The sequence below is a fragment of the Bos indicus genome, chromosome 9 (genome assembly GCF_029378745.1).
Source record: "Bos indicus isolate NIAB-ARS_2022 breed Sahiwal x Tharparkar chromosome 9, NIAB-ARS_B.indTharparkar_mat_pri_1.0, whole genome shotgun sequence".
Taxonomy (NCBI): Eukaryota; Metazoa; Chordata; class Mammalia; order Artiodactyla; family Bovidae; genus Bos; species Bos indicus.
In genome coordinates this window covers 24029442-24173620 of record NC_091768.1, presented here as the reverse complement: position 1 = coordinate 24173620, position 144179 = coordinate 24029442, and the positions used below count along the sequence as shown (strand labels likewise).

General features: G+C 40.2%; 3 protein-coding genes and 1 pseudogene across 5 annotated transcripts; 1 reads left to right on the top strand and 3 right to left on the bottom strand.

Annotated features, from left to right (window-relative positions):
• Positions 1-26434: 26434 nt before the first annotated feature.
• Positions 26435-58170, bottom strand: KIAA0408 (KIAA0408 ortholog). Of its 2 annotated transcripts, none has more exons than XM_070795817.1 (6): positions 58041-58170; positions 39538-39792; positions 34627-34986; positions 34459-34538; positions 30807-32139; positions 26435-28764 (listed from the first exon to the last, which is right to left on the bottom strand). In XM_070795817.1, exons 2-6 carry the CDS (start codon positions 39670-39672, stop codon positions 28591-28593), a joined length of 2082 nt encoding a protein of 693 aa, XP_070651918.1. In that variant the 5' UTR covers positions 39673-39792; positions 58041-58170; the 3' UTR covers positions 26435-28590. The 2 variants fall into 2 exon arrangements, with proteins under 2 accessions (XP_070651918.1, XP_019822665.2); XM_019967106.2 differs by lacking the exon at positions 58041-58170 and adding an exon at positions 46394-46621.
• Positions 58171-58231: 61 nt separating this feature from the next.
• MTCL3 (MTCL family member 3) lies at positions 58232-107084 on the bottom strand. Of its 2 annotated transcripts, none has more exons than XM_070795815.1 (7): positions 106295-107084; positions 103159-104357; positions 102463-102687; positions 100530-100688; positions 68362-68433; positions 59966-61147; positions 58232-58345 (listed from the first exon to the last, which is right to left on the bottom strand). In XM_070795815.1, exons 2-7 carry the CDS (start codon positions 104260-104262, stop codon positions 58235-58237), a joined length of 2853 nt encoding a protein of 950 aa, XP_070651916.1. In that variant the 5' UTR covers positions 104263-104357; positions 106295-107084; the 3' UTR covers positions 58232-58234. The 2 variants fall into 2 exon arrangements, with proteins under 2 accessions (XP_070651916.1, XP_070651917.1); XM_070795816.1 differs by having other exon boundaries at positions 59975-61147.
• Positions 107085-110902: 3818 nt separating this feature from the next.
• Positions 110903-111752, bottom strand: LOC109563482 (small ribosomal subunit protein uS2-like; annotated as a pseudogene).
• Positions 111753-123854: 12102 nt separating this feature from the next.
• On the top strand, positions 123855-137007 carry C9H6orf58 (chromosome 9 C6orf58 homolog). The gene is made up of 6 exons (XM_070795619.1): positions 123855-124189; positions 127289-127375; positions 129292-129476; positions 131330-131430; positions 131714-131952; positions 136598-137007. The coding sequence occupies exons 1-6, from the start codon at positions 123886-123888 to the stop codon at positions 136711-136713; spliced, it is 1032 nt and encodes a 343-aa protein (XP_070651720.1). The 5' UTR covers positions 123855-123885; the 3' UTR covers positions 136714-137007.
• The last annotated feature ends 7172 nt before the right edge of the window (positions 137008-144179 follow it).

Sequence of the window (144179 nt, the reverse complement as noted above, 5' to 3'; positions counted from 1 at the left end):
AGGAATATCAATAGCCTCAGATATGCAGATGACACCACCCTTATGGCAGAAAGTGAAGAAGAACTAAAGAGCCTCTTGAAGAAAGTGAAAGAGGAGAGTGAAAAAGTTGGCTTAAAACTCAACATTCAGAAAACTAAGATCATGGCATCCGTCTCATCATTTCATGGCAAATAAATGGGGAAATAGTGGAAACAGTGCCAGACTTTATTTTTGGGGGCTCCAAAATCACTGCAGATGGTGACTGCAGCCATGAAATTAAAAGACAGTTTCTCCTTGGAAGAAAAGTTATGACCAACTGAAACAGCATATTAAAAGCAGAGACATTACTTTGCCAACAAAGGTCTGTCTAGTCAAGGCTATAGTTTTTCCAGTAGTCATGTATGGATGTGAGAGTTAGACTATAAAGAAAGCTGAGCACCAAAGAATTGATGCTTTTGAACTGTGGTATTGGAGAAGACCCTTGAGAGTCCCTTGAACTGCAAGGAAATCCAACCAGTCCGTCCTAAAGGAAACCAGTCCTGAATATTCATTGGAAGGACTGATGCTGAAGCTGAAACTTCAATACTTTGGCCACCTGATGTGAAGAACTGACTCATTACAAAAGTCCATAACGCTGGGAACGGTTGAAGGCAGGAGGAGAAGGGGATGGCAGAGGATGAGATGCTGGATGGCATCACTGACTCAATGAACATGATTTTGAGTAAACTCCAGGAGGTGGTGATGGACAGGAAGGCCTGGCATGCTGCAGTCCATGGGGTCGCAAAGAGTCAGACAGGACTGAGTGACTGAACTGAACTGAGTGGAACACCAGCCATGGCTAGGTCCTGATTTATGTGATAGGGATAGATCAGTGAAGACAGTAGATAGTAATTCCTGCCCTCCAGAAGCTAACACTCTGGTAGGGGGACAGCAAGGCTGCAATGGCTCTAAGAATTCACAAAACTGTAAATGACTCAGCCCTGAAATGCTCAAAGAAGACTCTGTGGAAGTAATGGTGAACTGTGTGTTCAATGAAGTGGGATTTACATATCTGGAAAGGAAAGCCAAGAGGAATGCATTCTTGTAATTTGTTAGAGTTTTTTGTGAATTAAATCAGTGTTTTAGTTGGTGTTGGTAACACACAATCTGAAATCAACTTTTAAAAACAAAGCACATGAGGTCAGTCTTGATTTAAATCCTTCAGTGGATTGCCACTGCTCATAGGATAAAGTGAAAGTCGAAGTGTTAGTCACTCAGTCATGTCCAACTCTTTGTGACCCCATGTACTCTAGCCTGCCAGGCTCTTCTGTCCATGGAATTCTCTAGGGAAAAATCCTGGAGTGTGTAGCTGTTTCCTTCTCCAGGGGATCTTCCCAACCCAGGGATTGAATCCGGGTCTCCTGCATTGAAGGCAGGTTCTTCATCCTCTGAGCCACCATGGAAGCCCAAGTCATAGGATAAGATCATAGGAAAAGACCAGGCTCCTCAAAGATCTGGTCCCAGCATACCTATGAAACTTCTTTTTTACCCTTTCTTGTCCTTGCTCAATAAACTCTAGCCACCCTGACCTACTTTCAATCTTTATACTTTTCCAGTTTCATGCGAGGCTTTTTGATCACTTTGCCTAGAAGGCCTTTTCCCTGTTGGTTTGCTTAACAAACTCCTACTCAGCCTCCACCTCTCAATTAACTGACATTTTCTCAGGGAAGGCTTTTTGTAATGTGCTAGTTTATGCAAGGTCCCCCAGTTATATGCTCTCAATATCCTGTATCTTTCCTTCAGAGCATTTCATAGAATATAATTAACTAATGATCTGTGAAATTACTGGTTTAACATGTGTCCTCCCTCTTGATGGGAAACACTTTGGTGGACATTCAATATTTGTTAAATAAATATAGGAGTAACATGAAACTCTTGTAACCATCGAGGCCCTTTTATGCTCCAGTGACTGTTTACTGCAGGTACTCCTCATGTCTGGGAACAGATGACCCTAGATTTCCTCAGGGTTGGAATTGCCAACAATGAAGTTTCTAGTAGAGTATAAGCTCTACCATCTCCCTTGTCTAGAATAGGGTAGAGACTGAAAGAAGTTGTTACCGCACAAGGAGAAAGAGCCAAGCTTTGAGAGGAGGAGAGATGATGGTGTCATGTGTATATGTGAAGAAAGAGGACACAGTTCGTGCAGACAGATCTCTATTTTTCTTTTCTTTAAAGATATTAAATATCTTTAAATATCTTTAAATGAAGTTAAAAATAAGATAAGGTAAACTGTTCAAAACAAGGAGGGCATATGAAACAGATGGTTTGGGGAAAGTGTAGGACTGAAATGACCCTCAGGCAGTAGGAGAGAGAGGCTCGGGAGAAATAAAAAAGTGGCTGGCACTGAGGTCCTGATAAGCTTGACAGTAGCCCCTTGGGGAGACACACCAACCTTTAGAGGCTTAGAATTTCCTCCAGCTTGATCAGTAGGTAAGAGAAGCCAACAGATTGATATAGATGTGGGATTTTCCCAGGAGAATATCATGACTAGGTGCAAGTACCTCCCCTTCCTCCTGTGCGTGTTCAGTCATGTACGACTCTTTGCAATCCTGTGGATGGTAGCCCTCCAGGCTCCTCTGACCATGGGATTCTCCAGGCAGGAATACTGGAATGGGTTGCGTGCCCTCCTCCAGGGGATCTTCCTGATCCAGGGATTGAACCCATGTCTCCTGCGACTCCTGCATTGCAGGTGGATTCTTTACCGCTGAGTGGCCAGGGAAGCTCCTTCCTTGGGGCTCCTAATATGTTACTTAAATCATAGAAGAAAGTCTAAAAGTTAGAAAGCAGAAGAATGAGGGAAGAACGCATCTCACCACATGAACACACATACCAGTAGCACTTATACTGGTAAGTATATTATATTTTATATTTATATTTAAATATATATTATATTTTATATATATTATACTATAATTATTTACATTTTTGAATGCCTGATTTTATTGTGTATGTAATGAAAACCAATGAATCTATAAAAAGGTATATATATTTTTTTAATTAAAAATAACCTTTTATAATGATAAAATTATGTCTCAGGCATGTGGCAAATTTAGATTCAAAATACTTTACTGAAAATGAATGGCAGGTGCCCTTGTTCCCTGCCCTGCTTTTAAAATATGCAGAATGGCCTATCTTTTTTAATCTCAATCTTCTTTTGTAGCCAGTTTAATCATTATCAAGTATCTTTTGCCCAGATATGATCTTGTAAGTAAAAGTTTTTTGCAGTTTTCAAAATTGCTGGAAAAGCAGTTTTGGACTGGAGGAAATTGTTGGACTAGAAGAAAAAATAAAGTAACTATTCTCCATGTTCAAAGTCTATAAAGTGCTCATTCAAACATCACCTCTTTGAGAAATGTTTAATTAGAAAAATTATTTTTAAATTATATCATAAAAAGATATGAGTCAAAAGATTGGAAAGTTTCCTGTTTTCATTTTTCACTGTGCTGTAACCGGAAGAAAAAAGCCAGTGAATATTTGTTGACTGAAGAATGAAAAAAAGTAAACATCAATGTACATCTGCATATCTGCCTTCCAGAAAGAAGACTCACAAACAGGCTGCCTCTGATGGTTACAGGCAGTAAAATGTACATCAAAAAACATAAAAGAATTTCAGGGAGGAAGTTCGCCCTGCCTTTCTCTAAGTTAATATCCATCTGAGCCCTGATATAATTATTAATTACATTTAATTAATATACTTATGTAATTAATAATGTAAGTAATAAGGTTAATTACATTTAACCTCAGTTTAAATGCGATGCTTCAGTCCTTCCTGAGCTGATCCTTTTTCTCTCACTTACCTTTCTACCTGTCTAAAGCCAACTATACAGGGAAGTAAACAGCTCAGGAAGAGGAGACCTGTACCCCAGCTGCTAGAAGACCAGTTGCATTATTTTTTTGTATCCTACTGGGATGAACAACATTCTCTGACAGCAGCTGGTTAGCTACCCAACATCAACAGGCTCTTTTTCCTCTCTGTCTTCGTCTATCTGGTACATCTTTGCCTGCTTGGCTTCCTGGCCTGTTGTTCTGCTCCAAGTCATGTTAAGAAGTGCACACTGAATCTTTTTCTCCATTCTTCCTGGACTGTCCAGTGGGATGTGCCAACCTCACATCTTTTCTCCAACCCTCCATTTCTGGTGGGAAGAAATTCAATTCCCTGCCCCCTGTGAGCAAACTCCAAACCCTATCCTATGCACACACATCTTGAATGTTCTAAATCCCTGGGTTACTGCCACACCTAAAGAGTCCAGATTAAAAGGGAAATATTTACAAATGTCAAGCTAGAGTTACCTGAATCTGCTTTTATTTAAATTAGCTGGGTAATAATTCATACCAATGCCATGCTTAAAGGTACAGAATGCGTCTGTCAGATTGTAAGTCATTTACAAGTACTTTTTAATTTCAAGGTTATTTCTGGGAGCTCTGAAGTCCTTGATTTCACAGATACAATTTGACTGACATAAAACATGAAATACAGTTTTATGGAAGGTAGTTTAGATGCTGGGCTTCCCTGGTGGCTCAGACAACAAAGAATCTGCCCGCAATGTGGAAGATTCAGGTTTGACCCCTGGGTTGGGAAGATCCCCTGGAGAAGGGAATGGCAACCCACTCCAGTATTCTTGCCTGGAGAATTCCATGGACAGAGGAGCCTGTCAGGCTGCAGTCCAGGGCTCACAAAGAGTCAGTCATGACTGAACGACTAACACACACACACACACACACACACACAGTTTGGATGCTGTCCCTTTCCTCCTGTGACTTTAGAAAGAAATTCTTTCCAGGATTTCAAGTTTCTGTGAGGAAGGGGGTTTTTCTGGGAACTGTGAGATCATGCAGCCCTCCAGGTGTGCAGACTCTTCCTGTTCACAGGGCCAGTGTTTTTCAGAGTCCTCCCTCACCTTCCCTCCTCATAATACTCAGGCTCATAGTTACTCTCTAGGTAGGGAGACCTGGGGCACAGCATGGCCAAAGTTGGACTTAGACTAAGTCAGCTTCTGGAGCTGCAGCCCTTACTCCTGATGTGTTCTTCTTATGTCTGTTCAAGGAAAGAGTTGAAAGAACAGAGATCACCAAAATGTTCCATCATCTTCCCTGCCTCAGAAATAAAATGAAAGGTTTATCCCAAATTAGCATGAGACTGCTCAGTGCTTAGCTTTATCTAAAATATATAAAAGTCAATATGTGCTGCTGCTGCTATTTTCTTGTCTGATTGCCATTGCTGCTACTGCTAAGTCGCTTCAGTCATGTCCGACTCTGTGCGACCCCATAGACGGCAGCCAACCAGGCTCCTCTGTCCCTGGGATTCTCCAGGCAAGAACACTAGAGTGGATTGCCATTTCCTTCTCCAATATGTGCTATATATGGTTTCTTAAAGTTCAATGATGTTTTGCTTAATCCAATCTTTATAAAACATTATCATGTCAATATTTAATCAACACAAAAATTCATGAGCTATTTTACCTTCTTTTGAGGGGTAGCAAGTCTTCCAATTCTGTGTGTATTTTGTACTTATGTTCTGTGCTTAGTCACTTAGTCGTGTCCAACTCTTTGTGACCCCATGGACTGCATCCTGCCAGGCTCCTCTGTCCATGGGGATTCTCCAGGCAAGAATACTGGAGTGGGTTGCTATGTCCTCCTTCAGGGGATCTTCCCAACCCAGGGATGGAACCCAGGTCTCCCTCATTGCAGGCAGATTCTTAACCAACTGAGGCACCAGGGAAGCCCATTTTATACTTATAGCAACTTCATTTAGTGGCTTTGTCAAAATGAAGACAATAAAAATAAATTTAATAGAATGCATGATTATTTATGAACTAGGTTTGTCTTTATTTTATTACTTGTTACAACACCAGTCTATAAATAGAACAGTGAATCTGTGTAACAGTAATCTGTGAATCTGTGTAGCAGCTAACTCTGCTGTTTTTCAGACTTTCAAGTTGTGTGAAAACCATAGTTTTACTGGTATTTTGCAATTTTGTTGTTATGAGGTATGTCTCATTTTGTGCTCTTGTCCCAAACCCGGTGAATATTAGAGGCGGGATTGACTGCTTTCCCTTCACTGTATGACCAGGTGCAGTGGAGGAGAGCCTCCTTAAGTAGTACTTACCACTGAGCTTTCTTATTCCTAAATATCTTCCCACCTTCCCTCTATTCCCCTCAATCTGTCTCCTTCAGTGAAATAGATATCAGTCTTTATTGACTAAATAAATGTGATGTTTTTATTTTATAAAGACTCACTTCTGTTATCTAATTGGTACATAACATCCTCTGAGAGGCAAATAAGGAAATAGGCTGAAAAAGTTTAAGTTCCTGGGGTCAAAGTTTAACAGTTTCACCCAGGGCTCTTCATTTTAAGTTTTCACTCCTTCCACTTCGTAGCTGCATTTTGGACTTGGAGAAATGGGCGTCAGGGAAGTGTTTCAGCATGAGCAAAGAAACAGAAAATAGCTCTTTGGGTTAGCTAAAGCTCATTGCGTTCAGAAAAAAATAGAACGTGTGGGAAAGAGCAGGGCTTTGGTGATGAAGCCTCCGATGTCAGCTTTGGGATCTTGTGTATTATTCTGATAGTTTGCATGCTGTATATTTTTTTTTTAGGGAGAAAGTAATTGAAGTAAAGAAACTTTATTTTTATCCATAAAAATACTGTTTATTTCCTCTTGAGTTGAAGCTGGTCTTCATCTTAGTAGAAGCAGGAGCAAGGAGAGAAGTCGCTCAGCTTACACTTGCCAATGATAACTCCCAAAGCCCACGGACTTCCTTCATTCCCCCGGGGTGAGCAGGAAGCCTCTAATCCCAGCCAGCTGGCTGCTCTGAGAGTACAACTGGACAGGAGAACCCAGATTAGAGAGGGTGGATACCTTAGTTCCAAACTGACCATTTTTCTGCCAAATGCCAGAAAAAAGGAGCCACATTTTTGTACAAAGGACAAGGCATTTCTTTTTTCAATTGATAGATACTACTTTATGGACTCTGTTTTTAAGGTAAAGAACTATTTGGATTTTTCTTTTAAATTCTCAACAAGGCATCAGAGCCATGCCTTTAAAACATGTTTAAGATCTTATCATTCCTTTACTTAAAGCCCTTCCAGGACTTTTGTTCTCCTTGGAGTGGAACTCTAAGCCCTTGAAACATCTCTGCCAGCCTTACACAATCTAGTTCTTCATGACCCTTCCAGTCTCTTCTATTTATCTCTCTCTTATTCCCTGTTCTCCAGCCACACTGGCCTCCTGGTTGGGCCTTTCACTCACCAGATATCCCACTGCCGCAGGACATTTGGTCTTGTTAATCCTTCTACCTGAGCATATTTCCCCCAGATACCTACAGAGTTCAGTCCCTCACCTTCTTGGCTCAGTGGGTAAAGACTCTGTGTGCAATGCAGGAGTTCCAAGTTTGATCAGGAAGATTCCCCTGGAGGAGGAAATGGTAACCCATTCCAGTATTCTTGCTTGAGAAATCCCACGAGCAGAGGAGCTAAGTGTGCTATAGTCCATGGGATTGCACGAGTCAGACACAACTGAGGGAGTGAACAACAAGAACAAACTCACTTCAGTTGTGTCCAACTCTTTGTGACCCTATGGACCGTAACTCATCAGGTTTCTCTGTCCACGGGATTGTCCGAGAAGAATACTGGAGTGGGTTGCCATGCCCTCATCTAGGGGATCTTCCCCACCCAGAGATTGAATTGAGTCTTTTGTTTCTTCTGGGTGGGCAGACAGATTCTTTACCACTAACACCACCTCGGAAGCCCACCTTCTTATCATCCTGGCTCAAACATCCTCTTCTCAATGAGCCCTCACTAATCACTCTATTTAAATTGAATGCCCATTCCAGCATATTCTCTCTTTTTTCTAGTTCATTTTCCAACACCCTACTCCCCACCTGGCATTCAAAATCTTACCTTTGTAAGTTTTTTCTTGGTCTTTCTTCTTTCAATAGGCCGTAAGCACCAAAGGAAGAGATTTGGTCAACTTGTATTCACCCAGCCCTACAACAATGCTTAATATGTGAAGATGATCAATTAATATTTGCTGAATGAAATAAGTGGGATCTTTTATTCTCGGAAGATTGTGAGTTAGCATTGCTTTGGGTCTTTTGTCTAGTTAAAGTAACTGTTAACCTTCTTATGGATTTCTATGAATCCAGAGGAATTTCTTCATCCCCATGAGTATTTTGGATTACAGTGTTAGAAGCTTCCTTTTTGTTTTTTTATTCAGGAGGACTAGCCATGTCATTAGGGTTTTAATTGGACTGCACAAGGATGGCCTGTTTTTTGTAGGTCATAGAATGGGGTTTAGCAAATCATGAAAATCTTGAAAAAAAAAAAATTTCCATCTGCTGGATGGGACACGGGCACCATTTATGGTTAGGAAAATTATTACTCTATCTGCCTATTCTGTCATTTCCACCCTGATTCTGTGTTACATGTGTGCATTTAATTTGTGCTGTTACAGTATTGTTTTATGCTTCAGTTCAGTTCAGTTCAGTCGCTCAGTCGAGTCCGACTCTTTGCGACCCCATGAATCGCAGCACGCCAGGCCTCCCTGTCCATCACCAACTCCCGGAGTTCACTCAGACTCACACCCATTGAGTCAGCGATGCCATCCAGCCATCTCATCCTCTGTCGTCCCCTTCTCCTCCTGCCCCCAATCCCTCCCAGCATCAGAGTCTTTTCCAATGAGTCAACTCTTCGCATGAGGTGGCCAAAGTACTGCAGTTTCAGCTTTAGCATCATTCCTTCCAAAGAAATCCCAGGGCTAATCTCCTTCAGAATGGACTGGTTGGATCTCCTTGCAGTCCAAGGGACTCTCAAGAGTCTTCTCCAACACCACAGTTCAGAAGCATCAATTCTTTGGCACTCAGCTTTCTTCACAGTCCAACTCTCACAGGAAAAACCATAGCCTTGACTAGACAGACCTTTGTTGGCAAAGTAATGTCTCTGCTTTTCAATATATTGACTGCTAATTTTGGAAATGCTTCAAAGCATGTATATTTTTCTCTATAACCATGTTTTAATACTTGAGATCAAAGATCCATGTGACTATGATATCTAAAATGGTGGTGTATGCAAAGGCTCAATAAAGTACAGGTTGACTCATATTTATGGTGCAGTGATGACTGTCTTTTAATTCTGAAAGTCAAATAATGCCATAAATTATAATCGTAATCTGTGGGTATCAATTATACCAAGCTATTCAAGAGCTACATATGAACAAATAAATCTTGCATGTTTTTAAAATATCAAGATATGTAGAATCAAAGAGTAGGAGAAAAAGAGTAAGTGAAAGAATAATTTTCTATTATACTACTTCAAATTTTATCTCTAGTTTACTTATGCATTGAGAACATTTTCAGAATGCTAATTAATCTTATTCAACTTGATGTGTCTTGCTTCCATATAGTGTTATAAAATTAATTGGTATAGTATTCATAAGAACAATTTTAGTGAATTTTTCAGACTCATAGGTTTTCCTTATGCTTCACTGACAAGGAGTTTTAGAAGAGGGGCAAAGTTGTGGTGGAGCCAGTACTAGTGGTGTACAGCTTTATTCCATTGCAAGATGGAAGCTAGTCAGCTCCGAGCTGGAAAAGAAGCACAAAGAAATGTCCCCTAATCCTAGATCAGAATCTCTTGGCTCTCTTCAAGTCTTACCCAAACCCACGTTATGATTGTGCCCTTCACTTCCTCTCTGGCATGCCTCCTCCCAGTTTCCTGGTGTCTCAAGACTTTAGAGAAACAACACTGTGCCTCAGAATATGTTCAAAGTCCCTGAGAATAAAGTCTAATTATTGGAGATAAAATGGCCTAAGTTTGTAATTCAAAAAATGGTCCTCAGAATTTTGGAGCACTGCAACAGAGAAACAGTTGACATGTGTTGCTATCACAGCAGGGACATCTGTGAAGGGATTTTAACATTGTTGATGCCTGTAACATTTTTGCCACGTTTGAGTGCCTGCTCAGTCACTTCAGTCCTGTCCAACTCTTTGCTAACCTATAAGTCGTAGCCCATCAAGCTCCTCTGTCCATGAAATTTTCCAGGCAAGAATACTGGAGTGGGTTGCTGTGCGGTAATCCAGGGGATCTTCCTGATCCAGGGATCAAACCTGCATCTCTTATGAATCCTGCATTGGCAGGCGTGTTCTTTACCATGAGCGCCAAGTTCAGTGGTCTGAACAATGTGTTCTGGCTTAATATGGCAGGCTTGAATTTCTACGTTACGGAAGCCAAAACTGTCATTTTCTTCAAAGATAAAATGTCACAGTCTTGTTTCAAAATTTTCTCTAGTACCCATTGGTTTCCTTAATAAAGTGTAAACATTTTAGCCTTAGCATTTCGGTCTCTCCTGAAATCTCCCCTCAGACAAGCTGGCTCAGTCACTGTTCTTCAGATTCCAGTGGAAAGGCCTCAGGGATTCCTGTTTGGTGTGCTTTTGCCAACAAACTTCTCATTCACTTAACATGACCTCTGTGCCTACATCGTTAAATCCAGCATCTGTCATAAATGCTCTTTTGATAAAGCTATGCTCCAATTTTGATTTTCTAGGCATTTAATTGCCTGGAGTACTCCAGATAGTGAATTTGATGTCAGATCTTATCTCTTACTAGAAGTGAAATCTTGGGCAAATTCTTGTCTCTCTAAATCCCAATTTCTTCATACATTGAATGGTGGTAAAAATATCAAATTCAGAGTTTAGTGAAGGCCAAACTTAGCAGACTCTAATAAATTGTAGAAATATTAGATATATCATAATTTCTGTTCAATACCATGTATGGTTATAGTAGTTACCATTTATATATAAATATCCCATTTCTCCATGTACACCCTGAAATTCTTGAGAGTGTTGTATAGTATATGCTGTATATGCCTGGCTAAGTCTTTTTCCATTCTATATAAACAAAGGCATTTCTCAATTTATGGAATGAATTTAATACAGTGACAAAATGCTTCTGGAGTATCTCATGTTAAGTATCTCATTAGTTGGTTAGTAATATGTAAGGATAGTGCTTAATTCTTTGCTGTTGTTAATTACAGGGGACATGGGGTAATTTAAAATGGAATTGTGACAAAGAGGATCTAAGTTCTGTATATTAATTAAAAAATTATATATCCCTCCTTTTCATCTCTCTGCCAGAAAACCAATGCTGAGTTTGATCAAATGTCACCTGTTATTCATCATTTTAGCTTTAAAAGCTAGGACCCTGCCTTGAGTCTCTGACTTCAGGGTGACTTGTAATTCAACCTATTGGGGTCCGACTGTATATCAAAACACAGTGCTTTAATTAGATCTTTCAAACAGCTGACAAAAGAAGAAACATTGAGGGTGGGGTAAAGAGAGAGAAAAGATGCTTCGTTTTAGGGACCTATTTTTTTTTTTTTTTTTCCTTTTTATCTTGATCAAAGGACCTCAGTGGCTGCTTCACAGACTCAAATCAGTGGAGTCTCCAGGGTTTACATTAGTTTCTCTCTAGGGTAAACAGGACAGCCTGCAGCAGAGCAAGGAAAGTATGTAATGTAGCCAAATAGATTATTTTTAAAAACACGTTTTGGTTATTAATTTGAAGTTGAGCAATCTGTTTTTCTATATGAGGATACAATGATTACAAGTGTTCATTAGAGCTTCAAAGCTTGGTCAAAGGCAACATGAGATTCACCCAGTATTCCTTTTTGCTACTGATTGGTTCGTGATGGCTCACTGTCAAGTGATGGCTTCCAATGAGGGCAAAAAGCATGGGCTCGCCTTAGAACTACAAAACTAACAGGAATATTATTTTTCATGATTCCTTATAATTTAAATGCTTTGGAGTATTTAATTGAATTAAGAATAAGGGAATTGTTCAAGTCACTTTTTAAAAATCATAGAAACTGTGCAATTGCTTGAAAAATTAGGGAGAGAAAAATTATTGGATAAGACTTAATTGTGTTACTTAGAAAAGCAACTTTTAGCAGCTCAGAGACATCTAACAAAAGCTTTAAAAGACTCATTTGTATTTACTTAAGAATTCTATTTGTATTCTATTTCTATTTGTATTCTAATTCTATTCTATTTGTATTTACTTAGGAGTCCTGACAATCTTTCAAAATGAACTAATGGTAAATATGAAGGAATAAAAGCTTTAACTGCTGTATGAAATGAACCATAATGCAACAATTAAAAGAGTACCATTAAAAGTGATATTTGTAATATGGGATAATGTTAATAGAAAAAGTTTAGACACAAAATTAGGTTTATATTATTTGATTAAAACTATAAAAAACAAAGTAATGTATAAAATATAACAAAATGCTAATAGGATTATATCTAGGTGTAGGTAGATATCGCCTTAACTTTTCTCATAACATTTAAGGGCAAATGCAATTTTATTTATTTTTTATTTTTTTGCAATTTTAAAATAAGAGGCTATTTCTTCCTGTTGAAAATATAGGAAGAGATCTTCCTCTCACTAAGCTCCTCTGTCCATGGAATTTCTCCAGGCAAGAATATTGCAGTTGGTTGCCATTTCCTTCTCCAGAGGATCTTCCCGACCCAGGGATGGAACCCGCATCTCCTGCAATGGCAGGCAGATTCTTTACCACTGAGTCACCTTGGAAGCCCCATAGCTGTGAGTACGTCCTCTCTTTCTGAAATATATGTAAACCCTTTTGGAAACTAGATAGGCCTTTGTCAGCTTCATGAACCAGGAACATTTCTTATCCGGGAACTATCTCTTTGAAATGCAAACATCAAAGTCTTTTCCCTATGAGGACACGGTGGACAGAATAAACCTGGAAGTCTACGAACCAGGAAGCGTCCTTGTGAGTGTGAGTACAGTGTGCTAAGGCAATCCAGTCCTGTTGACTCTTTGTGACCCTATGGACTGTAGCCCTCCAGGCTCCTCTGTCCATGGGATTCTCCAGGCAAGAATACTGGAGTGGGTTGTCATGCTCTTCTCCAGGGGATCTTCGCGACCCTGGGATCAAACCCGTGTCTCTTAGTCTCATACACCGGCAGGCGGTTTCTTTACCACTAGCGCCACCTAGGAAACAACCTCACAGACATCTAATCTGTTCAGTTTGTCTGCCTTGATTTTGGACTTCAGACTTAGCAGCAGCAGCAGCAGAAGGCAATGGCACCCCACTCCAGTACTCTTGCCTGGAAAACCCCATGGACGGAGAAGCCTGGAGGGCTGCAGTCCATAGGGTCGCTGAGAGTCAGATACGACTGAGCGACTTCACTTTCACTTTTCACTTTCATGCATTGGAGAAGGAAATGGCAACCCACTCCAGTGTTCTTGCCTGGAGAATCCCAGGGATGGGGGAGCCTGGTGGGCTGCCGTCTATGGGGTTGCACAGAGTCGGACACGACTGAAGTGACTTAGCAGCAGCAGCAGCAGCAGCAGCAGCAGGGCTTCCTTGGTGGCTCAGGAGGTAAAGAATCCACCTGCAATGCATGAGACCTGGGCTCGACCCCTGGGTGGGGAAGATCCCCTGGAGCAGGGCATGGCAACCCACTCCAGTATTCCTACCTGGAGAATCCCCATGGACAAAGGAGTCTGGCGGGCTGCAGTCCAGGGGGTCACAAAAAGTTGGATATGACTAAGCGACTAAGCACAGCACAGCACAGCCTTCAGAGCTGTGAGAAGGATATGTTTGTTTGAGCTCCTCTGCCCCATCCCTACTCTGGCCCTGGCCCCACCACACATAAAAGGCAATGAAAACATTAAAGGAGACAGTCTCCCAGTCTCTGTGGGAGGACAGGAGCCTTAACTTGAATGGGCACCTCACTCCAAGGTATGAAACTACTTTCTGTCATAAAAATAAGAAAACGGTGTTTTCCCTCTGGCTAGTTCAGTTACCTAGCATAGATGGTCACTGAATTACCAGGTGAATTTAGAATGAATTCTGTATGACTGATGGTGCTGTCCAGCCCTCCCACTTGAGGATTAGTTATTATTATCTTGAAAATAGGTATGTATTGGGCTTCCCAGATGGAGCTAGCAGTAAAGAATCTGCCTGCCAATGCAGAAGATACATGAGATGTGGGTTCGATCCCTGGGTAGGGAAAATTCCCTGCAGAAGAGCATGGCAACCCACTCCAGTATTCTTGCCTGGACAATCCCATGGGCAGAGGAGCCTGGTGGGCTACCGTCCATAGGGTCACAAAGAGTCGGACATGACTAAAGTGACTTAGCCTGCAATGGACTCTATCAGTTTTGCTATATAAGAGGGTAAAACTCCTTTCTATCTTTATAGTCTCCTGGCAGGTTACCTGTGATGTGCATTATAGTCTGCTTTAGTCCTTATTCAAAAATAAAAGTACTGTCTTTCTCTATTATCTTTTTTGGGTTGGGAAAGCATTGTGTTTTTAATTATATTTCTCTAATGATTTCAAATTTTATATAATGAGTATTATTATGAATACAGTGGGAAATATTTTATTTTATAATTAGCTTCTATTTTTGTAATTGATTTCTTAACCTTTTTTGTTAACCACCAGTTAATAACCACTTTATTTGTTTATCCTGCTCTAAACTATAAACTGTTCTTAGCTCTAGATCGACTTTTCCAAGTCAAAAGAATTCTTTTGACTGTCTGTTCCATTTTCTTCTGAGCTGCATGTTGTAGGGTGTTAAGCCTGGGAAATACCTGTTTAACATATTGTTGCAGCTAGGAGCTCCATTGATCTCTCAAGGAGATCTGCTTAAAATCTCCTCTGCTTTTCAAAGCAACCAATTTATTGTTAGTCTGGTTAGCCTTCCTTTGGGCTCTGCCTTCAAAATATTTCTCTTCTTCTTTCTTTCCTCTATTGAGAATCAGAAAACAACAAAAAATATTTTACTATAAGGATGTCCTAAATATTATATTCTATCTTTCTATCTTCTGTCTACTTATCATCATCTATCTATCTTTGTGTTAACAATTGATTCAGAATAGAATAAACCAATAGTGTTTTATAAACTGATTATTGTTTATCTGAAGTTTAAATTTAACTGGGCATCATGTATTTATAATTTTAAATATAGAAACCCCACATGTATGATCATCATAAATATGCTTATTGGAACCATTTTCCTCCAGATGATAATTTCTTTACCCAGGTCAGGGTAATTTTATAGTCTATTATTTAAAATAAGTTGATAGATTAGACACAGTGAAGCTAACAGAAAACACATAATTTAAATGAGTCGAAAGTGACTTATTTCTCAGATAAAAAGATTTCTCCTATTCTTTAGGGAAAATTAAGTTTCCAATTAAGATACTGGAAGATAAGCATCATTTGAAAGAGTAAATCAAAGAAATCATATTTTGTTTATAGATTTTAAAATTTTTTTCCTCTTTACAAATACATTGCTGTAAAATTTTGAGTAGAAAATACAAACGTATTTTGCTATACATAAATGAAATCCCACTACTTTTTTCCCACTCTACAATATAGCAAAATTTTTTCCTTGCAGTCAAAAGAGTAAGTAAGTGCCTGTTTGCTACTAAGTCCTCTAAACTTCTCTATATTCTTCTTTCTCCTTCCCCTGAGTGCTATAGTTCACGTGTATAATGAGAGACACCTTGAGACGGCTGGTGTCAGTAGCTCATTTCCTCCCCCTTTTGGTAGCTAGCTAGACTCCCGTCTGAGGCTGAGGAAAGAACAAGCAGATGGTGGTGCCTGAATTTGGGGTTCCCCTTTTCCAACAAGCCTGTTTTTAATGTCCCATGACATTGTGAAAAGAAGCTCCCTTTGTTACATTGTCAAAATCAAGTGGCCATTTCCTACTCCTCTTTCTCTCTCAGTACGTAGAATAGTAGTATCTGGTGAGGTCTTCTTCTGACAATCCCTGTTCTCCCTCCTCAGCTTGCCCCCCACATGCCCCCCAGCCCCGCAAAGAGCTACACAGCATATGCAGGGCAATGGGATGGCTTTGCCTTGCTGTTTCCCCGACTGTATGTTTTCCCAAAGCGTTCACTTTACTTCTGGTTGCTAATGTTGTGTGTTTCTTTGCCCTCATTGCATGTGTACTTTCTGAATTGGGGGACCGTAACAGTCAGGTAATTTAGAATCAGATCTATCTTTTCATTGTGTCTTATGAAACCTAAAGGGCATGGACCCCTACCCCAGAGTGGAAAACAGACATCAAAGCCATTCTTCATTCCATTCTGAAAATTTCCCTTTGCGCTTTATAAAATTTCAGAAATTAGAACTGCTAAGGAAAAAAAATATTTGAAAAGGTCAAGATTTTCGATTAGGTTTTGCCAGTACCATATTTTTTTCTTCTCTTGAAATGGATTTGAGATTTAAATAATTTTGGAAGCTTTGTTGAATAATCCATGAACATTCTGTTGCAGGAAGAAGGACTCCTTCCAGGGCCCGAAACTGAGCTCTTGTCTAACACTCGGAAATGAATTGTCTGAGGAGACACATGTGCTGACAAAGCAAGAGATTTTATTGGGAAAGGGCACCCGGGTGGAGAGCAGCAGGATAAGAGAACCCGGGAGAACTGCTCTGCCACGTGGCTTGCAGTCTAGGGTTTTATGGTCATGGGATTAGTTTCTGGATTGTCTTTGGCCAATCATTCTAATTCAGTCTTTCCTGGTGGCGCACACATCGCCCAGCCAAGATGGATGCTAGCGAGAGGGATTCTGGGAAGTGGACAGACACGTGGCGTCTCCTTTTGACCTTTCCCGAACTCTTCCGGTTGGTGGTGGCTTATTAGTTCCATATTCCTTACCAGGATCTCCTGTCATAAAACAACTCATGTGAATGGTTACTAAAGGGCCTGGCCAGGGTGGGTGGTTTCAGTCAGTGTGCTTCCCCTAACAATTCTAGAGTGTAAATTTCAGAGTTAGAGAAGAGATACCAGGTGAATTAATATATTTTCAGGTTTTGTAAATTGATGATCAGGGTAAGAGGTGCTTGCTTGGAGCACAAATGTAAAATGTAGTTTAAAGAATGATCCTCAGTGATTTGTTAATCTTCTTCCCTTTAAAAACAGATTGAATACCTTTATGTGAAAGACTTATTCCATATTCTTCTTCACAAAAATGTTAATATCTGAAGTACAATTTGGGGGGGAAAAAACTCCATAAATTCCTTTATTCTCTTACTAGAAGTTTGAAATTTCCATGTAGTACTCTCTACCAATTTGAGCCTGTAAACTCTTCTGATTTTACTGAGATCCATAAGTAAATGATCCTGCTACACATCAGTGATAATTTCACTTTGCTCTAAAATACTGGAGAAAACAAAAAGTTGGCCAACAGGTGCCATCTTTGATCATTTTTCCTTATGTTTAAGGCATTAATGTTAAGTTAAACGTTTCATTTTAGAGTAAGTTCTGCAGTAACATTTTGGATTTTCCCACTTCCCTTTTATACTCTGCTGTGTATGACGAGGGCTGTGAGACTACACTGTATCTTCTAGGCCCCTTTGGTACTGGAAGGAGATCTGGATGATAAAGAAAGAGAAGCTTCTGGCTTCCAGCTCCCACCCAGTGATAACTGCCATTGTTGTTGTAATGATAGTGATGGTGAGGCGATTTTAAACTCAACAGTCCAAATGGAAGCTGCATTTTTCTATAGGAAATGGTTCTTATTTGGCATCCTAGAACAAGCCCTGACGGAGCTTCCAACAGTGCGGCTTCAACATTAGGGAACATTAGCAGGTCCTAATCTCTAGGTATTAAATCTTCTTTCTTGCTCCTCTAGCCCTCATCATCAGTTTGTTTCTCCAGATATTGTGTCCCTTTGTTATCAATTTCCCGTTCTTATATGTTTCAGTTCCTATTGTTTCTATCCTCCTGACTGGTCCCTGACAAAGTACTGCTTTGAAGCCACTAGATTTCCTAGACTACAAGTAGCTTTGGAACCTTTGTCCCTTTCCCAGGTGGCGCTCGTGGTAAAGAATCTGCCTACCGATGCAGGAGATGCAAGAGACAGAGTTTTGATCCTTGGGTCGAGAAGATCCCCTAGAGAAGGAAATGGCACTGCATCCAGTATTCTTGCATGGAAAGTTACATGGCAGAGGAGCCTCTTGGGCTTCGGTCCATGGGGCTGTAAAGAATTGGACAGAAGTGTATGTGTGTGTATGCGCACGCGCGCACACACACACACACACACACACACACACAGAGATATGTGCAACAAACCAAATGGACCCCAAGGACATTATGTTTAGTGAAAAAAGTTAGATTTTCACCCCCACAATATTAATAGTGTATGATTCCATTTATATAACATCCTTGAAACAATAAACTAGATGGGTAGAGAACAGGTTAGCGGCTGTCTGGGCACAAGGATAGGTTTAGTGGGGAGGCAGCACAAAGGAATTGTTTTGTGATGGTGCATCAAACATGTATTTTGATTGTGGTGGTGATTATACAAATTTGTACATGAAAAAAGGTGCATAAAACTACACACACACACACAAATGAATGCAGGTTTTAAAATGCAGGTCCTAATGTCAGTTTCCTGGTTTTGATTTTACACTAGAGCCTCTATAAGGTGTCATCATCGGGGAAGCTGGGTAAAAAGCTGGGAAGCTGGGACTCTTTGTTCTATTTTCTCAGCTTACTATGAGTCAACTGTTACTTCAAAATAAAAAGTGTATAAAACTGTGTTGGGTACAAGCCAACTCAATAAAAATTAGATAACCTGATTTTCTTTGTTGGTGAATATTTTGTGGCTTTTATGTCAGCCAAGAAAGCATAACCTTTTTAGATGCAATTATTGACTGGGAAGTTTAGTACTCTTGTGCTTTGGGGAATAAAGTGCTGTCAACAGTGTGGTCCCACAAAATGAACAGAACATGCTACTAGAGGAAGAACAGTGTGTTAAGATTTCTCCTGGCATTGGCTGCTAGAGCAGGAAAAGCTGAAAAATGGGGTTTCCCCATGTGTCCTCAGAGACCTGGACAGCCAGTCTTTAATTATTCAGTTGCTGCAAGAATCAGTGTTTCTAGCCAAGACACATAGTAATCAAACTGATGAAAAGTAAAGATAAAAATAAAATATTAAAAGCAACAAGGGAAAAATGACAAATAACATACAAGGGAACTCCCATTAGGCTATCAGCTGATTTCTCAACAGAAACTCTACAAACCAGAAGGGAATGGCATAATATCTCTAAAGTTATGAAAGGGAAAAACATACAACCAAGGATATTCTACCCAGCAAGACTCTCAATTCAGATTTGATGGAGAAATCAAGAGCTTTATGGACAAACAAAAGTTACCACCAAAGCAGGTTTACAACAAATAAAGGAACTTCTGTAGGCAGGAAACATGAGAGAAGGAAAAGACCTATAGAAAATAAACCCAAAACAATTAAGAAAACAGTAATAGGATCATTTATATTGATAATTACCTTAAATGTAAATGGATTAAATGCACCAACCAAAAGACATAAATTGGCTGAGTGGATGAAAACACATCCATCGTATGCACTTTCAGTTACCACATCACTCTGATTGACCCCTCAAATTCTATGTAGTTATTTTATATTGCTAAGTTAATCATGGAGAAGGCAATGGCACCCCACTCCAGTACTCTTGCCTGGAAAATCTCATGGACGGAGGAGCCTGGTAGGCTGCAGTCCATGGGGTCGCTAAGGGTTGGGCACAACTGAGCGACTTCACTTTCACTTTTCACTTTCATGCATTGGAGAAGGAAATGGCAACCCATTCCAGTGTTCTTGCCTGGAGAATCCCAGGGACAGAGGAGCCTCGTGGACTGCCGTCCATGGGGTCGCACAGAGTCGGACACGACTGAAGTGACTTAGCAGCAGCAGCAGCAGCAAGTTAATCATGTTCCCAATATGGCTTGCAATTATGATCCTCTTTTATTTTTTGTCTGGCTATTGATTGTGAAAACTGATACACATCTTTCACTATTGAAAAAGAAAGAATCAGTGTTTTTAACCTTTAGATTACATGCCACAGAAAGTCATTGATTGCAAAATGGAATTTAAGAATTTCTAACAATTACCGTGATTATGTATTTTGTTTACAAGTGCTTGATTCCTTCTAAGTTCTACTTCCTGCCAATAGAGAATAAGTATTTTAAAATAAGCTGCATTGCATGTTATGTTATCATTTTTTGAAAAGCCCCTGATGCTGGGGAAGATTGAAGGCAGGAGAAGAAGGGGATGACAGAGGATGAAATGGATGGATGGCATCACTGGCTCAATGGACATGAATTTGAGCAAACTCTGGGAGATGGTGAAAGACAGGGAAGTCAGGCATGCTGCAGTCCTTGGGGTCACAAAGAGTTGGACATGACTAAGCGATTGAACAACAACAACAATTTTAAAATTGTATTTCCTCAGGAAATATATTATGTCATTTAAAAAGGAAGTTTGGGTCCCAAGCTGAATATTGAGTAAAGTAAAACAGATAATTTAAACTTCTTAGTACTTCCAGAAATCAGCAAAAGTTGGAGAGATGAGTTTTACCAATGAAATGATGATGGAAAGGTCATAGACCACTCTCTTTACTACTGAACTGGTACTAGGTAGCTGCCATCTAAAAATAGTAGGATGTACTTAGAGGCATATTTGAAATATGAGCTATAATATGGTGGAACTGCCAAAGGTCTAGTTGTTTATATCTTTCAGTGGATAAAACTCTGAGAATAACTGCATAAACCATCACTGTTCTTGTGGTTAACATTAAAATAAACTGTTCAAAGGAGCAGAAAATGTTGCACCAACAGAGGAAAAAAATATTAGCCAGGAGTGAAAAGCACAATTGAAAAGACAAAATTGCCTGATTATTAAAATCTGCTTAAAGAAAATAACCCCAATCTTGGTGAAACTCCACGCTATAGTTATGATTATATCTGTTTGGAGATTAAAAAGAAACCAACAGGATGAAAAAGATACAATTATTAAATGATGTTTGATGTTTGATAGTTCTAACATACAAGAAGAATGACTGATTGAAAGATGAACCCTAACCTTGCTCTTTATTTTAAATTGGAAAGCATGGACACTGATAACTTGGTAATTTAAAAATCTTTATCCCAATTTATACAGATTGAAATTACAGAAAATGATTTTTAAACTGTATATGAGATTTCTTTTTAATTAATGAAAATGCCCATTGATGAGTGTTTGCAGAGAAATGAATCTATGATGTTGATATTGATGTCAACAAGGGGTCACCCTTTTATATTCTGCATGAATCATCATCCCTGGGGTGGTGCGTCAATAATATCCCCTCTCAAAGAATTTGTTTTTTTGCTTTTCTTTGTGGATTAGTGGGCTGGACATAAATGCTGAATTTTGTTGAAAATTAACAGAAATAATTATTTAGATGCTTATCTTTTAGATAAATTTATAAAGAAATGGGAAATGAGTTTGAAAATCTGCGCTTTGACGTGTATATGTGCTGGTTTAGGCAGAGAAATCTGCTGATCAAATTAGGGCCCTCCCTGGTGGTCCAGTGGTTAAAGAATCCCCCTGGCAATGCAGGGAACATGGGTTTGATCCTAGTCCAGGAAGATTTCACGTGCTGCGTAGGCGTACTGCAACTACGGAGGCCCACGCGCTCTAGAGCCTGTGCTCTGCAACAAGAAGAGGAGCCCCACTCTGCAACCAGAGAAAGTCCCCGCACAGCAACCAAGACCAAGCATAGCCAAAATAAATAAGTAACGATTTTAAAAAGATTTTCAATTTAGTAAAACTACTGTTTTAAGAGGAAAATTAAAAACTTGGAAAAATGGCTAAAATATGGGTTAAAATGATGAATCACGGCTTTATCTAACGGCAAACAGTAGTTCTCAAAGTTGGCTTATTTAGCAAAACCATTTTAAGATTGAATTATCTGTGAAAGCTTTCACCGGGTGTGATAAGACAGAAGTTAAAATGTGACAGCTGTGAAGAACTGACATCGACCATGAAATTTTGGAAATTTTAATTCAGTGACATGTGGTAAAAGTTAGTCCTATATTATTATTTTTTTGTCTTCACAAAAGCCCTTCAACTATGTTTCTTCTCAGACAATAAAAAAGAGAGCCTTACAATATTTCACATAGCACACTGACTTTTCAGCTAAAAGATACTTAAGTTTCTACCAGCAGTCAATTCAAACATTCAAGAATACTATCTCGCTGGTAGTATTCTTGTCATTTTATGCCAGTGATTATGCTTATAAAGTTTACAAAACAGTGAAAACAAATGATCTCTATTTGTAGGCATATTTTAAGTGCTGAAAATATGGTGACACCATCAAGAAGAGAAATTACTATACAAAGTAAATTCAGCTGGCTCAATTTTGGGAAATAAATAATTTCAGTCCATGGTAATTAAATAAGGAAGCAGAGAGGAAAACCTATTTTGATTTTCCTGATAACAAATGATTAAAGCATTTTGTTACTGTTAAACGGTTAACAACAATTTTTTTTTTTATTCAACAAATATTTATTGAGCTTACTTTCTGCTGGCACTTTCCTAAGCACTTGGCACAGTAAGTGAACAAAGCAAACACAATCCTGGCTTGTTTAAGGACTGTAAAAATTTTCAAGTTATGACTACCCTAAATGAAATGATTTTAGACACCACCCTTCATGGATCAAAGCCTTGTTGTAGCAAAGGGGCTTGTATAAGTCAATGAAGCTATAAGCCATGCCATGCAGGGTCACCCAAGGCAGATGGTCAGATGAAGAGTTCTGACAAAACATGGTCCACTGGAGGAAGGAATGGCAAACCACTCCAGTATTCTTGCCTTGAGAACCCCATGAACAATATGAAAAGGCAAAAAGAGAGGACACTGAAAGATGAGTCTCCCAGGTCAGAAGGTGTCCAGCATGCTACTGGGGAAGAGTGGAGGGCAATTACTAGTAGCTCCAGAAAGAATGAAGTGGATGGGCCAAAGTGGAATTGATGCTGTTGTGGGTGTGTCTGGTGGTGAAAGTAAAGTCTGATGCTATAAAGAACAACACTGCATAGGAACCTGGAATGTTAGGTCCATGAATCAAGGTAAATTGGACATGGCCAACACGAGACGGCAAGATTGAACATCAACATCTTAGGAATCAGCAAACTAAAATGGATGAGAATGGGTGTATTTAATTGAGATGACCATTTTACCTACTACTGTGGGTAAGAATCCCTTAGAAGAAATGGAGTAGCCCTCATAGTCAACAAAAGAGTCCAAAATGCAGTACTTGAGTGCAATCTCAAATATGACAGAATGATCTCTGTTCATTTCCAAGGCAAACCATTCAACATCACAATAATTCAAGTCTATGCCCCAACCACTGATGCTGAAGAAGCTAACGCTGACCAGTTCTATGAAGACCTACAACACTTAGAACTAACACCAAAAACAGATGTCCTTTTCATCATAGGGGACTGGAATGCAAAAGTAGGAATAATAGGCAAGTTTGGCCTTGGATTACAAAGTGAAGCAGGGCAAAGGCTAACAGATTAGGTTTGTAAAGAGAACATACTGGTCATAGCAAACACCCTACTCCGACAACATGATTCTACACATGGACATCACTAGACGGTAAATACTGAAATCAGATTATGTTCTTTGCAGCCAAGGATGGATAAAGCTCTCTACAGACAGAGACTTTGGGTAGTTATTTTTTTTACTATTAGAGAGAACTTCCTGGAAATGTTAAAAAAAAAAAAACAAAAAACACTGGTCTTGATACTCTCTTATTTCTCTAAACAAGTCGTTAATTTGAGAATCAGAACGGTACTTGAGTGAGTGTGGGAAAAGTGAGCTGATGGAACTGGGTGACCCTTTGGTGCAGACCTGTGGGGCACTGACAGTCTGCGGGAACCTCCTCCCCTAGAGACAGAATGGAGTAGTACAATGGCCAGAAATTTCATGTCCTCAGGCCCTGGCCTTTTGGTTTGTTTTAACTGGATGGCAGAGCATCAGCAGTGGATACTCTTGCTCTCAAGTATCTTTTCCTCTGCTCCATGCAGCCCACCTCCTTTCCATTCAGGACAGAGCTCAGAGAAGCTGATTAAGCTTCACCTTCTTTAGTTATAATATCGCTGCACTTCTTTTTCCCTGAGACCATATTTTATTCCCAGATGCAATATGGGTGTCCCCTATGCTTTTCCACTTCATATATACAGTCATTTTCTAAGTTCTTCTAGACATGGTCTTACTCTTTGATGTTGTGCCTATTTCTTTTTTTTATTGAAGAAAAATGTCACGTTCAGTTTCTGGGGTATCTAATTTTGCTCTTATTATATGAAGATTTTATTTATGGGTTTATCTAGATAAAATTTTAGATGACAATAAAAGGACGGTGGAAAGAACAGAGTATCAGTCTACAGGCACCACCCTTGCCTGTCTTTTAAAGTCAGATGAGATGGCTCTGTGTGATTTCTAAGGTCCTTCCTACTCTAGCTTCTTCTCTCATTTCTAGACTCCATCATAGATTCATAAAAACAGAATCATTTTTCTTTCCAGAAGTTGCCAATCTTACCTGTTGGATTCATGAGATCATTGTAATATGTATCAGATTTTAAGTCTTAAGATTTTTTTTCCCACTGAGACAAAGATTATTTTCTATGATAAGAATTCCCACAATAAAAAATGGCTAGGCACTTGCCTTAAAACTCCTCCTGCAATTTTTTTCTTTGCTTTCTTTTACTTTATGAAGCTCATTTTTGGAGAGGCTTATTTTCTGAGCTGTAATAAAATGAAGGTCATGGGTCTAGATTCTGATAAAGTTACATGCATACTAAGTTGTTTCAGTCATGTCCAACTCTTTGCACCCCTCTGGACTGAAGCCTGCCGGGCTCCTCTGCCCATGGGATTCTCCAGGCAAGAATACTGGAGTGGGTTGCATGCCCTCCTCCAGGGGATTTTCCCAACCCAGGGATAAAACCCATGTCTCCTGCAGCTCCTGCATGTGGATTGCACATGGATTCTTTACTGCTGAGCTGGCAGAGAAGTCCCTCTGATTAAGTACTTGCTACTTAAGAAATGTGCAGAATTTGAAGTGAAATAGCACTCTACTAGAAATCTGTGGGGCTTTCCGGGTGGCTCAGTGGTAAAGAACCCACCTGCCAAGCAGGAGGTGCAGTTTCAGTCCCTGGGTCGGGAAGACCCCTGCAGAAGGACATGAAAACCCACTCCAACATTCTTGACTGGGAAATCCCATGGACAGAGGAGACTGAGGGGCTACAGTCCATGGGGTTGAAAAAGAGTCAGGCACAACTTAGCAACTAAAACAACAATAACAAGAAATCTGTGTGTGTCTAAAAATAATGTAACTGCTTTCATAATGTAGGAGCAAATTTCAGAGGAGTATTTCTTTTTAAAACAAACTTAATCAGACTTAATAAGCAGATAAATAGACATCAAGTGGTGTCACTGCATGAGAAACTAGATGTGTTTGCATATGACTGGGTGCAGGAGTTCAAGCAGGCTTGGTCTTTAGACTACCATCTTGAGATATTTTAGGAGAAGCTAGGTTGAACTGTGTACATATTTGAGTTTAGACTTTAGAAAACTCTCAGCTGGAGTTTCACCAGTAAAAGAGGAAAATATAAATGCTCTTCCTCGTGTATACACATGCCACCACGAGTGTTTCCACACCTATTTTACTTGATAGTTTCCAATGACTGAAAGAGATTTCATTATTGAGTAGCTGTTTGTCAGCAAGCGTGACTAAAAATCATTTTAAAAAGTCTGTGTGGGAAAGCAGATTCTCGTATTTAGGTCCAAATGTTTTCTTAGTATGACGTGGAGACTGGCTAAATCCTCTATGTAGAAGTAATCATGTTTTGTGCATGATAATATCTGGTCTTTGTCATTGTCTATGTAAAAATAAATTAAAGTTATGAATAATGTTTAAAAAAGTGAATTATACAACATCATTTGTATTTGGCTTTGATCATAAAGCAACACAGGGAGCATGGGCAAGGGTTGTGCACATGTACACACACACATACACACATACAGGCACACGGGCACAGAAACTCACACTCTCCTCTGCCTCATTCTTCTTCCTTTCTGAGATCAATCTACAACATCAGTAACTCTACTGAAATAATATAAGATTTTTTTTCCCTTCAAAAGTCTGCCAGGGAAAACTTCTAATCAAGTGCCTCTGAAAGGTTTATAAACCCCTAAAATCCAGTAATGATGGTATAATAAAGGTAAGTTTTGGGGGAAGAAAATGCCCATCCAAAGTAGAAAAACTACTGGCTAAAAGTCACAATACATCAAAAATGTATTTTCCAGGATAATTTCCATTTAACTGATAGGTTTTTCCATAAAAAATTATAAAATATGTAAAAGAGAAGACAGAATATTCAAATAATACTTGTTTTAGTTTTTCCAACGTTACAATCAAGGAGTTGGAGTAGATACTAAGTTTTTTTTTTTTCCCAGCGCTAATATTCTATGATTTTTGTCAACATAGGATGTTAAAATGTATCCCACTGTTTTATTCAGATGGTTAGAACAAGTGGCACAAAATTGTGATGTGTGACAATATCACCCTTTTAATTTACAGATAAGGAAGTCCCAGAGAAGTAACATGAATATATCCAATGATACACATCATTAGGGTATCAATGAATGTCACTGCTTCCAAATCTCCCTAATTAGCAAGTATTTTGTTCTGTGTTATTAAGGACTCAAAATTCCCTCCCCACCCCTGGAAATTCTCTTTTAGTAGTTATGGGGTGAGGCCAAGAAGTAAAAAACAACCCTCAATATTTGACTTGTAATTCAAGTTAGGACCACAGACCCACGTCAGACTACCTGGGATACAGCGAAGGAGAGGAGGAGCTTTGTCGCACAGCCCTTGGGCAGGCTTGTGCCCCACTGTTACACAGCAGGATCTTCCGGTTCATTATCTTAGGCCACAGTCTCCCACCTCCCCAGGGTCTTCTCCCTTTTAGATGAACAGCATATTATATGAGTGACATCACTTGATATCTAGGGTACTTTTCTCTTACAGTCTTCCTATGGAAAAGGATATGCCTGAAACAAAAAGAATTAAAAGACTGGATCTGTAGCCCTTTCTTACCATCTGCTCCAACCTCACGTTCTAGAAGTTTAATTCTGCTCAACTCCCGGAAACTCTTCTTATCGGAAAATATGAATCTGGCCATCACCATGCAACAGTCTTGAGCCTTTAAGGCAGTCTGGGATTCAAAAATTAATTACTGTACGTCAAATCATGGTGTGATGAAGTGAATTTTCCTAAATTGTTAGAATGTATCACAAGGAGAAGGCTCTTTGAATATCTTTGTAATAAGAATTCGTTAAGCTTTTGGTAGTAAAAGAAAAGCTTAAATAGAATTACTATCTAATAATGTAGTTGGCTTTATACAGAGACAGTGGACAGCAAAGTTGCTTCTAAGATCATTCATGTAGAATTCCAAGCACCTCAACGTTCCTATTTCTGTCAGCTCTCAGTATATGGATATTCACTGTTGGCAAAGTGCAACCACCAAAAAAGTTTCTGCCCCTTATGCTACCCACGGATGCCAAAGGTTAGTTTAAGGCTTTTTGAATGTAGCACACTGCAAGAAATACAATTCAGCTCTCAATGAAATATCGTTCCTGATTTTCTTTGTTAATAAAAATTTGAAATAGTCTCTTATCTACTAATTTCAGGGAAAAGGTTAAAAAAGGAAAAAGTGAATAACTTACCTCTCACAATATGCATTGCTCCAAATGCTGAAAAAAAGCTTACTAAAATTTTGCCAAAATTAGAATTCAGCCTAACCAAATTTCTTTTTAAACCATATTTAAGGTATGTTTGTTACTGAAGTTGTCAAAATAAATTAATTGTTTAGTTATGTTGTTTATAAAGCAGTCTTATGCTGGCTCTGAGGATCAAGTATACAGCGAAAGCCATAATAGACTGCTGAATGATATATAAAAGTTTTTGTGGACATTTTATGTTTGTTTTAGAAGGCTGATCTGTTTCAACCTATTTAAACTTTTTATTTATTAATATTTAAAAGAATAAATGAGGAGATCAAGGGTATTAGTCTATCCTTTTTGGGTTAAGGAACTGAGTTGGCTGTAGAAACCTACTAACCTTAGGTATATGTATAGTTAGTTTTCTATGTAGCTGGGGCCAAGAAAGTGGTTAGTTAATATATGTACCTCAAACGCCTTAAGTGGATACCTATTAAAAGGTACAAAAAATATAAATAATACTGTGTATTTTAAAAATTTTTAAATAAACACAAAGAATATATAGGTATGTATGTTATAATTTCAAAGTCAACACTAGCACATACGTTTTACTTATCTAAATACATACTGACATTTCCTGTATCAACACATGCACCTACAAAACACATAGCCATGCACATAACCTTGCTTTCTGCCACTTGCAAGAAAGTCAGAATATACAATATAGTACACTGTTTCGATGTAAATCATATTGGCAAATTAATGAGGATGGCATTAAAAAATTCTGATCTAGGAAATCAAAATACAAGAAGATAATTACTCCATAGATTAAAAACACTGAAGACTGATGGGAAGTTAAGGTTTAAATTGTCCCAGTAATCTTGAAAGATACAGAAGAGAGAGAATTGGTTGTAAACACTCGGAATACTCTGTTTGGCAATCAGGACTTTCGTAGTCTAGCAATCCAGGCCAGAGACTTAGACCATCGATGCTTCTGATCGCAGAGGAATGGGGAAGTTGTGGGCAGTTCTCCGCAAGGCAGGGGGTGCTGAAGGAGATCTAGATGCCCATCTGGATGGGAGACGGCGATTTGCTGGTCTGGCAGGTCGGGAAAATCCTTTTCCAGGTGAGGATTTCACTGCCATGGATTCCTAAGACACAAAAGAAGACCTTCACCTCACCATTCAGGCACCAACAATGAGCTTAATATACTATGGATCTCAACTGTAGGATTAATGTATTTACCATGTTTACAAGCAAGAAAAATTGAAGAATCTCTTTGTCTAATATTTGTGGTCTGGGATGTTTTCATCAAAACAGCTCACTTTGAATATGAATATGGCATTTTCTAATCTTGTGGATCTCGTCATACTAAGTTTTAATACAACTAATTTCTAATTTCATAGAACTAACCATGTAAGTTAATCTTATGTTAGAACTCAAAGTTTATGTCAGGTAACATTGATATGATGGAACTAAAGATTTTCCTTAGTGGAGTGTTAGGATATTTCAGTTTTTTAAAGATAATAATTTAAAGAAGAATTAATTTGCGTCCGGTTATTTTATGTCAAGTTATTGACACTTTTAGAGATCATAAACAAAAGGGACACAAATCACCAAATGATTTGTCTGATGCTATCTTTTTTTTTGTTCACTAAGAACCACTCTTATTATCAATCTTTTAAAAGCTTCAAAATTATCTTCAAAAGACTTTAAAATAGAACTTTGTTCTTTTTAAAAATATTTACTTTTGGCTGTGCTGGGTCTTAATTGGGGCATGTGGGGTCTTTTGTTGCCGAGTGGGCTCTCAGTTACCATGTGTGAGGCATCTCTCTAGTTGTGGCTCTTGGGGTTAGTAGCCCCTTGGGCATATGAGATCTTAGTTCCCTGACCAGATATCAGACCCATGTCCCCTGTATTGGAAGGTGGACTCTTAACCACTGGACCACCAGGGGTGTCCCAAATATAAGAACTGCTCTTAAGGATCTACAGTAGAGGACCCTTCTCAAATCTCCAATCATTGCAAAAATGGGAAATATTTAATAATATTTGTTAATGAGAATTTTGGGCTGATCATTGTGTACATGCTCCCACGTCCATGCCCTTCCATGTGAAGCCAGAGGACCTTACAGGTATCTATGGGCTCAACTGAACAACAGACATACAAAAGCAGGATAGTTATTTGCACTTTGGGCAAACAGACAAAGTTTCTGATCAACTGGATGTAAACTGATATTTTTGTAGGACTTGAAAACCACATAAAAATTGCTCACACCAGAAGGAGGCAACTTGCATCCTTTAAAAACTATGCTGCATACACACTGTGCTTTGTAAAACTAGGATTTTCAAAGTATTGCCTATTATAATAATATGTCACCTTGGAGCTTTTTATAAATTATGTGTATAAGGTACTGATGGATAGCTCTTCACTGTAAATACAGATCTCTTCAACCTCTTTTCTCCCCTCTAAGATTATACTCTTTTGCAAGCACACTGTAATAAAAAAAAGGTAACAGTTTGTTTAAATACCCATTTTGGGGGGACAATTTCCACACAAAGAATTTATACCTACAATAATGACTTTAAAGTTTTTATGCTATACTATCATTTTTTTTTTCATATACTGCCTTTTAGCTCCACAATAAGATAACTTTATGAGGCACTATTTTAAACGATTTTTTTTAAACCAAACTCATATTCATGTGAATAATCCCATGAGGAAGAACACAAATCAAATTCTGGGAATGACTGAACCAATCATAGCTAATAACAGAAAAATACAAGTTATTTTTAAAATACTTTCCATATACTTTAACAAATATAAACACTTTAATAGGATAAAATTCTATAAATGAACAAACTCACATTCAGAATATTCTTTAAGAAAGAAACACAACAAATAATTGATCATTTTGTTCTGGAGCCCATTTATTACATATATTTTCTGCTATTTCAGAATTTAAACAAAAGCTGTAATGTGCTAACCCCAGACTTAAAAACTAAACTTTTAAAAGTTCGTGCTGAGTTACAATCCTAAGGTTTATATTTATTCACAAATGAAGGGTCAAAGAACTAAGAAGATGTCAAAACATTTGCCTATGTTCTATTTATATGAATGGGCAAATGACCGAACTCTGAGCCATTGCTAAATATGGATGCAGTTCCACCAAAATATGTTAAATTGCTTTCTCACCTCAGTTACCTTTTTCCGATCTACTCCTTGCCTCACTTGCTGTGCTCCATGCATTGCTGTCTTGTGCTCAAGCTCTTGTTCTATTTGGAGCTTTCCTAAATGTTGACCTAATGTGGCTCCACCACTGACATCAGAACTACATTTGGTCCAGTTGGCCTGGAAGCATCGAGAATTCTGCAATGCAGACCCCGCAGATGTCTCATAGGTTTTCAGCAGCTTTTCCACCACACCATAATTTGACCTGGGGTCCGCAGACCTTGGCCGGCCAGACAAACTACTTGGTCTCCAGTCATGCTCGTGAAGCATATTCCGGTAACTGCGAGGGCTTATGGGCTCCCGCGTTTGTCTGAACTGGCCTGGTGTGGGTTTTTTGGTGGAATTATCAGGCACATTTTCCCTGGGCACAGGCATGGGGGCACTGGTTTTCAGAACGTCAGAAACACTCTCACTGACTGAGACGTTGTCTGTGCACGCAGTCAAGGTCTCACAGCGCTGAAGATCTTCGGATCGTTCTGAGCAGCTTTGACTTTGTTGTACAGCATGACAATTTCTATCTGTTCTAAATACAATTCTGTTAAATTCATCAGTCTTTTTTGCCAGCTTTTCATTCCCAGTAGTCTTTTCAAAGCCATAACTGAAACTTCTCAGTGGGCCGCTGCTCTGTGACGCTAAGGAGCTACAGTCATTGCTTATATGAAGATCAGGAGGAGGTTTAGCAGAGTGATCTGGAATTACCTTTTCATATTTCGGCTTATTGGGAGTAGAGCAGGCTTTCTGAAACCACAGTGTAGAGGGGCTATTTTTTGCACAAACCCCAGTGTTGCACGACCACATGCTAAGTCCAGCATTTTCATTACATGGAGGCTTGTTATCTACTTTGGCTTCTGGTGCCAAAGAAGGAAACGTGATACCATCATTCAGAGTCTTCCCTTCATTTAGACCCAGCAGTGGCATCTCATCATGCTTCCAGAGAAAATGAGGGTGGCTGTTCTTTTCACCTTGACCCTCTTGGGCCACCCAGCTGCTGTGGTCTAAACATTCCTTCCAACTTTCATGGGCTTGTGCAGAATATGAGCTGGGAAAATTTCGAGATGTGCTTCTTGGAGGAGGAATTGGTGGAGTTTCACTTCTTTTCGGATCAGTTGTATCAATTCCATCTTTTTTCTTGGAATTGTTCTGGAAAACATTGGTACAGCTCAGATTTTTTCTGTTTTTCCATTTTTCGTTTTCTAAACTGGTTGAAGGAATGCACTGGCTGTTGTTGATCATGTGACCTCCATGAGGAGTATTCATTACATTTGGTGTTTCCTGGAGAAAAGAATCTGACTTCATCCTAAAATTATAAAGCATGCTATATTAGTGATGACTTTGTTTATGATAAGCTCTTAAAAGACACTGGGCCTAAAACAATGGATTCTGATATAGGAAAAGGAGTCACAACTTCCTTAAACAATATTTTTATATAAATTTCCTAGTACAAAACTTCAAGTCACTTTTGCTGTAGGATAAAGACCACCACTCAGTGTTGTATTCAAGACTATATACGTAGTCTGATCCAAACTGTCTTTTTAACTGTCTCTCATTTTCTTCTATTACCTGAAACTTCACCTGCATTTAGACTTTGTATAGTCTCTTGGGTGTCTCCTATTGGTGTTCCCATTTCCATAGGTTTTCTCTTGCCATTTCCTTATGTCAGCTTGGCCTACTGAATTCCTATTCATAATGTCTTCTGAGCTCAATCTCCTCCCCTCGAATTTGAAATAACACTCTAAGAAATTAATGAAATAACATTCTATTTCATTCCAGAAATCTGAATCAAAGCACAGAGAGACATGAGCAATACCAAATGGGAGGTGTTATTTGGACAAGAAAGAAAAGTGAGCTTTTTTTTTTTTTTCTGATGAGTAAAGGACATATTTTTTTTAAAAAGCTGCAGTAAAAATCATGTGGCTGCTCAAGCTACAGTGAGTAATCTGGCATAGATGGAATATAAAACAGAGTGGGAAAGAATGATGACAAATAAGAGAGAAATGCTAGGTCAAATTGTAATAACTTTGAATTACATATTAAGAATTTTGAGCTTTTTTTATAAAGGCCATGAAGTCACAGTGAGAACTTTATACCAGGGATGGTTTGTAAAAGCAAATTGGAAAGTAAGAATTTTCTGAATTATCGAAATAAAAACCTAAATGTAGCAATAATGTGGGTTCACAAATTAACATTAATTAATCATATTGATAAATAGAAACCACATTTATACCTATTTAACTTCCATTATGAGATAGCTTATAATAAAGCACAGATGAATGCCTACTAGGCAAAAGCTAAATGGGAAAAGTGGAAGGCAAAATTATGTATAAAACATGGTTGGGTAAGTAAAATCTGTTGTTAAGTCAGTACAAAAATTCTCTCTGAACTTCCAAAGAGATGAAGAAAAATAAGGGTTCACATTGCTATAGCTTCTCAGAGAAGTACGCTGTCCCACAAGGAGATAAATGGTGATTTTAGAGCAATCCATCACTTAACTTGCAGAGAATCCAATTTATTTTTCAATTTGGCTAAAACTTACCCTTAGAATTATATAGGTGTTTCTGAACTGAAACAGCATTTTTACAGCACTGTGTAAATACATATGTGGGTATGTATTTACAGTACGTTGTTCTGAAAATTATGAATGCTTTCATTATATACATAATAAATGTAGAGAAATAAATAATTCAGAATATTTCAGCAGAACATCATTATAAAATTAAAACACCATACTGTTAAATTTGACACAGCTTAAAGATGTATTTGGAGAAGGCAATGGCACCCCACTCTGGAGTGGAAAATCCCAGGGACAGAGGAGCCTGGTGGGCTGTAGTCCATGGGGTCGCTAAGAGTCGGACACGACTGAACAATTTCACTTTGACTGTTCACTTTCATGCATTGGAGAAGGAAATGGCAACCCACTCCAGTGTTCTTGCCTGGAGAATCCCAGGGACGGGGGAGCCTGGTGAGCTGCCGTCTATGGGGTCGCACAGAGTCAGGCATGACTGAAGCGACTTAGCTTAAAGATGTATTTAACTAGGTTAACCCAGCATACTGTTCCACTGGGCAAATACTCCAAACAAAAAGAATGCCATTGCATACACTTGTTAATTTACTATTTATTATGGTGAGTGTTGGGGTTTTCCAGGTGGCTCAGTGGGAAGGAATCCACCTGCCAATGCAGAAGGCAAAGGAGATGTGGGTTTGATCCCTGGGTCGGGAAGATCCCCTGGAGGAGGGCATGGCAACCCACTCCAGTATTTTTGCCTGGAAAATTCCATGGACAGAGGAACCTGGTGGGCTATACAGTTCCTAGGGTCGAAAAGAGTCAGATATGACTGAGTGACTGAGCACAAGGGCAAGTATAACTAAACTAAACATCAATAAAAAGTAAAGTACACATAATAGTCAAATTATAAAGAAAACAAGATTTACTTTAAGAATTAATGAACAAAGAAATGTACAATTTAAGCTTTTATCTCCTAAAATAACAGATTTTAGTAACATTACTAATTCTTGCTAACAAAGTGTTAAATGTGAAAGGTAATTTGGATTCATTAACTTAAAACAATATCCGTCTTGATTTTTCAACATAAAAATCATCATAGATGTACCAGCCTACCTTCTGTGGTTAGACCGCTTTCGAATTTCCTCTTGAAAGTTGCATAATTCTTCACTAACTTTGGCAAGTTCTTCAAGAGCCTTTATACATATAAGCAATATCATGTTAGCCCTTTGAAATGTAAATATTTCTTTAGAAACAGTCCAAGGCAAATCCCGTCTTACTTACTGTGTTGAGGGCGCCAGAGCAGCTCTTGTTCTCTGCCTCAGAAGTCCTCAGGTCAGGCCAGGCCCCATGTTCTTTTTGGTTGTCTCTGGCTTCAGAATCCATATACCCTACTTTTGATTTTTTGATTGTTTTTTGTTCCTTGCACACTTGATTTCTTTCCCTGAGTAAACTCTGCTCTGTTTTATCTTTTTTTCCCAGAATGTCCCTGGGATGTATCCCTGTAAATTTACGTTGTCCTGAATTGGGGTAATCTGGAGAAGATTCCATTTTATCTCCAACAGCCTTCTCACAATCAAGATCAATGACCTTAGCACGTTCACTCATGTTGATTTTCCTCCGACGCTTTACTTCATGGCAGAGCTATAAGGAAAACAAAGATAAAGTTTTCCCCCTAACCCACTTTCTCAATAGTTTTGATCCTAAACACAGTGTCCTGAGTTCTCTTAGCCATATTACTATATAGTGGGTCTTCCCAGGTGGCACTAAGGGTAAAGAACCCACTTGCCATTGCAGGAAATATAAGAGACTTGGGTTTGATCCCTAGGTTGGGAAGATCCCTTGGAGAAGGAAATGGCAACCCACTCGAATATTCTTGCCTAAAGAATCCCATGGACAGGGGAGCCTGGTGGGCTACAGTCCCTAGGGTCAGACATGACTTAAGCTACTTAGCACGCATGCATACATAGACTGCTCCAGGGCACTAATGCTTATGCTTCCAAACTATGCTTCTAAAATCTGGATTAGGTGGAGCAACTTTTGATGAACCATAAAGACTACATGTAGTAGGGCAAAGAAGGTAATTTCTATTTGACTAGAAATCAATTCATTCAAAAATGACAGAAACCTGCGTTTATATATAGATGTCATAATGATACAGAGCACTGTTAACAAAATTGGAATGACCTCAATCAATTACTGGCTGCTGCTGCTAAGTCGCTTCAGTCGTGTCTGACTCTGTGCGACCCCATAGACGGCAGCCCACCAGGCTCCCCCATCCCTGGGATTCTCCAGGCAAGAATACTGGAGTGGGTTGCCATTTCCTTCTCCAGTGCATGAAAGTGTAAAGTGAAAGTGAAGTCGCTCAGTCGTGTCCGACTCCTGGTGACCCCATGGACTGCAGCCTACCAGGCTCCTCCGTCCATGGGATCTTCCAGGCAAGAGTATTGGAATGGGTTGCCATTGCCTTCTTCCAATTACTGGCAATGTGCTCTAATTTAACCAACATTAAGGCCATATTTTAAAAATATATGATCCTACTTGTAAGTCAACATTGAACTGTCTAAATGACTGACAATCTCACATAGTAACTCAGCTCATTCTGTCCCCTAAGTAATTGTCTCATCATCAAAAGACGCTTCTTTAGAATGTTACGTGAGTGAGGAGTAGGTAATTCTCAGACTTGCTTTTTTTTTTTAACTTCCAAGGCTATATGCATTCAAAAAAAGTTTCTTCCTTTGTCCTAATTAAATGTGAGCCTGTCCTATGTAATACAATTGAACTCTAAGGCTTTGATCATCTATTAGTTTATTAATTGCCCCAAATTATTTCTTGAGGATTTAGTTTAACCTGCAGGCAATTAGTGACTTTCTCTTCAGGCTTGAGTTCTGAGAAAGCTTGTCAAATTCCAAAGACTGTCAGAGAACTATTAAAGCAAATGACTCTACATTTTACAATCACATCCTATATCTGCACGAGATCTATTAATCAAAGAATAACAGATTAATTTCTGCTCAGTATTTATGCAAATCTCAGAGAGAAGCACTAGAACATATTTAATGCCTGAAGGATATGCAGTGCATTTATTGCCCTAGTCATAAATTTGTCATTGGATAAAGTCAGGATAGCATCAAATTGCCATCATGAATCAACCATTTTGGCTCCCGTAAAATTATCTGCACTGAACTTCTGTGGGCATTATAATTTTGGCCGACCTTGAGGGGCATAAGAAGAAGCAACCCTCAAAAGCACCAGGCTAAATCTAAGGATGTTCTTGGTGGCACTGTCCTCTTATAGAGGAGTCATGGGTGAAAACAAAATTGCTTCAATGTAAAATTAGGGACCAAAGTACTATTTCTGGAAAATTAGTCTGATTTTGTTTCCTGAATATTGAGAAATATGCATCTGATAATTGTTTGTTACTTGCTAGAAAGACAGACCTGCTGCATGCATTTTGCAAGGGATCCTTCCTCTTATCTTCATTTCACCTTTCTCTTCTCGTTTTGAAATACTTTAATTTACACAGAATTCTATTTGACATCTTAAATTCTCTTGGGGACTTAGGTGACGTATGAAAAAACAAAAAACATTATACTATTGGGAAACCATTTATTCTGTGCAAGGAAATCTGTTACTTGGTCCTCAGCTGTTTTCAATGGGTATCTGATCATTCAAACAAAGGACACAGGCAGGAAAGATGGCAAAGTGATTAAAAAAAAGAAAAATTCCCAGCTGTCTATTAACTCTGTTAAGAGTAACTATCTGGATCAGTCTAGGTTTCAAAGATCCAAGTATCTACATCTTCACTTTGTAACAGCAAATGCAATGATTGTGGATAGTGGCTGAAAAAAGAATCATTAGCATCTTAATACCCAATACTGATCCTTTCACTAATGATATATTTACTTGGAATCACAGAAGTTATAAGCCTGCACCTAAAATTGTCAAATTTTCTAGCATATGACTTAATAAGTTGTGTCTGATTTAAAACACAGAATTTGTGATAAATAAGAAAGAAATACAGTCTCTTAGTCTGGTGCTACTAAAGAACCTGCCTGCCAATGCAGGAGACATAAGAGACACAAGTTCGATCCCTGGATCGGGAAGATCCCTTGGAGGAGGACATGGCAATGCACTCCATATTCTTGCCTGGAGAACCTTATGGACAGAGGAGCCTGGTGGGCTACAGTCCACAGGGTCGAGAGAGTCGGACACGACTGAAGTGACTAGCACGCACACATGCACACGCTTGTAGTATCTTACATTTTTCCAAGTGTAGACTTTTAATTTTAGTTAACAATATTGTCTTGACTTTCTATGACATGTGAGGACAATTTCCTGTTTTTCCCAATCTTTTCTAACCCAGCTTTGTAGCTTCTAAGCAGGAAGATATTAAAGGTACATTATTACAGGTACAAATACTGGGAGTGGAAAAGGATACATACATACTCTGCCATTTTATATAAGGAACTTGAGAGTATCCATGAATTTTGGTATCCATGGGGTCTCCTGGAGCCATTTCCCGTGTCTACTGAGGGACAACTGTATTGTTATGACAAGGGGGACACAATGCTAGTCTTCAGGTATTGTGGAGCATCCTCTCTGGGTGGGTAGTCTGGGTAAGCACATTTTTCAAACATATTCTCAGGTATGGTGCTGTACCATGCATGCATCATGACATAAATAGCACCACAGCTACTATCCAAGATAAAGAAAAAATATTCCATTCCTTCTGTCAGTATTTTTACGGACTATCACCTAAGTTGGAAGTATGTTTAATGCCTGCTAATTGATAGGGCTCATATCCTCCATAGATGGAATCAGCAGAGCTGTCAGAATAATTATTTGACATTAACAAATTTAACCAGACAGCAGACTGTCTTAGCTACCATCTTAAGCTACATGGCTTAAACAATGGGCTAGACTAATCCTGACTCCCTTAATTATTTTGCTCAGATGCTAGAATTATCTGAGACTATTATTTAATGGATTTTCCAAACCTTGAGAAGCCAGTGACCTATGAGTTCAGGTTTCAAACTGGCATTGTAGACTCTGATTTAGCCATCTCCTTTTTGATCCAATTGAACTCTGGGTGGAGGAGTTAACAGAGGAAGCAAAATGTATTTTCCAAACTATAGAAGGACAAGAAGCAAATTCTCCTTTCAATCTGCAATCATCTACTACATGCCTGACTTCTCAGCTGGATTTTCCAAGAACAGTCTAACGGCCATGTGTTAGTCACTCAGTCATGTCCAACTCTTTGCAACCCCATGGTCTGTCCATGGAATTCTCTAATAGAGTAATGGCTATTCTTTTTTTATTTTTCCTTTTAGCATGCCAATTTTTATTTTATTCATAACTAATTACATGGCTGTTAATAAGAAAATTATTTGCACTATAAACAAAGCATCAGCATTGATTGCCTGTGAATGAAGACCAAGGAGTCTGTTAAAATAACTGTCTTGACAATGTGCCCAAAACCATGTAAGTCAACAGCAGAGATGTTACAAGAAAGCAAGATAAGTATAAATAATTTTCAGTTGGAACAAGCCTGAATATACGTCAATGCAGATAACTAAAGGAAATATTCAAGGTCCAACAGGCTGAAGGGATTAAATTATTATTTGTATCAGATTCTGGGCATGTCATTTTTCATACTCTTTTATAATAAATGTGCCAATAAATGTGGTGCACCTTGCCAGAATAAATATGTCCACTGTCATTTTCTTTTTGAAATACGACACTCCTTTTGGTTATACTGAATTATTGAGTACATAATTTCCTTTAGTAGATGTTATTCATAAATTATCTCAGAAAAGATCTAGTTTTAATGCCCAATTGTAATAATCCAAAGGTATGTTCCACTAATTATGTTTTTCTTTTATTTTCACACTGAGCTCAGCATTTGAAAACTCATGCAAAATACATACCTCACTTTTGATGCCATCAGAATTTTAGTCAGAAAAGAGTAAATTGACATATTTTAGAGTTTTCATGCCAAGTTATAAAATAAGTATAGTCTCTACACTACCAATGGGTTAGGTTATGCTATTTTCAGTCTAATTAAGTATCACTGAGACATGTATCTTTTAGGTAGAATTGGAAAGTAAAAACAGTTTCCAATACAAAACAAGCCAAAAGGATTTTCATTCTGAGTTTTAAGTTTCCAAAGTATTCAAACAAATCAACACGTACCTCTTCTATCTTCTTCTGCATTATCTTCCATTGACTTTCCCATTCCTTTCTTTCATTGTCAAACTGGTCCAGTAATTCCATTTTTTCCTTGTGCCAGTTAGCCTCTGTGTTCTCCCACTGCTTGTGCAGGTCCATGGCAACCGTGTGAGTGTTAGTGAAGGGGTATTTCTGTTCGTCTCTGCCTTCTCTTAACTGTTTCTTGGAAGCTTGGAGCTGTTTTATTTGAAGCCGTCTCACTTGCCTTTAAAACAAAGCCTAATATAAACATAACAAGAGAGAGTTCCAAATCCATGTGCTTTCTGGAAACATTTTATCAGACTGTCAAGAGCCATTGACATAAACAAACCACAGGAAAATTGGACTCAAAAGAAGAGATGACAAAAATATCTGCTTAAGAAGAGACTAGCACAATCAAAAACAAAAAAAAAGTATCGTTCAGGTTTTTTTTCTTCCTCTTTCTGAAACCAGACAGCAAAATTACAGTGGACAGGATGGTTAAATGCATGTGTGAGATATAAGTATTCCTTAAACTAACCACCTAATCTAAAGATAGAATTTTTCATGACTATTTAAGAGTGGAAGTATGAAATTCAACCGGATAGTCACAGCTACACAACTGTGGTAGATTCTTCTGCAGTAGAATTACTCCTTCTGTTCTGATGCAACCAGATTATATAATTTTATGATTTTTAAAGTCCTGAGACAGTGCTATGCTACAGTCTTCACTTTATACTGAAGAGCTCAATCTTGTGGCAAATGTAGTTACTGTATCAATAAGACCCCAATGTTGGTAGTCAATCTGGGACTGATGGTATCAGCAAGAAACCAAACTAAAGCATGGAAAAATATTGTCATTATTTTATTTCATCAAGTAAAATACTAAAGCAGCAAAATTATTCTGAAAACCATGTTAGAACTTATCCATGCTCTCTTTTCCTTCTAATAGCAAATTTGGAAAACTCAGCAGTGGCCACAGGACTGGAAAAGGTCAGTTTTCATTCCAATCCCAAAGAAAGGCAATGCCAAAGAATACTCAAACTACCACACAGTTGCACTCATTTCACACGCTAGTAAAGTAATGCTCAAAATTCTCCAAGTCAGGCTTCAGCAATATGTGAACCATGAACTTGCAGATGTCCAAGCTGGTTTTCGAAAAGGCAGAGGAACTAGAGATCAAATTGCCAACATCCGCTGGATCATCGAAAAAGCAAGAGAGCTCCAGAAAAACATCTATTTCTGTTTTATTGACTATGCCAAAGCCTTTGACTGTGTGGATCACAATAAACTGTGGAAAATTCTGAAAGAGATGGGAATACCAGACCACCTGACCTGCCTCTTAAGAAACCTATATGCAGGTCAGGAAGCAACAGTTAGAACTGGACATGGAACAACAGACTGGTTCCAAATAGGAAAAGGAGTACGTCAAAGCTGTATATTGTCACCCTGCTTATTTAAATTATATGCAGACTACATCATGAGAAACGTTGGGCTGGAAGAAGCACAAGCTGGAATCAAGATTGCCGGAAGAAATATCAGTAACCTCAGATATGCAGATGACACCACCCTTATGGCAGAAAGTGAAGAGGAACTAAAAAGCCTCTTGATTAAAGTGAAAGAGGAAAGTGAAAAAGTTGGCTTAAAGCTCAACATTCAGAAAATGAAGATCATGGCATCTGGTCCCATCACTTCATGAGAAATAGATGGGGAAACAGTGCAAACAGTGGAAGTCTTTATTTTCTGGGCTCCAAAATCACTGCAGATGGTGACTGCAGCCATGAAATTAAAAGACGCTTACTCCTTGGAAGGAAAGTTATGACCAACCTAGGTAGCATATTCAAAAGCAGAGAACAAAGGTCCATCTAGTCAAGGCTATGGTTTTTCCTGTGGTCATATATGGATGTGAAAGTTGGACTGTGAAGAAAGCTAAGCACTGAAGAATTGATGCTTTTGAACTGTGGTGTTGGAGAAGACTCTTGAGAGTCCCTTAGACTGCAAGGAGATCCAACCAGTCCATTCTAAAGGAGATCAGTCCTGGGTGTTCTTTGGAAGGACTGATGCTAAAGCTGAAACTCCAATACTTTGGCCACCTCATGCAAAGAGTTGACTCATTGGAAAAGACTCTGATGCTGGGAGGGATTGGGGGCAGGAGGAGAAAGGGACAACAGAGGATGAGATGGCTGGATGGCATCACCAACTCAATGGACATGAGTGTGGGTAAATCCCGGGAGTTGGTGATGGACAGGGAGGCCTGGTGTGCTGCAATTCATGGGGTCGCAAAGAGTCGGACACGACTGAGCAACTGAACTGAACTGAATAGACTAGATATCAGAATGTATGTTCTGATACTGAATTTAGAGTATTGAAGAAAATGTTTTAATCACTTTGCAGGGAAATCTTTGATCATACTAAGCACTGATTGAAATAATTAGATTTCTAGCATTTAGGGCATGTGTACTCAGGATTTTAAGATGAATTTTAAAATACCTGATTGGTAACTCTTTTATAACTCATCTAAAATTTCTGAGATTTATTTACTTACATTAGAATGGGGGATATCCACAAGGTTATTATAAAGATTAAATGACATGAATAAAAAGAGATTTGAGAAAGATAAAATTTCCCCTATTTCTTGTTTAAAAAAAAATCTTGTGCTGACTTCCACTGAAAGTATTTTTGTTAGTAAAGCCAGATACATTTTTAATGGGTAGAAAAGCATGCTTAAAATGTTCAAATCTCCATCTAAGATAATCATGCCTAAAAGAAGTCTTTAACTCTTCAACTTTTTAGGCCACGACCAAAGTGCCTTGACTTATGAGGTGGCAGATGATGCTACTTTTGAGCTAATTCTCAAGAGCCATAGCTGCCTGGGTGCTGGCATTGTCAAATGAAGCCCACAAAACCAGGCAGCAAGCCTCAGTTTGCAGTCATAGAAGGCCGCATATTTCATATCCCAAATATAAACATTGAAGACATTGGATTTTTTTTTTTTGGTCAGGCTGTCCTGAATGTGCATATCATGTGCTAAACTGTGCCAAACATACACTCTTGAGCTGCAATCTATTAATGAATTATAAGAGACTAATAAGGGTCAAAGAATATCAGTGCTATATGCAGGGCTCCACCCTCAAAAAACACCCCAATAATGTTAGGACCTATATGGTTATTCTTCTCTCAAAAAATTTGTTACAGATACTTTGATCATTCTTACCTACTTCTTTGGCACTCTACTGTGACTAATTTATCCAAGAAAAAGAAGTAATTTCAGATTTAGCCATTAAAAACACTACCGTGTCTCAATTTTATCCAGTTTTGCTAATCTCATTTTCCATCCTCTCTGTCCCCCTTCCCTCCTTTTGCTACCCTCCAGCCCTATGAGACAGTGACCAGAGGTGCGTGCCACAGCAAATGGAAGTTGCCCCAAAATAATGTGTCGATGAAGACATAACATAAGAAAGAGAGTAAAGAATACACAGAACTTTGTGTCTTAGTAAATCTGTTACTGATTTTGATTACTTATTAATCTTCTGCTGCTGCTGCTAAGTCGCTTCAGTCGTGTCTGACTCGGTGTGACCCCATAGACAGCAGGCCACTAGGCTCCTCTGTCCCTGGGATTCTCCAGGCAAGAACACTGGAGTGGGTTGCCATTTCCTTCTCCAATGCATGAAAGTGAAAAGTGAAAGGGAAGTCGCTTAGTCATGTCCAACTCTTAGCGACCCCATGGACTGCAGCCCACCAGGCTCCTCCGTCCATGGGATTTTCCAGGCAAGAATACTGGAGTGGGGTGCCATTGGGTTCATCTAATTCACAGGAAATGGAGACAGTGCTAATTTTCAGAGAATACAGACTGCTTTACTATATGTAATTACTTGTGAGCTAAAACTATCTTGCAGACTAGCAGATATTTAACATTAAAACCTCTTAGGAAGAGTGGAATGCTTTAAGATATCAAGAGAAAGTTGCAAATTTAACCAATCAAGTTATAGAAAGAGAGCAGGCTAATTTCAAGCGACTAGAAAAGAGGTGCTATGATAGTCCATGTTTCATTCCGTCTTTAAACACTAAATGTACAGAAATCATCATAAGAGTCTCCTACAATTATGTAGCAAATGGCTTCAATTTTTCTTTTCATTTCAAATTCTTCTTGAACCACTTTCAAATCAGGGTTAAAGGGCAACAGACCCCTTTCTTTTTTACCTACTTGAAGAACATCATCCAGGAAAACCTTCAATCAGGCTTGCTCCTGGTAACAGGACTACACATGAATCCAGGTAATGTTCCTGAAGCAGACAGAACCCTGCACTTAATTGCAAAAAGCCAAACTCATCACTTAATACAGAGAAGGACCAGAGCTTCTACAGAGCTTCTCTTTTCCAAGACTAGAGCCACATCTAGTGCCACAAAACTCAATGGCTACGGATCAAAAACAAGCCTTTGAGAGAAAATTCCTATAGAGCAATGTCTGTGTCAAATTCTGTGGGTTTATTGTACTTTTCACTGTCTATGTCTTGTCACAAATGTCAAATATAATACAGCTGAATATATTGCTTTCTCCTCCAAAAATAAAGTGGGGTCCAAAGCATTTTGTGAGGATTAAATATGCAAGAGAGAGAATGCTTAATCCAAGCACCTAACACCGTTTCGGATCATACTAGGTGCTCAATAAAGGGCTGCTTTCTCCTCTCTCCTTTCTCCCTCTCTCTTTTTTTGGTCTTCCCCTGCACCCTTCTTTCTTTAATCTATCTTCCTCTAGATAAAACTATGATTTTGATTTAATTAGAAAATTCACAGAAGCAAGTATAATTGTGTGGACTCATATTTTTAATGGTTTTCCTTTGCCTTCAGTGTTTTTCAAGTATTTTAAGAACAGAAGGCAAGTTAAAGATTTAGGAATTTTTTTTATTGTTAGTAAAAATCTGAGTAGATGAATCCTACATAAAACTGTTCTTGTTATAATTCTCCCTAAATGTTAAAAAAAAAAAATCCAACTAAATAGGGCAATTTTGTAGGGACATAATGTTCTGAAATGAAAAGCTATGGGGTAAAATGGCTCAACCGATTCAAAAACTCAATTTCAGTGCTTTCTGCGGAGGCCAATATCAAAGTTCTCTTTGTTCCTAGCTATCTCTCTTTTTCGCCCACAGATACTGGTATCTCCGTGGGAGAGAAAGAAGAATTTCTGCTATCTACATCCCTCCCCAGGTCTCCTTGACTCTCCATTTCACTTCACTGTCTCCAGAATTTCATTCAGAATAAAATGTGTAAGAGCACATGTGAAGTATCAGAGGGAGTTGCATTACTCAGTCATGCACACATTCTTCCCCCAACAACTCTAAGTGAGCATTACATAATCCACTTTAACCCACCTCTCCCTCCCCAAGGCCGGAAGCCAGATTTGTAGAAGAGTTGTGAGTGGGTTGCATAAGTATGATGATGAGAGGAAAAGAAGTTCTGCTAACCTTCCGGCCCTACTAGGAAGCAAAATTTAGGAGCAACACAGGACTTTCACAATAAATCAGTTCCATTTTCCATGTTAGGCTCATGTAGGCCATGGTAACACTTCTTCATCTGAGGGATGCTCCACTCTTAACTACATCTTCATCATTACCAGTTCAACCTTCATCTTCCCCACTAAAAACTGGATTTTAGCCAAACAAATGAAACAATGTTAGGAGAGCAGACTGGATGGCAACTTCTCCCTTTGGAAAGTTTTGTTCCTAGTTTGTTTCCTATTCTCTGATTTCCTTTCCCTAAACATGCTACTTTTCATATCATGGAAACATTTTCATTTGTAGGAGGTTACACATTCCAATAGGAATGCCACTGGTACTGCCAACCTCACAATTCCTAGAACAACCGTTTGCCTTGGAAATGCTTTGCTTCCTCTTAACTTTGAGGAATCAGGAATTCCCTTGTCTATACCCATCAAAGTTACACACCATTTGCTTCCAGGATTCTCCAGCCCTTTCTCCAGGCTATTAGGAATCACTTGCAACAATTCAACTGATTAACAGACCTTATTCCTCCCTTAGTGTTCACTGGCAAAGGCATCTTTCCAAAGAAAACCATGACTTGATTCTGTTACAAGGCAAAAGGGAATTTTTAAAACTGGCTATTTCAACATGTTCTTTATCTTCCAATAGGGTCAAAGGGATATTACCACACACAATTCTGAAAAATCAATTTTGCCTTTCCATTATCTTTTTGTTCTCTCTTCAGTTATATATTCAAACTAGAAAATATCCAAGGATAAACAGATGCCTAAAGTTAACCAGCTTAAACAGTAGAAGACATAGATTAAGGTTCCCTCCTAACTGCAGATGAACCCATTATGAATGTTATGCACTTCAACTCAAATTACAGAAACACTTATCATGCAGTTGAGTAAACCATCATCTTGGATGAAACCACACTGATTTATTTTTCCCTGCCATTTTCAAATGCCAACAATTTCAAAGACTGTGAACTTTACTCGGCAAATGTTAAAAAGTCTTCATCCTAATGAAACTAGTTTTCAAATAAATAAATTTAGTGAAATCCTACAGCAGGGAAAGCGGTTTTCAAAGTTCTGAGAAGCAGTGTTTGAAAAACCGTCTCACAGAGCGGATGGCACCATCAGTCCAGAGTCAGGATATCCACTCACGGCAGCTGAACCCTTTCTTCCCTGGGAGTCAGTAAAATCCGTTACGCACCCCGCCCCACTGTTTTGAAGCCCAGGCACTGATGCTGAATCAAGCAGATGTTGAAATCACCCTCCACTTAAACCGTATCCACAGCTTTAAACATGTCAGCAGCAGCCCCTCTCTATATTTTGCCACAATTACTCACTTGCTTTCAAACTGTCAGAAAACAAACATACCTTTTTGCACTGGGGAGAAATCCTACAGAGGTCCAACCACCGGTCAACCTAGCAATGGGAGGACAACTGGTTGTTTTAGAGTGAAAAGCCTTTGACGTCTTGGAGCAGTGAATCTTGCTTCTTTGCATGAAATGGGAATATAAAATCAGTCCAACCATTCAACAGAGAAGTACTGACAAGTCCCTTTGAAATCTCTACCACTTTCACAAATCAAAAAGCTGCTCAGCCCAGTGTCACAGTGGCAGCTGAGACTACTGTGACGTCAGTTTCTCGGAGGCGGCCTTCGAGTCACCTCTTCCAACCAGAGCTCTGTAACTTTAGAGCAGCTCCTACTCTGGGTAAACAACTCCAGGTCCAGGACATTTTTAACTTTTATAAGGGAGCCCAGTATTTCTAAACTTGCCAAAAGAGCTGGTGTTAATATCTCACGATGACAATGGCCAATTTTAGATTTCACTTATTTGGAAAAGTTAACTCCTTGTTTACAGGCAAGAATCATCTGGCCTACCTCTCTCTTCCCCCCTTTCAGAACTGCGCTTTTTGGTCCCTTTGGAAGTTGGTGTTTTATGTGGCAGAAATTTCATATATATAATCTCAAAAGATTTGTGAAGATGTATCAAACTTCTGTCTTGAAATAAGGTAGAAATGGCACATAAAGACTAGCCTCCTTCTTTGTGATTCATTGGTAGCTTGCTGCCTATATCTATAGCGATGGTGATGTCTTTCTGCTAGAGGAAATTAGATACCATGGGAAAGGACGGTATTTATTGTGGGAAGGAAAAAAGAAACAATGAGTTACTTGTTTTCAATTAAGGCATGCTGCAGCCTAATTCAGCAAATATGCTAGATAAAACTTTAAATAATAAGGGCTTATCCTCAAGTCCAAAGTCTGTGTGGTCCTTAAGGCACTACATATTCACTCTCACAGTATTTTGCTGCTTCCAGATAAATGGTTCATGGGGAGCTAAAATGTTTACTATGTATAACCTTCTCATAGTAGGACTTTAGTATACGTAGGACAATTAAATGAAATCATACTTTGTGTTTCGAAAGCCCAGCCTCATAATCTCAAAAGCAATTAACAACAATAGTAGTTATAGTAATAATAGTGATGACTCATGGAGAGACAACTCTGCACAGCTCTGTGCTAAGTACTTCTAATAACTAATGTATCTTCATTTTAGTTCACTCTTGCAGAAAATGTGTCTGTAGATATGAATCCAATTTTACTGATAAAATCAGGGCTCAAAGAGGCCAAGTATCTTGCTGAAATTCACAGAAGCTTGACTACATCAGAGGAGTAGGTCTTAGAACTGGATTCTCTAATTGAGGACCCTGGAATTTTGTCACAGAGATATTGGTTTCAAATTACTGCTACCACTTATCTGTGTGAACTTCAAGTTTGTTAATTCTGTAAAGGGATAATTTACTTAGTAGGGATGTTTTAAGAGTATGGGGGGTGGGGGAAGGACTTACAGTACCAGGTACTAGGAAATGTTAGCTCATTCTGCCTCCATCCTTATCAGGACAGAAGGAAGATCTTGGCAAGGGGGTGGAGGTGGGAGTTGGGGGGAAAGGAATATCCCCAAGGCATCTCTACAGAATTATCTAATGAAATTGTTTCTCCTACCCTCTCTGTCACTCCAGACCTCTTAATTTCAATGTGTCTTTTGTAAATCAAATTCAGACAGTTTTCCACACCCTGTCAGAACTTCAGATAATATGTAGCTAATTACAAAAGAATTACATTGCTCTCTCCTCTGTACTTCACTCAATAGTACCTATTTCAATGTCATTTTTGACAGATGTTCCAGTAATTATTTTTTGCAGTTGTTTCATCTGCATCTTGTCATGGTAAAGTTGACCTTAAATTATATATAGAATAAAAATGAGGGATGAAAAACTGATGGAATTTCACCCAAGTCTACCATTTTTTTCTAGTATTTACCAACCTTTTCTGTTGTATAATTTTATGTGTATTAGCTAATATTTCCAAGCTATATTTCATACTTAAAGAAATAAAGTAATACAATTAGATGACAGCATATAAAGGCAATAAATATTCAGCACAGGTATTTCTGAACCTTACCACTAAAACTTTTAAGGAAATTTGTTTTAAGAAAAGTTCCTGCTCTTATGTACACAAAGCAAATGGATTTTAAAGACTGATGCCAGTATGCCCAGCCATAGAGTAATACTCAGACATTTAGAAGTTCCTGACATTTTCAAGCAGGAGTCATAATTGCTGAAAACCTTATAGAAAAAGTGCAGTTTGTTGCATAATACAGGTTACTTTGAACCCATTTAAATATTTAAAACTTCTAATGTGAAACTGACTCAAATTATTGCTCTATACCTTGGAGAGCATTTGGAAGAATCATTTGTATCTGATGTCATACTAATCCTTTTTCAATGTATAACAAATATGTAAAAAAATGCATATAATAATACTTAAAGTAAATGTAGAAACACAAGCTGCTGTCAAGAAACAAAAACAGAAAATCCTGGAAAGGGTTTGAAATGATCTGTATAAATGATGATATTAAGCCACAAACTAAAACGTTTTGGAAAGGGGGCAAGAGGAATATTGAGAGCATAAATGTCACTAGGAGGTGTTTCCAAACTTATAGAATTTTATAGCCAGAAAAAACTGCAACTGTCCAGTCAAGCTTCTCATTTTACAGCTGAGGGAAGAGGCCTCGATGTTATTTACTCAGGGTCACAAAGCCATTTACTAGCAACATCAGGAACAGAATCCAGGTCTGCTAATTCCTGGGGGAGTGCCTCAAAGTTTAAAATTCCAACGAGCTCAAGGTAAGGAATAGAACCCAGGGATGAGAGTTTTGGGCATAAGACACTGACTTCTAGCCTTGCCAAATCTTAAATTCACTTTTTCTAAGTCCAAATGAGGGGACTAATACTAATATTTCATCTTCCAAGTATGATGCAGGAGTCATATAAGACAGTATTTGTAACTATTTATCTTGAAAAGTTTGTATCGTTCAATAATATAAGTCCTTGGTCAGAATAAGAAGAAAAAGAATTTTAACTGAGTGATCATAAAAAACCTGGGGATTAAAGCACCGACTTTGTCTTTAGCATATAATGCACATTTCATTTACAGTTCTCTATCTGAAGAATGATTTTGAAGCACCACAAAGTAGTTATTTATTTCATCTCTTTATGCTATTACAGCTCTGGCCGTATATTAGATTGGGTAGCTTCTGATTTCTTGCTTGTACAATTTTCAGGCCCTTCTTCCTTTACTCTTTAAACACATTTGCCAGCTAAAGGAGTACTGTTTTTCTATTTTTATTGTAAAGAGATGGAAAAAATTGGAAGGGATGACTTTGAAAAACTGAACTCATAGCATATTAAAATTTAGAAGCTATTACAGGTGGCAAATCTTAAATAATCCTTCCTTACAGTATAGTATCTGCCCTTTGCAATTTTTAAAATGCTTTATATGGAAACTCTCAGGACTTTCTGCATTTTTCTGAAACCAAAACTGCTTAAAAAGTCTTCTAATTTGAAAAGTATAAATTTTAACAAATTATATCTATTTAATAAAAATAAAGTGCTTCATGAAACATCTCAGTTGTTTAATAGAACTCTCTTGAATCTTAATCTTCCATTCTAAAGAGAGGTCTTGGGTACTTTTAACATTCCACTTAATGAATATTTGTGAGCACCAACTCTGGGCCAGGTGTAGGGTTGGATTCTGAGGACTGCAAGAATAAAGCAAATCTTTGTCCTCAACCGGCTCCATCGCCTCTGAAGATCCCTGCAATAGCAACGGCAGCGTGACTACCCACTTCCTGAGTATTCCTTGAAACAAATGAACAAATACGGAGCACCTCTCTTGGTAGTCCCCACAGCATTCTGCCACCGGGAGCACCATTCAGTGTTACTCTCAGACCCTGCTGTATGCTGCAATCACTCAATTACTTAAAAAACTCTCCTCCAGAGACTTTCTGAACCAGACCACCCAGTGATGAGGCCCAGGTTTCTTAATTTTTATAATGTTCTACAGCTGATTCTGTCAAGTTTGGTCCTGTGTTTATGAGTCATAGAATGACAGAGTCTAGACTCTTGTGTTAGTAAAAGAAATATGGTGTCGATACTTACTAGAATCTGTTTGGGGTGATCTATTTTCCATGGAGTTACATGTTCAGATTGTCATGTTCCAGCTAATGTGCTATGTTCCCAGTGCTGGATGTTTTCCCCTTAAAATCATGGGATGCTGGCCGTCTCCTCTACTCTGAGGGATGGCGACATGTCAAATATGTTAGCCAAGCAAGTCTGTCATGGGGTTTATGTACAGGCATTTCCAGATGACAGAAATATTCAAAGGAAAGAGTTTCAAACTATCTGATTTATTTTTTTAAGTATTGGCCTATATTTTGAAGAAACAAAACATTTTTAAAACATGTTTAGTTATTTAGGACTAGAGACACATCTTGCTGACGATTTTCCAATTTGTTTCTGGCATCTCACTGTATTAAATTTTTTTGTTATTATATTATTATTTGTTTTTATCTCACTATATTATTTCCAGATTCTTGACTTGGGAAATGTTGATACTGAAGATAATGATAATGTTGATAGTGATGACAATAAAAGCTAAGTGACACAGGGACTCTTCTGGGGCTACCTCTCATTTCATTCCAGAAAAGGGCCTTGGGAATGCCTGTCCACCACAAGAGGGCCACCCTGAGACACTTCTGTTAGGAAGTTCCAGCGAGAGAGCAGGGCTCAGAGGCCATTGCTGCTACTACTAAGTCCCTTCAGTCGTGTCTGACTCTGTGCGACCCCATAGACGGAAGCCCACCAGGCTCCCCCGTCCCTGGGATTCTCCAGGCAAGAACACTGGAGTGGGTTGCCATTTCCTTCTCCAGTGCATGAAAGTGAAAAGTGAAAGTGAAGTTGCTCAGTCGTGTCCGACTCCCAGAGACCACATGGACTGCAGCCTTCCAGGCTCCTCCGTCCCTGGGATTTTCCAGGCAAGAGTACTGGAGTGGGGTGCCATTGCCTTCTCCGGAGAGGCCACTGAGAGGGTGTAATAACTTGAAGGACACAGTAATTCGTATTCTCCCCACCCTGCCCCATCCCAGGGTGTTTCCACCCCACCTTTATCTTCTACCAGAAATGTTAGATTTATCACCACTAAGTGACAGCATTACATTTTAAGTAACTGTCTGATAAAACGCCATTGACAGAGGAAGCGATTACTGGCTAGTCACAACTTCATTCAGAAAAGGAGAACCAATGAAAAGAACACGAGAAATCCTCCAAAAGAACAACCCATCTCTCTAGTCTACTTGACTCCTAGTTCAAAAAGGAGGTTAACAAAAATGCTAAAGGATTTAAGAAAGATGATTAATAGAAGCACAGAGCACTGTAACAAGGAACCAGAAACTGTAAAGAGGAACCAATGGAAAATAGATAACTCAATTGCCATGATTACAAACCCATCTAAAAGAAGAGGAGAACAGCCAACACACAAAAAGGGCTGGAAAGAACAATCAATATAGGTAAGCTTTGATCAGAGCCTGGGGAACGAAGCTGTTTCCTTTGTGGGCTGTAGAGCAGACAGACAGACAGAAGGTCAGAAAGAGGAACTGAATGAGTGGTGCTAGATTTTGAGGGGCTAATGTGAGAGGTCTTGATACCCAGGTGCAAAGAAAATGTGGCATCATGACTTGAGGAGGCCATGCTAAAGGATCTGGAGATGAGAGTTTAGAAAGGGAGGCCCGCAGTCATACTTCAGATCCTTTACCGTGGTACAAGACATTTATCTTGGTACAAAATAAAACTTAAGAGTATTTATTTAATATATCTAATAATGCATCGATAATTTAAAAGAAAAACAATCAAAATAAGTAAAATATTATGAACTGAACTTGAAAAACCCTCAACAGGAAATTTGGTTTCAACAACATTCAAAGAAATATTCTCATCCTCAAGTCAAAAGCGTTACATGAATATTTTCTGAAAGGATGAAAAACTGCTAAACACCATTGATTATATACGTGTATAGTAAATTTTAGGGCTTCTCAGGTGGCGCTAGTGATAAAGAACCCGGCTGTCAACAGAGGAGATATAAGAGACGTGGGTTCGATCCCTGGGTCGGGAAGATCCCCTCGAGGAGGGCATAGCAACCCACTCCGGTACTCTTGCATGGAGAATCCCATGGACAGAGGAGCTTGGTGGGGTACCGTCCACAGCGTCCCACAGAGTCACACACAACTGAAGTGACTTAGCACACACGTGTAGTAAATTTTGTGAATTCGTAAAATCTTACAATTTTATTTTCAGATGCTGGATGTGGATGGTACCCTATTTAGCTATAGAGAAACTCATACAAGTGTGAACTAAAAAAGCTTTTATAATTGTAACAATGAAATAAAATAATCAGGAAATGTCAACATATTTAAGCTTATTAAACATAAACATCTGAGGTATAACATAAGAATAGGTCCTTTGAGACAACACCACCTGGTTTGACAGTGGCAAGTGAAAGGTGGAGATTCTTCCTTGTTTTTAAGAGTTGAGTGTTGCCTTTCCTGCTCCTATTCTTTGATCAAGCGAGGTTGCAACAGCGCTGTACTTGAAAATGGCCCCTAAAAGTGTCAACTTTTCTCACTTTCAATCCTGACTTTACATTAGAGCATCTGACCTGAAGCATGACTGCCAGATGAAAATGAACTGTGGTTCTATAAGAATATAGCTACCAACACCACATGAATATTTAGAGTTAAGGCTTAGCGACCAAACTGACATTCCAAAGTTCACTGGCAGCTGAGGAAATAATCGTATCCCACTCTACCACACAGAATGAAATGAAGGCTAGGGAATGCAGGCCAATACACATTCCAGGCTCAGCACTGAATTTTCCCTTGTTTTGAGTTTGAGCCTGTTCTGCTTAAAAATAGCCAACTGAATTCTTTTTTTCTTAAATCTCAGCCAAATTACCAAAGACACTCCTTCCTACGCCCAAGAATGTGCAAGCAATGGAATTTTTGTTTGTTGGAATTTATTTTCAGGGTGATGTTTAAATAGCACAGTTTTCAAATGTGCAAATAGGAGAAGAGTCCCTGTTTCAATAATTGGAGGACTGTGTTTTCTTCATGAATAAAGGAGCCTGGATGTTGCTCTCTTAGAACTAGCTTTATATGACAAAGACCATGCAAGGAACAGAATCAAAGGGGAGGGGAAGGGAGATAGTAGAGATTTCCTTTCTGAGGTCTTGGGAGTCATCTCTGTTAACTTTTCTTCCCATGACTATATACTGCAGTGTAAGGAAGACATTCACCCTAGATCCTGGGTGCTCACAGAACAGCCTCATGTTCCAAGGAGAAGGCGGAAAGGGACAAGGTTAACTTCCATCTGCTGGCAATTTGCTGAGACCACCTTCCAATTACTGGCCCCCAGCAGTGCCCTGAGATAGAGTCAGGCCTGAATTCCCTGACACTGGATGCATTTCCCATTGTACATCACAGTGTATAAAGATGTGTGTGCACACACAGGCACAGACTGGGTAATCAGTTCTTCAGTGGGTGGGGCAGAGTCGGAAAGAGCCTCCAAGTCAGTCCTATTTCCCCTCATCTTTTTCTTACTGAGGTTTATATACAAAGAGCCTGGATGGAGTTCAAATTTCTCATGAAATTCTTCTATAAAGTCAATAGCTTAGGGATCCACAGGTAAGGTTAATAACACTGTTGCCAGGAAGAATTTAATGCTTCACAAGAGATCTGAGGACAAGGCTGATGTTTTAGATAGCCTGGACCTCCCTTGGTTACCCTCTCCTTTCTTGTTCAGGTCACAAGATATTGTTGATATATATACTGCACGCATGCTAAGTCTCTTCAGTCGTGTCTGACTCTTTGTGACCCTTATGGACTGTAGCCCACAAGGCTCCTCTGTCCATGGGATTCTCCAGGCAAGAATACTGGAGTGGGTTGCCATGCCCTCCTCCAGGGGATCTTCCCAACCCAGGGATCAAACCCACATCCCTTGAGTCTCCTGCATTGGCAGACGGGTTCTTTACCACTAGTCTATGGGGTCGCACAGAGTTGGACACGACTGAAGTGACTTAGCAGCAGCAGCAGCAGCGCCATGTGGGAAGCCTACCCCTGCATTGATTTCTGTATTCTTCTATCCAAGAATGCCTAGGGGGTTTACTGTGTTCTCTTAGGGAAATCTAACATGCTATCAGGTATGCAATAAAGAATAAATTGCAACCACAAATCTGTTTTTTGCACTTTGGTAAGAATACAAGTCAGAGTTAGCTGTCTATATCTCTGTCCTTGTCAATCAGCCAGTTGAAAGCTGTGAAAACGTAGAAACTGAACCTCAATTTCTTCTATACTTAACACAGCCAATACTTCAAAATGTGTGTTAAATAAACAAAGGATCCATGCTCTATCTTTTTGCTCACATCTCTTATGTATGCTTTCTCTTTGGGGTTTGGAGGTTAGAGTCAGTTGGCATCTGTTATCCCTGGTGGGTTTGTGGGACACCATATCCTCTCTGTGGATCACACGGGGAAGCTTTGTGGCAGAGATGATTGTGTAACAACAAAGTGGTGGTTTGTTATGATGTGTTGGGGGGGATTATCTTGAGGTTTTAATTCAGCGTTTACATGCACCATTATCTCCAGGTGTGTGTGTGACCCTGACACACACAATATTCATCGTGGTTCTCCTTTCCGACACGTATTATTCTGATTTGTCTTCTCTAGCTTTGTTTCTTTCAAAAACCTGTTCGAATGAAAGGGGGAATTTTCTAACACCATTACCAGTATGGAAACAGAGTTGCTTTGTCATTACAGGTCTCTGGCAAAGGCCATATGACAAAGGTAGACATGCTCTATAAAGAGGATACAGATGTTCAATGAATGCTTGGAATTTTAAGGTCTACTAAAATCTAGACAACCAATGATAGTATCACACAGTTTGCTGTGACATTGGTATATATGTTGTATATACCTTATATGCATATTTTAATAATTCAAACATCTAAAGAAGTGGTTCTTGGGAGTTTATATATATATATATATATATATATATATATATATCTGCTTGGGTTCATGTATTGGATTTCAATTAATGTAAAGTAGCATCTCAATTCTAAAAACAAGCCAGGAATTCTGATGTGCAGCTAGGATTGAAAACCACTTATGTAAATATTTAGTTTTTGGTTCTCCTCGTGGTAAAGATAATTTCAATTCCAAAGCCAGTTTCTTAAAGCCACACAGGGTACTGAATATCTATAACATTTCTGAAGTGAACACGTGCACTGCACACCATGCTTCCTCATAGGAACAAAGCTAGGAATCTGGGGATGACACATATTTGAAGTTCTGGCCCTTTTCCTCTAAATGCCAGTAGACCTTTCAGTCACCGTGACTGGAACCTGAAACACCTCCAATAACTACCAAATGCCTCATAGGTAGATGAGAGAGTCATTGCTTAGCTGACTGTATTCCAGTCCAAAGGCAATAAGCATTTCATTTAAATTTCTGCCTCAAACATTTACTTTCAGCTCCACTTTCATTGCCAAAATGATTCCTCTGAGACAGCAAAAGTGAAAGTTGCTCAGTAGTACGACCCCATGGATTGTAACCCGGCAGGCTCCTCTGTCCATGGAATTCTCCAGGCAAGAATACTCAAGTGGGTAGCCATTCCCTTCTCCAGGGGATCTTCCTGGTCTGGGGATTAAACCCGGGTGTCCTGCATTGCAGGCAGATTCTTTTCCATCTAAGCCACCTGGGAAGCCCCCAGGATGGCAATCTGGGGGTTAATCAAGGTTCTAACAGTCAAATTCTGATTTTTAATTAATTTTTTATTTTCAAAGTGGCTTCTTTCCTGGAGATGAAATATTTTTTAAAGTGACATTTGTATAATTGATTAACTATAGCATTTATGCTATTTCATTTGTTCTTGTCATGAAGCTCTATCTAACCACTTGAAATCTTAAGATGAAAAGCTGGGAAGTATGTACTGACAGATTCTAACTGTTGGTTAACCACTCCTAACTCCCAGTCTCTTTTTTCTCCAAAACAAAGCAAAAACTAAAACTAAATTAAAAATCAGGTACATTAAGAGTAGGTATCCCTGATGGCTCAGACGGTAAACAATCCACCTGCAATGTGGGAGACCTAGGTTCGATCCCTGGGTGGGGAAGATCCCCTGCAGGAGGACATGGCAACCCACTCCAGTATTCTTGCCTAGAGAATTCCATGGACAGAGGAGCCTGGGGGGCTACACTCCACCGGGTTGCAAAGAGTCGGACACAACTGAGGAACTAAGCACATTATAAACTCAATTTTTAATTATTATGTAGTTTTTACTAAATTAACACTAAAAGGGAAATTTACATGCCGAGGGATGAGGACTCAAAAGACTGTGGCCTGCACCAACTTCTGTACTGGAGCAAAGATTTTCCATATATCATTCTTTATGCCTGGGGCAAGATACTTCATTTTGTTACAGATTTTCATATCTATCCACCAACTCAGCAGTATTTCTAAGTAGGTAACGTCAGTTAGTGTTCTCAATCACTCAATCAGCATGACTCAACATGACTGAGTCCAGTTTTATACTCTGTAAATTGCCAGTGAGATGGACAGCATAAGACCTTTTGGCTACAGGAAACCTATCCAAACCACTTTAGGTAGGAGGAGAAAGGGCAGTGCTGAGATTCACCAAAGTAAAATTGTCTACAGAGCAACTCCCACTGGAACTATGCTACTGGCTTTGGACTGTGATTTCATGAAATTCTACTGATTTACTATTTTTTCCCTACTCAAAATACTTCATATACTGAATTTCTAGCATATTTCCTGCTCCAGAAGCAGTCCTACATGGTAACCTATTACAGAGGACAGGATGCCAGGCAACAAACCTGATTAGCAACATACAGCTCCAAGTATAACAGGTAAAAAGGTTTCCCTGGGGGCTCAGCAATAATGAATCCACCTTCGACGCAGAAGATGCAGGACATGTGGGTTCGATCCCTAGGTTGGGAATATCCCCTGGAGGACAGCATGGCAACCCACTCCAGTGTGCTTGCTTGGAGAATCCCATGGACAGAGGAGCCTGGTGAGCTACAGTCCCAGGAGTCGCAAAGAGTTGGAGACGACTGAAGTGACTGAGCACACACGCACATAATAAGTAAACACAGATATGGTTGGTTTGGTCCGAATGGTTGAAACTGGTCAAATGCAGAGGACAAAGATAATTTCCTTCTCAATGAACTAACTAATCCAGTCTCATGCTTCCAAACACGTAGACAAAACACCATCAGCATCACAATGACTTGTTTAGTTTCCATGATGGTCACATTTTATTTCTTCACCATAATTTTTGCTGATACTTATTGGTTATCAAAGTTATTTTGTTAATCTGATGCAATTTAGCAAAAGCACTTTATAAATCTATACATTTTCTAAGATGTGACCAACTTGTGAATGTCCAGATTTTGAATTATCATAATAGTCAAATACTGAGAAATAATTGAGAGACTTGGGAAATGTTCACAGTCATTCTTACAGTGATTTAAGAAGAGTACAAATCAAAATGTAAAAGAAAGTAGTAAAAATGAAAATGATTTATAAAAAGAGAAGTTGTACTTCCACCCTTACCTGAAATATTTAATGCTCAGGCTTCTTACTGAATTTGGTAGTGGGAAGATGCGTCTTTTTAAAGAAATAAGCAGTCTTCAGTGTTTTTATAGCATTGGTTACTACAGAAATTATACTTCTTTTACTTCTTGTCTTGAAGGGTGAACAAAACAAACAAACTGAAATACTACAATGAATGGTAAACGATGAAAGGTTTACAGTACAAAAAACAGTGTAAAAAGGAAGACAAGTTTAAATATTGTTGTGTAAGAAAGTGATGAAAATAATACAAGAATGAGAATAAGTAAAATGATAGGCTGGAACATCTGGGAAGGTAAATGCAAAGACAAAAAGAAGAATTAATTAATAATAATTTTTAAAACTTAAGTTTATATCAACTAATCTACATATCCATTCAACTTAAAATAAAGACCCCTCCCTCATATATACTTACAAAGTCTGAAAGCCTACTGTTATATACATACTTTCTCTTACTCTGATTGCTATTTCTTTCTGAGAGTATCATTGAAAAAACACATGCGCAAAGTATTCAAAATCTGCAACAAGGAAATTAAAAACCAACTATTTGACATAATACATAGAGAAAAAAATCATTAACATTTCAAAATTCAACAAGTTTTATCATAAAACTTTTTATTTTTTTTAATAGCAAAGCAAAGCAGCATGCAAGATAAATAAGCAATAGGGTTGGGATTTTTCTAGTTGTGACTAACAGGCAGTTAATCTAATATCATGCTTCTGTGTATAAACTGATTTTTAGATGTAAACCTCTTGCGTGCCTTAAAAGCCATGCATGCTGTTGCTCTTCTGTGGGTTCTCCAATGGATACAAGATACCAGGCTTGCCAGAAGGGTAGTACTGCCTGTTTGTTTTGTAAACTCTCTTTTATGTGGTTAACTCTGACAAAATGCATTGGTTTTTGGCCACCATACCTGGCTAGAGGAGATCAGTCCAATTCATCAGATGTGCCTCTACAATTAGGATGAAGGAAAAATGCTGGTTTTCCCTGTTCGGGAATAGTTATTACTATTTCTCTGAGTTAGTGTTGCCTTGAGGCTAAAGTGTAACACTCCTTCCCCAGCCTGAGGGTCTTCTATAGAACGGACAGTGATTTTCTCTAGAAATAAATATCATGTTACTTTGACTGGTGGTAGGTACAACAGCGGCTTCTATCTGCTCCTCTTGTAGGGAGGGCTCCAGACACAAAAGCATCTCTCTTTAGCTGGTTCCCTGGTGGCTCAGCGGTAAAGAATCCGCCTGCCAATGCAAGAGATACCGGTTCGATCCCTGGATTGGGAAGATCCCCTGGAGAAGGAAATGGCACCCCACTCCAGTATTCTTGCCTGGGAAATCCCATGGACAGAGGAGCCAGGTGGGCTACAGTCCACGGGATCACATAGAGTCGGACACGACTGAGCGACTCAACAACCGCCACCACCACCAGCAGTGATGCATCAATACTGATCATTTAGTGATTTAAAAGTATGTTAGGCTTAATTTGAATCTCGGCTAGAAAACCACAAGCCGGCAATTGAAGATTTCTATTCGGGATCTTCCTGCGGCAAAATCTATTAGAATCAGTAGAGTTAATACTGAAAATGTCGACCTTCAATAATAATGTATCTTAGAAATCCTTTCATCTTTACACAAAAACTGGGGGAAGGGAGAGGTGGGTATATCTCTCTCTGAAACAGATCAGAGAGGGAACAATTAACTTAGCGATTGGATGACGAAAACCTCAGGCCTGAAGAAGGACAGGGTGAAAGAACAAGTGCGCCGTGGAGCTTCCAAGCCCAGAGAGGCTCTGAGCTGGGGTTTCCCTAAAGCGGGGCATGGAGGTGGGTGCGCGGAGTCGCCCCTCCGGGGACCGCGGCTCCGCGGACCAGCCTCGCCAGCGCCGTGGCTCGCAATAGGCAGAACTGTACCTGACTCACGGATATGGGCTCCTCGGCGCCGGGGTCGTCGGCGGACTTGGGCACCTCGAGGCGGTCGATGAAGGTCTGCAGCTCCTTGCGGAAGGCCTTCATCTGCGCGTTGATGCGGTAGAGCAGCTCGTGCTCGCGGATGCGGCTGCCGTCGTCCTCCTCGTCCATGAGTCCGAACAGGTCCCCGTTGGCCACATAGATGCGCGCCTCGGTGATGATGGTGCTGGTGTCGGCGATGAGGCGGTCGATGGTCTTGCCCAGGCGCTCGGCCTCCGAGCGGATGTCCTTCATCTGCTGCCGGTCAGAGAAGCTCTTGGGCCAGGGCCCCGGCGGCGGCGCGGGGTAGAAGGAGCGGGTGGGCGTGAGGCAGCGGATGTTGCGCACCTCCTCCGAGTCGCTCTCGCCGCCGATAGGCCCTTCTCGCTTGCGATGCGGCGGCCGTGAGTCGTCATCACTCTCCTTTTTGCCCGCGTCGCTCTCGGCGTCGCTGTCACGCGGGCTGCCGCGGATGCCCAGGTGCGAGGCCAGGTCGTAGCGCTGCATGTTGGACATGAGCACGCGGTTCTCGTACTGCAGCTGCATGACCTTGCCGCTGAGCTCGTTGATTTGCAGGCGCGCCGCCTTCAGCTCCTCCTGCAGGGCCTCGGTCTTGGCGCTGTCGTGGTGCCGCGCGCTCTCGTGGCCCCCCGACTTGTATTTGTACTTGTTGAGCTCCGCCGTGATGCGCTTGTTTTGCTCTTCGAGGTCAGCCACGTTCCTACGCAGCAGCTCCGTCTCATCCTCCACCAGCTGCAGGTGCTGCCGCAGCTCCGACAGGGATTCGCTCTGCTCCCTCATCAGGGGGTTGGCCGAGCCGTTGAAGTCGTCGCCCCGCAGGTCGTCCAGTTCCGCCTTCAGGCCTCGGTTCTCCACTTCCAGTTCGACGATCTTTCTGCCCAGGATGTTGGCTTCTTCCTCCACCAGCCTCAGCCGCAGCTTGAGCTCGGCTTCTCTGGTGCTGGGCGGGCCCCCGGCTTCTCCTTTGGGCAAAGGACTGTCCAGATCCCCGTAAAAGGATCGGTACTTCTGGAGCTCGTGTTCGAATCTGTCCTTTTCTTTGTCAATCTTGGCCATTTTCTTTCTCATCAGAGCGGCTTCTTCCTTCACGAACTGCAGCTGGCATTTCAGATCTTCATTGTCCTCCTCAATTGGGAAAAAGAAAAGGAAGGGGATAGGAGCTCATTTTTCATGTAAAGAAAGAAAACAACCAAAAAGGGACACCTGCGGAAATCATTCCCTTGTAATTTAAGATTTAATGAGACAGAGGGAGAGACAGAGACATAGATGCTGTATGTTTTCTCCAAATCATTTAAATTCTTTGGCAAATAAAAGATCAGGACAACATTATATCCTGAAAACAAAAAGAGAAGGGAATATAAGAAGAGAAAAACTGTGGTCATCACTATTCACAAAATTATATGTTCCCAGTGCATATCACTGGTTTTGACTGTCATTTTCAACAGTGTTCACTTTGTTTTGTTTTTCTTGCAGTTTGAATTCCCCGGAATGTAGTAAATAGGAAAAACATTCCCTGGAAGGAAGATGTGGTTGGTATGCACTCCCTGCCATTTATTGAGCTCTGACTCTTAGCCAGAGTCTATAAAGTTCTCAATATATATGACCTAATTTAATGTGTAGAGTAAATTTAGTAGTAGGTATTACAAGAACTGGTTTAAAGATGTTCAACAAATTGTTCAAGGTTACACAGCTATTAAGTAGCAGAGGACCAAGGTGAAATTTGAATTCAGTTCTGACATTAAGGCTCAGTTAGGCACATGATCACAGAGCCATACAGAAAATAATCTATCCTCCATCTTTATTCAAGGGAGAATTGTTTTTACAGCCTTTAAAATAGGTAAAGTTTAACACAGGAATGGTCCATCCAAGAAGAAACTGGTTCCACCTAGATCACTTTTATTTATTTATTTTTTGCTTTAATTTTATTTTATTTTTAAACTTTACATAATTGTATTAGTTTTGCCAAATATCAAAATGAATCCGCCACAGGTATACATGTGTTCCCCATCCTGAACCCTCCTCCCTCCTCCCTCCCCACACCATCCCTCTGGGTCGTCCCAGTGCACCAGCCCCAAGCATCCAGTATTGTGCATTGAACCTGGACTGGCGACTCGTTTCTTACATGATATTTTACATGTTTCAATGCCATTCTCCCAAATCTTCCCACCCTCTCCCTCTCCCACAGAGTCCATAAGACTGTTCTATACATCAGTGTCTCTTTTGCTGTCTCGTACACAGGGTTATTGTTACATCTTTCTAAATTCCATATATATGCGTTAGTATACTGTATTGGTGTTTTTCCTTCTGGCTTACTTCACTCTGTATAATAGGCTCCAGTTTCATCCACCTTATTAGAACTGATTCAAATGTATTCTTTTTAATGGCTGAGTAATACTCCATTGTGTATATGTACCATAGCTTTCTTATCCATTCATCTGCTGATGGACATCTAGGTTGCTTCCATGTCCTGGCTATTATAAACAGTGCTGCGATGAACATTGGGGTACACGTGTCTCTTTTAAAATGGGATGTATTCCCATAAGTCTGAAATGGCTAGAACTGGTTCTGCCTGATGAAAGAATGGTGGAGTAGATCCTACAGAACAGGGGTCCCCAACCTCTGGGATCTAATGCTTGATTATCTGAGGTGGAGCTGATGTAATAATAATAGAAATAAAGTCCAATAAATGTTATGCACTTGAATCATCCTGAAATCATCCTCGCCCACTATGCCCTTGTCTGTGGAAAAAACTGTCTTCCATGAAAACTGGTTTCCCTGATAGCTCAGTTGGTAAAGAATCTGCCTGCAATGCAGGACACCTGGTTCGATTCCTGGGTCAGGAAGATCTGCTGGAGAAGGGATATGCTACCCACTCCAGTATTCTTGGGCTTCCCTTGTGGCTCAGATGGTAAAGAATCCACCTGCAATGTGGGAGACCTGGGTTCTACCCCTGGGTTGGGAAGATCCCCTGGAGAAGGGAAAGGCTACCCACTGCAGTATTCTGGCCTGGAGAATTCCATGGGGTCTCAAAGAGTCAGACACGATCGAGTGACTTTCACTTTCACTTTTCATGAAAACTGGTCCCTGGTGCCAAGAAGGTTGGGGACTGCTGCTATAGAAGTTCTTCTCACACATTTGTAGGCACCCTTCAAACCCTAATCATTAACTAAATGGAAAATTACAAACAGAAAAATGGAAATCAACTCTTTCTCTGAGAGCCAATATAAAAGCACATTATAATGTTCAAGGACATATTTCCCAAGGACGATTTCCCCAAATTCTCTTTTAAGCAGGAACTTTGGGCATATCATGTGACTTTGGTTTCTTTATTTCAAAAAATGGGAATAAAAATGCCTTTCTTTTCCAGCACTGAGTCAGCTGTGTTTGAGGTGAATTCTGGTAAAAATGTAGCAACCACGGAAGGTGAAGGTGAGGAGAATAACGAGCTTCTGCCAGGGATGCTCAGTAAATACAGCCCAGAGCTTTCCAGATGGAAGAGAGGGAGAGTGGGGCACGGGGCTCTTATGCTCCCATCCACTAATGAGAATTAGTATGAAGGTCTGAGAGCTGCTGAATGTGCAGAGCCTTAATGTTACATTCTTTATATCATTACATCTTCATACTAGCCCCACGAGGAAGCTGATATACAAAATCTACTTTATAGATAGGGCAGCTTCACAGAAGAGCCCAAGTTAATGTGACAGAGCACATCTGTATTCAGACTGATTCTCAAAATCATGTTTTTCCACTGCACATGATGCCTCTAGAAACGATGTGCAAGAGGAAAAAAGTAGGACAATGAGTTAAAATAACAAAATCAGATGTGTTGGCTTGTATGCTTTCCTCTAGAAGGGGTTCACAAGAAAGGAGAGAAGCCCAGAGAGATGAGAGAACCCCAGGAGCACAGTGAGAGAAAGGGGTTAAGAATATATGTCACAGGAAGATTAGATATGAAAATCCATTTCACCAGGAAAGAAAGAAGCTGCCTTGTAAGAGACTATGTGTGGGGGTCCCCTGGACTAATTCAGTGAGAATGAAACCAAGGACATATTGTGTGTGTTAGTTACTCAGTCATGTCCGACTCTATGCAATCCCATGGACTGTAGCCCCCTAGGCTCCTCTGTCCATGAGAGTCTCCAGGCAAGAATATTGAAGTCGATTGCCAAGCCCTCCTCCAGGGGATCTTCCCAACCCAGGTGTTGAACCCGGGTCTTCTGCATTGCAGGTGGACTCTTTACCATCTGAGGCACAAGCCTAAGGACATATCACAGTGTCTAATATCACATCAGCAGAAGAGTCAAAGATAACCCTGATGTTTTTGAGCTTAGGTGTCTTGATGAATTGTGTTGCCAATAACAGGAACAGAGACTGAACAAAGAGGATCAGCTTTTAGGGGAAGAATATAGGTTTAAGTATATTAAAATGTTGCCTTTGAGGTGTGTCCACAGAGGGATACCCAGTAGAAACATCTATCAGTGGGAATCTCTGGCCCATGATTAGCAAGATTACAGCCCTGGACCCAGAGACAGCTTGGGCCCAGAGAGGAGGACATGAGGATGAGATGCACAGAGGTGATGGCTGAGGCTATTGCAATGGCTTCAGAGGCAATCAAAGGGGAGAAGAAAAGAAAGGGAGACTGAAAAGAAATGATCAAAAGTTGGAGCCCGGAGCAGGACAAAGTCATTAAAGCCAAGAATTGGAAATAATGCTTGAAGAGAAAGGTGACCAACAATATGCATGCCGAATATGCTTTTATCTAGACTAGATTCTGTCAGGAAGTAAGAGTAGGTGAGATGGGGAAACCAGCTAGGCTCCATGTTCTGTCAAAGTCCTTGACTGCAAGGAAGGCCTTTAGCTGCTAGTAAAAAAAAATGTTCACATAACACTGCAGTTTGAATCTAACTAAAACAGCAACACAGTTTAATATATAAGTCATAGATTAGAATAGAATGACAAGCAAATATAAAAGAGGAGGATATCTCATTTGTGTATATGTAAGCTCTCCTGTCCATTCTTTCATTCCATTTCATGCAATGAAAACATTAGAAGTATGTTATGAGCTGGACATGTATTCCATGTAGCAAAGTCATGAATCCTGTATGTCAATGTGCCTTGCATTCTGTATGTCAGAATCCTGTATGTCAAGGTACCTTGTATCCTCATCCTGTAACCCAAGTATTGTAGGCACCATTTGGAACTGGGCAGGGAAATCCCATACGTAAATGTGAATCAGTAAATCAGAGATTGTATGGAAAGTGCCTGGTTGAAATGTAACTGATCAGAAATGTTTGCTCCTATTTTCCACAACTAATGGCAGTCAAGAAACATTACAATGCTTTGAGATGCAAAGCAAGTTATCTTTTTTGTGTGTGTATGGTAAAGACTCACTCTTAAGAAGATATAACCATAAGAGGAAGGGGAACATTAAGATGATGAGGGCCCAAAGAAGAGAGCTGAACTTAACTTTAACTTAGCCATTTCTAGAGCTAAACTGCACTCTAATAAATTAACTAATTGGAAAAGACCTTGATGCTGGGAAAGGCTGAGGGCATGAGGAGAAGGGGACGACAGAGGATGAGATGGTTGGATGGCATCACTAACTCAATGGACATGAGTTTGAGCAAACTCTGAGAGATAACGAAGGACAGGGAAGCCTGGTGTGCTGCATAATCCATGGGGTCGCAAAGAGTCAGACACAACTGAGTGACTGAACAACAACAACAACAACTCATTTAATCTGTGCAACAACTCTCTATTATGACCCCATTTTAAGGATGAGGAAACACAGGCATAGAAAGAATAAGTAACTTGTCTAAGGTCATGTAGCTGGTATATGGCAGAGATTTCCATGTAGGCAACCCAGTCCTAAAGTTACTGTTTTTAACTGTTCTGCAAGACCATTTCTCAGTATATAAAGTCACTGTGCCACTGGAGGAATATGTGGGGAATACGTAAAAGAAAGTGAACAAAATGAAATACAAAGCTATACAATAGTAGCAGGTTGAACCATATGAAATAGCCATTTGTGTAGGTCAGAATCAACAGTATATTGGCAATTTCATATGGCTCATCTAGAAAAGGGGTACATGGAAGATTCAAAAGTGTGTATTGATCCTACTCCAGAGTGCCAGACTTTAGACACTGATGAGCACAAGCTGAATAAGATGGTCCCTGGCTACAGTATGGGGGCTTCCCTGGTGGCTCAGAGGGTAAAGAACCTGCCTGCAATGCAGGCCCCAGGTCCCACTGAAAAGCTAATGAAAGCTGCATGTGTCTTTTGGAGAAAAGTGCCTACATGCACATGGAGTGGGGGTCCACAGAGCCAGGAACAAGCACTTAAGGATTCCTGGATTAGAGAATATGGGTGAAAAGAATAAATAAACTTTAACACGGGAAGTATAAGAATAGGACAAACATAAGTTAAAACTGAACTGAACCGAACTGAACTGAAGTTAAAAAAAATAAACTGTTGGTTAAGCTGACTTAAGACTTTAAAGCAAGGAGTATAAAGCACCTTCTCCCTAAATGAGGTTGGGGAAGAAAATTGATGGATAAAATTATGGCAAGACAGAGTTAGAGAGTTGTGGTGACAGAGCATATATGAACTTATTAAGGGAGGATGAGACAGGTACAGATTGTAAAGAATCCACCTGCAATGCAGGAGACCTGGGTTTGATCCCTGGGTGGGAAAGATCCCCTGGAGAAGGGAATGGCTACCTACTCAAGTATTCCTGCCAGGGAAACCCCATAGACAGAGCAGCTTATTGGCTATAGTCCATGGGTTTGCAAAGAGCTGGACACAACTTAAGCAACTTAGCATGCATGCACAAGACAGTTACAAAAGGGAGACGACTTTGGTAGAAGACTTGGGATTCTAGAACTGCTGAGGCCTATAAATGTTCATGTCAGTACCAAGGGGAAAATGAACAGAGAGGGCAGAGAGAGAACAGGAAACTTAACAATTACTATGTTATGCTTTTAAAAAAGAATGAGATCAACTTTTTCAAATTTGAATATTTAAACATTGCTTTAGTTAAAATTATTACCAAATGAGAAAATACCTTGTAAGAATGAAAAAAAAAAAAAAACATATGCTATAGTATTATAGATCCCAATTTACATCTTTAAGAATAAATATTTAACCAAGTAATTTTAGCGAGCCATAATGTCATAGCTCGGAGAAGGCAATGGCACCCCACTCCAGTACTCTTGCTTGGAAAATCCCAGGGACGGAGGAGCCTGGTGGGCTGCAGTCCATGGGGTCGCTAAGAGTCAGACACGACTGAGTGCCTTCACTTTCACTTTTCACTTTCATGCATTGGAGAAGGAAATGGCAACCCACTCCAGTGTTCTTGCCTGGAGAATCCCAGGGACGGGGGAGCCTGGCGGGCTGCCGTCTATGGGGTCACACAGAGTCAGACACGACTGAAGTGACTTAGCATAGCATAGCAATGTCATAGCTGACCCTAAATATCTCGTCTTCTGTTTTAAAATCTCCTTTATTACATCCACCAGCACCTCTGCTCACCATAAAGCTAGTCTTTACTGTAGCTGTTCTAGGTTCTTAACATGCCCATGTTGAGGACATGTTTTAAGTTTTATTTTTATTCTTTCATTTCTTTTCTTGGCTCCCCCAATCATGGTAGAGAGAATTACTTCATTCTGGGACTCTCCAAAACCATCATGAGTCTCTCTTTTCCCTCTGCCATCTTTCCTACAGCATTCCTTTCTTTCTCCTCTCCTGATACTATAGGAACAGCTATTCTAATGTCCTTATTAATTATGGGTGAACAAGATTAGCACCATGGGTACAGTTCTTAAATGCAGCAACGCATAAAGGACTAAAGACATTTTGCTATGTGATTACAATACAGAAGCAATAGTAACAGGAATGTTAGTGGTAGTTTTTTAAGCAAAGATACTGAATGTTTTATATTGCCTCCTGCATTTATAGCTACATAATGGATACACATAATGTAATTCTGTTTTACACAAGTATGTCTCGTTAATATGTCTATATATGAAGTGAAGTCGCTCAGTCGTGTCCGACTTGTCATGACCCCATGTACTGTAGCCTACCAGGCTCTTCCGTCCATGGAATTTTCCAGGCAAGAGTACTGGAGTGGGTTGCCATTTCCTTCTCCAGAAGATCTTCCCAACCCAGGGTTCGAACCCAGGTCTTCTGCATTGCAGGCAGAAGCTTTACCATCTGAGCTACCAGGGAAGCCCTGGTACAGGGAAGCCCAGAGAAGCCCTATATGTCTACATATAGATGTAGCTTATCATTATGTACATTTAGAGGTGTTTGATGTACTAGTTGAAATTTTATTTCCACATACCTCTGTGGGAGTCTGCTGAGCCTTTTTTTCAGATTTTGGCAAATCTTTGCTTCCTCTTCTCTTTAAAGATAGCTGAAACAAAGCATGAATAGGTTTAGTTTGATAAACTACAATTTAAATTCAATTTTAGTTTTAAGAGTTCTAATCTCCTATGATTAAAAAAAAAAAAAAGCCAAATAAAAAGTTCAATAATCGTAAGAGAGGGAAAAAATCCAAACCATATATATCTTACTTTGGATGGGAATATATATCACAATAGAAGGATAGCTGGCAATTATCATGTTGAACTGAGAAATAGAGGAAAACTACTGTAACGATGCAGAAAAGCAACTTGGAGGAAATTTAGATCAATAACTTAATATACTTATATTGCAAATGAAAGCAAATCCTTGTTATCATTCTACATCATGGAAGAAAAAAAAAAGAAGAAAGTATTATTTCTGGTTGGACTTAAGGTTGTTATAAGATTATCAAGACCAACTCTCAGTAGATTTATATAGAATTTGAAGAATCTTGCTCTTTCCTAATCACTCACTCATGTAAACAAATATGATACACATGTCCGTGTACACACTTACACACGTGTAATACAGTTGGGAGTGGTAGGGGTTACAGTGAAATGGAGGCATCATGCTTTTTCTAAAGGAGCAGGATGATGAGAAGGAATTAGAAATGTAGGCTTTTTCAAAAGAAGCTGGAGATTTGGATAGTTATGTAAAATCTTCCACGTTTTACTTAACTGAAATTCAAACAAACAACACTTCGCAGGTCAAAAAAAATACACATTGAGTGCCAAATCCTCTGAGACCAGCAGTGTTTGATCTCTGGTGCTCGGTTCTATTTCTCACCACCAGTAAAGTAAAGTCATTCTGTATGAGTAAGAATCCATATGTATGAAAATCTATCATGTACCAAATATTGAGCTGGACACACAAGGATCAAACATATAATGTACCGACCATCAGTAAGTTCACAACCTGGCGAGGAAGACAGAGATACAAATGCAAACAATTTAGTGCAAGTTGGCAAATGCCATGATTTAGGTTCTGTAAAGAAAGGACTTTGTCTCAGTGTGGCATCTCCACCATGAGAATAATGGTTGCCACAGAGCAGATGTTGAAACGAAATATTTGCTGAACTAATGAGTGAATGTGAAATATGAGATTCTGAGGTCAAAGAGGAGGATGGCGGTACAGGCTGACAGTAAAGGCAGGCTCGGTTTTTCAAAAGAACAGGCTTCATGAATTTGCCAAGAACTGCAAATTAAATTCCTCACATGCTAATTTCTAACCCATTTCCAGTGTTAAACACAGGCATATGTTCAGGTTGCAACTGCTTTCATTCAGTATAAAATGGTAACTACAGAGCCAAATGAATAGTCTACGTGGTTACTTATTTCTCTTTTACAGAAATTCTCCATGTTGCTTGTATAATTTTCTTAGAAGCTGTGGGGACTGATTCACCATAACCAAAAGTGATTTAGGAATGAAGCAGCAAAAACTGTCTCAAGAAAACCAGGAATACAGTAAGCCATCACTAGGGACTCGTGGAACCATCTGTACAGGGGCTATCTATGAAGACATGCCTAAGTTCATTTTATTAAATATTTATGGAATGCTCTTACTTTGAATTTATTCCATTATATGTTTATCTAGTGCTTGCTAATGTACTTCATGAAAGTGAAAGTGAAGTCGCTCAGTCATGTCCGACTCTTTGCGACTACCAGGCTTCTCTGTCCATGGGATTCTCCAGGCAAGAATAGTGGAGTGGGTTACCATTTCCTTCTCCAGGGGATCTTCCCGACCCAGGGATCGAAACCAGGTCTCCCACACTGGAGGCAGACGCTTAACCTCTGAGCCACCAGGGAAGCAGTACGATAGTAACACTAACACAGTTTCTGCTCATTATGATTTTCCTGATTTACTTAACAAATGGTCTGTTCAGTCTGCAATTTAATAGTGTGGTGAAAGCAATGATAATGCAGAAGCAATATTAACTGGCATTGAGTACTATTCATATCAAACACAATTTTTTTTAAGTTCACTTTGTAAATGATAAGGGGCTTCCCAGGTGGCACTAGTGGTAAAGAACTTGCCTGCCAATGCAGGAGACTATGAGATATGGGTTCAGTCCCTGGGTTGAGAAGATCCCCTGGAGAGCAACCCACTCCAGTATTCTTGCTTGGAGAATCCCTGGACAGAGGAGCCTGGCAGGCTACGGTTCATAGGGTTGCAGAGTCGTGCAACCCAGAATCGTTGTATGACTGAAGCATCTTAGCACAAACATAGATGGTAAAAATAAAGCTGAGAGAGGTTAATTAGATTATTTAAAGCAGTGGTTCTCCAAGTATGGTCCCCACAGTAACATCATCAGTGTCACTTGGAAACTTGTTATTTGTGTAAATTCTCAGGACCCATCCCAGAGCTACTGAATCAGAAAGTCAAGAGATGGGGACCAGTGAGTCATGGTTTAGCCAGCTCTCCAGGTGATTCTGATGCATGATAAAGTTTGAGAAACACTAGTCTAAAGTCACTGCTTGGTAAGTAGCAAAATCAGGCCTTGACCCAAGTCTTTCTGATCTTTTGTTGCTGTTGTTGTTCAGTCACCAGGTCGTGTCCAACTCTTTGTGACTCCATGAACTGCAGCACCCCCGGCTTCCCTGTCCTTCACTAACTCCTGGAGTTTGCTCAAACTCATGTCCAATGAGTTGGTGATGCTATCTAACCATCTCATCATCTGTTGCCCCCTTCTCCTTTTGCTTCAGTCTTTCCTAGCATCAGGGCCTTTTCCAATGAATCAGCTCTTCGCATCAGGTAGCCAAGGTATTGGAGCTTCAGCTTCAGGATCAGTCCTTCCAGTGAATATTCAGGGATGATTTCCTTTGGAATTGACTGGTTTGACCTCCTTGCAACCCAGGGGATTCTGAAGAGTCTTCTCCAGTACTATAATTCAAAAGCATCAATTCTTTGGTGCTCAGCCTTTTTTATGGTCTAACTCTCACCTCCATACATGACTACTAGAAAAACCATAGGTTTGACTATATGGACCTTTGTTGGCAAAGTGATGTCTTTGCTTTTTTAATATGCTGTCTGGTTTTATCACAGCTTTCCTTCCAAGGAGCAAGCATCTTTTAATCTCATGGCTATGATCACCATCCATGGTGATTTTGGAGCCCAAGAAAATAAAATCTGTCACTGCTTCCACTTTTTCCCCTTCTATTCATCATGAAGTGATGGGACCAGATGCCATGATCTTAGTTTTCTGAATGTTGAGTTTTAAGACAGCTTTTTCACTCTCCTCTTTCACTCTCCTCAAGAGGCTCTTTAGTTCCTTTTCACTTTCTGCCATAAGAGTGGTATCCTCTGCATTATCCAAGGTTGTTGATGTTTCTCCCAGAAATCTTGATTCCAGCAAGCTTGATTCTGATCTTTATTATTTACTAGACCACAAAGAAGAAAGGCTTAATCCAGCCTAGGGCTGGAGATGGAATGGGGAGCTAGAGATGATTTCCAGAAAGAAGTAGAATCTTATCTTGACTCTGGTAGATGAGGAGTAATACAGCATGGCACCCCACTCCAGTACTCTTGCCTGGAAAATCCCATGGACGGAGGAGCCTGGTAGGCTGCAGTCCATGGGGTCGCTAGGAGTCAGACACGACTGAGCGACTTCACTTTCACTTTTCATTTTCATGCATTGGAGAAGGAAATGGCAACCCACTCCAGCGTTCTTGCCTGGAGAATGGGCTCGCACAGAGTCGGACACGACTGAATTGACTTAGCAGCAGCAGCAACACAGCTGAAGATGGAGAGGAGAGGAAAGAACAAAGCATTCCATGTAGAAAGACCATTGCTGGGACAAAGATATTTGGGATTCTGTAACAAAGTGTGAGGAGAGGGTGACATGGGATTTACTATCAGATCTTGAAGGACATTGAATAAAGCCTCGATTTTATTTCAGGAAGGTCAAACTATTGTCCTGATGTCAATTAGGACAATTAAGAAGTATAATTATTAATTTATTACATTTCATTAGTAAATTAGAATAATTAATGATTAGATTACATTATTAGGTTAATTGAATTTAATTGTTAAATCAAGTTATTAATGTTTTAAAGGAGTGTCCATAATCAGACTGTCATAGAAGAAATACAAAAACACAAAGGAAGCAGTCCAAATGACCATGAAGTAAAGGGATGACATTAAAGGGAAATGAGGGAAAGCATGCTCTAGTTCTGAGAACTTTTGGTGGGGGGAGGGGGGGGCTTTGTTTTTTATTCACTACATAGATATAATATTTGTTGACTTCTAACCTAATATACTGGAGAAGGAAATGGCAACCCACTCCAGTATTCTTGCCTGGAATATTCCATGGATAGAAGAGCCTGGCAGGCTATAGTCCATGGGGTCGCAAAGAGCTGGACACAACTAAGCGAATGTGCATGCCGGCACAGCATGTATATGGTACTATCAGATCAGATCAGTCGCTCAGTCGTGTCCGACTCTCTGCGACCCCATGAATCGCAGCACGCCAGGCCTCCCTGTCCATCACCAACTCCCGGAGTTCACCCAGACTCACATCCATCGAGTCAGTGATGCCATCCAGCCACCTCATCCTCTGTCGTCCCCTTCTCCTCCTGCCCGCAATCCCTCCCAGCATCAGAGTCTTTTCCAATGAGTCAACTCTTTGCATGAGGTGGCCAAAGTACTGGAGTTTCAGCTTTAGCATCATTCCTTCCAAAGAAATCCCGGGGCTGATCTCCTTCAGAATGGACTGGTTGCATCTCCTTGCGGTCCAAGGGACTCTCAAGAGTCTTCTCCAACACCACAGTTCAAAAGCATCAATTCTTCAGTGCTCAGCCTTCTTCACAGTCCAACTCTCACATCCATACATGACCACAGGAAAAACCACAGCCTTGACTAGATGAACCTTTGTTGGCAAAGTAATGTCTCTGCTTTTGAATATGCTATCTAGGTTGGTCATAACTTTCCTTCCAAGGAGTAAGCGTCTTTTAATTTCATGGCTGCAGTCACCATCTGCAGTGATTTTGGAGCCCAGAAAAATAAAGTCTGACACTGTTTCCACTGTTTCCCCATCTATTTCCCATGAAGTGCTGGGACCGGATGCCATGATCTTCATTTTCTGAATGTTGAGCTTTAAGCCAACTTTTTCACTCTCCTCTTTCACTTTCATCAAGAGGCTTTTGAGTTCCTCTTCACTTTCTATGGTACTATATGGTTATACAAATAGGATTGGGAAATATTTCACTCTCCCACCAAAGGGCTAACTATTTATGATGGTAAAAAGAATGCAGATGATTAACTAAATCAGTAGACAGAATTAACTCTATTTATTAATGAAGAACAAATAAAAGATGGAGAGAGGAAAAAAACAGCTATGATTCTCTTTTTTTTTTCCTGTTTTTGGCTGTGTCCCTCAGCTTGTACAGCTTCCCTGGTGGCTCAGATGGTAAAGAATCCACCTGCAATGTGGGAGACCTGGGTTCAATCCCTGGGTTGGGAAGATCCCCTGGAGGAAGGCATGGCAACCCACTCTAGTATTCTTGCCTGGAGAATCCAATGGACAGAGGAGCCTGGCAGGCTACAGTCCATGGGGTCGCAAAACGTCAGACACAACTGAGCAGCTAAGCATAGTTCAGCTTTAGGATCTTAGTTCCCAGCCAGGGATTGAACCTAGGCCGCCGGGGGTAAAAGCACAAAGCCTTGGCCACTGGACTGCCAGGGAATTCCCTATGACTCCGGATCTGGGGAAATCAGAGAAAATCACCCAAGAGGGCTGATATTTGAAGGATACATGACATTTCAACAGAAATAAAACCAAGTAAGCAACAAGGGCAAAGACGTGGAGAAATAAATGTGCTTTATAGATTTGCTGACTTATGAAAAGAAGTGATGGAGGTAGAGACACTGTAGAGTTGAGGTATAATGCTTCAGGGCTGGAGGTCAGCATGTGGAGGTAAGAAATTTACACTTTATCCTGTGGGCAATGCTAAAATGAGCCCTCTGAATTAATATAGGAGAAATGCTGAAACTAGGCCATCTTTTCCTAAGAGACATTTTCTATTTTACTTTTATTTAAATATCACTCAAGTGGGATGTCAAACTCAAATAGAATTCTGAGTAAAGGTTTCCCCCTGAATAAAAATAAATTGCCTTTAAGGCACATCTAGGGCCACACATACCTTTAAGTAACACATTTAAATTTTCAATAAATATTTGACCATCTTTTCATATTCCAGTAAGTTTTTATTAACTTTCTGACTCCAGTGAAACAAAGACAAGAGACTCACTTGGGTAGAGAAAGCTGGAGAAGTAAGTGAAGTCTAAACAGCCTCTTTCCTATGAGGATAACATTTGTCACCTCCCTCCGCTCCCCATCATCCTGTCCCATCTTCATGTACTAAATCTAGGAACCTCTATAAGGGGACCAGTTTCGGAAGCTAGAGCTAAATCTCATATTGGTTCTCATAGAAGGCACTTCAGGTGACTCTCTAGAGAAATATACTGAGATCATGTCTTCTCCACATCGTAATTCTTTGCATTCCCATCCTCAGCTATCCAAAAGACTGAAATTCTTTTTATCCATGTCAAGGCCAAGAATTAGAGAGTTTTACCCCAAATTGTTTGCATAGCAATTATATAATTTGGACTTGTGTTCTAAAATGTTTCGAGACTGACTTCCTTCAGCGATTAAAATTTGGGTCATTTCTTAATATGTGGTATCTTTGTGCTTTTAGGATATTAAACAACAGAGAAGAACCTGCCTAAAATTATATCTTTATACATGTTATATGTATAAAAATCTCCTGTGTTTTTTAATAAAATTAAAGAGAGGCCTATTTGCATAGCAATTAAATTAAGAAGGAAACCATAAGTGTATTAATATAGGATTTGTTTGTGTGTTAGTTACTCAGTGGTGTCCTACTCTTTGTGACCCCATGGACTGCCGCCCACCTCTGGGACGGCTGCCCAGGCTCCTTTGTCCATGGAATTTTCCTGGCAGGAATACCAGAGTGGGTTGTCATTCCGTTCTCTAGGGGATCTTCCTGTCCCAGGGATTAAACCCAGGTCTTTTGCATTACAGGCAGATTCTTTACCATCTGAGCTACAAGGGAAACCCAATATTGGATTTATGGAGCACTAAATGTATGCCACATACTTCTCCAAATACTTGATATGTTCCCACTCACTTAATCTTACCAGTCTTAGGAATTTGCCACCATCATCTGAAGCAAACAAGAGATAAACCTCTCAGCTTGTGTTAGAGCCAGGATGTACATTATCCAGCTCACAACTCTTGCTCTGAACAAATACATTACATCCCACTGCTACTCCAAAAGAATTAAAGTACAGAGTTATATTATTTCTGGCCATATCCTTCTGCATGCTATTACACCATGGCTGCATGGTGTACAGAGGGCACTGGTCTACAGAGATTACACAGGAGCAATGTATTTTCCTATTTTCAACATAGGAGTCGGCAGAAGTGACATATACACCCATTGGTTCTCACAGTCATCCTGTAAATGCTTGTGACTTCAGGGCAACATTGGAAGTGAGGCACGAGGATTTCTGACTAAAATCTAAGGAAAACTGAAAGTGGCAGGAAGTCTGGCTCTGCTACAGTCTGAATGTCTGTGTCTCCTCAAAATTCCTATCTTGAAATCCTAAAGCCTAAGATGGTGGTGACAGGAGATGGGGCCTTTGGGAGGTGCCCAGATCACGAAGGTGGAGCCTTCAAGAGTGCCCTTATCAAAAAGACTTCGGGCTTCCCAGGTAGTTTAGTGGTAAAGAATCCGCCTGCCAATGCAGGAGATGCAAGAGACCTGGGTTCGATCCCTGGGTTGGAAAGATCCCCTGGAGAAGGAAAGGGCAACCAACTCCAGTGTTCTTGCCTGGAGAATTCCATAGACAGAGGAGCCTGGTGGGCTGCAGTCCATGGGGTCGCAAAAGGGCTGGATGTGACTGAGCATGCACAAAGACAAATGCAGACAGAAAAGAGACCCCACAGAGCTCTCGAGCCTCTTCAGTCATGTGAGTATACTGGTTTGTGTCCTGGAAGAGGGTTCTCACTCGGCCATGCTGCCACCCTGATCTTGGACTTCCAGCACCCCAGACTGTGAGAAATAAATTTCTGCTTTTTATAAGCTAACCAAGCTAACCAGCCTGTGGTATTTTGTCACAGCAACACAGTTTGGAGGGAAGCAGGTGTGGCTCGGGTCACGAGAAGTCCTCCTCCCTCCCTTGGATTGCATCCTTGACACCTGGCAGAGGAGAGGCAGGTGAGAGTACCCAGAGATCTTGCCCAAGACCACATCCTCCGCTCTCTCCCCTAAACAAATGAGGCAGGGTCCTAAGCTTTCTGGGGCTTCCCTGGTGGCTCAGCGGTAAAGAAGCCACCTGTAACGGAGGAGACTTGGGTTCAGTCCCTGGGTCAGGAAGATCCCCTGGAGAAGGGAATGGCTACCCACTCCAGTATTCTTACTTGGGAGATCCCATGGACAGAGGAGCCTGGAGGGCTACAGACCATGGGGTCACAAAGAGTCAGACACAACTTAGATGCTGAGCATGCACGCACACTACCAAGAAGTTGGTAGGTTAAAACAAAATAATAAATAAAAGTCCACTTAAAAAATTCCATTTAAAGCTTAGTAGGGCTTCCCTGCTCACTCAGTGATAAAGAAGCTATCAATCTAGGAGACATGGGTTTGATTCCTGGTCCAGGAAGATCCTATATGTTCGGAGCAACTAAGCCCACATGCCACAACTATTGAGCCTGTGCACTAGAGCCCAGGAATCTCAACTATTCAGCCCACATGCCCCAAATATTGAAGCCCTAGAGCCCATGCTCCACAACAGGAGAAGCCGCCACAGTGAGAAGCCCACACGCTGCAGCTAGAGAAAAGCCCAAGCAGCACCGAAGACGCAGCACAGCCAAAAAGTAAATAATAAAAAAAGAAAAACAACAAAGCTTAGAAAAACAAAATGTCTCTACTTTTTCAACAAAAGACTGAAGAGCAAAAATATGTATGAGCTGAAAAGTATTTAAAATGGGACATATGAAACACCTTTGTTCTGTTCTATTACTTCTAAAAAATTTTTCTTTTTTATCAATTCATTTTTCCAGAGTGATAAATTAAGATTCTAGGTCTCGAAATCATTCTGTAAAGATTATTTGGTCCCAACACTCTTTAATGGCCTATCTGCCTTTATGGCTTCTACTTATCAGCACCTTTTCAACAATTTCTCTTCTATCCCTGGCCCTGGAAGTCCCCAGAGTCTTGACACTCTTCCCCAAAGTCAATTCTTTTTTTTTTTTTTTCGGCCATGTGGCATGCCCTGCAAGATCTTTGTTCCAGACCAGGGATCCAATCTGCATGCCCCTGAAGTGGAAGGATGGAGTCTTAACCCCTGGACAACCAGGGAAGTCCCCAAATTGCTTTCTTAAATGACCTTTGCCCTCAGTCATGCAAGGAACCAAGTTAATGACTCTCCTGACTCTTTCACTTGCCCTAGCCTTGGGGAAACAGCAATGTGGTAATTCTGATGTGAACTAAGTTGGTTTCCATGTAATATAATTCACCAGGGTTTTACAAAACAACCTGGAAATGATGTTCATAAAGGAACCTAACTTTGGGCTCCAACCAGTGTCTCTTATACATCAGATCTAAGACTTCATTAGTGATGAAGGCTTTCCACAGTAAAAACGTTTACAAAGCTGACTGTATTTCTCCCCTCCCAGTAGACAGCCCATTTGCAATGCGCCCCCATTAAGAGGCAGAGTCTTTTCCTGTACCTGTTCAAACCAGGTTGGCCTTGTGACCTGCTTTGACCAATAAAATATGGTAGGAGTAAAATGTGGTAGAAAAGATGACAAGCTAATTCTGACTACCCTCAAGAGATCTTGCTCATTTCTGCTCATTTTCTGTTGGTCTCATGCTGTCCCATATGACAGTCTGGGATAATGTGCTAGATGGAAAGAGTCACGTGGCCCAGTTATTTTCCATGGTCCTAGTCAATATCCAGCCAACTCCCAGAAGCAGAACCTCCCAACTAACTGGCTGCTGCTGCTGCTGCTAAGTCGCTTCAGTCGTGCCCGACTCTGTGCGACCCCATAGACGGCAGCCCATCAGACTCCCCTGTCCCTGGGATTCTCCAGGCAAGAACACTGGAGTGGGTTGCCATTTCCTTCTCCAATGCATGAAAGTGAAAAGTGAAGTCACTCAGTCATATCCGACTCCTAGCGACCCCATGGACTGCAGCCTACCAGGCCCCTCTGTCCGTGGGATTTTCCAGGCAAGAGTACTGGAGTGGGTTGCCATTGCCTTCTCCAACTAACTGGCAGATGACCACAAATATGTTTGGAGACCCAACAGAGACCAGAATAATCTATATAGAGAGCAAAATAATTGGGCAAATAAATGATGGTTGTTTAATGCCGCTAAGTTTTGTGATAGTTTGTTGCATATAAAAAGCTATTTCATTTACCAAACGTTTTTCACCATTGAAATTGAAAAATGATTCAGTTAAGTTTAAAAAAACAAATCCTTTATTCAAACCCCAGAAAAGCAAAAGACATATGTAAGAAGCCAGGAAAAAAAAGTTGAAGGGAGGGTCAAAAAACATAGGAAAAAATAAAACTCAATATACTTTCTTTGTTCTTACCTTGCCCCTACTTGTGTCAGTATTTTGATTCCATAAAATATTTTTTAAATAAAACTGAGCTTTAGATAAGTTATCATAAAAGCTCACCTTCCAGTTTTAAAATGCAGATACTTAAGATGGTTCTTTTCATAAAAGAAGGTGTTTAATTAGCACCAAAGGTGTGATACAAGTTAAATGCTAATAAAGTTCATCCTAACAGTCAAGCTTAATGCAGGGTCTGGCTCAGCATATTTTTGAAATACTTCTATTTGAACTTAGTTTTTATTCTTCTTTTTTTTTTTTTAATTTTATTTTATTTTTAAACTTTACATAATTGTATTAGTTTTGCCAAATATCAAAATGAATCCGCCACAGGTATACATGTGTTCCTCATCCTGAACCCTCCTCCCTCCTCCCTCCCCATACCATCCCTCTGGGTCGTCCCAGTGCACTAGCCCCAAGCATCCAGTATCGTGTATCGAACCTGGACTGGCAACTCGTTTCTTACAAAGAAATGATGTATATATCTTTACAGTGCTTCCCTGGATCCAGGTTTTTGTCCTTTTGTTTCTATAGTCTTCTCAGGCAAGGCAAGAAAAGAAATCTTGCAAGATGCCCTAATTAAGTCAATATGCAGAGTTGAAACATAAAAATTCAAGGAAAGTTGTACTGAGAAAATTCTCAATTGTATTTTAAGGACTAGATTTCCCAAACTTCTACTGCTTGCTATTTTCAAAGGCCAGAATGTAGGAAAGAATAGAATAGAGAAGAGAGAAAAAGAAATTAATAAATTCTGAGAAAAACCTTTGGAAGGTTTGGGAAAGAAAGCTAATCAACAATTTAAATCTTAGATTTGTTCCCAGAAAAAAAAAAACAATAAATAAAAAATGGAATTTTCCTCTCTTGGGGAACATGGTGATCTGAATATTATCACAGAGGTACAAGTCATAGTGGAGAGGTGTATCTGGCATACAGAAATGTATGTCATAGAGGCGGAGCTCCACATCTGCAAGAATGAATCTACCCTCTTCTGTCAGAAGGTTACTTACTGTCTTCTGTCCCATAAGCCCAGGCCCCACTCCTATCTTCTGAGTTATGAGGCTTCCAAACTTATTTTTTCCTTACCTCCAGTGACTGCCTAAATAAACACTTTTAAAAGCTGGAAATGTTAGCTTTCTGCTCTAACTACTTCAAACCAAAGCCAAATTGAAATAGCTAGGATCATGGGATCATGCATGTTCTTTGCTATTTCAAGGTTTTCTTTTAACTATTAAAATTTTTATTGGAGTACAGTTGCTTTACAATGTTGTGTTAGTTTTTGTTGTACAGAAAAGCGAATCAGTTCTGCATATATCCATACATGCATACATGTATTCCCTCTTTTTGAGATTTCCTTCCCACTGAGGTCACCACAGAGCAATGGGCAGAGATCCCTGCGCTAGGCAGTAGGTTCTCAATAGCTATCTATTAGTTATCTACTGTTTGTTTGTTTTTTTAATAAAATAATCCAATAAATTTTCCTTTCCTTGTTTCCTTCATCCTTCTCCCTTTGTGCTGCTGTAGATATCTACAGCAGAGGTCAGGTTGGCTGTAGAGGAGTAAAAATTCTTTATTGCCAAGGAACATCAATGCATGAGCTTTGTAGAACATGCTATCAAACCGGACCACCAATGAAAGGGAAAACATTTGAACCTTTGCCTATATGGGAATCGGGGTTATCTCCTCAGGGCCACATGGCTTTGAATGGCTCTAGATTTGCATAGAGTCTTTCCTTTTATAAAAGTCATTCTTTGTTGCCAATCATCATCACTTTAGATCTCTTCTGCTCCCTTCCTAGCATACTGCTTGTTATTAGTGCTTAAATGTTGTTAGATTGGAACCCCCTTTCCATAATTAGCACAGTGAAATTTAGGTAAGCCAGAAACTTGAAAAGCAAAATACCGAACTCAATTCCAGAAAATTCAGAAGATCTGAAGGACCATGGACTATCAGAAGGGAAAAAAAAGGAAAACGAATGTTTCTTTTATTAATGGGATGTGCTTACTACAGAACTAGAGGAAACGAAATTGGGAGGAAACTTGAGATAATATTGTAACAGTGGGGGCTTATAAAACCTCTGTGAAAAACATCCCTTTAAAAAGTTAAGTTTGGGCTCAGTAATTGCCTGCCTCCCATTGTATTGTGCTTTCTATCATATGATCAAACCATCTCCCGGATCCTTAGGGGGAATTAGTGTCTATATTCTCTAAGCTACTTGAGGACATTCAAGGGGCTCAAGGCTACTGGTGAGAGATTTTCTGGTACTAAAATCTCATACATCATTGAAGAAATCCTCTTTTGATGCAGGGTATAGGTTCTTAGAGGGTCTTCCAAGTTATTAATACAGCAATAAACTGATCCCAAAGCAAGATCACCTTGCATTAAAAAAGCAAAGTCAACATGATAACAGTGTTGATTATTATTCTCTGATACACATATCCCATATTACACTTGGACAGGTATACCTTTAAAAGGCCTAAGAAAGTCTCACACAATCAAACAGATACAGGACTGGAAGCTTTCTCATTTGAGACTTTTTTTCAAACCTGAGAGCCTGGTTAATGACTTCTGAAATAATAATAATTAAAAAATTATTTTATGTCTTAGATACTTGATCCACTGTAAATGTATGATTGCTAAGCTATGAAAGTCATCAGCAAATGCAGAGATTTATATTCCCTTCTAAACTGCTCTTGTTAATGAATTGAGTTCTAAGCACCACTGCATTTAGCAATTAAAATTCATTTAGAAAATTGTAGCTGGGCCATGAAAGCAGTTTCTTATGGCTTTTCTCTCTAATAGGGCAAAGAAAAAAATTGCAGCCAGCATTTGTAAATTAAAATAATGATTTTTCCAGTTTCTACATTGTGTATCAACCAGCTTCTACTTAATGTAGATTTTAACATCATTTGATTTTAATGATTAATTTAATTTTAACATCATTTTGTATCAACTTATAAGAAACATGCTTGAAGTACCATTAAGACGACAGGATGCTAAGGGCGGTATTGCATAGGTGCTTTAAAATTGTTCTTTATACAATCACACATTTAGATATTTCATGATAAAATTTCAAAGGTCAGTGTGTGTGTTGCGGTTAGTCACTCAGTCATGCCCCACTCTTGGCAACCCCATGGACTATAGCCAGCCAGGCTCCTCTGTCCATGGAATTCTCCAGGCAAGAATACTGAAATGGGTTACCGTTCCCTTCTCCAGAGGATCTTACCGACCCAGGGATTGAACCCAGGTCTCCTGCATTGCAGGCAGATTCTTTACCGTCTGAGCCACCAGGGAAGCACTTCAAAGGTCAGAGTATTCAGTAATTCCTGAAATGCACTTCAGGGGAGTAGAAGCAAGGTTCTAGGGTAATTCCTGGATGAGATTTAAAAGTGATAGCCCACAATTGCGCTTTAAAAATTTTGGAATTAGTTGCTAAATTTTAAAATGTGGACAGTTTCCATTTTAAAAAGGATGATTTCCAGTTTCAGTTGAAAAATTAGAAGACCTGGTAAAGTTGGGCCTTGATTATGGAGGGGCAACCATGGGCTGGAACCAAATATTGAGACATACACACAATATCCAATTAGTCCCATCACTCCTAACACAGACAACTTCACTCATTCATATAACCTTTTTGACCCCTAGTAACAGAGAAAAGTTCAAAGTCTGCCCTGGAACGCTAAGGTCACATATGTGGAAGGAGCTCAAGAAACTCAACCTAGACCCTGCCTGTACTTTTCTAGTAGTTTGCTTCTATAGAAGGCAATACAATCCCTTCACAAATGACTCTAATGGATAAAATATCTTTATTTTTATCTCAAATCTACTTAAAGTAGAAATCACTTAAAGCAATTCAAAAAATAAATCCACTTTATCTTCTGTACTATATCCTTTCGCTTAGAAGAAAGTGATTACATCTCAAGTATTTTCTTCTCTAGGCTGTATATATTGCTCATGCGTGCATGTTAAGTCAGTTTAGTCATGTCTGACTCGTTGAGACCCTATGAACTGTAGCCTGTCAGGCTCCTGTGTCCATGGGATTCTCCAGGCAAGAATACTGGAGTGGGTTGCCTTGCCCTCTTCCAGGGAATTTTGCTGACCTGGGATCGAACCATGTCTCTTATATCGCCTGCATTGGCAGGTGGGCCCTCTACCACTAGCGCCACCTGGGAAGCCATATACTGCCCAAAGTGTGTTAGTTGCTCAGTCGTGTCCGACTCTGCAACCCTATGGATTGCAGCCTGCCAGGCTCCTCTGTCCATGTGATTCTCCAGGCAAGAATACCAGAGTGGGTTGCCATTCCCTTCTCCAGGGGATCTTCCCGACCCAGGGATCAAACCCAGATCTCCTGCACTGCAGGCAGGTTCTTTACTGCCTGAACCACCAGGGAAGCCCCATGTACTACCCAGTTCTTCATCATATGACATGATTTCATGTCTAGTTTATGGTCAACTTAACTCCCTAAACTTTCCTTTGTGTAAATAGCTATGAATATATTTCTCTTTTTTTTTTGTATTTGTAGAAATTTAAAAAATCAAATGGTAAGATCACATTTATTCATATTAAGTTTCATTATTAATTTGGGTTTATTACTCTAGGATATTAACAATTTTTTATTCTTTCCTTACCTGTATTTTCCTTGATAGCTACAAGAGGGTTCTGCCTACATATTCTTTTATTCGAGTATAATAGATATTTACTAGAGATGCAGTTGAAATAATGTGAAAATATTTATATTTCTTATATTCTTTTGGAATAGGCCAAAAAGACGAATGTCTACTGCCCATGCTAAGTCACGTCAGTTGTGTCCAGCTCTTTGAGATCCTATAGACTGTAACCGACCAGGCTCCTCTGTCCATGGGATTCTCCAGGCAAGAATACTTGAGTGGGTTGCCATGACCTCCTCCAGAGGATCTTTCCGACCCAAGGATCGAACCCACATCTACTGCAGCTCCTGCACTGTAGGCGGATTCCTTACCACTGAGCCACCAGGGAAGATCCTCTTAAGAAGGGGATGTTTTCCCACCCACTCCAGTATTCTTTCCTGGAGAACTGCATGGACAGAGGAGGGTGGTGGACTGCAGTCCATGGGGTTGCAAAGAGTCAGGCGTGACCTAGCAACTGACACTCACACTTCCTTACTTTACTTTCATACTAGCCACTCTGTGTAATAATGAAATGTCTACTAGCTGCCAGAAATTGGGTTGGTGTTGTGCATATCAAGTTGCACCACAGCTTTGGATCTGAGTACTGGCAGTGAGAAGGACTACGGAAAAGTTACACAGTGTCTTGAGCCATGATGAAATATAAAAAGAAAATTTGATATTCAGTGATAACATTTTTTTAAAAAGAAACAAAAATTAGAAAAAGAGATAAAAGTATATAGGACGAAGACATTTCAACAGGTATAGTTTTTCCCATGAACAGGGCTGGTGCAGTTGGAACTCCATGTGAAAAAAGATGAATTTAGACACCTAAATCTCATGTTCAATGTTCATGTTCAATGTTTAATAAAATAGCTATAATAAAAAAGATAGAAAATAAATGTTGCTGAGGATGGTGTTAAATTGGAACCTTCCCCCATTGATGAGCCGTGATGGTTTCCAAGTGTTGCTAGTCTTCTCTGAATGCCTAGCCAGCTTAAATTAAGAATGTGTGCATGCTCAGTCACTCAGCTGTGTTGAACTCTTTGCAACCCCAAGAAGTGTAACCTGCCAGGCTTCTCTGTCCATTGGATTCTCCAGGTAAGAATACTGGACTGGGTTGCCATTTCCTCCTCCAGGGGATCTTCCCCACCCGTGTCTCTTGTATCTCCTACACTGCAGGTGGATTCTTTACCCGCTGAGCCATCGGGGAAGCCCCAAATTAAGAGTATGTTCCTTCAATCTTACCCACACCACTGTGAGTAATCCTATTCATTTGCACCATCTAAGGCAAATTTTATTTCCTACTGAAGCACACTGATTGATACAAAGGGTAAAGAAAAAATACCCAGAAGCATGCAGAGAGAAAGTAATTTGATACACAAAGGAATCAAAATCAAGATCAATCTCACATTTATCCACTGCAATAAAAATGACAGAAGCTAATGGAACAAAATATGTAATATGAATGTGAAAAAAATTCACACATAACGTGGAAAAAAAATTTTTTTCTCCATGATTCCTTTTTTTAAAATTTTTTTTACTTTACAATAAAAATTTTGACTTAAAAATTTCATTCTGCCATTCCCATGTGAAGTCAAGCAAACACTATTTTCAGAAGTGCAAAGTCTCAGAAAATAAAACATCTACAAACTTTCCTTGAAAAAAAAATTCAAGAGCATTATCTAATCAACTTAAGATGATATACAATTGAGGTCTCAGAAACGTAGAAGTTGTGGTTTAAAATCATTGACAATAAGTACTGAAATTGAATATACAGAATTGTTTCTGTGACTATATAATTACACAGGAAGCAAATATATTCTTTAAATTGAAACTTGATACTGCAACAATGAATACTTTAATAGTAATCTCATTCTATAATCCCATTTTAAATTAACAAATACGAGACAGTAGGTGGCTCAGATGGTAAAGAATCCTCCTGCAATGGGAGAGACCTTGGTTCAATTCCTGGGTTGGGAAGTTACCCTGGAGGAGGGCGTGGCAACTCTCCAGTATTCTTGCCTAGAGAATCCCCATGGACAGAGGAGCTTGGCGGGCTATAGTCCATGGGGTCACAAAGAGTTGGACATGACTGACTGACTAAGCACAGAAAATAATCCAAGGGACCGTACTAAGTAAAAGAATTCTTAATTCTGTGTTCCATTCTTGGTTTTGGTAATAGTGAAAACTGAAACTTATACATGTATTAAAAAGAAAATGTATATTCAGATATAAAAGGAAAAAAAAAACCGAGCAGAATTTAAAATGTCTTTTAAAATGGAGTATTACTCAGCCATTAAAAAGAATACATTTGAATCAGTTCTAATGAGGTGGATGAAGCTGGAGCCTATTATACAGAGTGAAGTAAGCCAGAAGGAAAAACACCAATACAGTATACTAACGCATATATATGGAATTTAGAACGATGGTAACAATAACCCTGTGTACGAGACAGCAAAAGAGACACTGATGTATAGAACAGTCTTATGGACTCTGTGGGAGAGGGAGAGGGTGGGAAGATTTGGGAGAATGACATGGAAACATGTAAAATATCATATAAGAAACGAGTTGCCAGTCCAGGTTCAATGCACGATACTGGATGCTTGGGGCTAGTGCACTGGGACGACCCAGAGGGATGGTGTGGGGAGGGAGGAGGGAGGAGGGTTCAGGATGGGGAACACATGTATACCTGTGGCGGATTCATTTTGCTATTTGGCAAAACTAATACAATTATGTAAAGTTTAAAAATAAAATAAAATTAAAAAAAATATCTTTAAAGTATATTTTTTAAAAATTTATCTTCTGAATCATTATAGAACATAATTATTCTAATTTAGCCATATCTCTAAGTAAATGAATTCAATCATTGCATTTTACCCTTGAAGGACAATACTTTCCATATAACAGATTCTCCTAAATACAAGCAGACAGCTACCATTTCATGAAGTTCTATGAAAATGCTTTCTTCCATGTGTAAAGAGGCAGTGGATATAATCACATACCAACATATTAGACACTCATTACGCACTTGAATGCAATAATCAGTTGGGTTGTCTAATTATTTCTACTATTAGTCAAGGCTCTTGGCCAATTGAAGAATGCTTACTTTGTGAAGGAAAGAAAAAATAATGTAGTTAATTTTATTTACCACTATGATTAACTGGCTAGACAAATTAGAAATAACTGAGCTAGCCAGACAACGAATATAGAACACTTGAATTTTTAATTTTAAGCACTTCTGAGTTGAATCATGCTGAATACAAATGGCCTTATTAAGTGAAATATTTAAGTATAAAATGGAAAATGTCAGGAGAGCAGCTAAATGACATCTTTAAATGTCATCTTCAAATGTCGTTTACCATCTGGATAAAGATCAGTTTAACTGACCCTGAAGTGTAAAAATGGAATTAGAACAGACATCAAATAAGTGGCTGCATTTCCATTAAAATGCAATCAAGTACAAAATATTTAAGATATGACTGAATTTTCAATTTGGAAAACATTTCCTAATATACAGTGAAATTGCATGTTGTATTTACTCAAATGTAACACAAGTACTGGAAAACAAAGGAACCGAGTAAATTCTAATTTTAGGAGCTAAAGCTGGGCTCCTCTGACAGCAGTCAATGTCTTCTTAAACACGTCTTCCCTTGACTGTGCATTTATTGACAGCTTTTGCATGTTTAACAGTCTGCCTGTGTGAGTTAAATGAAATATGGTTCTTGAATTCAGAGAGCATAGAATTTAGCTGTGGAGTCAATAAAAGCTAAAAATTGATCAAAAGTATCTTGTGCTTGAATACAAGAGCCCTCTTCTCTCTGCTAAGATGTTTCTCTTTAAGAATAATGTTCACTGAGCAGCAGAGGTAGGAGAGAAACATTTATCCAGACACATGAGCACTGTCAGCCCTGTTGATGGTTGCAGGGGCAGGCAGGGCAGCCTCACTGTAAGCAGGTCCCCCCCAAACCTTTGCAAATGTGAGCTAATGGATGGCAAAGCAGCAAGGACTAAGGACATACCTCCTGCTTCCTGCCTCGGGACGGACAGAGTGGTTTTATAGTGAAGTTAGATGTCATAGGGAGCTTCAGAAAGTAGCAGACATTCATGGGAAAAGAGAAAGCAAAAGAGTTTCAAAGGACTACATAAAAGAACTGGAGTCCTAGAAAGACCTAAAATTTCAACTACATGGACTTAAAAATTCTTCCTAGGAGTTGTCTTAATCGGCTAATCTAGAGCTATCTGATATTATTATTATTATTATTATATTAACAACAAAATCTGATGTCTACATCATACCTGACAGTTTTTCAAGCACTTTCACATTTTATCTCCTGTTATCCTTGTGAACAGATTGGACAGGGAACATACTTATTTTCCTTTAAAAATTAAAGGAAAATAAAGGAAAATCACTTTATATTTCCTTTAATAAATTATTTCCTTTAATATTTTTTATTATTTCCTTTAATAAATTAAAATTATTTATTTTAATTATTTCCTTTAATAAATTAAAGGAAAATCACTCTCAGTGATTAAACTGAGAGTTGGGCTTTCCTGGTAGCTCAGTGGTAAAGAATCTGCATGCCAATTCAGGAGACGCAGGTTTGATACCTGGTTCAGAAGATCCCCTGGAGAAGGAAATGGCAACCCACTCCAGTCTTCTCGCCTGGGAAATCCTATGGACAGAAGAGTTTGGTGGGCTATAAACTATGGGGTCGCAAAACAGACATGACTTAGCGACTAAACAAGAGTCAGCCATTAACAAATCTATCTGAAAAAACACAGGTATTAAGTCTGTAAAAAGAACAGGCAGGATCAACAGACCTGAAAATATTTTTCTAGCTTTATGTTCTTAGTTTTTTTTTCTTCAAAGATTCCCTTTTTTGTGAGATAAAAGAGATTTTTCTTACAGACATCTTGAAAGTATTCTCTTAATGCTTGTCCAGAGCATTCCCTAAATGTGTGCTGGAGATGCAGACCTTGAAGATTCCAGAAGTACTGAGGTGCCTGTAGAGGACAGGTCATTTGTGGGGTCAGGAAAAAGATGGAAGTGGCAGCCTGAGACTCTGCAGTGAGACCAAGCTGGCCAGTGGAGACAGGGGTTTGGAGGTAGACGGACTGATGCGGACCTGGCCTATTTTCTGAGCATTAAGTGTTCATCTCGAAAATGAAACTATTAACACAATGATACATAAAGTGACTGGCTTATAATTAGCACTCAACACTGATGGCTATTGAACAACTGCAGCCCTGGGGTGATTTTCCACATCTCCCAGGCCAAATTAACTGCGAATTGAATGTCCCAAACATTGGCCATTTAAAGTAAATTTAGATAAGTCTTTGAGGGTGAAAGGATCTGCAGTCTTCTTCCATTCTCTAAACCTGCAGTTCACGCTTTCTCACCAAAGAACATGGAAGTTCAACTGCAGATTCGATGCCCAGGATGTCAGTGTCATCTCCCCTTCCAAGAAGCCAATGAAATCTTGTTTCAGGGAAGACTTGCTGCTTCTGGGGAATAATTGGGGTTTTCAGGAAGCAAGGTAGAGGCCTGGAAATTTCTAGGAGGCAGGAAAGTCTCAAGAGACCTCTAATGCTGGAAGTGGGGTGGCGCTGGAGTTAGTCATCTACTTCCTTCTCATCTTGTTTGTACAATCTCAGCAACCAAAGAAAGAGCCCTGATTCTGAGTCAGCTTCCTGTCCTCTCTGCAAAAGAGGGCCTGAAACACCTTTCCTAATTTCCATTCATCCGCTCATTAGAAATTATTTATTGCTTGTCCAATGTTGTCAACAACTTCCAGTTGTTGTGGATACAATGGTGAATAAGACAGACTCAGTCCTTACCCTCAGGAAATTTACACTCTAGTGCAGAAAAAAGCTACAGACAAGTGAAATATGAAATATCAGTTGTTACAATATTACAGAAGCACAGGGTCTCATTGACTACAAGCCAGGCACTGAGCTGGATGGAGTGCGACAGTGATCACAATAGGTGGGGCCCTGTCTTCACAGTGCTCATCGCTGAGACAGCGAACACCAGTGTGCATGCTGAGTCGCTTTAGCAGAGTCCGACTCTGTGACACTATCGACTATAGCCTGCCAGACTCCTCTGTCCATAGGATTTTCCAGGCAAGAACACTGGAGCGGGTTGCTGTGCCCTCTTCCAGGGGATCTTCCCCACCCAGGAGTTAACCCACATCTCTTATGTCTCCTGCATTGGAAGGCGGGTTCTTTACCACCAGCATCACCTGGGAAGCCCGAAAGTATTCAGCACAGGAATGCAAATACTTTGCTGTCAAATAAAACCTCTACAAGACCATCTTTTCCATCAGAAAGTAATTAACTTGAGTCCAGGGACTACTCTCATGGTGACATTAACTGTTATTCCCTTATACACACTATATGTACACACTCAGTAAATGTTTAAAAATACTTGCTAAATTAAAGTCAGATCAAAGTTTGGGGATTCTAGGCTCAAGGAAAAGGCTGAGACAGAGAAGAGATGCATTTTATGCCACTGCTAGAGGCAGGGCCATTCTCAGGTAGCCAAGAGTGGCCATGGGTAGAGGGCAGTGGTAGAGAACAGTGTTGGTAGTTTAGATCCCAAAGCCTAACGCACCACGGGGAGAAGTCAGGCACAGCTACACCCTGAGTAAGGAATGGACTAGATTGTTAAATGAGAGCTGGTTCTACACGAGATTTTTGTCTGTCACACACAAACACACACATACACACACACACAAGCAAAGCCATCTCAAAATAATTATTTCACGCTTAGAAATATAAAGACTTTCACCTTTAAAAAGCATCAGAGAACACAGCAAAGGAAACTATAAGCAAGATGAAAAGACAACCCTCAGAACAGGAAAAAATAAATGCAAATGAAACAACTTACAAAGGATTAATTCCCAAAATATACAAGCAGCTCATACAACTCAATGCCAGAAAAACAAACAACCCAATCAAAAAGTGGGGAAAAGACCTAAACAGACATTTCTCCAAAGAAGACATATAGATGGCTAGCAAACACATGAAAAGATGCTCAACATCGCTCATTATTAGAGAAATGGAAATATCAAAACTACAGTGAGATATCACCTCACATCAGTCAGAATGGTCATCATCAAAAAGTCTACAAACAATAAATGCTGCAGAAGGTGTGGAGAAAAGGGAATGCTCTTGCACTGTTGGTGAGAATGAAAATTAATACAACCACTATGGAAGACGGTATGGAGATTCCTTAAAAAACTAAGAATAAAACCACCATATGACCCAGCAATCCCACTCCTAGGTATATACCCTGAGGAAACAAAATTGAAAAAGATATATGTATCCCATTGTTCATTGCAGCACTGTTTACAACAGCTAGAGCATGGAAGCAACCTAGATGCCCATCGACAGATGAATGGATAAAGAAGTTGTGGTACATATGCACAATGGAATATTACTCAGCCATTAAAAGGAACTCATTTGAGTCAGTTCTGATGAGGTGGATGAACCTAGAACCTATTATACAGAGTGAAGTGCATCAGAGAGAGAGAGATAAATATCATATTCTAATGCACATACTTAGAATCTAGAAAAATGGTACTGAAGAATGTATTTACAGGGCAGCAATGGAGAAAAAGACATAGAGAACAGACTTACAGACATGGGGAGAGAAGGGAGGAGAGGGTGAGATGGAAAGAGTAAAAGGGAAACTTACATTACTATATGTAAAATAGATAGCCAATGGGAATTTGTTATATGGCTTAGGAAACTCAAACAGGGGCCCTGTATCAACCTAGAGGGGTGGGATGGGGAGGGAGGGGGAGGGGATGTATATATACATCTATGGCTGATTCATGTTGAGGTTCGACAGAAAACAACAAAATTCTGTAAAGAAATTATCCTTCAATAAAAAAATAAATAGAAGAAAAAAGCATCAGAGAAGTCTCATATTATTTCAATAATAGCATAAAACAAACATTTGGATGTTTAACTAATGACCAGCACTCATTAACTCATGCCACACACTTTAGGGTGAAAACCAATCAGCCTTCCAGGGCAGATTTCATTGCAGAGAATTACAGTCAAAAACTTAGACTGTCTAGATGCTATCATTCCATACTGTGGTTTATTACTAATTGGAAAAGATGGTGAATTCTTTAGTTACCATGGGATTTAGATACCTCCTGAGGCCACTGGTGCACTAAAACTACTGAATACTCTGAGCGGGGCTCAGCAATGAGATCCAACCAGTCCATCCTAAAGGAAATCAACCCTGAATATTCACTGGAAGGACTGATGCTGAAGCTGAAGCTCCGATACTTTGGCCACCTGATGCGGAGGGTCGACTCATTGGAAAAGACCCTGATGCTGGGAAAGACTGAGGGCACCCCTGAGAAGAAAGGGGTGACAGAGGATGAGAAGGTTGGATGGCATCATTGACTCAATGGACATGAGTTTGAGCCAATGCTGGGAGATGGCGAAGGACGGGAAAGCCTGGTGTGCTGCAGTTCATGGGATCACAGAGTCGGACACGATTGAGCGACTGAACAACAACAGATTATTCAGAAAGCTTCACTTGTTCTTACCCCCTCACATAGCGTCTTCAGTTCTGATTTCCACAGTAAACCAGCTCCTTAGATGCTGAATAGTAGCAACAACCAAAGAGAGCATTGCAGGTCTCTGTGGTTAAAACCCTTCAGCAGAGCCCTCAGTGAGTGCACACTCTCAGTTTAATGCAACATTCTGATACCTGCATCTCGGTAGCCTCTGTGGCATCCATAAAGTGTAGTGTGTTAGTCACTCAGTCATGTCCAACTCTTTGCAACCCCATGGACTGTAGCCTGTAGACAGGGGAGCATCTGTCCATAGAGTTCTCCAGGCAAGAATACTGGAGTGGGTTGCCATTTCCTTCTCCAGGGGCATCCATATGGCCACATTATGTGCTGTGCTGTGCTTAATTGCTCAATCATCTCTGACTCTTTGTGACCCCATGGACTGTAGCCTGCCAGGCTCCTCTGTTCATGGGGATTCTCCAGGCAAGAATACTGAAGTGGGTTGCCATGCCCTCCTCCAGGGGATCTTCCCAACCCAGGGATTGAACTCAGGGTCACATTATAGCAGGTGTTAAATTACTATTCAGTAAATATTGTTGATTGTATAAATGAAAAAATAATTACAGTAATAAAATAACAGTAGTGAAATGAAATGGCATCCTGACTACAAATAGAATTTTCAGGGAACACAGAGATGGATAACTTTATCAAGGAGAAAATGACACTTTTCTTGAGAGTATTCAGTTTAATTTCTACATTTATGAGTAAAGAAACTAAGGCCTACACCTTTCAAATTATTGTTCAACATTATAGGGAATGAGTTGGAGAAGGAAATGGCAACCCACTCCAGTGTTTTTGCCTGGAGAATCCCAGGGACAGGGGATCCTGGTAGGCTGCTGTCTATGGGGTCACACAGAGTCACACATGACTGAAGAGACTTACCAGCAACATAGGAAATGAGAGATGAGGCAAAGCCAGTTTCTAAACTCCATGACATATGAGGTTTTTTCAAATAAATCACCCTAAAATTCACAGCTAATGACAAAATGTCTTAACTGTATTTTCAGCAAAATTTAAATTCCTAATTTATTGATTGTATAGATGAGAACTGACAATTGTAACAAAGGCTCATCCATCCACTGGCTGCCATCCATCAACATATAAAGTCTGTTTAGAATTGATTTTCTTCATGGTTGCTCTAGGCCTGGGGTTGCCTTTATATCTGATCACAGCTAGGTGAGAATTTCTTCCAATATTTCTCCCTCTGCCTTGATTGCTACTTAACTTAGATTAATAGTGTACATCTACGGATTAAGTTTTCCTTCATGGTCCCAGAATTTTTCTGTGACCAAATTTTAAACTCTTTATTTCAATGAGAAGCCCTGAGCTTTAGCAACAACAGTGTGGCTCAATTGACTGAGAACCATTCAAATCCCTTTTTAAGGTAGGTTAGATACAGAAGTCAGGGAAGCAAGCTACTTTTCACTGACTATGTAGGTCACATGCTTCCATAAATGCATGGAAACACAGGTCAGCTGCTCAGGCCACTCAAAGTTCAGTCTAGAGCCCCAGTGAAAGTCGCTCAGTCGTGTCTGACTTTGCAACCCCATGAACTGTATAGTCCATGGAATTCTCCAGGCCAGAGTATTGGAGCGCATAGCCTTTTCTTTCTCCAGCGGATCTTCCCCACCCAGGAATCGAACCAGGGTCTCCTGCATTGCAGGTGGATTCCTTACCAACAGAGCTATGAGGGAAGCCCCTAGAGCCTCTGTTAAACTGGCAGAGTCCAGAATAGAGACTTAGTTCCCATAGATATGGTTTATCAGCAAACAGAACATACATTTATTGAACATTCCAATAAATGTTTCAACATACATTTATTGAACAATTCCTACAAAGCCTTGGGAACTGCATATGTACTCAAGGGGCAGAGGCTTAGTCCATTATTTTAAGAATTCATCATCTGTTTAGTGCCTTACTGTTTCAAGAATATAAAGTTCGAAATTCCAGCCAAGAAAGGAACTGTAATCTGATCCATTATATAGGGTGTGTACTGCTGACGTGGAGAAAAACATAAATTTGAAACTTATAATAAAAAATCAGTATGTTTCACCAATAGGCATGTTCTGATCTGTGAACCACTTTGCTTTTACTGAGAGCTTGGCATGTGGGTAAAAGAAAAGGGCCATTTACCCAAATGAGCCTTGGGAATCACTTCAAAGTGCATACAACTGCAAATGTGATTTCATTTTTAAAAAATCCAACAAAGCTTACAATTCGTAAATTAATGCATCTTTACAAATCCAACGATTGGTAACCTTGAACACAAGCTTTCCTATGCTTAGGTGCCACATTATGCTTTGCGTTTACTTTAGTTTCTTTTATTCCTGCCTGTGTTACTCAACAAACTAAGGCCTCTGAGAAGATGTGACTACAGTCATAGTATTTAATTGATACATTTCAAAATATTTATGGTAATTTCACCATAAAGATCAATGACTACTATTCCATTTTTCAGACCATAAGTTAACTACCAGGACCAGGGAGAAGTAACTTGGATGCCAAAGAAATTCCCCACTTAAACGTCTTTAGGGCTGTTTCTTTGCCGATTTATCACTCAGAATTTCTTGTTGCACCCTAAACATGCCCAATCAAAATGCAGCATGGTTACCATCAGCTCTTTATCTTACATAAGAAAATAAGCAGGTAACTGTAAAAACGCAGGAAAAGCATTTGTTTATTAAAGTGTTCTGTCTGTACAAAGAGTCTGAATAAACAGCTATAATCTCCATGTACTCTATAAAAATTTTAAAAAGACACTACTGTTGAAATTTATAGTACTAATTATTGTCGTGTTCTAGAGTGAAAGTTCACGGCAATAGATAGGCTATATTAACCAAGTGCACAGAAAATAAAAGTCCCAAGATAGATGGTGCTATTGCAGTAGGCCAGTTAAGAGCTCCCTAGAGCAACAGGCAGAAAAAGTTAAGAAAATTAATTTATTTTAAGATTTTGGGGTTGGGATTGGGGATGAGACAATACAAAGAGTACAGATTCTGAAATTAAAAAGATCTAATAAACATTCTCATCATCATCATCTAATTTACTCTTTTTCTCCTTTTTTTATGTTCAAAGACAAAAGGTCTTTAAAGAACTTCTGTTGGTTCATTCATTTCTCAAATATCTATCACCAATGCTTCTCCAAATGCCAGACTTTAGAGGTGACATGAGAAGACCCCTTCATTCTGAAGAGCACAGGGCTTTCAAAGCTTTGAAAATCAAGGTGGTTTCTACAGAGGTAAGACTTCATGAAGGGCAGTGACCTTCACTTAACTGTAGCAGAGACTCACCCCTCACAGAGCCTTCTCCATACTGTAAATAGCCTCCTCTATATTCTTTTTATTTTTTTTTTCCTTTCCTGCCACAATGCCTGGCATGTGGAATCTTACTTCCCCAACCAGGGATGGAACCAGCACCCCCTGCATCAGAAACAAGAGTCTCAACCACTGGACCACCAGAGAAGTCCCTGACCCCTCGATATTCTCATGCTAGAGGTGCAGTAACCCAGTTCGGAATTCCAAAGGTTGATTGTTGGTTCCATAAAATAACTTTTAAAAAAACCTCTATCTCACTGATTGTGATGCTGAAAGACAGAAAATCAGTTTTACTAAGTTACATAAAGGTAACGGCATTTTTCTGCTGCAAGAAAGCATATTGCCAGTCTCTATCAATGTTTTATAATTGCGATGAGAATGCAATTAAGATTTCAAGCCAGCATCCTGAGAGGTCCCTCTTGTTTGCAGTTGGCAGAACATCAGCTGTTTCAATACAGGCAATGAGTAGCAGTAGAATCAGCTAATTACATCCATCCTGCCTCTTCTCAACTCTTCTGAACCCCTGGTGCCTACTCTGTGTTCTCAGGGGGAGAAGATAAGCAGATGGATGTGAGCAGGTGCATGGGACCTTGTACAGCCACCAACCCCGAGAGGGATTGGTCAACACCCTCGAAGCCAGTTAAACTCTCAGTAAACGGTTTGCAAACTCTGACAGATGGCGTATTGGTCCCTGCTGTGCTGCTCAACATCTATATGACTCCATACAAGTAACCAAACTCTGTGAGTTGGAAGACTGATTCTCTCTAGTATATTCTGTTTGACATTTTATGGTTTTACTCCATAACTAGTACATTGTTTTCATAATGGAAAGCTTGGCCTGGTTCTATTTACTCCACTGGTAGGACACCACAAAGGGCTAACAATTGTGTGATTAACACTCACCAAAGACTTAAAAACTGTTTCTGTTTTACACCCATAAAAGCAGATAATTAACTGAAGTTGTTGCAATCAGATGGGGGACAAGTCAGCTCCAAACCCATGACCTCTACTGCACAAAGTAAGCCAGTTACGATTGCACCTCAGTTTTTATATTTATCTTTTTAGAAGCTAACAAAATCAGCATTACAAAAATCTTATTTTTTGTAAGTGAAACATTTCTGATTTTTAAACATATTTTAAAACTACTTTTTCTATCTTTGATACTTTAGAACATTATGAAGGTCAACCTCAACTGACCTTCATATGACTACAAAACTTTCTTGCCATAATATTTTTCATTTTCTCTTTAGAACAATATTTAAAATCCTTCAGATATTTTTCTGCTTTCTCTCCCTTCCTCTTTATTTCCATTTATTTTCCCTACCACCACTCAAATTCCCAAACTGAATGCTATTTTAGAGCCCATTTTAAAAATAAAAGGTTACTTTAAAAGCTGATGTCCTGATGAAAGTGAAAGTGTTACTTGCTTGGTTGTGCCCAACTTTTTGCGACCTCATGGACTGTAGCCCGCCAGGCTCCTCTGTCCATGGGATTCTCCAGGCAAGAACACTGATGTGGCTTGCCATTCTCTTCTCCAGGGGGTCTTCCCAACCCAGGGATCGAACCCAGGCTGGGTTTGGCTTTTATTCTTCCCAGGTGCATGAGAATTTCCTTTCTGGCATGAACATACACTCACACTGCCTAATGCAGCAAGAGTATTTTCCCAACTCAGAGTTAGAACCCCGAAGGAGGAAATGGTTATAAGAAAAAAGTATGGGAGACAGAATCAATGAAACGTATTTTTACAATGAGGATATCCCCAGGTTTCTTTTTTGTTGTTGTTGCTGGCAGTAAGATTATTTTGACTTTAAAGACAGAAGAGGTCCCATCTCTCTGGCTAATGGCCAGGCAGTTTACAGGAATCTTCCCCTTTCCCAGACACAGGATGAAAATCAGAAAGCTCTTATGCCATTCTTAAACCCAACTTTTCAGATAGTCACTTGAAAAACATTCATATAATACTAAATCACAAGGCATTTCTTTTTCATCCCTTGTAATTAGTGAAGTTTGTTTCGACTTGAAAATTTTTAATTGCCTAGACAAAGAATACGGAAGAATGCAAGTAAGGTCTGAATAAGGAATGAAGCCTTATTTATGTATGTGACAATGAGCTTTCTTTTTGCTTGTTACTAAGAAGGTATTTAACAGCTACTCTTATGGGCTGGATTATACCCCTTGCCCCAATTTACATGTTGAAATCGTACCCCAAGCAAATATCTCAGAACACAACCTTATTTGGAGAGGGTCTTTACTGAGACAATCAAGCCTTAAAAAAGTCATTGCAGTAGGTCCTAATCTATTTTGACTGGTGTCTTATAAGAAGGGGAAATTTGATCACAGACAAAGTGAATGCCATGTCTACGTGAAGATCCAATTTATGAGCCAAGGAGAGAGGCCTGGAATAGATCCTTCCTTCACAGCCCTCAGAAGAAACCAGCCCTGCTAACATCTTGATTTTTGGACCTATTTATTTAGAAAATAAATGTCTATATTTAAGCCACTCTGTAGTATTCTGTTATGACAGCCCCAGCTACTTCCTTAATTTAAAAAGTAAGGAAATCAAACTTTCCATTTTCCTGGCAATCAAACTTTCCATTTTTCACAAACTTCAACTGTATATTATTATCGAAGAAACATCTTTATACCTATGTTAATATTTGATTTCTCAAATTTAGGGAAAAAAATCTTAAATGGCAATGTCCCAGATTTCACAATAAAAAGCATGATCGTTGCAGAAGGTGCTGAGACTCACTGAAATCATTGAAAGTAACATTTTACAACTGAATACACTGAGGCAAATAGAAGTTGGAGAACTTTTAAGTCACCCAATTAGTTATTGGTGAAGACAGCCCTGTGGCTCCCAGTTTCTCTACTGTAGCACACAGCCACCCTCAGGTACTAGCTAAAAATCACGTATCAGTACAATGATGTTGCTCTGATTTGTCATGTTAAAAGTGTTTACATGATAATGTAAAATAAGTAGAAACTTTGACCGTAAAATAGTTTATCCCACTGAAACAGCTTTCTACAAATTCCTGCCACATGTTCTTGACTACTGATGTTTTCATTGTTACGTTGTAGTTGCATTTATTTCCCCCAGGGAACAATAGCTTTATTAATATACTAATCACCATCATCATGAACCAATTACAGTACACACATTGCTTTAGAAAGCAAAATAAGGACAACCTGGGTTTTGCTGGAGAAGCTGCCCTTGAGGTTAGACATGTACAGTTAAATTTGGAGTCAAGTTGAGGTCACTGCTAATGAAATAGAGAGTTGGTGATCTGTGTGGAAAATGGTTGCCTCATGGAAGCTATTCACTCACCAATAAAACTCACTTAGAGCAGGAAAAATTTAAGGGTTTTAACCCTGAAACAAACTTGAGCTTTTCTTAAAGTCTTGGTTTTACTTGAAAAGGAGATTCTATGTTATTTAATCTTTGCCATCCATCCTCTGTTTCTAAAAGAAATCCTAGTAAAAGCTGAATGAGAAGTTTTATTGGGAAGATACTACACACCATGTACATTCCAAAGGAATTTCACTGTAAACATCTAGGGAATAAGCTTTGTTAAAAGAAATGTTAAAAGAATTCATTGTTAAAAGAATGTCAGTTTTTCCTTCACTCTGGGTCCCTCAGGGATTCCCTGGTGGCTCAGATGGTAAAGACTCTGCCTGCAATGAGGAAGACCCAGGTTCGATCCCTGGGTCAGGAAGATCGCCTGGAGAAGGGAATGACCACCCACTTCAGCATTTCCACCCGGAGAATTCCACAGACAGGAGCCCGACGGGCCATAGTCCACGGGGTCACAAAGAGCCAGACTCAACCGAGCGAATAACACTTACCTGGGTGTAGTTACATGTTTATACCACTTTGAGATAAGCACAGCAATGGAAAGTGCAATATCTCAATTAGTGTATGGAAAGATCAGGATTTTCATTTACATGTTCAGAGAACCACATGTGTATTTGCTAATTTTCAATAATGCTTTTCACAAGTTGCACCATACGTTTTCAGGCAGTTTTCAAGGAAGAATACTATTTTATTTCCAATTGTTACTTACCACAAAGCGAATTATTTCTTGATATATCTTTTCTGTTTCTTTTACTCTCTAGTTATTTTCTTATTACTGATTTTGTTCTTTGAGAAGATTCAGGGAAACTTGCTAAGAATCATCTAGTAGCTAAAGTGGAAGAGAACTCTGATTCTTCTACTTGAACGAGTAGGACTAAGATGAATGTATTAAACTTACTAGTAAATAAATTTCAACTCGAAAGAAAATCTTAAACAGAGTTATGCTGTGATAAAATTAAGAAATGGAAACCCACTCCAGTATTCCTGCCTGGAGAATCCCTTGGACAGAGTTGCTTAGCAGGCTACAGTCATGGGGTTGCAAGAGAAGATCTTAAGGGCTGGGTGCTGGTGATCCTCTAAGCATTAGACCATTTGGGGGTTGTGTTATAAGGAGTCAAGCAACAGTTAGATCAGATTGAATTGCCTTGATGGTCTTTTTCATCCTAAAAGTCTGTGGTTCTATGAACTCTGGAGAAATCTCACAGGATTAGCACTTCCCCCTCAACTAACTGAAGGCTCAGTCCTTCATACTTGTGATACCCTTTGGGTTTGGCATAGCTGTGTAATTTATTTCACTAACATCCATTTAGAGGACACACACAAAGCATCAGTCACAGTTCATATATGTCAAGTCAGAAGCAGGGCAGAGGTCAGAATTATTTCTTTGCTACTTATTTATTGGTATGAAAGCTTGTATCTGTAACTATATTGGGTGAGAACAACAAACTGTCCTACAATCATAAAAATGGAATTACTTTAACAGTCATATTAGTCTTTGGCACTCTCTATGAAGAGCTAAATATACACAACATGCCATGAGATAACCAATTACTAACCTCCTTCATTTTTTCCAGTTCGTTCTGTAATGCTTGCTTTGCTATCTCAACTTCTATAAGCTGTTGCCTCAGTTTCTCATTTTCATCCTCTGTTGTTGTTCGCTTTTCTTCCACATTTTCCAACTCATGGTGAAGTCTCACAGATACATCCTTTGCAACCTAAATTAAAGTGTTTTTTACCAGTAAAATATAATTAAAGACAATACAATAAATGGACTAGTTACATTAAAAGTATTAGAGCCAATACGTATATAGTATCTACCATATGCCAGGCATCCTTCCAGATGCTTTACATATAAACCATTCACACATATAAACCATTTAACCACCACAACAATCCCACAAGATAGGTTTGAGTATTATTCCTATTTTATAGATGAGGAAAACTGAGGCTCATCACGGTAAAGTAATATGCTCAAGGTAACAGAGCTAACAAGCAGCCAGGTAGTCTGGTTCTACACTCTGTTCCCTTAATGTCTACATGATATCATGGTTATAAATGTTCAATCGTGTTTTACTATGCGTAGAGAAATTTCACAAATCTCCTCTCATTCCGGGTACCCCCGTTATCACTTATTTTAAAACACTTGAAAATAAAATTTTTCCAGGTAGAGTCTGGGGCTTGAATTTTGATCCTATCATTCTAGGTGCTTAGTTTTATGAAACATTTTAATCTTTAAGATTAAGTTAAAAAAATTAGTGTGTGCATTTTTGCCTCCTGTTTTAAGGTTACCTCAGAAATTTTAGAGTTTGGAACAAAAGTGAAGTAGTTTGGTTCAGTGACTTAGGACACAGACAGTGAATCTAGACTAGGTAGGGAGCCAGGCTGACCACTTACTAGCCAAGTTCCAGGGTTAGGGGCTGGGTGCTTAACTTCTGTAAAGGGGTCATCTTGTCACCTGGGAAATTATGTTATTAATAATCTCTACCTTATAGTTTTTTTTTTTTCCCCCCTTGAGAACTAAGTGAAATAATAATGTACGGAACAAGGCTTGCCAAAGTGCCTGGTGCACGACCGACATTCCACAAATGTCAGAAAAAGGAAAAAGAAATAATACAACTTGCATAAAATGTTTTCCCATAGCTTAAAAAAAAAAGATAATTACACTCAGTTTTGATATCTTGATGAAATTAATACAACTGAAATCGCATTTCATTTGTTGTCCAAGACAGTCAAGATAACATCTGATTTGCATTGTCCATGAATCTGCCTACAGTCAAACCCAATGAACAGACCGCACCTGCCCCAAACTCGCGTTTCCAAGCTGAAATTTCTCCACTGGCAGAGATTCTGAAGGAGCTACTTCACTAAGAACAAGGTTCTTTCATTTAGCTCACTCTCCCATTACTTTTCCTAAAGGAACCACACGAGACAGTGTTCCTTTCTGGGAGTGGTTGAAATGGTTAAGTACAGAAAGGAAGGACTTCTGGAAGAAGGCGGGGATGGGGGGGGGCGGCTTTCAGAGAGAAATCTCAATTCTAGTATCTTCCCCGGAGCTGTCCCTATTCTGGGCTTCAACTCCCCCGAGGAGTCTTCACCGCGCTGCTCCTGAGTGCCTGAATCCATCCACTCGGCCTGCATTTGGAGGAGGCTCTCTGGAAGCCAGATCCAGGCCGGAGCCGGCGCTCTGCCACACCCATGTTCCGCTGGGGAGGGAGGCGCCCTCCTCCCACCTCGGTAAGAGTCACGGTTCCTTCCCAGGAGAGTACCCCGAGCTCGCCCTCCGAAAGACCTTCCGTACACACAGGACTCTCACATCCACCTGTCTGTTCCTCCTCCTCCCCTTCCCGGACCTTGAATTGCTGTCATAGGCGCTGCGAAAACTCCCGCGTCCCTAAAGCTCTTGGCCTCTCCCCACTGAAGGCCCTTCGACGCAAAGAGCCCTGGATCCGCGTCCCCACCCCCGTCCCGTCCCCCGCGCCCGCCGCAGACCTTGAGGTCTTGCTCCAGGCTGCGCAGCAGCTCCCCGTCGATCTCGCCGGTCTGCGCGTAGCGGAGCCGCTTGCGCTCGGCTTTGCGGAGGCGGTACTGCAGGATCCGGCAGTTTTTGTTGGCTCTCTCCAACTCGTGGCGCATTTCCTGCAGTTGACAGGCGTCCTCCTCGAAGAAAGTGTCCCTCATTTCGTCCATCTCGGTCCTCAGCTCATCGATCTCGTTCTGAGGCGGGGACAGGCCGCGGATCAAAACTGGCCTCGCCCCCCCACCCCACCACACCCCTCGGACACATAACACGTATACCCCATTCCAACTCCAAATCCTCAGCTTTAGCGGCCCCTTTCCATGGGACAGGGATGACACGGAGCTGAACGAACAAGAAACTAAGGAAACGGGCCCTTGGCCTTCCCTCGCTCTCCTAACTCGAGTGCTCTCCATGAAAAAGTGAGACAAACCATAATAACCAGAGAAACGAAGGCCCGGATTTGGAGCCAAATAAAAACCTAACGCTACTGATCTCGAGCCCTCTGAGATCCGGAAGGGGCCTAGGAACCCCCTCTTCTCATTTCCTGTCCCCCTTCCCTTCTTCTTTAAGTGAGAGAGGGTTAGCCGCCTCTCACTTTGCCAGGACACGCCCTAATCCTCCGAGGCCCACTCCTCCCCTCCCCCAACCGCCCCCCCCCCGCCACTCACCTTGAGAGTCTCGTTCTCCTCCCTCAGCTTCTCCATCTCCTCCTGCATTTCTTCCTGCTCCTGGAGCTGCTGCGGGTGCGGCTGCGACGAAGGGGGCGCAGCCGCCTGCATGCCCCCGCCGCTCGCGCTGCCCTCTGCGCTCTGTTGGGGGCCCTCTGCCGCCGCCGCCATTGGGGAAGCGGGAGGGACAGCCAGGGGCTCACAAACGGCAGGGGCGCCGGCGACCGGAGAGCTGCGGTGGCTGCTGCTGCTGCCGCCGCCGTTCTTAGCGTGCATCTGAGCCGCGGCCGCCGCCGCTGCCCGCTCTTTCTTCAGATGGAATTGGATGAGCTCAGACTGCAGACATCCTTCCTTCCAGTAGCTCCCTCCAGCACCGCCGCCACCCGCCACCACGCCAAGACCGGAATTTCTGCTGCCGGGGCCTGGGGTTTTGCCCGCAGAGGAGGAGGAGGATAGTGAAGGGGAGGCCCCCTCCCCGCCGCTGCCGCCCCTCTGCTGAGCGCGGACGCTTTTCCCTCGCCAGCCCCTGGGCGGCGGCGGTGGCAGCGGAGCGCCCCCCTCCCTTTCCCCGGAGCCACTGACGGCTCCTCCTCCTTCCCCACCCCCTCCTCCTCCTTCTCCTAGCGGAGGGGGTTCCCCGAGTTTAGAGGACGCGGGCTCTAGCTCCCGGAGCGGCTCCTCCGACAGACCAGGCCTCCTGACACCCACCGGGGCCACGGTCGCCACTAGGGCTGCTTCAGCACCAGCTACAGGCTGGACAGCTCCCGAGGCCGCCCCCTTGGGCGCCGGGGGCGCGGCCTTCTCCGCTCCGCCTCCGCTTCCCCGGGCGCTGGCCGGAGGCGCTGAGCGGCTCCCGGTCTTGTTGCCCTGCTGCTGCTGCAGCTGCTGCTGTCGACTAGAATTGAGTTTAGTGCCAGCCCCTACTGGGGCCCGGGTGGTCGCGGTTGCCTGTCGGACAGAATTGTCCCTCAGTCTAGCGGGTGACTGAGCACGCTGCTGCTTTCTGCTGCTGCCCTCCGGGTGCAAGCGAGCCTCAGTGGCACCGGTGGCGGCAGGAGCCGCGGCTGTGAGAGGGGCAGCGCCCCCCGTCGGTGGCTGACTCATGGCGGTCTAGGAAGAATCTAAGGGACGTGATTTACAATAGTCCATCACCAGATCATTCGCTTCCCTCTTCACTGCCACCAACCTTCCTTTCTAATCTGAGACGGAAACAAAAGAAGGAAAGCACACAGCATGTCTGCGTTGTTACAGAGCAAAGGCTGATTCCCCCAACAGGAGAAGCCCTAGAAAATGAGATTTGAAAGGCGCTTTATAGAAGCCTTGACTTTACAAATAGGATGCAGAATTGTCAATTCTCATTTCGCCCGGGGAGGCGCTATCACCACCCCACTCTACCGCTGTAAAACGAAGATCTGAAAGCTGCTGAACCTAACATTCTCACGGTAGCAGGTTATGGCAAGCATGGAGTCAAAAGGAATTGATGGGAGGAAGGAAGTTTTTTGTTTCTTCTTCTTCTTTTTTTTTTTTAAAGAAGATAAGGTCAAGAAGAAGCTTCAGAAGGAAAAGATGTCCATATGCTAGAATTGTCAATACCTTGATATTTCAACTTCGGTTTCTTCACTATCATATCTGCATTTCAAATCCTAGTTTTGCGGAGAGAGTTTTAATTAATATTCTCAAATGTCAATTAGATGAAAAGGGTTTTCCCAGAGAAAATTTGTTATGGATAAATGATACTCTTCTCAAACCGATCTAACCCTTATTGTTGCTTTTAATTAGAGAAATGCACCCATTTTCCTTCCTTTAGACTAGAACTGAAAGAAAATAGAAATGATGAATGGCTTCAAATCAAATTCAGTTTCAAGAAAATATGGCATTAAAATCTTCTATATGCTTTCATCATTAGCAACCCTAAAGGTATTTTTTCTTTTAATTAATTTTTTAGCTTTGAGAAATAAATTAAAAATACTTTTTGAATAATTTATCGTGAATGTGCAAAATCTTTTAAATTAGAAGTGGTAACTTTTCTACACCTATCCAAATTTCATTGTTTTTGTGAATCGTTTTAGTTTTAAGGGTAATTGCTAGATAGAAAGCATTTTCATTATTAAGCATCTCCTCAGATGGCACCTAACAGGCAAAGTTATACTTTTAAAGTGCCCAGTCCTTTCCATGAAGTCAAATTAAGACAGAATGACCCTACACCCAAGAAGCCTGGTGCATCCTCACTGTGGTACAATTAACTCCTACTGTGTATTTTTTTTTTTTCTTCAAGATAAATCCATAAAATCTGGAAAACAACTCAAAACCCATTGCCTCCTGGGTTCTTCTCCCTACTGATTCAGCTTACTCAGCTATTCAATTAGGTGCCTTTTCCTTAGAAATATAATTTCTCTCTAAAGCACTGAAAAGGGCATGACTAGGCAGAAAGTTCTGTTTAAAAAAAAAAAAGCTCCTATTATTAGAGAAGATATTTGCTAATTACTGTACTAGCATTATTCCTGATATTGTCTAAGTACCATAACTTAGTCAATGTGTAGTAATACCTCAATTTATAAAGAAATATTACTGGGAAGGCTCCTCCATCTGCCATTCTCTTTCAGGAATCTCCTTCCAACTCGGTTTGGAAAATAATACTGAACAAAGAAGAGATGGTGGGAGGGTGAAGGAACAGTCGTCCATCAACTTATTTTCTATATGTTCTCCCAGAGCAACGTGCTCCGAAAATATCTGAATACCTGGCCTAGCTATTTGACAGGTCACACTAAGGTGGATCACCCAGATAAGTTATACTGCCAACGCAACCTTATTTTTATTTTGAATTAGGCATAACCACTCTGAAGCTGAAAGCCACCAGAGAACGCTTAATTCACCCCCATATAGTTCTAATACAGGTGAGGAAGCTCGAGTTCCAGGAACTCGACTCCCACAATCAAAGGTACCTGGCTGCTGTCACGTGGTTCTCACAAAGTGACAAGATGCTGTCTCTCTTGGAGGCTTCCCTTACGAAAATCGCCAAGCAAGCACCCCAGCAACGGCCTAAACCAACACTTTTACTCTCAAGCTTTATCTGCCCACTGACCCACCCAACCCTATATCTCATCCCCATCCCTTTAGAAAATGCAGAACTGCTCACTTTTTAGCAGAGGCGATGCTTTTTGAAGTCAATCGACAGCTCTTTCCTTCTGATCTTCCGGGGACTTCAGGATTTATTGTGTCTTCAGGAGACGAGGAAAGTTTCACTTCGCACTATTGTATATGCGACCGTCTGGCTGAGCACTTTGACTCTGGGCCGGTTCGCACCAGTTCCACACCCACTCGCTTTCTCCAAACAATGGTGTGAACGCGGAGACTCAGCGGCCGGGAGAGCGAATGACTCCTTCGGCGTCCGCGGCCGGGCTGGAGCTGCGGCTCGGAGCCGGCAAACCCGCGAGGTACCACGCCGTGCCAGACGCTCCCCGGGAAGTGCACTGATATTCATGAGCTGACCTCACAGGCCTGGGCAGGGGAGGGGGCGGGATTGCAAGGGAGGACAGGGCAGAAGTAACCAAAGAGAGGCTATTTTCAAAAGGGAAGAGAAGGCGGGGGCGGACGCGGAGGGGAGGGTGGCAGGCAGACAAAAAAGGGCCGGAGCCACGCCCGAGATGGAAGACCCCGAGCGGCGCTCATAGGTTCCGCTGCACTCGCATATCCCTTGGCAGAAGCTTCCAAAGCCGTTCGGAATCGGATGCGCTGGTTTTCCGCAGAGCTTTGTTCTGGGCCGGATCAATCTCCATCAATTATTTACTTGAGCTCTGGTCTCGGGGAGGCGGATTCCAAGAGCCTTCCGGGTGTGATCGGCGTCTCTCGATGCAGCTGCGCGGCGCTGGCGGGCGGCAGCTGGGAGGTCTCTTTGTTCCCTCACTTTAATTCTCGGTTGAGCTCTCCACGCGGTGCACCCTCCCCACCCCCAGCCCGGGCGGAGTCTTCAGACGTCGTCTCCACGGGGAGATAGATAATGGTCGCCAGATACGTCGTCCCGCAGACAAAGGGTTCTTGTCACGCCTCGACTCATTTAGTACAAACCGAATAAAAACCGGTTTGCAGCGATCCCTTACAGACGGGTTTGCCTTCGCTCCATTTTCTTCTCTCCACTGTGAACACAAGGAGCAATTACCGTGGTCCACTTCATAGTAGTGCATGTGGGTAACAAGAATCATCAAGAATGTTATTTACTGTAAGATACGAGTTTAAAGCGGGGGGGGGGGGGGGGGGCTGGCGGTGAGGGACTTCTGAATATATGTCTTGACGATGCACAATAATCCATACTGCTCCACAGTAAGAGTATTTAAAAATAAGACTGGAAATTCTCTTTTTCCTTCCTTTTTTTTGTTTGTTTTGGTGGGGTGAAGTGGGTGGAGGGAAGTAGGAAGTTCTCTTTCTTACCTTTAAGAATTCCTTGGTGAACTTGAAGATGAGAAAGAAAATAAGCGCTGCTTTACAAAGAGTATTTTTATTTTAAATTTCTCTAACATTAATATTCTGGTTTTGCATGTGAAAGAGGATCGATATCTGGAAATAGTAATTTTTATATTGACATGAATTTTAGTGTAATATTTTATTTTCCAAGCGTAACACCTTGCATTAAAAATGAAATAACACATTTTAGGAGTGGTTTGCATACAAGCACTATCATTACAGTGAAACATAAAGATGCTCAAGCCCTGGTGATTAGTATCTCCAGCAATATATAAGACAAATATAGCATCAGGACAAAATTATTCATATGTTCATCTGCTCCAAAATAGATCAATGCCTGTTTTATGCTCGGCACTGTCCAAGGTGCTGGGTATGCAAAGAAATATCAAGAAATAGTTACTGTTTGGGTAGGCTCAAGCATGTTGACGAGAAATGGGATGATTTCCATATAATCCTTTAAATACCTTTGGAAGGTGGAAATGGGATGTCTATGACATCTGCCATGAATAGTTCAGACTTTGACTAACATACCAAAAATAAAGGGAAAACAGCAAGGTAAGATGTAATCACAATTTACTTGGAATCTGCTTTATTTTCTTAAGAAATACTAAGATTGATTTAAAATGGATAAAAACATTTTTCAGATTAATCTTTACAAATCAAATAATGATATTATAAACATAGTCTGTGGACACAAAATCTACCTCATGCTGCTTCTTTAAGAATTTGTACTCTGTTTAGGTATCAGTTTTTCCTTGGTCGATATTGTTTATTTCAATGCAATTAGTAACTTTAAAAACATCTAATAAAAATCAAGAATTGATTATCATACATCTTAAATCAAACAGCCAATGTACTTAAACATGTCATTTTATAATATAGTATTATGCAATTCAGGGTTTAAAGCTAATAAAAAGATTAAGTGCAAGCAGTGTTTAAGATGCTTCTTTACTCATGTAAATGTGCCATAAAAAGAACTTTTGAATTGGAAATTTATCTGGCTTGCTATTTTATTTGCTAGTGACAGAGAAAAGCTGATGTTTTCAGATCCATCCTCTGTTTTCGGAGAATAATTTAGCTTGGATATGTGCCATTGTCTTGACCACACTGACATATGTGTGCTGTAAAAAAACGTTATGTGAATTACATTTTAGATAATAGTTTATGAATCATAGACTCTTTGGGTTGTAAACATCATGATTTATCTTTTTAATCTCTAAGCAGGTTACAAACCACATTATACTTTAGTTTAGCCTAATTTCAGCCATCTCAATAAGGTCTGTTCTACAATCTCCTGGACCAAGTGAACACATGTTATAACTAAACATTAGGACCAAAAACTGAGGGTTAATTCATATACTGGATAAGGCTGCTACTTGTGAATGGCAGAAATTGCTACTCTACCACAGGTATTTTATTTACTCTTGTTTTTTGCTGTTGTGTAAGTTTGCAATTGCATATTGCATACCAAACTTCTGTCGTACTACTTCTATAAATGTTCATGAATATCAACTCTTGATAATTCAATGTCTAGCCACTCATTATAGCAAAAATATTATCAAGCATCTGATTTTAATACCATTTCATTTTCAATCATAATCTTAGTGAAGATTTTTAACAAGTCTAGTAGTTATTATATAAATTCTATATACATTTAAGATTCTATACACATTTAAATTCTATATACATTCCATACACATAAATTTAATTAAGTTATTAAATTTTCCCTAATCTTACGAGTTTAACAGCTCAGAATTGTCAATTTTTACATATCAGTGCTTTAAGAATTTTTTGTCTTCCTACCCTAAATCCTCCTTCATCCCTGGTGGCTCAGATGGTAAAGCATCTGGCTGCAATGTGGGAGACCCAGGTTCGATCCCTGGACTGGGAAGATCCCCTGGAGAAGGAAATGGCAACCCACTCCAGTACTCTTGCCTGGAAAATTCCATGGACAGAGGAGCCTTGTAGGCTACAGTCCATGGGGTCGCAAAGAGTCGTACACAACTGAGCGACTTAACTTCACTTCACTTCAATGTGAGTATAGTAGACATCCTAAAGTAATTTAGGATAGAGTAACCCATACTTGGGAGAAGGCAATGGCACCCCACTCCAGTACTCTTGACTGGAAAATCCCATGGGCGGAGGAGCCTGGTAGGCTGCAGTCCATGGGCCGCTAAGGGTCAGATGTGACTGAGCGACTTCACTTTCACTTTTCACTTTCATGCATTGGAGAAGGAAATGGCAACCCACTCCAGTGTTCTTGCCTGGAGAATCCCAGGGACAGGGGAGCCTGGTGGCCTGCCGTCTATGCGGTAGCATAGAGTCGGACACGACTGAAGTGACTTAGCAGCAGCTTAGCAGCAACCCATACTTAAAGCTCAACATTCAGAAAACTAAGATTATGGCATCTGGTCCCATCACTTCATGGGAAATAGATGGGGAAACAGTGGAAACAGTGGCAGACTTTATTTTTTTTGGCTCCAAAATCACTGCAGATGGTGATTGCAGTCATGAAATTAAAAGACGCTTACTCCTTGGAAGGAAAGTTATGACCAACCTAGATAGCATATTAAAAAGCAGAGATATTACTTTGCCAACAAAGGTCTGTCTAGTCAAGGCTATGGTCTTTCCAGTGCTTATGTATGGATGTGAGAGTTGGACTGTGAAGAAAGTTGAGTGCCAAAGAATTGATGCTTTTGAACTGTGGTGTTGGAGAAAACTTGAGAGTCCCTTGGACTACAAGGAGATCCAACCATTCCATTCTAAAGGAGATCAGTCCTGGGTGTTCATTGGAAGGACTGATGCTGAGGCTGAAACTCCAATACTTTGGCCACCTCATGTGAAGAGTTGACTCATTGGAAAAGACCCTGATGCTGGGAGGGATTGGGGGCAGGAGGAGAAGGGAACGACAGAGGATGAGATGGCTGGATGGCATCACCAACTCGATGCACATGAGTTTGGGTGAACTCCGGGAGTTGGTGATGGACAGGGAGGCCTGGCGTGCTGTGATTCATGGGGTCGCAAAGAGTCGGACACGACTGAGTGACTGAACTGAACTGAACTGAACCCATGCTTCACTGTGAAACCTTAGAACAGCTTTTTCTATATTCTATTTGTAAATATTTTCTCCAGACTGTCTTTTGCCCTCTGATTTTGTGGTGTTTTGCACAAAATTCTTAATTAATATGTGGATATATTTTTCTTATTTTTTCTTTCTTTTTTTAAAAGAAACTTTATTTTCTGTCAACCTATTTCCATTTTGAGTTTGTTGAAGAACAACTTAAGACTACTCCGGGGTTGTTCCTACCTATTCAGTGGTCTGAGCAGTGGGAGCTGCAGACCAGTCTTCATTGACAGGCTTGAGTGGGGAACAGCTGAATAGACACAGAAAGCACCTACACACCTTCAGGCCAGTCCATCACCTTAGCTTAGGAAGCAGCGAACTTTGGAGTTAGAGTGGTCCAGTCACCTGGAAATTCCTCCCTGGTCACAGCCTTCTCAGCTGCCTCCTGCTTTTCTTTGTCAGTCTCTTCAGGATTTTTGGAGACGCAGAGATCAGATGTGACCTTCAGTGGGTGTTCACAGGAGATGGTGCCACGCAGGTGCAGAACTTCCACTACATCAGACCCACTGAGTGAGCTCCCTTGTTGCACAGAATGGTGATGTCCACACAGCACAGGGGAGAGTCTGTGTTACATAGAGCAATGCTAAACGAGTTAATATATGAGGCTTCTGTAAGAGGCCAGTGGTCAGCCCTGGGATCAGTAACCACCAGAAGTCTTGGCCCCTGGAAGGCTGCCTGAATCTGGTTAGTGAAGTTTCCAGAAGTAAAGCGGCCAGCAATAGGAGTGCCTCCAGTGGCAGCCCCGGACTCCAGCACAACTGAATGGCTGGTATTCCTGGAGAATGTGAAACTGACATCAGTTGGGTTTTCAATGGCACCTCTGACACGCTGCCAACAGAAGTTTCTCCCAGGTTCTCTTCATACTTATGATGTACATGCCATGAGCTTTCCTTTGGCAGATGTGCCATTCCATCTGGAAGTCAAGGTTGGGGCCACCTAAGTGGGTTCCTGCAGCAAGAAATTTGAGGACATCCTTCTCCTTCATTTGCATCACATCAAGGATTTTGGACATTGTGAAAGTTTCCCTTTAATTTAAAATGGAGATCCAGAACAGTGCTGTATGAGCTCCTGTCTTGGCGGCGCGAAAGCACATATACATTTTTCAATAATATATTTATAGCTGATAGACTGGCTTCAGAGATGGCAATGGCACCCCACTCCAGTACTCTTGACTGGAAAATCCCATGGACAGAGGAGCCTGGTAGGCTGCAGTCCATGGGTCTCTACGAGTTGGACAGGACTGAGCGACTTCACTTTCACTTTCATGCATGGGAGGAGGAAATGGCAACCCACTCCAATATTCTTGCCTTGAAAATCCCAGGGACAGGGGAGCCTGGTGGGCTGCCGTCTATGGGGTCGCACAGAGTCAGACACGACTGAAGTGACTTAGCAGCGGCAGCAGCAGCAGACTTTGGCTTAGAAAGGTCTTCCCATTACAAAGTTATAATATGTTTTCATGCATAGTTTTAATGCAAATATAATTTTTAGAAATTTAAAAATTAGCTGCTTTGAATAAATCTGGAAATTATTTTTGTGAACGATGTGCTATAGTAATTTAAGTGTGGTTTCAGGAAGTAACCAGTTATCCTTTCTCCACTGGCTTAAAACTAATAGTAGTAGCTGTTCTTTGTCTTACTGAGATGATTATAATTATAAATGATATCTTTTGATTGCTGGTGAGGATGCTTCAGTTGTGTCTGACTCTTTGTGCCCCCATGGACTGTAGCCCGCCAGGCTCCTCTGTCCCTGGGATTCTTCCGGCAAGAATACTAGAGTGAGTTGCCATTCCCTTCTCCAGGGAATCTTCCTGACCTGGGGATCAGACCCTCATCTCTGGTGTCTCCTGAATTGTAGGTGGATTCTTTACCCACTCAGCCACCTGGGAAGCCAGCCCAACTTTTCAAGTATTTATATTATTTAAAAATTTAGTCCTAAAAATAGGTAGGTACTGTTACATTCTCCATTTTATACATTAGGTTATCAAAGTTCAGTGACAGTAAATAATTTTCCCGAAGTGAAAATTTAGTGTCAGACTCAGACTTGAACCAAGCCATGCTAGCTCCAGAGCGCATGCTCTTAATTATCATACTGGTTTTTTTTTTAAATAGTATTCCATATTCCAATAATAATGGCATCTTTTCTGCATTACCCACTCTTTTCATTGATCTATTCCTATGCTGACATATGCTACTTTAATTATAAAAAATTCATAGACCACATTGACATCTGATAGGGCATGTCCCCTTTTATTCATTTAAATCTTTTCTGTTTCCTTATGTCCATTTTTTCTCTCATGTGAACTTTAGTTTATCATGCTTTCTGGAAATCCTGCAATGATTATCTAACTTTATACATCTACTTGGGAAAATTCATATCTTTGTAATATTAGAGTATTTTTGCATGGGAATGTAATCTACCTATTGATTTGAATTATTTTAACTGTTCCTTAACAATGTTTCTTTTGTGTTGTGGTTATAATCTTGCACTTGTGTTTTGGCTTTATTTTTAGGTATTCCAAAATATTTGTTTCAATTGTAAGCAGTATATCTCTCAAGTATATTTTCAATTATTTGTTGCTATGTATGAAAACTATAATTAGTTGATTTTTGTCTCTGCCATGTAGCTGAATGATACTGTAAATATTAATTGTTTTTCATTCACTATTTTTCTTTTTTTATAGAAATGAAGAATATGAAAGCCTTTTGAATTTCTTTTAGAAATGAAGAATATAAAATTGTTACACAAGTGAAAAAACAATCCCTGAAACCATCCATTACAGTCACTACATTTTATGGATTTTGAGCTAGACTATGTGTGTGAATCAAGTTTTTTCACTTGAATGATTTTTCCTTGGCTGTTTGTGTTTTTTTTTTTTTTTTTGCTTTTTCTTTTTTTCTTTCACATAAAAAAGTCTAAGAAAAAATGATATGCCTATTTACATTACTATGACAATTTCAAATCTTGCTTAAGCCACTACAGAGTGCCTGACAAAGTGAAAACAGTGTTGTGCAGTGAATTCTTTCACTGTGTTTTATCAACGTCAGCACTTTTAAATGGCGAAAACTTCATACTATGAGTGTCACTGAGGCTCTGAGACCACCTAACGAGTATTTTGTTTAAAGAACACACACACATCACATTAACATATACCTCTGAAATGTGAAAAAAAGGTTAGGGAAACAGCAAACTAGTGTCAGCCATTCTATATGAAAGTCCCCATTTTGGCCAGAATCATCTTGCCAAGAATGGACAGAACTAGCATAAAAGCAGGTTTTAAAAGTTTAAAAAAACAAGCTACCTTTACAGAATGTTTCAAACTTGATAGTGTTTCCGTACATTGTTTCTTTTAATCTTTATCACAAAGTGATAGTGCTTTAAATCAAAATACTAAAAAGGAAATTAAAGTAACGTGCACTGCCTGATAAAAGGAAAATCACACATCATGATTGACAGCAATTGCACAGAATATGTGGAAATAATAGTACAGTTGCCTGATGTAAAGTCTCCGAACTAAAATTAGGGGACAAGCATTTGGCTAATTCTTTCAACATTTAATGTATTCCTATTTGGGATGCAATACACACACACACACACACACACACACATATATATATATATTCAAAAAAGGAAGTTTTCTGGACTTTCAGGAAGACTATCCTACCCTTCCACACTCCTCTTCCAAAAGCATTTTACAGTAATATAAGATTTTTTTATATTATGAATAATTTGTGTATTGTCTAATTTTTTAACAATATTTAGTGTTTATAAAGTTTAAAGGAAACTAAATAAGATGAAGTTCTTGCTCTCATGTTTATGTTCCGTAGCACAACTAATGGATACTTTTGAGAAAATATAAACCTAAGCAAAAATTCGAGTGCTGATTTTATGTAGGTGTTAAGGAAACTTACCAGAGGGTGATTTAGTCAGGTAAAATCTCATGGAAGGATAAAATTCAAGCTGGCCTTGAAAAAAATTACAGGTTTGACCCATTTATTGAATCCCCCTGGTTGACGGTGATCTATTTCTGCCTTAATTCTGTGTCGTTCTTTCCCTTTTTTTTTTTTTAATTGGACTTTCATTGAACTTTTAGCATATAAAGAACAGGGGCCATGTCTTGTTCACAGTTACATTTCCACTGTTTCTGTACCTATTCACTATTCTTTGCTCATAAATGATTATTTAGCCATAAAAATATGCACATTTGCATTATGTTGCTTTATTGTCATAAATGCATGTAATATTCTTCTCATATAGATTGTTTGGGATATGTGGGGCCACATCTTACTTATTTTATATCCTTCCTAGTTTTTAGAACAAGGTTTTGCAAATTATAAGTACTCCATAAATATTCTCAATTGAATGGGGATATTGCAAAAGAGAAGAGGGATTTAAGCAAAGGAAATGAAGGCTACAGCCTAAGGCAAGGAAAGGGTTCCTCAGTGGCTCTGTGGGTAAAGAATCCGCCTGCAATGAATGAGACACAGGAGACCTGTGTTGGATCCCTGGGTTGGAGATCCCCTGGAGAACGGAATGGCAATCCACTCCAGTATTCTTGCCTGGAAAATCCCATGGACAGAGGAGCCTGGTGGACTACAGTCCGTGGGGTCACGAAGAGTTTGAAGTGAAAGATGTAGAATCTTTCTGTTAACGAGTACTCGGGTATCTTCAGTAGTTTTCCAGTACCAGTTAATAACTCCAACTTTCTGGTTAGTTAATTCAAAATTCTTCACTCCTTTCTTTCTCCCTGCACACCTCCTTAAGCATTCAGGTAGTCTTATCAGCTGTGAATACAAAATAATTTCCAAATAGATTCATTTCTCACTACTTTCACGGCTACTATCACAGTCCAAGGTCTTCCCTGGTGGCTCAGATGGTAAAGAATCCACCTGCAATACAGAAGACCCGGGTACCATCCCTGGGTTGGGAAGATCCCCTGGAGAAGGGAATGGCAACCCACTCCAGTATTCTTGCCTGGAGAATACTATGGGAAAAAAAAAAAAAAAGAATCCTATGGACAGAGGAGCCTGGTGGGCTACAGCCCATAGCATCGAAGAGAGTCAGACACGACTGAGTGACTAACACACAGTCCAAAGGAAAATAACCACTTCCCTGAGAGGGTCACCCTGCGTCTACCCTTCCTCTATCTCCTATGTAGTAATGTCCACATGGTGACCAGAGTGATAGTTTCAAGTCAGAACACGTTGCTCTTCTGCTCAACCCTTAAAACAGCTTGCCAGCTTTCCCAGGGCAAAGCCCCTGGTTCGCGTATGGTTCAAGGAGGCTCCCTTAGTGTCTTCACCTTGCTGTACCCTTACACCCTCGCTTTTTGCTCAAAGGCTACATGCACACTCAGGATTAGAGATTTTTGAAACATTGTTTCCCTTCTGCTAAGAACTTTCTACCCTAAGATTGCCATTTGCCTCATGCACATCCACACCTCTTCTCGTTTTTTTTCAAATGTCACCTTCTTTGACATGTCGCAATATTCTGATTTCTTTATACAAGCTTGTGCCAGGTCAACAATTTCTACCTTACTTTTTTGCACCTTCCTAGCACTTACCTCCACTTAACATACTCTACATTAATTGAATTTTTCCTGTCTGTTTCCCCACTCTAGAATCTCCAAGATGGTAGAGCTTTCATTTTTTTCACTTCTCTAGCTCTAGGACCCAGGACAAAAGACCTTCGTAAGCACTCAAAAATGTTTTCACTTGTTTGAATAGATAAAAAAAATAAACGTGTAAGTAAATAAGTATCCGTGAAGATTTCAGATGTCAAAACAAAGAGTTTTGCTTTGATCGAAAAAGCACCAGAGACACACTAAAGATACTTGCAGAGAGAGGAGAGAGAGGTTGCCCATGGTCAGAAAGGACAAATCCAAGGAAGACAGAGTAAAACACGGATTTGTCTAATCCAATCTGAAATGATTGGAATCCGGTTTAGGAAAATAGTTAAGTTGTTGTTCAGTCACCCAGTCATGTCCAACTCTTTGCGACCCCATGGAATGCAGCACACCAGGCCTCCCTGTCCCTCACCATCTCCCGAAGTTGGCTCAAGTTCATGTCCATTGCATTGGTGATGCCATCCAACCATCTCATCCTCTGATGCCCTCTTCTCCTTCTGCCTTCAATCTTTCCCAGCATCAGGGACTTTTCAAATGAGTTGGCTGTTTGCATTGGGAAAAACAGTTACAGAAATGGAGGAAAAGTAATGAATTCCAAAGGGACAAATGTGTATTGGCTGAATTAACGACCTTGGGTGGAGAGAAGTGACATTTCACAGATATTCTAAATAATACTGTGATCTTAGAGAGCTGGAAACTGTTGGGCCACTTTCAACAAGAAAGAAGGTGGGAAGGTTTGGAAGAGATGACACTGCTATTATGGGGGAAGAGTAATGATTTATTGAGATTTTTAAAAAAAATCATTCTGTTCCCATAATGCTCTTTATTGCAATGATGTAGAGGATGAAAGAAAATGAATTTTTTTATAGTCATAAAAGACTATAAAGCATGTTTTTATTTTTTATGTTTTATACAGCTCCTCCCCACATCAGACAGCTGTATTTGACCTGCATACTAATCAGGAGAGGAGTGATTCTCTACTGCTCCAGGTTAATTTAGAGTGTGTTCCTGCTGGGTCTAAAAGAGCCCTGAAACAATAGAGGGGTCGCTAGATTCTCTATGTCCCTATCCCCCAGCAGTGTGCTCATTTTAGGATTCTGCTTTCATAGGCAGCACATGGCATAACAGAACTCAAGATTCTACATGTTTCTACTGAGACAGAGAGAGCAGGAGAAAAAGGGAGAGCGAGAGAGAAAGAGAGGTCAAGATCTACACTGGTTTATTGCCTTGAGATTCTGCACTAGAACTGTACTATCTTCTGCCGTTTCCTTTAGTCGAGTTTCTGAGAATACAAGTACTGGGAAATATATGATTATCCCATTAGTTTTAAAGAGTAGAATCAGGACCAGAATAAAGTTATGCCACTTACTTACCATCCAAAAAAATAATGAACTGCCCAGCAGGAGAATGTTTAGGAAGGCTGAGCCATCCAGATTTTTTGAACTGAAGTGATGGTTGTAAGAAGTAACAACCATTTATAAAGTGCTTAGCATTTCTGAGGGAAGCACTTCCTTTCAAGGTTCAACTTACTTCTAATGAGTCACAAGCTTGAAACTGTTTCCCCTTATTTTGTCTTTTGCTGTCTTTGCACTTTTTCCTCTTCTGGTATTAAATACAAAGGGAGTTAAACTTGAAGGGATTATGGGTAAAGACTTAAACTGCTTGGCTATATTTTTGAATGAACAGAATGAGTGAGTCCCTTGATTAGTAAGAATTCTTTTGGTTAAAGTGATGATTACCCAAGTCAAACTAGCTGGGGCAAAAAAAGAGTATTTATTGGAGGGACATCCTGTTGCCAAATGTGAGAAAACAACTGGACTCATTAACTCTTGGGACGTGGACACTGCAGGACTCTCTCGGCCTCTTATCTCTGTGTCTCTGGTTCTTCAATGTCAGTTTTTCCTACTTCAGGCCAGTTCCCGCCCTTCTTCCCCGGCACCTGCATCCCACATTGTGATCCTCCCACTTCAGGGAAGCCCTGGCTGGCTTTCCCAATTCTGTTTTGAAAAAAGCGCAGAGAAGGATTCAGAGTCACTGCTTTTAGGACACAGGCTCATCCTTGGTGTATTCTGCCAAGGCCAAGAGGCCATGTCGTGGGGTCCTACATGAGCAAGGAGTCTTCTGCTCATTTCATAGATGAGGAAACTGAGGCACAAGGAGGCTAACTGACTGGTCCCAGGTCATTCAACTAATAGCAACACTATTTGATCACTATCTATATGCATCATTAATAAATATTAATTCAAATTGGACCTGCAATCATTAAAAAGCCATCTGGAACGAGCCTGAAACAGAGGGCAGTAAAAACAAGATGGTAGATGGTATTAGAACTGTGGTGCCGGAGAAGACTCTTGAGAGTCCCTTGGACAGCAAGGAGATCAATCCTAAATCAATCCAGATCAATCCAGTCAATCCTAAAGAACATCAACCCTGAGTATTCATTGGAAAGACTGATGCTGAAGCTGAAGCTCCAATACTTTGGCCACCTGATGCGAAGAGCCCACTGATTGGAAAAGATCCCGATGCTGGGAAAGATTGAAGGCAGAAGAGGGCAACAGAGGATAAGATGATTGGATGGCATCACCGATTCAGTGGAAATGAACTTGGGCAAACTCTGGGAGATGGTGAGGGACAGGGAGGCCTGGAGTGCTGCAGTCCATGAAAGGTGGGGGGCGGGGGCGGGTGGTTACAAGATATTCAATAGGTTATATAGCACCATCTAGTGGTCATCTAGAGAATTTAATTTTATTCACATTTCACTGTGATATTAATAACTGAGGAAGTTTTGCCTATTTTTAATAAGGTATCATAAGCCAGAAACATAGATTTACATCCAGAAATCTGTGTATTTTATGGTCCCAGTCATAAAACAGTGCACATCTAAAGGGTCATTTCAACTAATATTTACTAGACCAGTTTCTTAGTGCTGATGTTTAACAATATCTTTGAATTGGGGGAAAAAAAAAAGTGGAATAAATCCTCTTGTGGAAAATAGCCATTTATTCTCAAATGCAAAATAAAATGAGCCAGACTTCAAGGTTTGCAGGAGAGAGTCTTGTTTCTGGGAAACAAATAGTTGCTACTATGAATTAAGTAAAAGTTATATACAAATCCTAGGGGCCTTTCTTGAGATGAACTTGCTTATTCCGAAAGGACAGGACGGGAATCCGCGCTGCTCTACAGTTTGCTGCGAGAATAGGAAAGAGTGAGCCGCACGCAGGGGACAGATCTGGTTGGACAGCTTGGTCCTGAATGCTAAATTCTCCAGATGACCACGAGATGGCGCTTTATAACCTATTGAATATTGTCTTGTTCAACGGCCACATCGTGTCCGACTCTTTGTGACCACTCTGGTGCCACCAACTATTTTGATACAATCAGTCATGCTGCTTTCTTTTATAAACGTGAAACTTACAACAGGATGATTCTAGCATTTATTATTTCTACATACTACAGTAAAATTTCTAGGAAAGGGAAAGCTTACACAAAAATACTGACCTCTTGACTATTTTAAGATTATATTTAATTCAGCATAGTTTGATAATTTTTTAAATATAAACTTAAACTTCTATTACAGAAACGATATTTCATGGTGCAGGTAATCAATAAATTTGTCCCTGGAGCAATAGATGTGTAAAAAGAAATTTTACGTATCTTTAGAGAATTCACCATACCATGCTCTATAACACTGGAATCAGGCTAATATTTATGACCCTCCAGTTACTTGATGAGGTCATTCAAATCTTGATATGAAGACTTGACGCACATCTGCTTCTCCATTCCTCCCCTGCAGAAAGGCCTATTTCTATTCTTGATGCAATATGTGATTTGGGGCAAATAGATGTCTCTGGACTGGACCTCAGTTTCTTAAGCCAATAAAATGAGTTTTTTGCATTATATGATTTTTTCATATTTCTTCCTGTTCTAAAATTTAAAACTCTTTCATCTCAAGTATTTATATTTATATCTTACTATTCATATCTTACTATCATGATCCACTGGCTCCTGGGAGGGGAAATGAGGCAGATATCCTGTCAATTCAAGATTGCTAGAAAAGTAAATCCTAGCCCAAAAATGTTTTTTCTCTTCTGTAGACCTTATAATTTATAGCCCCCTGGTAGTTAAACATTAAAATAGACACCCATCTTTCCTTTCAGAAGATTTTAGTGTGTACGTGTTCGCTGCACAAGAGGAAAAGAAAAGAAATCCTGAGAAAACAGCTCACCTGAACATGATATTTTCTTCCTTCAGGCAACTAGATTTCATGATACGTGGAAATATTCTGAAGGAGGAAGCAGACAGAACAAGCTCCATCTTAAAAGCAGGACTCTGTCTTGGGCCAGACTGTGGGCTTTGAGCTATATGCCCAGTATCTAGGAAAGTGACATACCAACTGGAAAACCAGACCCCCCAGAAGGAAGAGCCCCACTGCTCGTACCTAGACTCTCCATTGCCAAAAGAATACCTTAATTATCTGTGTAACCGAATAGAATCATAAATTCTATTATGTTTATTGGGGTATGACAAGAGGCCTGGTGATAATTGTCCACTGTTAACTACCTAGGCTTAAGGCATATGAATCACGGGTTAACTTAGATTGTATCTTTCTTTTCCTTTGTTCAGACTAGTTTCAGGGAATTTGGGGAGCTTATATACACTTAGGGTATATAAGCTTTTGACAAAAACTGGTCGGGGTCCTTGGCTAAGAGGAGACTCTGCCTTGGGCCCGCCCGTGTAATAAACTGCACTCCACCATCTGCATTGTCATTCTGAGTGAGTTTGTTTCCCAAAACGCCTGACTACAACAATTCTATCCTTCCCTCAGGTAAAAACAGACCTGTTACTCCAGCTTGTTCAGTCAGTTCAGTTCAGTTCATTCGCTCAGTCACGTCCGAATCTGTACGACCCCATGAACTGCAGCATGCCAGGACCCCTGTCCATCACCAACTCCTGGAGTTTACCCAAACTCATGCCCATTGAGTCAGTGATGCCATCCAACCATCTCATCCTCTGTCGTCCCCTACTCCTCCAGCCTTCAATCTTTCCCAGCATCAGGGTCTTTTCCCATCTTCCCATCAGGTGGCCAAAGTATCAGAGTTTCAGCTTCAACATTAGTCCTTCAAATGAATATTCAGGACTGATTGCCTTTAGGAGTGACTGGTTGGATCTCCATGCAGTCCAAGGGACTCTCAAGACTCTTCTCCAACACCACAGTTCAAAGGTATCAATTCTTCAGTACTCAGCTTTCTTCATAGTCCAACTCTTATATCCATACACGACTACTGGAAAAATCATAGCTGTGACTAGATGGACCTTTGTTGGCAAAGTCATGTCTCTGCTTTTCAATTTGCTGTCTAAGTTGAGCATAGCTTTTTTTCCAGGGAGCAAGCGTCTTTTAGATTCATGGCTGCAGTCACCGTCTGCAGTGATTTTGGAGCCCAAAAAAATATATTGTCTGTCACTGTTTCCATTGTTTCCCCATCTATTTGCTATGAATGGATGTGACTGTTAGGTTGTTAGAATAGGAAACAGGGGTCCAGAATGGCGGTGGCTAAAAGACAAGGAGGAGAAAAGCCCGCGAAAATAGAACAAAAGAAGGTCCGAGGACCAAAGTGAGGACCTCAGGTAGAACAAACAACACTCCTGGCTAGCCCAATTTACATACAGCAGGCCGAAGGTGGGTGGGGGACATATAAAAAGAGGAGCCAAAGGGCTGGGGGTCTCTCTCTTTCTCTCCCGCGCTGGGGCTCTCTTCTCTTCACATCTTTGGGTTGGCAAGCCCTCAGGCCTCGAGGATGGATTTTCCTGCTATTATCTAAATAAAATAGAGCTATAACACGGAGCTGTAACACTAATTTGTCTAAAGAGCTATAACATAGTCTGTTCGAGACCTGAGAGCTGTGACACACCAAGGGCTTTAATGTCCGTCACTCCAAATCTTTGTCGTGATGAGACAGAACCAAGAAGTATATACTCATCTGACAGGGTGAGTATCAAGATGCCATGATCTTAGTTTTCTGAATGCTGAGTTTTAAGCCAACTTTTTCACTCTCCTCTTTCACTTTCATCAAGAGGCTCTTTAGTTCTTCACTTTCTGCCATAAGGGTGGTGTCATCTGCATATCTGAGGTTATTGATATTTCTCCCAGCAACCTTGATTCCAGCTTCTGTTTCACCCAGCCTGGCATTTTCTGTGATGTACTCATACATCATAAGCAGTGTAACAGTCTACAGTATAATGACAATAAAAGTGTGAATCCACCTTTCTGCAAACATGAGTTGCATTGAATTCTGAGTTATTGTAGTTATCTCAAGGCAAAAGACAGTGAAGCTGGAGAAAGGCTTAAGTTCAAGAGGAAAGGGGGCGGTGGCTGCCATTCCAAAAGTGAGTCTCAAGGAGTTAAACCTTTCCTCCGTGACTGGATGAGTGTGACCTTGGGAGTTGTACCCACCCGTATCTCAGGCCAAGTCAAATACCTGGGAGCCACCTTTCAGGTTCCTCTTTTCATTCATCCGCCATGCACGACAGCAAGAAATAATATTGTTTCTTACAGAGAAGACCACAAAGAGTCTTGAGAAAATTTCTTCCGTGACACAAGCAGGTTGTGGGCAGTTGTGTTACTAGATGAGGGGGCCAAAACCCCTTCTGGTCCCTTCACTCCTGTTCCTTTATGAAAAGCCCTAATCTTTGCATATGGGAATAGCATGGCAACAACTGTAGTTCTTAGGACACTGGGAGAAGATAAGATTAGAAACCGTGTAAACATGGGGAAAGGGCAAGAATGCAGGGCAAGAGGGCTATCGACTGAAAAATACGGTCACAGCCTGCAAGTAGGGAGTTATTTTCTTTGGTGGGAATGTTGAGCACTCTGAGCCCAGGAGACGGTATCTCAGTAGATCTGAGAAAATTTCTTCCGTGACACAAGCAGGTCGTGGGCAGTTGTGTTACTAGAGGAGGGGGCCAAAAGGAGTTTTGGCCCCTTCTGTTCCTTTAAGAAGCAGCATTTCTTGTTCCCTTATGAGAAGCCCTAATCTCTGCATATGGGGATAGCATGGCGACAAACTGTTGTTCTTACGACACTGGGAGAAGGGGAGATGAGACACTGTGTAAACATGGGGGAAGGGGGAGAATGTAAGGCAAGAGGGCTAACCCAGCCCAGGGATTGAACCCATATCTCCTGGGGCTCTCGAACTGCAGGCGGATTCTTTACCATTGAGCCACAGGGGAAGCCCATATTTGCATGGGTATTTATAAATTGTGCTATGTAATATTGCTGATTATTTATTTCATGCAAGTTTAACGCCCTCCCCACCCCGTCTCCCTGCCCTTCTCCCCTCTCTCTTCTGGTGTCCATTAGTTTGTTCTGTAATCTGAGGAAGCAGCCTATTTTCCTTGGTAAGACTTTCCTACTATCTCAAGGAAACGAACAAAGATGATATGCTCTGATATGAGGAAATACCATGCCTTCTTTCTGCACTTTCCAATAAAAGCCCTGCCATAATCTCAACCCCCCAGCTCCAGCATGCTGTCTCTCCTTGCTCCTTCGGCCTGTGTGCTGGTTGGTTGCATGTTTGTTTCTTCAGCAGAAGTTTTTAGTCTCTCAGATCAGTATCTCCCACTGTGGAATGAGACTCCAGGTCAGTTCAGTGACTACAGTGTGGAGAATGGAAAGTACATTATTGATCCCTGGGTATACCCTAAGAGAATGGGCATGTATAAAATCCTCCTGAACAAGACAGCCAATTATTTTGAAAAATTCGCACCAGATAATGAACAAAATTTTTTATGGGGATTACCTTTGCAGCATGGCTGGCAATATAAAACAGGTAAGAATGATTTGTTTTTACTCGTATGATTTTTCCAATCTAACCATGTGGTAATTGGGAAATGGAACTCTGTATAAACCAAATTTTGAAAATCAAGTTCTTTCTTTTTCCTCTTTCCCCCTCATAACCATTAGTTTTCTACTTTTTCTCCTCCATAAATCTTTCTGGGTTGCCTGTTTTGATTTGAAACTGCAGTGGGGCATATAGCATAGTTGCCAAACACAAAAAGACGTCATTTCCAACATATTGGGCATTCTACTTGAACTCCTACTAGGCACTAGATTCTATTCTAAGCACTGTGATGAACAAAATAGTCAAGAAGATATGCACTGAAACAGATGATGTCAAATTACTTTGAATTTCTTGAAGTTCTAACTATGATTACCTATACATGTAGATGGAGAGAGGCAAGAAAGGGATCTTGTTCATGAGGATGTTTCTCTGCAAAAGATCAATTCCTTTCAAAAATAAAGTACATTCTAGTGTTTAGTAGGCAGATATGTTTGGGCCAAAGATTCATAAATTATAAGATGTTTGGCTAGCAGAATGTCTTATGAAAGAGAATGGTGTCTCTTTCACTCCATATTATAACACTACCGATAAGGAAATTTGTTGGGGGCCAGAGTGAGGTACTCCGCCCGTGACAAAGGTCATGAGGAAGGAGGCTCGACATACGCAAAGGCGGGATCGAGCCTCAGGAGTCCCCCTGGAACTCCTCGAGCATCTACCCCCATAACCAGAGCCTGCCTACTTTACTACTTTGTGCTCTCCCCTACACCTCTGACTTTACGGGGGGCTGTCCCCCACCACCTCTTTCGGAGAAGGAGTTAACCTAGAGCTCCAGTTAATAATAATTCCTGGGCGTGATAAGAGTGTTTTAACCTACAAACTCCTCTGAAGGTTCTCTAGCCTGCCTGACAGGCTCGTCCGGCCACATGTGATTGCTCACAGCCTCCCAACCATGAGAGGCACGAGATGCTTTAAACCCTCTAAAAACAGGTTCTTTAGAGAAGTTAGAAAACTATTAGTATAAGTATAATGGGCTGATTAGAAATTGTATTGGTGAAGGGTTTTTCATTTGTTGAGCCAATGTTTGTTGCTAAGTCTCCACATCCCCTGCCCTTACACATGTTAATGAGTATATAGAAGAAATAAGTATTAACCTTTGATATTAATCACGTTAGACCTTAGGCTAAGTAAATTCTTTCCTTAACTAAAACCCACTACACCCTCACCCTATAGGAGCGTGACTTTATTTGGGTGGCGTCTGTTTTAAGAATACTTACCCCTGGAGAAATAAGTGTCCTGGTTGACTGACTGCTGTCACAAGGAGAGGGTCGTAAATTGTCGGCAGGCCCCCCTGGCCAGAAGATGATGTAACACCCCTAAGACCTCTGTATACATTTGTATGAAGCACCTGACTTTAATAAAAGTCAGGACTGCTGACCCCGCGTGACTTTTGCATAACATCTCAGTGTATAAAAGTAGACCATGGAAAATAAAGAATTGGGATCAGTTTCTCGAAATACTGGTCTCCCCATGTCTCTCTCTCTTTCACTCTGGCTGAGTCTCCATGTGGAGCGCGGAACCCACCATGCTTACTAATTATGCCTGGGCTTCTAAGATCCGACCGGGGAGGCCTCAGTGTCTCCTCTCCTTCGGGAGAACGGAAGGACGCCTGCGGCCTACGTAAGTGGTGCAAACTTCTTGTCTTGAAGTTTTATTGGTCTCCCGCGTAAACCAAGCTACTCAGCCTCTTTTCTCCACTGAATTTTCCTACTGAGCTATCCTCATTCTATTACTCTTTATATCCTTAATTAACATTTAATTAAGCAATTGTTTCCTGATCTTCGCCTACGCTGTCTCTCCTTCGAATACCCTGGATCAGCCGGGGCAGGACCCCGGCAGAAATTTGTTCTGTTCTGATGAAATAAATATATATATATATAGGGAGAAGATTATAGTTTATCTGAGATCTAAGGAGGAGTCACCTGCAGGAGCTCCTGAAGTTGGCTGTTCACACGCCTTTGTCAGGTGATGTCTTGAGACTCAAACCAGCTCTTTATCAGGCTTTTCCCAGAGTCAAAAAGATGGAGATCTAGGAGAAATCATTAGCACTATGGGAGGCATGCCAGTCTCAGGGGCCTAGGGGCCAGCAATAGATGGAGGCTGAATAGGCTGGTAGATTAATGTTTTTCTTATTCTTTCATTACACTTACATATTATGATCAAGCCTGAGTAAACTTACCTAATAATGGGCTTATATGTCTCCAGCATTTTCTAAAAGCAGCTGTGGGGTGGGAGTATTTCAGACAGTTTCCTTGCCATCCAAGACCTTACAACACAATTAAAACAGAAAAGATATCAGAAATGCAACAATGAGCAATAAATAACAACTCTTGGTTAAAAATTAAAGTGCAAAACAAAGGGACACGGTGGAGTCAGATGGAATAATCAGAAAAAAATGGATCTGAATTGAAATTTGAAATGTGAACGAATTTCCTTGGGGAAATGAAATCTCCTAGGGAATAAAAGTATGAACAAAAACAGTGGTTCTCAGGAGTGGCTGCACATTGAAAACAACTAATTTTCAAAACTATCAATGCCTAGGTCCTCCAGCAGAAACTCGACTCTTATCTCAATAGTATGGAAAATGAAGGTAAAGAACAAGTGTCTGACTGGGTGCAGTGTGTGTGTGTGTGTGTGTGTGTGTGTGTGTGTGTGCGCGTGCGCCTTTGCAGTTTGAGGAACAATCAGGAAAGTTCACACTTCTAATATTCATGCAGGTGAATAGCATTAGCAAGTTCTTTAATGATCATTGTTTAATAACAATCAGGTTAGGAAAAAGAATAAATACAAAAGCAAATAATATTCGAAACAGATCATTCTAAAGTGGAATATTGTTGTGATGTTAGATGAAGGAAAAGAAATTGGCCCTGAGATGGGAAACGAAGGTAAAGAGTGATAGGAAGAGAAACACAAGTCATGAGAAGATAAATGTTTGTGCTTCTTTGCAAACAAAATGAATTAGGCAAGGGATGATTATAACAAGTTTCAAAACGTGCACAGGAAATAATCTGTTCATCCTCTCTCTTCTAGGCAGATTGGTTGATCCCACCCGAATGACAGACTGTGGCTATGAATCTGGAGATCGTTTGTGCATCTCTGTAGACAGTTGGTGGGCTGGTATGTTCATTTAATAGCAAAATACTTAATAATCTTCCCCCAAAGAAAATATCCAAGTTAAAATCTTAGGGACAGAGACAAAACAAAAACAGCGCTATTGCTCCATAAAAATGAATCCACTTCATCATGTATCTCGTGGCCTTTCTGTCACATTCTAGGATTTAATGGCCGCAATTTCCGTAACGATTCCTTAGGGCCTATTTTACCCAGGGACTGCAACAAGGACCTGCCAAGGACAATGGCTTTTGAATGACCAGCTCTGGTGTTAGATGGGAGGTCCCACTAATCAGAGGAGTCTCCAGGACCAGGAAGGATGAAAAAGGAGAGAACGAGAAAATAATACTTTTTTCTTTTTCCATTTTGCTCAGACCAAATATATTTAACTAGGAAACTTGTAAAAATGTCAGAGATGAATGTATCACAAATCATTCTATCAATTAGTAATGTAAGGCTTCTGTCAGATATTTAATAGTCAAATAATCAGAAGGTATTTCCTAATTCTTTAATTTTATCTTGTGTGTTAGTGCTGAAATTAATTTACACACAATTTCTTTGAGATATTTCCCACTAATTAGAAACAAGGTCACAGTTAATTTCACTTTCTTAGAGTGGCACTCATTGTATACATCTTTACTTATTTTTCTTGTATGACACTCATTTAGTCTTTTCAAAGACTCAGAAATTGTCATGGCCACAGATCTAGAATTTAAGCTTCTTTTTTCTCACATGGACTCCAATAGTTTGGAATATCAGCCTGCTACCCTGGGGCGGAGGACTGCATTCAAAATGCATGTCTATGATGAAAAGTGTTCTGCATCGACAGTGCTAATCAGTACAACACGTTTTACAGTCAACTACATCGTATGTCTAAATTTGTTGGTATAGGTTCTACTTAGACAACAATTTTAAAAATCTTAATTCAGTGCTAATTTAATTATCCAAAGATTTGTTGCCAACACTTAGCCAACATTTTTGCTTCAAAGACTTAATGTGGGACAAGCACTTCACAATATCATGGTTGTACATTAAACATAAAATACAAAATACCAACACTGTACGCATATTAAGATAATTTAGAAAAAAGTCACATTTCATGGTAAAACCTCAGAAGTGTATCATTCTATGCACAAGTAGATATCTTTCTTCCATTTTTATATAATGCTTTGAAAACATGAATGATACCAAATTCATTAAAATTACTTTTTGTGTGTTAAAATGTTGTAGACAACTATTTGCTTCCCTGATGGCTCAGTGGGTAGAGAGTGTGCCCACAGTGCAAGAGACAACAGGAGACACGGGTTTGATTCCTGGGTTGGGAAGATCCTCTGGAGAAGGAAATGGCAATCCACTCCAGGATTCTTGCCTGGGAAATCCCATGGACAGAGGAGCCTGGTGGGCTACAGTCCAAAAGGTCACAGAGAGTCAGACACCACCGAGCAGCAGCAGCAGCACTCAACTCTTTTAGCCCATATTCATTTCTATTGTAGGGTTATTAACCGAAATGCGATAGAGTTATGTATATGATCCTTAGGGAGATTTTCAATATTTTGCAGTGACTTTTTTTCATGTTTCTGGATCTCTGACTTTTTGCTTAATGGCTTATTCCAGTATACTTGCCTGGAAAATCCCATGGATGGAGGAGCCTGGTGGGCTGCAGTCCATGGGGTTCCTAGGAGTCGGACACGACTGAGCGACTTCACTTTCTCTTTTCACTTTCATGCATTGGAGAAGGAAATAGCAACCCACTCCAGTGTTCTTGCTTGGAGAATCCCAAGGACGGGGGAGCCTGGTGGGCTGCCGTCTATGGGGTCACAGAGTTGGACACGACTGAAGTGACTTAGCATACAGATTACTTAAAAATATCCTCTTTCATATTTGTTGGCGCTTGTGGTAATGACAGGTATCTTCTTTTACAGATATGAATTACTTTCTCTGTGCACTGCCCTTCCTTGCTGCGGTTGATTCTGGCATAATGGGGATATCATCAGATCAAGTGCTGCTTTTGCCACCATCCAAGGACCAGACAAAGTTTTGTCTTAATGTTTCTAGTTGTCAGTCCTCCTTTCCTTCAACAATGAGGAAGTGGAATGCCCTTTACAAGGTGCCTTTTTCAAGTTCTATTATTTAATCTTTCAGGAGGTGGTAAGAGAATTTCTTTTTTTATTGGAATATAATTGCTTTACAATGTTCTGTTAGTTTCTGCTGTACAACACTGTGAATCAGCTATATGTACACACACACACACACACACACACACACACACATACATATATACATACACAGGCTTCCCTGGTGGCTCAGAGAGTAAAGAATCTACCTGCAATGCAGGAGACACAGGAGACATGGGTTCAGTCCCTGGGTTGGGAAGATCCCCTGGAGGAGGAAATGGCAACCCACTCCAGTATTATTGCCTGGGGAATTCAATGGACAAAGGAACCTCTATCATAGCCTGGCGGGCGACAGTCCATGGCATCGCAAAGAGTAGGACACAACTGAGCACTCATGCACATCCACGTGCTATGCATATATCCTCTTCTTCTTGAGCCTCCCCTCCCCCATTCCACTCTTCCAGATCATTGCAGAGCACTGAGCTGAGCTCCTGTGCTATACAGCAGTCTCCCACTAGCTACGCATTTTTACACCTGACAGTGAATAATGCCAATGTTGTTCTCTCAATTTGTCCCCCTTTCTCCATCCTCCGCTGTGTCCACAAGCCCATTCTTGACACCCGCACCTCTATTCCTGCCTTGTAAATAGGTTCATCAGTACCGTTTTTCTAGAGTCCACATATATGTGTGCTGTTTTGTTTAGGCTTTTGTGCGTATTATATGGTATAAAAATATAAGTTTTTATACAAGTTATATTAATATCATTACTTTACGGGCTTCCTTTGTGGCTCACAGTAAAGAATCTGCCTGCGATGCAAGAGACATGGGTTCTGTCCCTGGGTCAGGAAGATAGAAGATCCCCTAGAGAAGAGAATGGCTACCCACTCCAGTATTCTTGCCTGGAGAATCCCATGGACAGAGGAGCCTGGCAGGCTACAGTCTATGGCGTCGCAAAGAGTTGGACACGACTGAGCGACTACCATTTTCACTCTCTTTCATTTTCATTCCGTGACATCAAGGCATTACATGTCATTTACACCTTCTGAACCAATACAGCATTAACAGCAAATCTATCCACTCATCTCACTCTAAACAAGCCGTACATAAATGCGAGAGCACACACTGAATGAAAAGATTATTCTGGTAAATTGAACCTTCAGATCAAGTGAGCAATAACACTTGGGAGAAATATGATTATGGGGTTGGTTTTAGAATAGTTAGTTAACTTCTTTCAAATGATTTGATAAGTGGTCACAAACAGGTATAACTAAGCTATTATGTGGCAATCAAAACCACATATTCAATGACCAAACTAAAATACATCGGTGAAGCATAGTCATGGACCAAAATCAATGCAAAAAGAGATACTTGCTAGTTCTATAGACTGTTAGTTCATTTTTAAAGATTTTATTAAGTTATATATTCTTGTAATTTCCACCTTTTCTTAAACTTTTGTGGTAATTTCAACTATGGCAGCAGAAAAACAGCTGATAAACAAAAAATAAAGTTGTCTTGAGGTTTGAAAACAACAAAATTCTGTAAGGCAATTATCCTTCAACAAAAAAAATAAATTAAAAATGATTCTGACTTTGGGGGGAAAAGTGCTGTTCATCTCTTATAGATACATGCAATATTACTCTTAATCTGCTCCTAATCTACTCCTAATCATTATTGTAGTCTTTACAGATTGTTTGTCACTCATGGCTTGTGCAAATTAATCCACAGAAACAAAATTCTCCTGTGATGTAGACTATTGCTAAATTGGAAATGTGGACAAAGTGAAATTGTGGAGAGAAGAATTGTTCTAGTTGAGCAAACATGAATACATTTCTTCCCTCTACTGTAGCATTTGCAGTCACCTTCTAGTAGCTTCGAGGACTTATTGAAGTACTTGTGGGAGGCACATGTCTCAAGCTTGAAAGATGGTTACAAAATTTTTGAAGACAGGTAAGCATGGATCTCAAGTTACCTCTACTTAATACGGCAAATAAATTTTGGTCTTATCTATACCTTTTTATTTCCTAATATCAGTCTTCTTATTAAATATTATATTTAATCTTTGGGGATTAGTTACCTATATCATCTAAGGCAGGCACTCAAGCCATCACATTCTAAAACTAAAAATTACATTCTTAGTTTGTTGACAGAAGGTGATCTTTTTAAGAAAATGACAAGGGTGCCGTTCTGAGTGACAAATGATAACTGTACCCTGTTTCCGCTTGTCTTTTAGGTTAGAATATTATTCTAAACCAGAAATGGGTTTTGGGAAAGATTGGTGCGTGGTTCTGGACTATCTAGCTGCAGCCAGCTTTCCCACGATCTTCAGTACAGTATCTGAGTTCCAGCAGGCCCTGCCACCCCGAGTGCTTGTGGATGGGGACAAAGCTCCCTTCATCAGCGACTTTACTGACCTTCAGAACATAGTCCTGCTTGGTCTAAATCTTCTTTATAAAGTGGATAGCTCAACAGGTAAAGGCTTATAAACAATACCTTTAATCAATATCGCGTTGAATAGAGAAAGGAAGAAATAATGACGATCAAAGATACATGTTGTCATAACACATACTCTTAAAGAAACCAGAGCCATTCTGGTCCGAGTACTACAACAGTCATTAACTGAGGGTTGGGCTGATCATGCATGTAGTTACTGTTTAAACTTTCGGCTTAGGAAGGAGAGGCAATCATGCATGTTAGGCAAAGGTAAGGCAGTGTGGAGCGGGGCAAGCAATGCTCAGACAGAAAGAGAGCAGCCGACTTACGGGCCCTGACCACACAGGTCCTTATTGACCCATGAAGCTACCAGACTATCTCGTGTACTTTTTTCATCTACAAACCCAGATATATTCTTTCTGTTGTTGTTGTTACAGTATTTTTTTTAAAGCCTTAATGTCACTCTTACATTTAGAAAAAAAGAAAAACGTACCATAAGAAAACCAGCAAACTGACTTACATGAGCTCCCTCCCACCAGCCTTACCAGTCATGGCAGAAGTATTCTGCTTCAGCCCCTCAACTGCTGAGTGTCTTAGCAGAGTGAAAAAAAGAAATCTGTAATTGCAAGTTTGAATTACTACATCATCCCAGTTTTCCAGGCATGCACTTATGCAGTGTATCAAACTTAAAACATAATTAAGATATTAGTACTTTTAAAAACTAAAAAAAATTAAAGCTCTTTTTTTTTTTTTTTTTTTTGAGCAGACCATTTTTAAAGTCTTTATTGAATGTGTTACAATATTGCTTCTATTTTATGTTTTGGCCATGAGGCATGTGGGATCCTACCTCCCCGACTGGGGATCAAACCCACACTCCCTTCATTGGAAGGCAAAGTCTTAACCACTGGACTGCCACAGAAGTCCCCCAATATTCGTATTTTTAAAACAACAACAACAACAAAAATGAATCTGAAAGATTTAAAAGATATAAAAGCAAAGTAAATGTTAAACTATATGTTTCTGAAATCTCATTTGCATTAGGTAGAATAACAAACCCAAACATTTTAGGAGCTTCTGCAACTGAAGTCTCTTCTTGCTTCCTCCAATAATGGTTCCAGGGCAATGTTCTCTGTCAGTGGCAGCTTTCCTTCACACAATGCTGACTGAAGATGCTTTCATCTCTAGCTCTTCCAACCCCCAACCTCTACATGATTCACATCTCACCAACAGAAGGATACTGTGTTGGAGAAAGTCTTGACACTTCCTTCACTTCATCTCATACTTTACTGGTATAACCTAGGCACATTATCCCATATTTGGATGCAAGCAGGGGCTAAGGAATTAAATTGTTGCCTAAGAACGGTTTTGTGTTACAAATCTACTCCATGAAAGGAGATGTTTTAGGATCTGCCTAGCCATCTCTGTCAAATTATCACATAGCATAATTGTATTCTAGGCCTGGATCATATAGACTGGCTCTTCCCTGCTAAGATTAAAGGGTAAAGAACTGAGTCAAGAATTGAAGGCCCTATACAGCAATATTTTGACAAGATTTGATTTTACCAAAATTTAGCTTTGAATTTAATATGTGGTTTTGAGTTGCTTTCACCAGAAAGAATTCAAGATTAAATATGGAAAACTAATGATTAAAAAAACAAACCTTGATAGTATACTTGTTTAGATATCACATAACAAGGTATTTACTATTATTTATCCACCGTTGTCATGGTTAATCACTCTTCACATTCCTGCTGACAGTCAGAATTCAGTAACAGCACAAAAGGCCTTGGGATCTCCAAATAAGCAGAGAATAGGGAAAACAGGTATGTTAAAAGCAAAGCATTAGTAAAATACAATTAGTGATATTCAAAAATGAGCATTTAAATTAATTAAATAAAGACACATATTTCTATTCACAAAAATCCTCTCAAAATATCATTTAAGTAACTTTTAGTCTCCAGAGATACTTTATGATGCTCTTCACAAGAAATCTGAGTTAAATTCACTGAATAAATAAGTAAAAACAGACTTTTCAGACTTCCAATTAGCTCTTTAACATTTCACTGATGAAGAATGTAATCAATTCTAAGAATTGTCATGTAGTTTAAAAAAATTTTTAATTATGTAAAATTCTCAGCCACCTGTCTATCTGCAATGGCATCAGCTTTTAACCCTTGACTACACATATTTTCCCCTTCATGGATCACAGCCTTGCCCTGGTGAAGGGGCTTGCATAACTCAGTGAAGCTATGAGCCATGTCAGGCAGGGCTACCCAAGACAGATGGGTCATAGTGAAGAGTTCTGATAAAACATGGTCCATTGGAGGAGGAAATGGCAACCCACTCAAATATTCTTGCCACGAGAGCCCTATGAACATCATGAAAAAGCAAAAACACAGGACACTGGAAGATGAGTCCTCCAGGTGGGAAGATGTCCAGTATGCTACTGGGGAAGAGTGGAGGGCGATTACTAATAGCTCCAGAAAGTATGAAGTGGTTGGGCCAAAGCAGAAACGATGCTCAGTTGTGGATGTGTCTGGTGGTGAAAGTAAAGTCCGATACTGTAAAGAACAATATTGTATAGGAACCTGGAATGTTAGGTTCATGAATTAAGGTAAATTGTATGTGGTCAACAGGAGATGGCAAGATTGAACATTGATATCTTAGGAATCAGTGAACTAAATTGGATGTGAACAGGTGAATTTAATTCAGATGACCATTATATATACTACTGTGGGTAAGAATCCTTTAGAAGAAATGGAGTAGCCCTCATGGTCAACCATAGAACTGGAAATGCAGTACTCGGGTCCAATTTCAAAAATGACACAATGTTCTCAGTTCATTTCCTAAGCAAATCATTCACCATCAGAGTAATCCAAATCTATGCCTCAATCACTGATTCCCAAGAAGCTGAAGTTTACTGATTTTATGAAGACCTACCTTCTAGGACTAAAACAAACAAACAAAAAAAAAGGATGTCCTTTTCATCGTTGGAGATTGGAAATGCAAAAGTACAAAGTCAAGAGATAACTGGAGTATCTGTTATACTGGAGTAACAGGCAAGTTTGGCCTTGGAATACAAAATGAAGCAGAACAAAGGTTAACAGAGTTTTGTCAAGAGAAAATGCTGATCATAGCAAACACCTTTTTCCAAAAAACCAAGAGATGGATTTACTCGTGGACATAACCAGATGATCAATACCAAAATCGGATTGATTATGTTCTTTGCAGTCAAAGATGGAGAAGCTCTATACAGTCAGTAAAAATAAGACCTAGAGCTGACTGTGGCTGAGATCATGAGCTCCTTATTGAAAAATTCAGTGTTAAATTGAAGAAAATAGGGAAAACCACTAGGCCATTCAGGTATGACCTAAATCAAATCCCTTATGATTATACAGTGGAGGTGACAAATAGATTCAAGGGGTTAAATCTGGTAGACAAAGTGCCTGAAGAACTATGGACTGAAATTTGTAACACTGTACAGGAGGCAGTCACCAAAATCATCCTAAAGAAAAAGAAATGCAAGAAGGCAAAGTGGTTGTCTGAGGCAACTACAGATAGCTGAGGGAAGAAGAGTAGTGAAAGACAAGGGAAAAAGGGAAGGATATACTCAACTGAATGCGTGGTTCATCACCCAATTTTAAAAAATCAGTCCTTGGTGCAAATTCATAGAATTTGAAATATACTTAAAACACTGCAAATAATTGAATAAGTAAAACCCATGCTGCTAGTACAAATGAAATTATACTCACTGCTCTGCACATAGTTTTTACTGGAAAATCTACATGGAGCTTTTGCAGTATCAGGACAGATCGATCTAATCCATTCAGTTTAAATTATATGTAGTGTTAATGAATACATCATAACTGTGGACATTATTTTCTGTTATAAACTATATAACAGGAAATACTACAAAAGTGGCACTTTATGTATGTATTTCTTGCCATAATTTGTTATTTTACCAAAAAATATGTATAAAGGAAATGTATTCAAGTTGGTAGGTCATATATTGCTGCTGCTGCTGCTGCTAAGTCGCTTCAGTCATGTCTGACTCTGTGCGATCCCATAGACAGCAGCCCACCAGGCTCCCCCGTCCCTGGGATTCTCTCCAGGCAAGAACACTGGAGTGGGTTGCCGTTTCCTTCTCCAATGCATGAAAGTGAAAAGTGAAAGTGAAGTCGCTCAGTCGTGTCCAACTCCTAGCGACCCCATGGACTGCAGCCTACCAGGCTCTTCCGTCCATGGGATTTTTCAGGCAAGAGTACTGGAGTGGGGTGCCATTGCCTTCTCCCACATATATTGCTAAATGGTGTTCAAAAATTTGTCAGGAGTTTACATTTTTGTTACAAATGAATTGAGTTTCCTTTTTTCTCCAACCTACTATCATATAGCAATTTCTAAAATTTGTGTGTAATGTATAAAGTGCTACTTCACTCATATTAATTTACAATTTCTTGAATAGGTGTTCTTTTCCCAGTTTTCTGGTTAATTGCTTATATTTCTTATTGATTTTTGTGTGAAAATCTGGTCAATCAATTTCAAATTTAAAGATTTATGTGTATAACTATCATGTAATGTATACATATATTTGTATCCAAAATACATAGAATTTTATTTAAAATAAACATTTCAGCAAATGAGTATACATTTTAATTTACTTGTAATTATTTTATATCCTTTCCAGGTTCACTATCTTTAACTATATGGAAAATTTTAATGAAGACACAGGCTGCAAAGATGCTACTTCTAGAGATTTTTGAAGCAATTCTTGTAATCTTTAATCCAACATTTCTGGGATGATTAGTGAATCAAAATGAACAATTCTAACTTGCTGAACAACAGTAATATCAAAATTTAACACTGTCACAATTATACAGTTTTCTTGTTTCTGGTGTCTTTGACTTATGCTCATGTGTTAGGACTTTGTCCATGCTGTCCCATCTTCAGGTTCAAATTAATGCTATCATGATTTTTCTCAATTAATAATTCTTGATTTTTAAATTTACTAATACTTAAAATGTTCAAGGTCTAAAGAAGATTGTATTAATCTATCATAAACCACTGAGAAATAAATAAACAGACAATAAACTTGGATGACTCTTCTGTTGTTATCCTATGTAACCCAATATCATGAAATTTAGACCAATATGTCTTGCTGACTTATAACCAAAGTCCAGAACATTTTAAACCGAAATACTGACAAGTTTTAAAACTCATAAAACAGAACTGACAAATAGAATATAGAATTAATTTGTTAGGGTTTTGTGTGTGTGTTTTCACTAATGACAAGTTTACAGCAATTAGGCAATTTTCCCTTCCTTTGGTCCACACTTGATAATAAATCCTTAAGGATCAAAGTTGTCAAGATTTTTCTCTGAGGAGACAGATGACACTGGGTAGCTGGTGGTGACTTTAGAGCATGAAGCTTTCATTGAAAGCTTTCCAGGACTTCCCTTGTGGTGCAGTGGATAGGATTCCACTTGCTAATACATGGGATACAGGTTTGATCCCTAGTCCAGGAAGATTCCCCATGCTGTGGAGCAATTGAGTCTGTGCACCACAGCTACTGAGCACATTCTCCAGCGTCCCTGTGCTGCAACTCCTGAAGCTGTGTGCCTAGGGCCTGTGCTCTGCAACAAGAGAAACTACCACAATGAGAAGCCCATGCACTGCAACTAGAGAAAGCCCACTTGCAGCAACGAAGACCCAGTACAGCCAAAAACAAATACCTGAATTAAGTAAATAAATAAATAAAACTGTGTGTGCCTGTCAACAACAACAACAACAAAAACCTTTAAAAAAGTAAATGTAAAAAAACCACAAATATGTCATTAAAAAGAATGTTTTCCAACAATAGAGACAGAATGAAGAAACAACGTAGGTTGGTTTTGGGGGGCTCCAAGGAGCTCGGGTTCTTTATGTCTCAGTGCAGAAGAATTCGGCAAGAGGCAAAGGGATAGAATAAGAAGTGGTTTATTAGAATAGGAAACTTGTGAGGCCTGCGAGCATGTGGGCAAGGGGTTGCTGCTCCCCAAGAACTTAATGGGCTACAGTTTTATAATCAAAGCGAAAGTGGGGAGGAGGAGAAGACCACCTTCTTCTTGAATAAACATCAGCAGTTCCTCCTCCATGGCTGGTGGGGGAGTTTTCTTCTTCCTATACGGTCAAGCCAGGACTGTCATGGTGCAGTGGAAATGAGCAAAAGGTGGCTATGAGGCAAAAGATCGATGGGCCCCAGGCTGGGGAGTTTCTCCCTTGTGTACAGAAACTGCATAATAGCAGAAACTCCATAAAAGCAGCATGATGGAGGAGGCTGGGCCTTGCACAGATAAGAGATAAAATACCACATATTCCTCATTCTCAAAGTCAAGGAGAGCTTCCCGACATACACATGAGCAGAAAGGTTCCTTAGAGGTCAAAAAGGGAAAGGGTGTCATCTCATAGTCAGTGATATCAACCTACCCATAGGTTTGGCTAAGAAATGAGCACGCACACATCAAAGGATCCTCAGATAAACCAGACTTAGAACCAGACAAGCAAGGTGATTCATCGAAGGAAACCTGGAAGAAATGCTCCATGAAAGTGAATCAAACTACCACGAGGGCACTACTCTCTGAGTCTGTCTCTGAGTACTGTACTCTTTTTTTCCTCCTAATAAATACTCTTTTTAAGAAAATTAGAGATACCAAGGGAAAATTTCATGCAGAGATGGGCTCAATAAAGAACAGAAATGGTATGGACCTAACAGAAGCAGAAGATACTAAGAAGAGGTGGCAAGAATACACAGAAGAACTGTACAAAAAAGATCTTCACAACCCCAATAATTACAAAGGTGTGATCACTCATCTAGAGCCAGACATCCTGGAATGTGAAGTCAAGTGGGCCTTAGGAAGCATCACTATGAACAAAGCTAGTGGAGGTGATGGAATTCCAGTGGAGCTATTTCAAATCTTAAAAGATGATGCTGTGAAAGTGCTGCACTCAATATGCCAGCAAATTTGGAAAGCACAGCAGTGGCCAGAGGACTGGAAAGGTCAATTTTCATTCCAATCCCAAAGAAAGGCAATGCCAAAGAATGCTCAAACTACCGCACAATTGCACTCATCTCACATGCTAGTAAAGTAATGCTCAAAATTCTCCAAGCCAGGCTTCAACAATACATGAACTGTGAACTTCTAGATGTTCAAGCTGGATTTAGAAAAGGCAGAGGAACCAGAGACCAAATTGCCAACATCTGTTCGATCATCAAAAAAGCAAGAGAGTTCCAGAAAAACATCTATTTCTGCTTTATTGACTATGCCAAAGCCTGTGTGGATCACACCAAACTGTGGAGAATTCTGAAAGAGATGGGAATACCAGACCACCTGACCTGCCTCTTGAAAAATCTGTATACAGGTCAGGAAGCAACAGTCGGAACTGGACATGGAACAACAGACTGGTTCCAAATAGGAAAAGGAGTACGTCAAGGCTGTACATTGTCACCCTACTTATTTAACTTATATGCAGAGTACATCATGAGGAATGCTGGGCTGGATGAAGCACAAGCTGGAATCAAGATTGCCGGGAGAAGTATCTATACTAAGATGACACCACCCTTATGGCAGAAAGTGAAGAAGAACTAAAGAGCCTCTTGATGAAAGTGAAAGAGGAGAGTGAAAAACTTGGCTTAAAGCTCAACATTCAGAAAGCTAAGATCATGGCATCTGGTCCCAGCACTTCATGGCAAATAGATGGGGAAATAGTGGAAACATTGGCAGCCTTTATTTTTGGGCTCCAAAATCACTGCAGATGGTGACTGCAGCCGTGAAATTAAAAGATGCTTAGTGCTTGGAAGGAAAGTTATAACCAACCTAGACAGCATATTAAAAAGCAGAGATATTACTTTGCCAACAAAGGTTTATCTAGTCAAGACTATGGTTTTTCCAGTAGTCGAGTATGGATATGAGAACCGGACTATAAAGAAAGCTGAGGGCCGAAGAATTGATGCTTTAGAACTGTGGTGTTGGAGAAGACTCTTGAGAAGTCCCTTGGACTTCAAGGAGATCCAACCAGTCCATCCTAAAGGAGATCAGTCCTGAGTGTACTTTGGAAGGACTGATGCTGAAGCTGAAACTCCAATACCTTGGCCACCTGATGAGAAGAACTGACTCATTGGAAAAGACCCTGATGCTGGGAAAGACTGAAGGCAGGAGGAGAAGGGGACGACAGAGGATGAGATGGTTGGATGGCATCACTGACTCAATGGACATGAGTTGGGTAGGCTCCGGGAGTTGGTGATGGACAGGAAGGCCTGGTGTGCTGCAGTCCATGGGGTCACAAAGAGTGGGACATGACTGAGCAACTGAACTGAACTGAACTGAATAAATACTCTACTTGTTTCACTATTTTCCATCTTTGCAGAAATTCCTTTTCTGCAAAGCCGAAGAGCCAGGGTCTTGTCACTGACCATCGGTTTAGTGGCTAGGATTCAGCACTCTCCTTGCCACCACTTGACCTCAATCTCCGGTGGGGAATTGAAACCCCATTTCAAGCCCCTGCTGGCTGAAGCCATCAAGATCAGTAACATATGCTAAAAATGGTAAATCATCTCAGGTTTTGGTATAATGCCACCTTTTTCTTATATTTTTGTATTTAATGCATACAAAGGAGCATGTCCTAGAACTCATTAACTTAAAGAGCTCACTGGGCAGGATATGGGTCTTAGGCCACCATTGTTTGAGTGTTTTGGGGCATGTCTCATGAAGCCATTGAACGGTTTTGTTGCTAAGCAAGCCTGCTTGGCTTCGTGTCTAAGCAAACCTGCTGTCTTGAGTGATCATTAACTTAATGGGAGTCTCCCACACTTTTACTTAAACTAGAATTCCCTAGTGTGATTAACTATTTAAATACTTGCTCCATTCCATTGTGCATGCGTGCGTGCTAATTCGCTTCAGTCATGTCTGACTCTTTGCGACCCTATGGACTGCAGCCCACCAGGTTCGTCAGTCCATGGGATTCTCCAGGCAAGAATACTAGAGTAGGTTGCCACGCCCTCCTCCAGGGACCTTCCTGACCCAGGGATCAAACCGGTGTCTCTTATGTCTCCTGCTTTGACAGGCAGGTTCTTTACCACTACTGCCACCTGGGAAGTCCCCTTTGTTTCTTTACTCTGTCCCTATCACCAGGACTCACCTGTAGACTAAATCTACCCACTAACTGTTGGAAGAAAAAGATAAACTAGTTTGAATAATATGGGCATCGGAGTAAAGAGGTAGTTTAAATCTCAGCTCTATTGTTTTCCAGGGTGAACTTGGGCCATTTTCCTAATTTCCTCCATGCCTCATTTTAATTATTGTTAAAAGAAGATTATAAAATCTACTTGCAGAATTATCTTCAGAAGTCAGTAAAAACAGAAAGTGACTAGGGCTCTTCCCAATGTGTAGTAAGCATCCACAAAAATTAGCAATTGTTGCAATAACTGTGCTCAAAGATCAGTGACATACGCTGTATTGTTGGAGCAGTAAAAACATCTTTGATGAGCCGAGACCATGACTTAAGTTTTGACTGAATCCAAAAGCACAGAGAGCATTTCCTAACAGAGGCCGTGCGGTAAACACTCCGCCAAAATCTTCTACCCCAAATGATGTGAAAAAACTATCCATTTATGAAATGTCTACACAAAACCAAACCCTCAATATTGCCTGAAGACAGACAGTGCTAAAAAGACAAAATAGCTCCCAATAAAAAGAGAAAACTCCACAAATACTAGCGCCCCAGGAACACAGGCTTTGATTCTGTCCAGGTAGGTGAGGAGGGTAGATAACAGAGAACAGCACACACAATATATATATATATATATATATATATTTATATATATATATATTTATATATAAAAATATATATTAGTAGGTTGTATAGTACCATCTCTGGGCTTCCCTGGTGGCTCAGCTGTAAAGAATTCACCTGCAGTGCAGGAGATGGGAGATGCAGGTTTGATCCCTGGGTCAGGAAGATTCCCTGGAGGAGGGTATGGCAACCCGCTCCAGAATTCTTGCCTGGAGAATCCCATGGACAGTGGAGGCTGTCGGGCTACAGTCCATGGGGTCGCACAGTCGGACACGACTGAAGTGACTGAGCATGCACACATGCATGGTACCACCTAGCGATTGTCAACTGAAAAAATGCATAACCTAAAAGTTGAGAGCAATGTTTTATCTGGCAGACATTCTTAGGACTTCAAGCCTAGGAAACAGCATCCCAGATAATGCTGAGAAAACTGTTCTGCGGGGGCGGAAAGGGGTAAGGCAGGATATATGGGTGTTCTCACAACAAAGGACAGGTAGTTGGAATATCAAAAGATTACTGTTAATTAAAGAAAACCAGATATCTCAAGTTTAGGAACTTAGCGCTTTTTTATATGCATGGGAAGGTGCAAGAGTCTGGGCTCACTGAAATCATTCCTCTGATATGCATCTCCGCTATCTGGGACAGGATCCTGTGTTTTCTCATCCTGAGTTTCCTCAAGCTACACTGTTGGAGGTGGCTGCAGTCTGATGACTGCTAGATGCAGGCGGAGTAGGGGCAGGGGAGACATTTCCTGTTTCCATCCTGAGTTCCCTCAGGGCTCACCATCAGGGGTGACTGCAATCAGTAATGGCTGCTGCATCCTTTGCCTCCTGACATAGCAGGTAGCATTCTTAGTCCACATGATGGTTTCTTCTATAGAATGACTTGGGAAGTTTTATTGTGCTTAATGTAATCTTTTAAAAAGTATCAAAATAGGAAATAAATGTATATTCACACATTTGTATATTTTATGAGATCAGTAAGAAAACAGCACGTATGTAAAGGATCATTTCAGTTACTACTCAAGAAACCAGCTTTGTAGGGCTGGTGTTGACAATAATTTTGAAATTTTGCAGTATAAAATGATCCAGATTACAAGGTTTTCCATAGACAGTCTGGTAAGACAGTCTTATTTCTGGGAAACCAATAGTTGCTACTATAAATGAAGAAAAAGTAGGCATATGTGTATATGGAGATGGTCTGTGAGCTTGGACATCCCCAAAATGATGAACATAGCAACCATTCAGATCCTGATATCAAAACCTCATTTTCCAATAAATGGAGAAGGATGCCTTTGAGAAATGGCCAATTCTAGGGTTGAAGCAGATAAAAGGAAAATGAATTTAAAATATGCCGTAATTTCAGAAAGCAATAAAGTGTTCAAAACTAAATGGGAAGGGCCTTCCCTGGTGGTCCAGTGGCTAAGATTTGGCACTTCCAATGCAGGGGGCCTGGGTTTGATTCCTAGTCAGAGAATTAGATCCCGCGTGCCACAACTAAAGATCTATATGCCACAATGAAGATTCAGTACAGCCACATGAAAGTAGATAAATACTTTTAAAGATGGATATATTGTCAGAAAGGATTTCTACTGGCCAATACTAGCATAATGGGTTATTGTAAATAATGCTGTAATGAACACAGGGGAGTATATATTTTTTCAAATTAGTGTTTTTATCTTTTTCAGGTAAATACCCAGAAGTAGAATTGCTGGATCATATAGTAGTCCTATTTACAATTTTTTGAGGAATCTCCATGCTTTTTTTTATAGTAGTTGTACCAACTTACATTCCATTTTCTCTTCTTACTGAGAAAGAAATTTTAATTTGTAATGAATAATTTTATATCTATATTATCTGTATCACATGATCTAGCAGTCTTTCTACTTGTAAAATACGTTTGAATTTTATCCAGTAAATTTTTTTTATCAGTTTTCTCTTTATTATAATACTTTCCAAGGTTGATATATAGGTAAATTGAAAAAGATTTCAGTGAAAAACATAGTGTAAGATGGAAAGATAGTATAAGATTTAAAAATAATAACTCTGTATCCATTCTTTCCTATTGTGAAATTTTTCACATGCAACCCTCAAGTATGAGACATATGCAGCCTGTAAGCATTTCAAGAGGTCATCAGAGCTACTAGATTGTTAGTGCTCAGTTGACCTAAAAATATGATGAACATGCATTATGAAGCCATAATTTCTATAGGCTTTGTATATAATTTATTTGGTGTGAAAAGAATGGATAAGATGGTCTTAATATTAGATTGTTAATGTGGGTGCTAATGAGATATCATGTCATGCAATAATTTACTCATATTAATATTATTGCCATCACAATAAAGATTTTTATATTAGAACTTTATTCCTTAGGAACATATGTTCAAGGCAAAAAAAAAAATACTAGATTAAATATTATTTAAAATTTACCTCACTATT

Coding starts and splice junctions, on each gene's coding strand:
- KIAA0408 (XM_070795817.1), bottom strand. CDS start 39,672: ATGGACCTGCACAAGCAGTGGGAGAACACAGAGGCTAACTGGCACAAG. Junction 34,539..34,626: donor GCTCTGGCGCCCTCAACACA/GTAAGTAAGACG, acceptor ATATGTATAAAG/GCTCTTGAAGAACTTGCCAA. Junction 32,140..34,458: donor AAGCGGTCTAACCACAGAAG/GTAGGCTGGTAC, acceptor TTATAATTTTAG/GATGAAGTCAGATTCTTTTC.
- MTCL3 (XM_070795815.1), bottom strand. CDS start 104,262: ATGAGTCAGCCACCGACGGGGGGCGCTGCCCCTCTCACAGCCGCGGCT. Junction 68,434..100,529: donor AACTGGAAAAAATGAAGGAG/GTTAGTAATTGG, acceptor GCTTTGTTTCAG/CTATCTTTAAAGAGAAGAGG. Junction 58,346..59,965: donor AGCCCATATCCGTGAGTCAG/GTACAGTTCTGC, acceptor TTACCTTCCCAG/ATGTTCCAGCCTATCATTTT.
- C9H6orf58 (XM_070795619.1), top strand. CDS start 123,886: ATGCTGTCTCTCCTTGCTCCTTCGGCCTGTGTGCTGGTTGGTTGCATG. Junction 129,477..131,329: donor AGTGGAATGCCCTTTACAAG/GTGCCTTTTTCA, acceptor CCTCTACTGTAG/CATTTGCAGTCACCTTCTAG. Junction 131,953..136,597: donor TAAAGTGGATAGCTCAACAG/GTAAAGGCTTAT, acceptor TATCCTTTCCAG/GTTCACTATCTTTAACTATA.